Raw genomic sequence first — 144,179 nt, forward strand, 5'->3', positions numbered from 1 at the left:
CCAGGATCCCCAGTATAACATCCATCAGCGCCCTATTTATCACCCTCCGAGGCATGCCGGGATCCCCAGTATAACATCCCTCAGCGCCCTATTTATCACCCTCCGAGGCATGCCGGGATCCCCAGTATAACATCCCTCAGCGCCCTATTTATCACCCTCCGAGGCATGCCGGGATCCCCAGTATAAAATCCCTCAGCGCCCTATTTATCACCCTCCGAGGCATGCCAGTATCCCCAGTATAACATCCATCAGCGCCCTATTTCTGACCCTCTGAGGCATGCCGGGATCCCCAGTATAAAATCCCTCAGCGCCCTATTTATCACCCTCCGAGGCATGCCAGTATCCCCAGTATAACATCCATCAGTGCCCTATTTATCACCCTCCGAGACATGCCAGGATCCCCAGTATAACATCCATCAGCGCCCTATTTATCACCCTCCGAGGCATGCCGGGATCCCCAGTATAACATCCCTCAGCGCCCTATTTATCACCCTCCGAGGCATGCCGGGATCCCCAGTATAACATCCCTCAGCGCCCTATTTATCACCCTCCGAGGCATGCCAGGATTCCCAGTATAACATCCCTCAGCGCCCTATTTATCACCCTCCGAGGCATGCCGGGATCCCCAGTATAAAATCCCTCAGCGCCCTATTTATCACCCTCCGAGGCATGCCGGGATCCCCAGTACAAAATCCCTCAGCGCCCTATTTATCACCCTCCGAGGCATGCCGGGATCCCCAGTATAAAATCCCTCAGCGCCCTATTTATCACCCTCCGAGGCATGCCGGGATCCCCAGTATAAAATCCCTCAGCGCCCTATTTATCACCCTCCGAGGCATGCCGGGATCCCCAGTATAAAATCCATCAGCGCCCTATTTATCACCCTCCGAGGCATGTCAGTATCCCCAGTATAACATCCATCAGCGCCCTATTTATCACCCTCTGAGACATGCCAGTATCCCCAGTATAACATCCATCAGCGCCCTATTTATCACCCTCCAAGGCATGCCGGGATCCCCAGTATAAAATCCCTCAGCACCCTATTTATCACCCTCCAAGGCATGCCGGGATCCCCAGTATAAAATCCCTCAGCACCCTATTTATCACCCTCCGAGACATGCCAGTATCCCCAGTATAACATCCCTCAGTGCCCTATTTATCACCCTCCGAGGCATGCCAGGATCCCCAGTATAACATCCTTCAGCGCCCTATTTATCACCCTCCGAGGCATGCCGGGATCCCCAGTATAACATCCATCAGCGCCCTATTTATCACCCTCTGAGGCATGTCAGTATCCCCAGTATAACATCCATCAGTGCCCTATTTATCACCCTCCGAGGCATGCCGGGATCCCCAGTATAACATCCCTCAGCGCCCTATTTATCACCCTCCGAGACATGCCAGGATCCCCAGTATAACATCCATCAGCGCCCTATTTATCACCCTCCGAGGCATGCCGGGATCCCCAGTATAACATCCCTCAGTGCCCTATTTATCACCCTCCGAGGCATGCCGGGATCCCCAGTATAACATCCCTCAGCGCTCTATTTATCACCCTCCGAGGCATGCCAGTATCCCCAGTATAACATTCATCAGCGCCCTATTTATCACCCTCCGAGACATGCCAGGATCCCCAGTATAACATCCATCAGCGCCCTATTTATCACCCTCCGAGGCATGCCGGGATCCCCAGTATAACATCCCTCAGCGCCCTATTTATCACCCTCCGAGGCATGCCAGGATTCCCAGTATAACATCCCTCAGCGCCCTATTTATCACCCTCCGAGGCATGCCGGGATCCCCAGTATAAAATCCCTCAGCGCCCTATTTATCACCCTCCGAGGCATGCCGGGATCCCCAGTATAACATCCCTCAGCGCCCTATTTATCACCCTCCGAGGCATGCCGGGATCCCCAGTATAAAATCCCTCAGCGCCCTATTTATCACCCTCCGAGGCATGCCGGGATCCCCAGTATAAAATCCATCAGCGCCCTATTTATCACCCTCCGAGGCATGTCAGTATCCCCAGTATAACATCCATCAGTACCCTATTTATCACCCTCTGAGACATGCCAGTATCCCCAGTATAACATCCATCAGCGCCCTATTTATCACCCTCCAAGGCATGCCGGGATCCCCAGTATAAAATCCCTCAGCACCCTATTTATCACCCTCCAAGGCATGCCGGGATCCCCAGTATAAAATCCCTCAGCACCCTATTTATCACCCTCCGAGACATGCCAGTATCCCCAGTATAACATCCCTCAGTGCCCTATTTATCACCCTCCGAGGCATGCCAGGATCCCCAGTATAACATCCTTCAGCGCCCTATTTATCACCCTCCGAGGCATGCCGGGATCCCCAGTATAACATCCATCAGCGCCCTATTTATCACCCTCCGAGGCATGTCAGTATCCCCAGTATAACATCCTTCAGTGCCCTATTTATCACACTCCGAGGCATGCCGGGATCCCCAGTATAACATCCCTCAGCGCCCTATTTATCACCCTCCGAGACATGCCATGATCCCCAGTATAACATCCATCAGCGCCCTATTTATCACCCTCCGAGGCATGCCGGGATCCCCAGTATAACATCCCTCAATGCCCTATTTATCACCCTCCGAGGCATGCCGGGATCCCCAGCATAACATCCCTCAGCGCTCTATTTATCACCCTCCGAGGCATGCCAGTATCCCCAGTATAACATTCATCAGCGCCCTATTTATCACCCTCCGAGACATGCCAGGATCCCCAGTATAACATCCATCAGCGCCCTATTTATCACCCTCCGAGGCATGCCAGGATCCCCAGTATAACATCCTTCAGCGCCCTATTTATCACCCTCCGAGGCATGCCGGGATCCCCAGTATAACATCCATCAGCGCCCTATTTATCACCCTCCGAGGCATGTCAGTATCCCCAGTATAACATCCATCAGTGCCCTATTTATCACCCTCCGAGGCATGCCGGGATCCCCAGTATAACATCCCTCAGCGCCCTATTTATCACCCTCCGAGACATGCCATGATCCCCAGTATAACATCCATCAGAGCCCTATTTATCACCCTCCGAGGCATGCCGGGATCCCCAGTATAACATCCCTCAGTGCCCTATTTATCACCCTCCGAGGCATGCCGGGATCCCCAGTATAACATCCCTCAGCACCCTATTTATCACCCTCCAAGGCATGCCGGGATCCCCAGTATAAAATCCCTCAGCACCCTATTTATCACCCTCCGAGACATGCCAGTATCCCCAGTATAACATCCATCAGTGCCCTATTTATCACCCTCCGAGGCATGCCGGGATCCCCAGTATAACATCCCTCAGCGCCCTATTTATCACCCTCCGAGGCATGCCAGTATCCCCAGTATAACATTCATCAGCGCCCTATTTATCACCCTCCGAGACATGCCAGGATCCCCAGTATAACATCCATCAGCGCCCTATTTATCACCCTCCGAGGCATGCCGGGATCCCCAGTATAACATCCCTCAGCGCCCTATTTATCACCCTCCGAGGCATGCCGGGATCCCCAGTATAACATCCCTCAGTGCCCTATTCATCACCCTCCGAGACATGCCGGGATCCCCAGTATAACATCCATCAGCGCCCTATTTATCACCCTCCGAGGCATGTCAGTATCCCCAGTATAACATCCATCAGTGCCCAATTTATCACCCTCCGAGGCATGCCAGGATCCCCAGTATAACATCCATCAGCGCCCTATTTATCACCCGCCGAGGCATGCCGGGATCCCCAGTATAACATCCCTCAGCGCCCTATTTATCACCCTCCGAGACATGCCAGGATCCCCAGTATAACATCCATCAGCGCCCTATTTATCACCCTCCGAGGCATGCCGGGGATCCCCAGAATAAAATCCCTCAGCGCCCTATTTATCACCCTCCGAGGCATGTCAGTATCCCCAGTATAACAACCATCAGTGCCCTATTTATCACCCTCCGAGACATGCCGGGATCCACAGTATAACATCCCTCAGCGCCCTATATATCACCCTCCGAGGCATGCCGGGATCCCCAGTACAACATCCCTCAGCGCCCTATTTATCACCCTCTGAGACATGCCAGTATCCCTAGTATAACATCCATCAGCGCCCTATTTATCACCCTCCGAGGCATGCCAGGATCCCCAGTATAACATCCCTCAGCGCCCTATTTATCACCCTCCGAGGCATGCCGGAATCCCCAGTACAACATCCCTCAGCGCCCTATTTATCACCCTCTGAGACATGCCAGTATCCCTAGTATAACATCCATCAGCGCCCTATTTATCACCCTCCGAGGCATGCCAGGATCCCCAGTATAACATCCCTCAGCGCCCTATTTATCACCCTCCGAGGCATGCCGGGATCCCCAGTATAACATCCCTCAGCGCCCTATTTATCACCCTCCGAGGCATGCCGGTATCCCCAGTATAACATTCATCAGCACCCTATTTATCACCCTCTGAGACATGCCAGGATCCCCAGTATAACATCCATCAGCGCCCTATTTATCACCCTCCGAGGCATGCCGGGTTCCCCAGTATAACATCCCTCAGCGCCCTATTTATCACCCTCCGAGGCATGCCGGGATCCCCAGTATAACATCCCTCAGCGCCCTATTTATCACCCTCCGAGGCATGCCGGGATCCCCAGTATAACATCCCTCAGCGTCCTATTTGTCACCCTCCGAGGCATTCCGGGATCCCCAGTATAACATCCCTCAGTGCCCTATTTATCACCCTCCGAGACATGCCAGGATCCCCAGTATAACATCCCTCAGTGCCCTATTTATCAACCTCCGAGACATGCCGGGATCCCCAGTATAACATCCCTCAGTGTCCTATTTATCACCCTCCGAGGCATGCCGGGATCCCCAGTATAACATCCTCAGCGCCCTATTTATCACCCTCTGAGACATGCCAGGATCCCAAGTATAACACCCCTCAGCGCCCTATTTATCACCCTCCGAGACATGCCGGGATCCCCAGTATAACATCCCTCAGTGTCCTATTTATCACCCTCCGAGGCATGCCGGGATCCCCAGTATAACATCCCTCAGTGCCCTATTTATCACCCTCCGAGACATGCCGGGATCCCAAGTATAACACCCCTCAGCGCCCTATTTATCACCCTCCGAGACATGCCGGGATCCCCAGTATAACATCCCTCAGTGTCCTATTTATCACCCTCCGAGACATGCCGGGATCCCCAGTATAACATCCCTCAGTGTCCTATTTATCACCCTCCGAGGCATGCCGGGATCCCCAGTACAACATCCTCAGCGCCCTATTTATCACGCTCCGAGACATGCCAGGATCCCAAGTATAACACCCCTCAGCGCCCTATTTATCACCCTCCGAGACATGCCGGGATCCCCAGTATAACATCCCTCAGTGTCCTATTTATCAGCCTCCGAGGCATGCCGGGATCCCCAGTATAACATCCCTCAGTGTCCTATTTATCACCCTCCGAGGCATGCCGGGATCCCCAGTATAACATTCCTCAATGTCCTATTTATCACCCTCCGAGGCATGCCGGGATCCCCAGTATAACATCCCTCAGTGCCCTATTTATCACCCTCCGAGACATGCCAGGATCCCCAGTATAACATCCATCAGCGCCCTATTTATCACCCTCCGAGACATGCCGGGATCCCCAGTATAAGATCCCTCAGTGTCCTATTTATCACCCTCCGAGACATGCCGAGATCCCCAGTATAACATCCCTCAGTGTCCTATTTATCACCCTCCAAGGCATGCCGGGATCCCCAGTACAACATCCTCAGCGCCCTATTTATCACCCTCCGAGACATGCCAGGATCCCAAGTATAACACCCCTCAGTGCCCTATTTATCACCCTCCGAGACATGCCGGGATCCCCAGTATAACATCCCTCAGTGTCCTATTTATCACCCTCCGAGGCATGCCGGGATCCCCAGTATAACATCCCTCAGTGTCCTATTTATCACCCTCCGAGGCATGCCGGGATCCCCAGTATAACATCCCTCAGCGTCCTATTTATCACCCTCCGAGACATGCCGGGATCCCCAGTATAACATCCATCAGTGCCCTATTTATCACCCTCCGAGGCATGCCAGTATCCCCAGTATAACATCCCTCAGTATCCTATTTATCACCCTCCGAGGCATGCCAGGATCCCCAGTATAACACCCCTCAGCGCCCTATTTATCACCCTCCGAGGCATGCCGGGATCCCCAGTATAACACCCCTCAGCGCCCTATTTATCCCCTCCGAGGCATGCCGGGATCCCCAGTATAACACCCCTCAGCGCCCTATTTATCACCCTCCGAGGCATGCCAGTATCCCCAGTATAACATCCATCAGCGCCCTTATTTATCACCCTCAGAGGCATGCCAGTATCCCCAGTATAACATCCCTCAGCGCCCTATTTATCAACCTCCGAGGCATGCCGGGATCCCCAGTATAACATCCATCAGCGCCCTATTTATCACCCTCCGAGATATGCCAGGATCCCCAGTATAACATCCCTCAGCGCCCTATTTATCACCCTCCGAGACATGCCGGGATCCCCAGTATAACATCCCTCAGCGCCCTATTTATCACCCTCTGAGGCATGCCGGGATCCCTAGTATAACATCCATCAGCGCCCTATTTATCACCCTCCGAGACATGCCGGGATCCCCAGTATAACATTCCTCAATGTCCTATTTATCACCCTCCGAGGCATGCCGGGATCCCCAGTATAACATCCCTCAGCGCCCTATTTATCACCCTCTGAGGCATGCCGGGATCCCCAGTATAACATCCATCAGCGCCCTATTTATCACCCTCCGAGGCATGCCGGGATCCCCAGTATAACATCCATCAGTGCCCTATTTATCACCCTCCGAGGCATGCCAAGATCCCCAGTATAACATCCCTCAGCGCCCTATTTATCACCCTCCGAGGCCAGCTCGGGATCCCCAGTATAACATCCCTCAGCGCCCTATTTATCACTCTCCGAGACATGCCAGTATCCCCAGTATAACATCCATCAGTGCCCTATTCATCACCCTCCGAGACATGCCAGGATCCCCAGTATAACATCCATCAGCGCCCTATTTATCACCCTCCGGGGCATGCCAGGATCCCCAGTATAACATCCCTCAGCGCCCTATTTATCACCCTCCGAGGCCAGCTCGGGATCCCCAGTATAACATCCCTCAGCGCCCTATTTATCACCCTCCGAGGCATGCCGGGATCCCCAGTATAACACCCCTCAGCGCCCTATTTATCACCCTCCGAGGCATGCCGGGATCCCCAGTATAACACCCCTCAGCGCCCTATTTATCACCCTCCGAGGCATGCCGGGATCCCTAGTATAACACCCCTCAGCGCCCTATTAATCACCCTCCGAGGCATGCTGGGATCCCCAGTATAACATCCCTCTGCGCCCTATTTATCACCCTCCGAGGCATGCCGGAATCCCCAGTATAACATCCATCAGTGCCCTATTTATCACCCTACGAGGCATGCCAGTATCCCCAGTATAACATCCCTCTGCGCCCTATTTATCACCCTCCGAGGCATGCCGGGATCCCCAGTATAACATCCATCAGTGCCCTATTTATCACCCTCCGAGGCATGCCAGTATCCCCAGTATAACATCCCTCAGCGCCCTATTTATCACCCTCCGGGGCATGCCAGGATCCCCAGTATAACATCCCTCAGCGCCCTATTTATCACCCTCCGAGGCCAGCTCGGGATCGCCAGTATAACATCCCTCAGCGCCCTATTTATCACCCTCCGAGGCATGCCGGGATCCCCACTATAACACCCCTCAGCGCCCTATTTATCACCCTCCGAGGCATGCCGGGATCCCCAGTATAACACCCCTCAGCGCCCTATTTATCACCCTCCGAGGCATGCCGGGATCCTTAGTATAACATCCATCAGCGCCCTATTTATCACCCTCCGAGACATGCCGGGATCCCCAGTATAACATTCCTCAATGTCCTATTTATCACCCTCCGAGGCATGCCGGGATCCCCAGTATAACATCCCTCAGCGCCCTATTTATCACCCTCTGAGGCATGCCGGGATCCCCAGTATAACATCCATCAGCGCCCTATTTATCACCCTCCGAGGCATGCCGGGATCCCCAGTATAACATCCATCAGTGCCCTATTTATCACCCTCCGAGGCATGCCAAGATCCCCAGTATAACATCCCTCAGCGCCCTATTTATCACCCTCCGAGGCCAGCTCGGGATCCCCAGTATAACATCCCTCAGCGCCCTATTTATCACTCTCCGAGACATGCCAGTATCCCCAGTATAACATCCATCAGTGCCCTATTCATCACCCTCCGAGACATGCCAGGATCCCCAGTATAACATCCATCAGCGCCCTATTTATCACCCTCCGGGGCATGCCAGGATCCCCAGTATAACATCCCTCAGCGCCCTATTTATCACCCTCCGAGGCCAGCTCGGGATCCCCAGTATAACATCCCTCAGCGCCCTATTTATCACCCTCCGAGGCATGCCGGGATCCCCAGTATAACACCCCTCAGCGCCCTATTTATCACCCTCCGAGGCATGCCGGGATCCCCAGTATAACACCCCTCAGCGCCCTATTTATCACCCTCCGAGGCATGCCGGGATCCCTAGTATAACACCCCTCAGCGCCCTATTAATCACCCTCCGAGGCATGCTGGGATCCCCAGTATAACATCCCTCTGCGCCCTATTTATCACCCTCCGAGGCATGCCGGAATCCCCAGTATAACATCCATCAGTGCCCTATTTATCACCCTCCGAGGCATGCCAGTATCCCCAGTATAACATCCCTCTGCGCCCTATTTATCAAACTCCGAGGCATGCCGGGATCCCCAGTATAACATCCATCAGTGCCCTATTTATCACCCTCCGAGGCATGCCAGTATCCCCAGTATAACATCCCTCAGCGCCCTATTTATCACCCTCCGGGGCATGCCAGGATCCCCAGTATAACATCCCTCAGCGCCCTATTTATCACCCTCCGAGGCCAGCTCGGGATCGCCAGTATAACATCCCTCAGCGCCCTATTTATCACCCTCCGAGGCATGCCGGGATCCCCACTATAACACCCCTCAGCGCCCTATTTATCACCCTCCGAGGCATGCCGGGATCCCCAGTATAACACCCCTCAGCGCCCTATTTATCACCCTCCGAGGCATGCCGGGATCCCCAGTATAACACCCCTCAGCGCCCTATTTATCCCCTCCGAGGCATGCCGGGATCCCCAGTATAACACCCCTCAGCGCCCTATTTATCACCCTCCGAGGCATGCCAGTATCCCCAGTATAACATCCATCAGCGCCCTTATTTATCACCCTCAGAGGCATGCCAGTATCCCCAGTATAACATCCCTCAGCGCCCTATTTATCAACCTCCGAGGCATGCCGGGATCCCCAGTATAACATCCATCAGCGCCCTATTTATCACCCTCCGAGATATGCCAGGATCCCCAGTATAACATCCCTCAGCGCCCTATTTATCACCCTCCGAGACATGCCGGGATCCCCAGTATAACATCCCTCAGCGCCCTATTTATCACCCTCTGAGGCATGCCGGGATCCCTAGTATAACATCCATCAGCGCCCTATTTATCACCCTCCGAGACATGCCGGGATCCCCAGTATAACATTCCTCAATGTCCTATTTATCACCCTCCGAGGCATGCCGGGATCCCCAGTATAACATCCCTCAGCGCCCTATTTATCACCCTCTGAGGCATGCCGGGATCCCCAGTATAACATCCATCAGCGCCCTATTTATCACCCTCCGAGGCATGCCGGGATCCCCAGTATAACATCCATCAGTGCCCTATTTATCACCCTCCGAGGCATGCCAAGATCCCCAGTATAACATCCCTCAGCGCCCTATTTATCACCCTCCGAGGCCAGCTCGGGATCCCCAGTATAACATCCCTCAGCGCCCTATTTATCACTCTCCGAGACATGCCAGTATCCCCAGTATAACATCCATCAGTGCCCTATTCATCACCCTCCGAGACATGCCAGGATCCCCAGTATAACATCCATCAGCGCCCTATTTATCACCCTCCGGGGCATGCCAGGATCCCCAGTATAACATCCCTCAGCGCCCTATTTATCACCCTCCGAGGCCAGCTCGGGATCCCCAGTATAACATCCCTCAGCGCCCTATTTATCACCCTCCGAGGCATGCCGGGATCCCCAGTATAACACCCCTCAGCGCCCTATTTATCACCCTCCGAGGCATGCCGGGATCCCCAGTATAACACCCCTCAGCGCCCTATTTATCACCCTCCGAGGCATGCCGGGATCCCTAGTATAACACCCCTCAGCGCCCTATTAATCACCCTCCGAGGCATGCTGGGATCCCCAGTATAACATCCCTCTGCGCCCTATTTATCACCCTCCGAGGCATGCCGGAATCCCCAGTATAACATCCATCAGTGCCCTATTTATCACCCTCTGAGGCATGCCAGTATCCCCAGTATAACATCCCTCTGCGCCCTATTTATCACCCTCCGAGGCATGCCGGGATCCCCAGTATAACATCCATCAGTGCCCTATTTATCACCCTCCGAGGCATGCCAGTATCCCCAGTATAACATCCCTCAGCGCCCTATTTATCACCCTCCGGGGCATGCCAGGATCCCCAGTATAACATCCCTCAGCGCCCTATTTATCACCCTCCGAGGCCAGCTCGGGATCGCCAGTATAACATCCCTCAGCGCCCTATTTATCACCCTCCGAGGCATGCCGGGATCCCCACTATAACACCCCTCAGCGCCCTATTTATCACCCTCCGAGGCATGCCGGGATCCCCAGTATAACACCCCTCAGCGCCCTATTTATCACCCTCCGAGGCATGCCGGGATCCTTAGTATAACATCCATCAGCGCCCTATTTATCACCCTCCGAGACATGCCGGGATCCCCAGTATAACATTCCTCAATGTCCTATTTATCACCCTCCGAGGCATGCCGGGATCCCCAGTATAACATCCCTCAGCGCCCTATTTATCACCCTCTGAGGCATGCCGGGATCCCCAGTATAACATCCATCAGCGCCCTATTTATCACCCTCCGAGGCATGCCGGGATCCCCAGTATAACATCCATCAGTGCCCTATTTATCACCCTCCGAGGCATGCCAAGATCCCCAGTATAACATCCCTCAGCGCCCTATTTATCACCCTCCGAGGCCAGCTCGGGATCCCCAGTATAACATCCCTCAGCGCCCTATTTATCACTCTCCGAGACATGCCAGTATCCCCAGTATAACATCCATCAGTGCCCTATTCATCACCCTCCGAGACATGCCAGGATCCCCAGTATAACATCCATCAGCGCCCTATTTATCACCCTCCGGGGCATGCCAGGATCCCCAGTATAACATCCCTCAGCGCCCTATTTATCACCCTCCGAGGCCAGCTCGGGATCCCCAGTATAACATCCCTCAGCGCCCTATTTATCACCCTCCGAGGCATGCCGGGATCCCCAGTATAACACCCCTCAGCGCCCTATTTATCACCCTCCGAGGCATGCCGGGATCCCCAGTATAACACCCCTCAGCGCCCTATTTATCACCCTCCGAGGCATGCCGGGATCCCTAGTATAACACCCCTCAGCGCCCTATTAATCACCCTCCGAGGCATGCTGGGATCCCCAGTATAACATCCCTCTGCGCCCTATTTATCACCCTCCGAGGCATGCCGGAATCCCCAGTATAACATCCATCAGTGCCCTATTTATCACCCTCCGAGGCATGCCAGTATCCCCAGTATAACATCCCTCTGCGCCCTATTTATCAAACTCCGAGGCATGCCGGGATCCCCAGTATAACATCCATCAGTGCCCTATTTATCACCCTCCGAGGCATGCCAGTATCCCCAGTATAACATCCCTCAGCGCCCTATTTATCACCCTCCGGGGCATGCCAGGATCCCCAGTATAACATCCCTCAGCGCCCTATTTATCACCCTCCGAGGCCAGCTCGGGATCGCCAGTATAACATCCCTCAGCGCCCTATTTATCACCCTCCGAGGCATGCCGGGATCCCCACTATAACACCCCTCAGCGCCCTATTTATCACCCTCCGAGGCATGCCGGGATCCCCAGTATAACACCCCTCAGCGCCCTATTTATCACCCTCCGAGGCATGCCGGGATCCTTAGTATAACATCCATCAGCGCCCTATTTATCACCCTCCGAGACATGCCGGGATCCCCAGTATAACATTCCTCAATGTCCTATTTATCACCCTCCGAGGCATGCCGGGATCCCCAGTATAACATCCCTCAGCGCCCTATTTATCACCCTCTGAGGCATGCCGGGATCCCCAGTATAACATCCATCAGCGCCCTATTTATCACCCTCCGAGGCATGCCGGGATCCCCAGTATTACATCCATCAGTGCCCTATTTATCACCCTCCGAGGCATGCCGGGATCCCCAGTATAACATCCATCAGTGCCCTATTTATCACCCTCCGAGGCATGCCAGTATCCCCAGTATAACATCCCTCAGCGCCCTATTTATCACCCTCCGAGGCCAGCTCGGGATCCCCAGTATAACATCCCTCAGCGCCCTATTTATCACTCTCCGAGACATGCCAGGATCCCCAGTATAACATCCATCAGTGCCCTATTTATCACCCTCCGAGACATGCCAGGATCCCCAGTATAACATCCATCAGCGCCGTATTTATCACCCTCCGGGGCATGCCAGGATCCCCAGTATAACATCCCTCAGCGCCATATTTATCACCCTCCGAGGCCCGCTCGGGATCCCCAGTATAACATCCCTCAGCGCCCTATTGATCACCCTCCGAGGCATGCCAGTATCCCCAGTATAACATCCCTCAGCGACCTATTTATCACCCTCCGAGATATGCCAGGATCCCCAGTATAACATCCCTCAGCGCCCTATTTATCACCCTCCGAGACATGCCGGGATCCCCAGTATAACATCCCTCAGCGCCCTATTTATCACCCTCTGAGGCATGCCGGGATCCCTAGTATAACATCCATCAGCGCCCTATTTATCACCCTCCGAGACATGCCGGGATCCCCAGTATAACATTCCTCAATGTCCTATTTATCACCCTCCGAGGCATGCCGGGATCCCCAGTATAACATCCCTCAGCGCCCTATTTATCACCCTCTGAGGCATGCCGGGATCCCCAGTATAACATCCATCAGCGCCCTATTTATCACCCTCCGAGGCATGCCGGGATTCCCAGTATAACATCCATCAGTGCCCTATTTATCACCCTCCGAGGCATGCCAAGATCCCCAGTATAACATCCCTCAGCGCCCTATTTATCACCCTCCGAGGCCAGCTCGGGATCCCCAGTATAACATCCCTCAGCGCCCTATTTATCACTCTCCGAGACATGCCAGTATCCCAGGTATAACATCCATCAGTGCCCTATTCATCACCCTCCGAGACATGCCAGGATCCCCAGTATAACATCCATCAGCGCCCTATTTATCACCCTCCGGGGCATGCCAGGATCCCCAGTATAACATCCCTCAGCGCCCTATTTATCACCCTCCGAGGTCAGCTCGGGATCCCCAGTATAACATCCCTCAGCGCCCTATTTATCACCCTCCGAGGCATGCCGGGATCCCCAGTATAACACCCCTCAGCGCCCTATTTATCACCCTCCGAGGCATGCCGGGATCCCCAGTATAACACCCCTCAGCGCCCTATTTATCACCCTCCGAGGCATGCCGGGATCCCTAGTATAACACCCCTCAGCGCCCTATTAATCACCCTCCGAGGCATGCTGGGATCCCCAGTATAACATCCCTCTGCGCCCTATTTATCACCCTCCGAGGCATGCCGGAATCCCCAGTATAACATCCATCAGTGCCCTATTTATCACCCTCCGAGGCATGCCAGTATCCCCAGTATAACATCCCTCTGCGCCCTATTTATCACCCTCCGAGGCATGCCGGGATCCCCAGTATAACATCCATCAGTGCCCTATTTATCACCCTCCGAGGCATGCCAGTATCCCCAGTATAACATCCCTCAGCGCCCTATTTATCACCCTCCGGGGCATGCCAGGATCCCCAGTATAACATCCCTCAGCGCCCTATTTATCACCCTCCGAGGCCAGCTCGGGATCCCCAGTATAACATCCCTCAGCGCCCTATTTATCACCCTCCGAGGCATGCCGGGATCCCCACTATAACACCCCTCAGCGCCCTATTTATCACCCTCCGAGGCATGCCGGGATCCCCAGTATAACACCCCTCAGCGCCCTATTTATCACCCTCCGAGGCATGCCGGGATCCTTAGTATAACATCCATCAGCGCCCTATTTATCACCCTCCGAGACATGCCGGGATCCCCAGTATAACATTCCTCAATGTCCTATTTATCACCCTGCGAGGCATGCCGGGATCCCCAGTATAACATCCCTCAGCGCCCTATTTATCACCCTCTGAGGCATGCCGGGATCCCCAGTATAACATCCATCAGCGCCCTATTTATCACCCTCCGAGGCATGCCAGGATCCCCAGTATTACATCCATCAGTGCCCTATTTATCACCCTCCGAGGCATGCCGGGATCCCCAGTATAACATCCATCAGTGCCCTATTTATCACCCTCCGAGGCATGCCAGTATCCCCAGTATAACATCCCTCAGAGCCCTATTTATCACCCTCCGAGGCCAGCTCGGGATCCCCAGTATAACATCCCTCAGCGCCCTATTTATCACTCTCAGAGACATGCCAGGATCCCCAGTATAACATCCATCAGTGCCCTATTTATCACCCTCCGAGACATGCCAGGATCCCCAGTATAACATCCATCAGAGCCCTATTTATCACCCTCCGGGGCATGCCAGGATCCCCAGTATAACATCCCTCAGCGCCATATTTATCACCCTCCGAGGCCCGCTCGGGATCCCCAGTATAACATCCCTCAGCGCCCTATTGATCACCCTCCGAGGCATGCCAGTATCCCCAGTATAACATCCCTCAGCGCCCTATTTATCACCCTCCGAGGCATGCCGGGATCCCCATTATAACATCCATCAGCGCCCTATTTATCACCCTCCGAGATATGCCAGGATCCCCAGTATAACATCCCTCAGCGCCCTATTTATCACCCTCCGAAACATGCCGGGATCCCCAGTATAACATCCCTCAGCGCCCTATTTATCACCCTCTGAGGCATGCCGGGATCCCTAGTATAACATCCATCAGCGCCCTATTTATCACCCTCCGAGACATGCCGGGATCCCCAGTATAACATTCCTCAATGTCCTATTTATCACCCTCCGAGGCATGCCGGGATCCCCAGTATAACATCCCTCAGCGCCCTATTTATCACCCTCTGAGGCATGCCGGGATCCCCAGTATAACATCCATCAGCGCCCTATTTATCACCCTCCGAGGCATGCCGGGATCCCCAGTATAACATCCATCAGTGCCCTATTTATCACCCTCCGAGGCATGCCGGGATCCCCAGTATAACATCCATCAGTGCCCTATTTATCACCCTCCGAGGCATGCCAAGATCCCCAGTATAACATCCCTCAGCGCCCTATTTATCACCCTCCGAGGCCAGCTCGGGATCCCCAGTATAACATCCCTCAGCGCCCTATTTATCACTCTCCGAGACATGCCAGGATCCCCAGTATAACATCCATCAGTGCCCTATTCATCACCCTCCGAGACATGCCAGGATCCCCAGTATAACATCCATCAGCGCCCTATTTATCACCCTCCGGGGCATGCCAGGATCCCCAGTATAACATCCCTCAGCGCCCTATTTATCACCCTCCGAGGCCAGCTCGGGATCCCCAGTATAACATCCCTCAGCGCCCTATTTATCACCCTCCGAGGCATGCCGGGATCCCCAGTATAACACCCCTCAGCGCCCTATTTATCACCCTCCGAGGCATGCCGGGATCCCCAGTATAACACCCCTCAGCGCCCTATTTATCACCCTCCGAGGCATGCCGGGATCCCCAGTATAACACCCCTCAGCGCCCTATTAATCACCCTCCGAGGCATGCTGGGATCCCCAGTATAACATCCCTCTGCGCCCTATTTATCACCCTCCGAGGCATGCCGGAATCCCCAGTATAACATCCATCAGTGCCCTATTTATCACCCTCCGAGGCATGCCAGTATCCCCAGTATAACATCCATCAACGCCCTTATTTATCACCCTCCGAGGCATGCCAGTATCCCCAGTATATCATCCCTCTGCGCCCTATTTATCACCCTCCGAGGCATGCCGGGATCCCCAGTATAACATCCATCAGTGCCCTATTTATCACCCTCCGAGGCATGCCAGTATCCCCAGTATAACATCCCTCAGCGCCCTATTTATCACCCTCCGGGGCATGCCAGGATCCCCAGTATAACATCCCTCAGCGCCCTATTTATCACCCTCCGAGGCCAGCTCGGGATCCCCAGTATAACATCCCTCAGCGCCCTATTTATCACCCTTCGAGGCATGCCGGGATCCCCACTGTAACACCCCTCAGCGCCCTATTTATCACCCTCCGAGGCATGCCGGGATCCCCAGTATAACACCCCTCAGCGCCCTATTTATCACCCTCCGAGGCATGCCGGGATCCCTAGTATAACATCCATCAGCGCCCTATTTATCACCCTCCGAGACATGCCGGGATCCCCAGTATAACATTCCTCTATGTCCTATTTATCACCCTCCGAGGCATGCCGGGATCCCCAGTATAACATCCCTCAGCGCCCTATTTATCACCCTCTGAGGCATGCCGGGATCCCCAGTATAACATCCATCAGCGCCCTATTTATCACCCTCCGAGGCATGCCGGGATCCCCAGTATAACATCCATCAGTGCCCTATTTATCACCCTCCGAGGCATGCCGGGATCCCCAGTATAACATTCATCAGTGCCCTATTTATCACCCTCCGAGACATGCCAGTATCCCCAGTATAACATCCCTCAGCGCCCTATTTATCACCCTCCGAGGCCAGCTCGGGATCCCCAGTATAACATCCCTCAGCGCCCTATTTATCACTCTCCGAGACATTCCAGGATCCCCAGTATAACATCCATCAGTGCCCTATTTATCACCCTCCGAGACATGCCAGGATCCCCAGTATAACATCCATCAGCGCCCTATTTATCACCCTCCGGGGCATGCCAGGATCCCCAGTATAACATCCCTCAGCGCCCTATTTATCACCCTCTGAGGCATGCCGGGATCCCCAGTATAACACCCATCAGCGCCCTATTTATCACCCTCCGAGGCATGCTGGGATCCCCAGTATAACATCCCTCTGCGCCCTATTTATCACCCTCCGAGGCATGCCGGGATCCCCAGTATAACATCCATCAGTGCCCTATTTATCACCCTCCGAGGCATGCCAGTATCCCCAGTATAACATCCATCAACGCCCTTATTTATCACCCTCCGAGGCATGCCGGGATCCCCAGTATAACATCCATCAGTGCCCTATTTATCACCCTCCGAGGCATGCCAGTATCCCCAGTATAACATCCATCAACGCCCTTATTTATCACCCTCCGAGGCATGCCAGTATCCCCAGTATAACATCCCTCTGCGCCTTGTTTATCACCCTCCGAGGCATGCCGGGATCCCCAGTATAACATCCATCAGTGCCCTATTTATCACCCTCCGAGGCATGCCAGTATCCCCAGTATAACATCCATCAACGCCCTTATTTATCACCCTCCGAGGCATGCCAGTATCCCCAGTATAACATCCCTCTGCGCCCTATTTATCACCCTCCGAGGCATGCCGGGATCCCCAGTATAACATCCATCAGTGCCCTATTTATCACCCTCCGAGGCATGCCAGTATCCCCAGTATAACATCCCTCAGCGCCCTATTTATCACCCTCCGGGGCATGCCAGGATCCCCAGTATAACATCCCTCAGCGCCCTATTTATCACCCTCCGAGGCCAGCTCGGGATCCCCAGTATAACATCCCTCAGCGCCCTATTTATCACCCTCCGAGGCATGCCGGGATCCCCACTATAACTCCCCTCAGCGCCCTATTTATCACCCTCCGAGGCATGCCGGGATCCCCAGTATAACACCCCTCAGCGCCCTATTTATCACCCTCCGAGGCATGCCGGGATCCCCAGTATAACACCCCTCAGCGCCCTATTTATCACCCTCCGAGGCATGCCGGGATCCCCAGTATAACACCCCTCAGCGCCCTATTAATCACCCTCCGAGGCATGCTGGGATCCCCAGTATAACATCCCTCTGCGCCCTATTTATCACCCTCCGAGGCATGCCGGAATCCCCAGTATAACATCCATCAGTGCCCTATTTATCACCCTCCGAGGCATGCCAGTATCCCCAGTATAACATCCATCAACGCCCTTATTTATCACCCTCCGAGGCATGCCAGTATCCCCAGTATAACATCCCTCTGCGCCCTATTTATCACCCTCCGAGGCATGCCGGGATCCCCAGTATAACATCCATCAGTGCCCTATTTATCACCCTCCGAGGCATGCCAGTATCCCCAGTATAACATCCCTCAGCGCCCTATTTATCACCTTCCGGGGCATGCCAGGATCCCCAGTATAACATCCCTCAGCGCCCTATTTATCACCCTCCGAGGCCAGCTCGGGATCCCCAGTATAACATCCCTCAGCGCCCTATTTATCACCCTCCGAGGCATGCCGGGATCCCCACTGTAACACCCCTCAGCGCCCTATTTATCACCCTCCGAGGCATGCCGGGATCCCCAGTATAACACCCCTCAGCGCCCTATTTATAACTCCGAGGCATGCCGGGATCCCTAGTATAACATCCATCAGCGCCCTATTTATCACCCTCCGAGACATGCCGGGATCCCCAGTATAACATTCCTCAATGTCCTATTTATCACCCTCCGAGGCATGCCGGGATCCCCAGTATAACATCCCTCAGCGCCCTATTTATCACCCTCTGAGGCATGCCGGGATCCCCAGTATAACATCCATCAGCGCCCTATTTATCACCCTCCGAAGCATGCCGGGATCCCCAGTATAACATCCATCAGTGCCCTATTTATCACCCTCCGAGGCATGCCGGGATACCCAGTATAACATCCATCAGTGCCCTATTTATCACCCTCCGAGGCATGCCAGTATCCCCAGTATAACATCCCTCAGCGCCCTATTTATCACCCTCCGAGGCCAGCTCGGGATCCCCAGTATAACATCCCTCAGCGCCCTATTTATCACTCTCCGAGACATGCCAGGATCCCCAGTATAACATCCATCAGTGCCCTATTTATCACCCTCCGAGACATGCCAGGATCCCCAGTATAACATCCATCAGCGCCCTATTTATCACCCTCCGGGGCATGCCAGAATCCCCAGTATAACATCCCTCAGCGCCATATTTATCACCCTCCGAGGCCCGCTCGGGATCCCCAGTATAACATCCCTCAGCGCCCTATTTATCACCCTCCGAGGCATGCCGGGATCCCCAGTATAACACCCCTCAGCGCCCTATTTATCACCCTCCGAGGCATGCCGGGATCCCCAGTATAACACCCATCAGCGCCCTATTTATCACCCTCCGAGGCATGCTGGGATCCCCAGTATAACATCCCTCTGCGCCCTATTTATCACCCTCCGAGGCATGCCGGGATCCCCAGTATAACATCCATCAGTGCCCTATTTATCACCCTCCGAGGCATGCCAGTATCCCCAGTATAACATCCATCAACGCCCTTATTTATCACCCTCCGAGGCATGCCGGGATCCCCAGTATAACATCCATCAGTGCCCTATTTATCACCCTCCGAGGCATGCCAGTATCCCCAGTATAACATCCATCAACGCCCTTATTTATCACCCTCCGAGGCATGCCAGTATCCCCAGTATAACATCCCTCTGCGCCTTGTTTATCACCCTCCGAGGCATGCCGGGATCCCCAGTATAACATCCATCAGTGCCCTATTTATCACCCTCCGAGGCATGCCAGTATCCCCAGTATAACATCCATCAACGCCCTTATTTATCACCCTCCGAGGCATGCCAGTATCCCCAGTATAACATCCCTCTGCGCCCCATTTATCACCCTCCGAGCCATGCCGGGATCCCCAGTATAACATCCATCAGTGCCCTATTTATCACCCTCCGAGGCATGCCAGTATCCCCAGTATAACATCCCTCAGCGCCCTATTTATCACCCTCCGGGGCATGCCAGGATCCCCAGTATAACATCCCTCAGCGCCCTATTTATCACCCTCCGAGGCCAGCTCGGGATCCCAGTATAACATCCCTCAGCGCCCTATTTATCACCCTCCGAGGCATGCCAGGATCCCCACTATAACTCCCCTCAGCGCCCTATTTATCACCCTCCGAGGCATGCCGGGATCCCCAGTATAACACCCCTCAGCGCCCTATTTATCACCCTCCGAGGCATGCCGGGATCCCTAGTATAACATTCATCAGCGCCCTATTTATCACCCTCCGAGACATGCCGGGATCCCCAGTATAACATTCCTCAATGTCCTATTTATCACCCTCCGAGGCATGCCGGGATCCCCAGTATAACATCCATCAGCGCCCTATTTATCACCCTCCGAGGCATGCCGGGATCCCCAGTATAACATCCATCAGTGCCCTATTTATCACCCTCCGAGGCATGCCGGGATCCCCAGTATAACATCCATCAGTGCCCTATTTATCACCCTCCGAGGCATGCCAGTATCCCCAGTATAACATCCCTCAGCGCCCTATTTATCACCCTCCGAGGCCAGCTCGGGATCCCCAGTATAACATCCCTCAGCGCCCTATTTATCACTCTCCGAGACATGCCAGGATCCCCAGTATAACATCCATCAGTGCCCTATTTATCACCCTCCGAGACATGCCAGGATCCCCAGTATAACATCCATCAGCGCCCTATTTATCACCCTCCGGGGCATGCCAGGATCCCCAGTATAACATCCCTCAGCGCCATATTTATCACCCTCCGAGGCCCGCTCGGGATCCCCAGTATAACATCCCTCAGCGCCCTATTTATCACCCTCCGAGGCATGCCGGGATCCCCAGTATAACACCCCTCAGCGCCCTATTTATCACCCTCCGAGGCATGCCGGGATCCCCAGTATAACACCCCTCAGCGCCCTATTTATCACCCTCCGAGGCATGCTGGGATCCCCAGTATAACATCTCTCTGCGCCCTATTTATCACCCTCCGAGGCATGCCGGGATCCCCAGTATAACATCCTTCAGTGCCCTATTTATCACCCTCCGAGGCATGCCAGTATCCCCAGTATAACATCCATCAACGCCCTTATTTATCACCCTCCGAGGCATGCCAGTATCCCCAGTATAACATCCCTCTGCGCCTTGTTTATCACCCTCCGAGGCATGCCGGGATCCCCAGTATAACATCCATCAGTGCCCTATTTATCACCCTCCGAGGCATGCCAGTATCCCCAGTATAACATCCCTCAGCACCCTATTTATCACCCTCCGGGGCATGCTAGGATCCCCAGTATAACATCCCTCAGCGCCCTATTTATCACCCTCCGAGGCCTGCTCGGGATCCCCAGTATAACATCCCTCAGCGCCCTATTTATCACCCTCCGAGGCATGCCGGGATCCCCACTATAACACCCCTCAGCACCCTATTTATCACCCTCCGAGGCATGCCGGGATCCCCAGTTTAACACCCCTCAGCGCCCTATTTATCACCCTCCGAGGCATGCCGGGATCCCCAGTATAACACCCCTCAGCGCCCTATTTATCACCCTCCGAGGCATGCTGGGATCCCCAGTATAACATCCCTCTGCGCCCTATTTATCACCCTCCGAGGCATGCCGGGATCCCCAGTATAACATCCATCAGTGCCCTATTTATCACACTCCATGGCATGCCAGTATCCCCAGTATAACATCCATCAACGCCCTTATTTATCACCCTCCGAGGCATGCCAGTATCCCCAGTATAACATCCCTCTGCGCCCTAATTATCACCCTCCGAGGCATGCCGGGATCCCCAGTATAACATCCATCAGTGCCCTATTTATCACCCTCCGAGGCATGCCAGTATCCCCAGTATAACATCCCTCAGCGCCCTATTTATCACCCTACGAGGCATGCCGGGATCCCCAGTATAAGATCCATTAGCGCCCTATTTATCACCCTCCGAGATATGCCAGGATCCCCAGTATAACATCCCTCAGCGCCCTATTTATCACCCTCCGAGACATGCCGGGATCCCCAGTATAACATCCCTCAGCGCCCTATTTATCACCCTCCGAGGCATGCCGGGATCCCTAGTATAACATCCATCAGCGCCCTATTTATCACCCTCCGAGACATGCCGGGATCCCCAGTATAACATTCCTCAGTGCCCTATTTATCACCCTCCGAGGCATGCCGGGATCCCCAGTATAACATCCCTCAGCGCCCTATTTATCATCCTCTGAGGCATGCCGGGATCCCCAGTATAACATCCATCAGCGCCCTATTTATCACCCTCCGATGCATGCCGGGATCCCCAGTATAACATCCATCAGCGCCCTATTTATCACCCTTGGAGGCATGCCGGGATCCCCAGTATAACATCCCTCAGTGCCCTATTTATCACCCTCCGAGACATGCCGGGATCCCCAGTATAACATCCATCAGTGCCCTATTTATCACCCTCCGAGGCATGCCAGGATCCCCAGTATAACATCCATCAGTGCCCTATTTATCACCCTCCGAGGCATTCCAAGATCCCCAGTATAACATCCCTCAGCGCCCTATTTATCACCCTCCGAGGCATGCCGGGATCCCCAGTATAACATCCCTCAGCGCCCTATTTATCACCCTCCGAGGCATGCCAGGATCCCCAGTATAACATCCATCAGTGCCCTATTTATCACCCTCCGAGGCATGCCGGGATCCCAAGTATAACATCCCTCAGCTCCCTATTTATCACCCTCCGAGGCCAGCTCGGGATCCCCAGTATAACATCCCTCAGCGCCCTATTTATCACTCTCCGAGACATGCCAGGATCCCCAGTATAACATCCATCAGTGCCCTATTTATCACCCTCCGAGACTTGCCAAGATCCCCAGTATAACATCCATCAGCGCCCTATTTATCACCCTCCGGGGCATGCCAGGATCCCCAGTATAACATACCTCAACGCCCTATTTATCACCCTCCGAGGCCAGCTCGGGATCCCCAGTATAACATCCCTCAGCGCCCTATTTATCACCCTCCGAGGCATGCCGGGATCCCCAGTATAACACCCCTCAGCGCCCTATTTATCACCCTCCGAGGCATGCCGGGATCCCCAGTATAACACCCCTCAGCGCCCTATTTATAACCCTCCGAGGCATGCCGGGATCCCCAGTATAACACCCCTCAGCGCCCTATTTATAACCCTCCGAGGCATGCCGGGATCCCCAGTATAACACCCCTCAGCGCCCTATTTATCACCCTCCGAGGCATGCTGGGATCCCCAGTATAACATCCCTCTGCGCCATATTTATCACCCTCCGAGGCATGCCGGGATCCCCAGTATAACATCCATCAGTGCCCTATTTATCACCCTCCGAGGCATGCCAGTATCCCCAGTATAACATCCATCAGCGCCCTTATTTATCACCCTCGGAGGCATGCGACTATCCCCAGTATAACCTCCCTCAGCGCCCTATTTATCACCCTCCGAGGCATGCCGGGATCCCCAGTATAACATCCATCAGTGCCCTATTTATCACCCTCCGAGGCATGCCAGTATCCCCAGTATAACATCCACCAGCGCCCTTATTTATCACCCTCCGAGGCATGCCAGTATCCCCAGTATAACATCCATCAGCGCCCTTATTTATCACCCTCCGAGGCATGCCAAGATCCCCAGTATAACATCCCTCAGCGCCCTGTTTATCACCCTCCGAGGCATGCCGGGATCCCCAGTATAACATCCATCAGTGCCCTATTTATCACCCTCCGAGGCATGCCAGTATCCCCAGTATAACATCCATCAGCGCCCTTATTTATCACCCTCCAAGGCTATGCCAGTATCCCAGTATAACATCCCTCTGCGCCCTATTTATCACCCTCCGAGGCATGCCGGGATCCCCAGTATAACATCCATCAGTGCCCTATTTATCACCCTCCGAGGCATGCCAGTATCCCCAGTATAACATCCCTCAGCGCCCTATTTATCACCCTCCGAGGCATGCCAGTATCCCCAGTATAACGTCCATCAGCGCCCAATTTATCACCCTCCGAGATATGCCGGGATCCCCAGTATAACATCCATCAGCGCCCAATTTATCACCCTCCGAGATATGCCAGGATCCCCAGTATAACATCCCTCAGCGCCCTATTTATCACCCTCCGAGACATGCCGGGATCCCCAGTATAACATCCCTCAGCGCCCTATTTATCACCCTCCGAGGCATGCCGGGATCCCTAGTATAACATCCATCAGCGCCCTATTTATCACCCTCCGAGACATGCCGGGATCCCCAGTATAACATTCCTCAGTGCCCTGTTTATCACCCTCCGAGGCATGCCGGGATCCCCAGTATAACATCCCTCAGCGCCCTATTTATCACCCTCTGAGGCATGCCGGGATCCCCAGGATAACATCCATCGGCGCCCTATTTATCACCCTCCGAGGCATGCTGCGATCCCCAGTATAACATCCATCAGTGCCCTATTTATCACCCTCCGAGGCATGCCGGGATCCCCAGTATAACATCCATCAGTGCCCTATTTATCTCCCTCCGAGGAATGCCGGGATCACCAGTATAACATCCCTCAGCGCCCTATTTATCACCCTCCGAGGCATGCCGGGATCCCCAGTATAACATCCCTCAGCGGCCTATTTATCACCCTCCGAGACATGCCGGGATCCCCAGTATAACATCCATCAGTGCCCCATTTTTCACCTTCCGAGGCATGCCAGGATCCCCAGTATAACATCCATCTGTGCCCTATTTATCACCCTCCGAGGCATGCCAAGATCCCCAGTATAACATCCCTCTGCGCCCTATTTATCACCCTCCGAGGCATGCCTGGATCCCCAGTATAACATCCCTCAGCGCCTTATTTATCACCCTCCGAGACATGCCAGGATCCCCAGTATAACATCCATCAGTGCCCTATTTATCACCCTCCGAGGCATGCCAGTATCCCCAGTATAACATCCCTCAGCGCCCTATTTATCACCCTCCGAGGCAAGCTCGGGATCTCCAGTATAAAATCCCTCAGCGCCCTATTTATCACTCTCCGAGACATGCCAGGATCCCCAGTATAACATCCATCAGTGCCCTATTTATCACCCTCCGAGACATGCCAGGATCCCCAGTATAACATCCATCAGCGCCCTATTTATCACCCTTCGGGGCATGCCAGGATCCCCAGTTTAACATCCCTCAGCGCCCTATTTATCACCCTCCGAGGCCAGCTCGGGATCCCCAGTATAACATCCCTCAGCGCCCTATTTATCACCCTCCGAGGCATGCCGGGATCCCCAGTATAACACCCCTCAGCGCCCTATTTATCACCCTCTGAGGCATGCCGGGATCCCCAGTATATCACCCCTCAGCGCCCTATTTATCACCCTCCGAGGCATGCCGGGATCCCCAGTATAACACCCCTCAGCGCCCTATTTATCACCCTAGGAGGCATGCCGGGATCCCCAGAATAACACCCCTCAGCGCCCTATTTATCACCCTCCGAGGCATGCTGGGTTCCCCAGTATAACATCCCTCTGCGCCCTATTTATCACCCTCCGAGGCATGCCGGGATCCCCAGTATAACATCCATCAGTGCCCTATTTATCACCCTCCGAGACATGCCAGTATCCCCAGTATAACATCCATCAGCGCCCTTATTTATCACCCTCCGAGGCATGCCAGTATCCCCAGTATAACATCCCTCAGCGCCCTATTTATCACCCTCCGAGGCATGCCGGGATCCCCAGTATAACATCCATCAGTGCCCTATTTATCACCCTCCGAGGCATGCCAGTATCCCCAGTATAACATGCATCAGCGCCCTTATTTATCACCCTCCGAGGCATTCCAGTATCCCCAGTATAACATCCATCAGCGCCCTATTTCTCACCCTCTGAGGCATGCCGGGATCCCCAGTATAAAATCCCTCAGCGCCCTTATTTATCACCCTCCGAGGCATGCCAGTATCCCCAGTATAACATCCATCAGTGCCCTATTTATCACCCTCTGAGACATGCCAGGATCCCCAGTATAACATCCATCAGCGCCCTATTTATCACCCTCCGAGGCATGCCGGGATCCCCAGTATAACATCCCTCAGCGCCCTATTTATCGCCCTCCGAGGCATGCCGGGATCCTCAGTATAACATCCCTCAGCGCCCTATTTATCACCCTCCGAGGCATGCCAGGATCCCCAGTATAACATCCCTCAGCGCCCTATTTATCACCCTCCGAGGCATGCCAGGATTCCCAGTATAACATCCCTCAGCGCCCTATTTATAACCATCCGAGGCATGCCGGGATCCCCAGTATAAAATCCCTCAGCGCCCTATTTATCACCCTCCGAGGCATGCCGGGATCCCCAGTATAACATCCCTCAGCGCCCTATTTATCACCCTCCGAGGCATGCCGGGATCCCCAGTATAAAATCCCTCAGCGCCCTATTTATCACCCTCCGAGGCATGCCGGGATCCCCAGTATAAAATCCATCAGCGCCCTATTTATCACCCTCCGAGGCATGTCAGTATCCCCAGTATAACATCCATCAGTGCCCTATTTATCACCCTCTGAGACATGCCAGTATCCCCAGTATAACATCCATCAGCGCCCTATTTATCACCCTCCAAGGCATGCCGGGATCCCCAGTATAAAATCCCTCAGCACCCTATTTATCACCCTCCAAGGCATGCCGGGATCCCCAGTATAAAATCCCTCAGCACCCTATTTATCACCCTCCGAGACATGCCAGTATCCCCAGTATAACATCCCTCAGTGCCCTATTTATCACCCTCCGAGGCATGCCAGGATCCCCAGTATAACATCCTTCAGCGCCCTATTTATCATCCTCCGAGGCATTCCGGGATCCCCAGTATAACATCCATCAGCGCCCTATTTATCACCCTCCGAGGCATGTCAGTATCCCCAGTATAACATCCATCAGTGCCCTATTTATCACCCTCCGAGGCATGCCGGGATCCCCAGTATAACATCCCTCAGCGCCCTATTTATCACCCTCCGAGACATGCCAGGATCCCCAGTATAACATCCATCAGCGCCCTATTTATCACCCTCCGAGGCATGCCGGGATCCCCAGTATAACATCCCTCAGCGCCCTATTTATCACCCTCCGAGGCATGCCGGGATCCCCAGTATAAAATCCCTCAGCGCCCTATTTATCACCCTCCGAGGCATGTCGGTATCCCCAGTATAACATCCATCAGTGCCCTATTTATCACCCTCCGAGACATGCCGGGATCCCCAGTATAACATCCCTCAGCGCCCTATTTATCAACCACCGAGGCATGCCGGGATCCCCAGTACAACATCCCTCAGCGCCCTATTTATCACCCTCCGAGGCATGCCAGTATCCCTAGTATAACATCCATCAGCGCCCTATTTATCACCCTCCGAGGCATGCCGGGATCCCCAGTATAACATCCCTCAGCGCTCTATTTATCACCCTCCGAGGCATGCCAGTATCCCCAGTATAACATTCATCAGCGCCCTATTTATCACCCTCCGAGACATGCCAGGATCCCCAGTATAACATCCATCAGCGCCCTATTTATCACCCTCCGAGGCATGCTGGGTTCCCCAGTATAACATCCCTCTGCGCCCTATTTATCACCCTCCGAGGCATGCCGGGATCCCCAGTATAACATCCATCAGTGCCCTATTTATCACCCTCCGAGACATGCCAGTATCCCCAGTATAACATCCATCAGCGCCCTTATTTATCACCCTCCGAGGCATGCCAGTATCCCCAGTATAACATCCCTCAGCGCCCTATTTATCACCCTCCGAGGCATGCCGGGATCCCCAGTATAACATCCATCAGTGCCCTATTTATCACCCTCCGAGGCATGCCAGTATCCCCAGTATAACATGCATCAGCGCCCTTATTTATCACCCTCCGAGGCATTCCAGTATCCCCAGTATAACATCCATCAGCGCCCTATTTCTCACCCTCTGAGGCATGCCGGGATCCCCAGTATAAAATCCCTCAGCGCCCTTATTTATCACCCTCCGAGGCATGCCAGTATCCCCAGTATAACATCCATCAGTGCCCTATTTATCACCCTCTGAGACATGCCAGGATCCCCAGTATAACATCCATCAGCGCCCTATTTATCACCCTCCGAGGCATGCCGGGATCCCCAGTATAACATCCCTCAGCGCCCTATTTATCGCCCTCCGAGGCATGCCGGGATCCTCAGTATAACATCCCTCAGCGCCCTATTTATCACCCTCCGAGGCATGCCAGGATCCCCAGTATAACATCCCTCAGCGCCCTATTTATCACCCTCCGAGGCATGCCAGGATTCCCAGTATAACATCCCTCAGCGCCCTATTTATAACCATCCGAGGCATGCCGGGATCCCCAGTATAAAATCCCTCAGCGCCCTATTTATCACCCTCCGAGGCATGCCGGGATCCCCAGTATAACATCCCTCAGCGCCCTATTTATCACCCTCCGAGGCATGCCGGGATCCCCAGTATAAAATCCCTCAGCGCCCTATTTATCACCCTCCGAGGCATGCCGGGATCCCCAGTATAAAATCCATCAGCGCCCTATTTATCACCCTCCGAGGCATGTCAGTATCCCCAGTATAACATCCATCAGTGCCCTATTTATCACCCTCTGAGACATGCCAGTATCCCCAGTATAACATCCATCAGCGCCCTATTTATCACCCTCCAAGGCATGCCGGGATCCCCAGTATAAAATCCCTCAGCACCCTATTTATCACCCTCCAAGGCATGCCGGGATCCCCAGTATAAAATCCCTCAGCACCCTATTTATCACCCTCCGAGACATGCCAGTATCCCCAGTATAACATCCCTCAGTGCCCTATTTATCACCCTCCGAGGCATGCCAGGATCCCCAGTATAACATCCTTCAGCGCCCTATTTATCATCCTCCGAGGCATTCCGGGATCCCCAGTATAACATCCATCAGCGCCCTATTTATCACCCTCCGAGGCATGTCAGTATCCCCAGTATAACATCCATCAGTGCCCTATTTATCACCCTCCGAGGCATGCCGGGATCCCCAGTATAACATCCCTCAGCGCCCTATTTATCACCCTCCGAGACATGCCAGGATCCCCAGTATAACATCCATCAGCGCCCTATTTATCACCCTCCGAGGCATGCCGGGATCCCCAGTATAACATCCCTCAGCGCCCTATTTATCACCCTCCGAGGCATGCCGGGATCCCCAGTATAAAATCCCTCAGCGCCCTATTTATCACCCTCCGAGGCATGTCGGTATCCCCAGTATAACATCCATCAGTGCCCTATTTATCACCCTCCGAGACATGCCGGGATCCCCAGTATAACATCCCTCAGCGCCCTATTTATCAACCACCGAGGCATGCCGGGATCCCCAGTACAACATCCCTCAGCGCCCTATTTATCACCCTCCGAGGCATGCCAGTATCCCTAGTATAACATCCATCAGCGCCCTATTTATCACCCTCCGAGGCATGCCGGGATCCCCAGTATAACATCCCTCAGCGCTCTATTTATCACCCTCCGAGGCATGCCAGTATCCCCAGTATAACATTCATCAGCGCCCTATTTATCACCCTCCGAGACATGCCAGGATCCCCAGTATAACATCCATCAGCGCCCTATTTATCACCCTCCGAGGTATGCCGGGATCCCCAGTATAACATCCCTCAGCGCCCTATTTATCACCCTCCGAGGCATGCCGGGATCCCCAGTATAACATCCCTCAGTGCCCTATTCATCACCCTCCGAGACATGCCGGGATCCCCAGTATAACATTCCTCAGTGCCCTATTTATCACCCTCTGAGGCATGCCGGGATCCCCAGTATAACATCCATCAGCGCCCTATTTATCACCCTCCGAGGCATGCCGGGATCCCCAGTATAACATCCATCAGCGCCCTATTTATCACCCTCCGAGGCATGCCGGGATCCCCAGTATAACATCCATCAGTGCCCTATTTATCACCCTCCGAGGCATGCCGGGATCCCCAGTATAACATCCATCAGTGCCCTATTTATCACCCTCTGAGGCATGCCGGGATCCCCAGTATAACATCCATCAGTGCCCTATTTATCACCCTCCGAGGCATGCCGGGATCCCCAGTATAACATCCCTCAGCGCCCTATTTTTCACCCTCCGAGGCATGCCGGGATCCCCAGTATAACATCCCTCAGCGCCCTATTTATCACCCTCCTAGACATGCCGGGATCCCCAGTATAACATCCCTCAGTGCCCTATTTATCACCCTCCGAGACATGCCGGGATCCCCAGTATAACATCCATCAGTGCCCTATTTATCTCACTCCGAGGCATGCCAGGATCCCCAGTATAACATCCATCAGTGCCCTATTTATCACCCTCCGAGGCATGCCAAGATCCCCAGTATAACATCCCTCAGCGCCCTATTTATCACCCTCCGAGGCATGCCGGGATCCCCAGTATAACATCCCTCAGCGCCCTATTTATCACCCTCCGAGACATGCCAGGATCCCCAGTATAACATCCATCAGTGCCCTATTTATCACCCTCCGAGGCATGCCGGGATCCCCAGTATAACATCCCTCAGCTCCCTATTTATCACCCTCCGAGGCATGCCAGTATCCCCAGTATAACATCCATCAGCGCCCTTATTTATCACCCTCCGAGGCTATGCCAGTATCCCCAGTATAACATCCATCAGCGCCCTATTTATCACCCTCCGAGATATGCCAGGATCCCCAGTATAACATCCCTCAGCGCCCTATTTATCACCCTCCGAGGCATGCCGGGATCCCCAGTATAACATCCATCAGTGCCCTTTTTATCACCCTCCGAGGCATGCCGGGATCCCCAGTATAACATCCCTCAGCGCCCTATTTATCACCCTCCGAGGCATGCCGGGATCCCCAGTATAACATCCCTCAGTGCCCTATTTATCACCCTACGAGACATGCCGGGATCCCCAGTATAACATCCCTCAGTGCCCTATTTATCACCCTCCGAGACATGCCGGGATCCCCAGTATAACATCCATCAGTGCCCTATTTATCACCCTCCGAGGCATGCCAGGATCCCCAGTATAACATCCATCAGTGCCCTATTTATCACCCTCCGAGGCATGCCAAGATCCCCAGTATAACATCCCACTGCGCCCTATTTATCACCCTCCGAGGCATGCCGGGATCCCCAGTATAACATCCCTCAGCGCCCTATTTATCACCCTCCGAGACATGCCAGGATGCCCAGTATAACATCCATCAGTGCCCTATTTATCACCCTCCGAGGCATGCCGGGATCCCCAGTATAACATCCCTCAGCGCCCTATTTATCACCCTCCGAGGCAAGCTCGGGATCCCCAGTATAACATCCCTCAGCGCCCTATTTATCACTCTCCGAGACATGCCAGGATCCCCAGTATAACATCCATCAGTGCCCTATTTATCACTCTCCGAGGCATGCCGGGATCCCCAGTATAACACCCCTCAGCGCCCTATTTATCACCCTCCGAGGCATGCCGGGATCCCCAGTATAACACCCCTCAGCGCCCTATTTATCACCCTCCGAGGCATGCTGGGATCCCCAGTATAACATCCCTCTGCGCCCTATTTATCACCCTCCGAGGCATGCCGGGATCCCCAGTATAACATCCATCAGTGCCCTATTTGTCACCCTCCGAGGCATGCCAGTATCCCCAGTATAACATCCATCAGCGCCCTTATTTATCACCCTCCGAGGCATGCCAGTATCCCCAGTATAACATCCCTCAGCGCCCTATTTATCACCCTCCGAGGCATGCCGGGATCCCCAGTATAACATCCATCAGTGCCCTATTTATCACCCTCCGAGGCATGCCAGTATCCCCAGTATAACATCCATCAGCGCCCTTATTTATCACCCTCCGAGGCATGCCAGTATCCCCAGTATAACATCCATCAGCGCCCTTATTTATCACCCTCCGAGGCATGCCAAGAGCCTCAGTATAACATCCCTCAGCGCCCTATTTATCACCCTCCGAGGCATGCCGGGATCCCCAGTATAACATCCCTCAGCGCCCTATTTATCACCCTCTGAGGCATGCCGGGATCCCCAGTATAACATCCATCAGCGCCCTATTTATCACCCTCCGAGGCATGCCGGGATCCCCAGTATAACATCCATCAGTGCCCTATTTATCACCCTCCGAGGCTTGCCGGGATCCCCAGTATAACATCCATCAGTGCCCTATTTATCACCCTCCGAGGCATGCCGGGATCTCCAGTATAACATCCATCAGTGCCCTATTTATAACCCTCCGAGGCATGCCGGGATCCCCAGTATAACATCCCTCAGCGCCCTATTTATCACCCTCCGAGGCATGCCGGGATCCCCAGTATAACATCCCTCAGTGCCCTATTTATCACCCTCCGAGACATGCCGGGATCCCCAGTATAACATCCATCAGTGCCCTATTTATCACCCTCCGACGCATGCCAGTATCCCCAGTATAACATCCCTCAGTGCCCTATTTATCACAATCCGCATCGCAGATGTGAATGTGACGTGCTAAATTCACTAAGATTCACAATGCAATATTTGAATCCATTGCAAGGTATATTAAATTATAAATATCGCATGAAGGGACAGAGCTTGCAAGGGAACAAATCTTCCACATATCTGACTATTGTAGGCTGATCAGGCCACAAAGGTAGATCTGAATGGGACACCTGTGGGTCCCTGACCTATAAAGAGACAAGAGGGGTCTGGAATATAGTATATAAGGGCCTTCACCTCTTGTACCTGGCCTGAAGATCAGAGCCAGAGAAACACCTTTGGTCTATTGCGCTGCACACTCGCTGACAGAAAGCGTGTATATAGTTCGCCACTCGCATCGGGCTGGGTCAGAGTTTAGCGCAAGTCATTTTGTGGGACTGCTCCACCTGTCACCAAGGTGCCTTTTCCTGCAGGTGTTTTATTGTCCCTTCTAAGTTGATTATATTTTTACGATCTCTTCCTTTAATACCCTTACTATGCCAGCAATGTAGGCTGTTCCAATTTACCATAATCCCATAATCGTCAATAGTAAAAACCTTCTTTGCTTTTATCCATCTAAATGTTTCCCTGAGCCGGGGAATAAAAGCGGCATTAAGTGATATACTTCATGTTTATCTCCTGGTGTTTGATCTCGTGTTTCCATAGAGGTTTCCAGCGAAGTGTCCTAATAGCTCTTACTGTACTGGTTAGCGATGGCGGTAGGTGGAGATGAGCAGCGGCTTGGTGCAATGCCAGCGGGCCAAGCACATGCTGCCCAATCCCTGCCAAATACTTCTGCATTCCAATGTTCAGGTGCGGCCATGGTGCTTTTTGTAGACAACTGGGAGGGCCTGATCTTTAATGGTCGACTGAGTCAGAATCCCTGGGCTAAGTTTACCGGGGTATGTCACCGATATCGCGCCACAGGGTCATAGCATCAAAGTTACTGGAGCAGCATAGCAGGAAGCTCCTATCTGATCTCATGTTGGGTACACACGGGTGCTTAATTCCTGTTTTGTCTCTTATAAAAATAGAGATCGTTGATCCCTATAAGCGAATGGAATACTGAATACAGGGCCTGATTCAGAGCCGCTCGTAAGCGGCCGCTCGTTCGCGGTCGGAAATCGTGTGCTCGCAAAGTAGCGAGGGGCTGGTATTTTGAGTGACAGGATGAGGCGTATGTGGGTGGTAACGGGAAGGTGCTTAAAAAACGGGGAGTGGAGATCAGAACGCAGGCGTGCTTAAAGGTCAAAACGGGTGTTTTAAGGGTGTGCATAATTAACAAAGCAGCATCATCGACCACGTCACTTGGTTGTCTTTTAGCCTGAACTGCTCGCATGATTGCGGTAGGAAATTCCAACCACAAGAATAGCGAGCAGTTCATTCGCCTTTCGATGTACTCAATTAATCTAATAAATAGCGGAGATGACGTATGCTGCGAACGGCCAGGGGGCATCTTTACAAAATAGCGAGCGCATATTTCGTTCGCTCGTTCAGACATAGATCAATATCCGGCCCCTTTTTCTGACCGAGCGAGCGCAAATAGCGTCCGGCTCTGAATCAGGTCCACAGTACGCACCGGAAATTTCCTGAATGCTTTATAGACCGTACGTGTTGCAATTAGCATTCGTTGTGCACTGATATTCTGCTGGTTGTCGCGGTTTAATGGTCTCCATTTTGCTAGTCAATCAAGCGGAACCAAATATCAGTCTGTGTGCCGCCAGCCGTTACAAGGCTCAGAAGCCATACGGTCTACCTGATGCGGCCTGTTTTGTGCTCGGCTTCCCCGCGTTCCAGGATTGCAATTGTATCCAAGGCACATTCCTAAAATTGCAACATAAAAGAAACTATTTTGGACTTGGAAATAAAGTTGAATGAAGGCGGAAATTCCTCTTTAAGTCAAAATTTCTTATTTGTTTTAAAATATATTTACTTGTTGAAATGAGAATAGCTAAATATTTCTAGATAGTTTGGGGACAGGGGGGTATTGCTCTATACAGTTCTGAGACAGCTTTCTCACGCGAAACGCGTCTGGTTTGTTACAAATATCGACATGAACCAGAAGTACGGAATCTCTAGCAGCCCCCTTAAAAAAGTCACCAAACCAGGTCTGTGCAGGCTCCTAAAGTGTACACCCCCCACACTGCAGCTTTCTGTTATATTTCCCGTCCTGAAGTGAATTCTCGTATTTTCGAGTGTGTGCTACATGAATGCGTATAGCCTGCGTCCATGGTACATAGGGAACTCATAGGTTGTATTCTCATGAATATTTAATCAGCCCACACAATTGATTGCACCTATATAACCCTGTTTATCAGAGCCCGATTGAGGCCCTGAATCAGAGCTGGACGCTCTGACAGAGCGCTCGCTCTGAATCAGGGCCAAGCTATTTTTTTTTTAGAACGGCCTCCTGGCCGCTCTCATAGCTGTGGGTGACCACCCACAGCTATAGCGAGCGGCCAGGAAGATGGTCGCGATGGTCAAGACCATCGCGACCATCGGGCTTGCGACGAGACCCTTGTGGTAGGGTCTCGTTGCCGCAAGCCCCAGAGAGATTTCGGCTCTAACAGAGCCGAAATCTCTCCCACTGACATCACTTGTGATGTCAGTGGGACCGCCCCCAAACGGAGGCGTTCACATGGGAACGCCTCTGTTTGGGCAGCCGCCCCCGGGCCCGCCCACCAAAGGGGGCGTGCTGTCACTCAACATCGACAGCACGCCCCTTTGGTACGAGACCCGGAGCGACGGATTGCCCGCCGCTACCCGGGTCTCGTGCATGCGCACGACGGAGCCGGCTCCGTCGTGCGCATGCGCTCTGGGCCACCATCGACCCGGTTGCGAGCGCTCAGCGCTTGCGACCGGGTCTGAATCAGGCCCTAAGATCCATGATTACTCTATGCGAGATACTGGTTAGAGCCCCAGATCTGCCCACTGACTGTCAAACAAAAATACACAAAACTGGGTTAGCGTATGAACCCTAAGTGGCCGCTGTCCTCTAGGCAGGAGCCTAGGTTGCCTAATGGGAAAAACACATCCACTAGTGACGTCATGGTTTCCAAGTGAATTGATAGGCAAGGCTTACCATATTGCCGATCCACCATGGATGAAGATGGATATTTGTTTCCAGTATTTTATAAACATACAGAGAAAATGTAAACAACATATAAACGAATGTCAAAATAAATCCTCAATTCCTTTACCAGGTTACAATGTTACTCTAGATAAGACATCTTTATACTCTAAATGTTACCATAATATTTAGAATGTCAGGGTCATAAGAATTACATTATGTATGTATGTGTGTTTGACTAACTGTCTCAAATCGTTCTTGTGTCATACACAAACAATTTCAATGACGGATTACAAATTATCACAGGAATTTCCCAGGGCTGTGGCAGGGAAGCTGAACTCTGACAGGCCCCAGGGAAGTAGGTCAATACAAATAAATATAATCCATATTTAGAAGCAAATCCATCCACAAGCTGCACATTTGCCAATCATTTTGCAGCAACCCAGTTCATAAAAGCAAGAGGTCAAGAGGTTCAGTTGTTGTTCAGAGGTCAATTGATTTGCACATAGCTCCAGCATTTCCTAACAAAGTAAAAAACAAGTTCTGTTGCACTAAATAGAGAAAGGAGATGTAAGTGCTCAGACTACAGTCTTACTTTACACATTGCAGGGGAAATATCCAGGGCACAAGTAGATAGGTTAGAATTTAATGACCAGCGATGGTAAGTATTTGGAGGATTCAAGGCTATACATCTCTTGAGCTGCTATGATAACAACACAATTTCCCCCAAAGGGCATGACCTGATCAAATGGAAACATTCCCAAAACAGTGGAGGAGGAATGGCGGATGATCTGAAATTGGACATTGGGACTTATATGATAGGTTGCGATCAGTAGCTGCTGCAGGAACTTATGTGAGTCTTCCCGTATTTTTAAAGAGGCAATCATTTTAAAGGCAATACCAAGCTGGTTTTGCCTTTAAAATTACTGCTGCTTTAAAAATGTGAGAAGCCTAGCACGAGTTCCCACAGCGGCTGCAGATTGCAACCTATCATATAAGCCCTATTGACTTCAACAGGAATTTCCTGTCTGCAGTGTAGGGAAAAACCTCATCAAATCTTCCCAGACAGTATTCTGGATCTAGTAACAGATTTCATGTACATTTCCATTAATATAATACATACATACATACATACATACAGACATAAAGAAATTGCTTAAAAAAACAAAAGTAACAAAGTTTAACAAATAAATATGTAGAAAAGGTTTCTTCCCTTTCTATCCTTCACCTCTCAACGGTACGCAGAGAGGGTCGCGCAAAAATGAGGGAAAGTCTCAGAGATAGAGGGTTGCCCCGAAACACCCCAAATTATAGAACGCCCCCATACATGTTTTCTTAATCCCGACATGTTTTACAGTCAAGTATCCATTTGATTGTGTATGTCTGCAGAAGGGCAACATTTTGGGTGTGCACAGACGGGATCAAGAGAATAGCTATCACAGTGAGGACCCTTTGCAGCGGCGGAGCCAGGGGTACGAGGGAGGGGGGGGGGGCTGCGGCAGCTATGATGCCCTGATGCACAGGGGGCCCCCATTTCGACTCCACTGTGCAATATCCTGTTTATTATTTGTCATCACTGTATATTTACTCTGTATTTATATCCTTGATAACAGTCTACTAAAAGCCACATAATACTAAAGTCACCGGACCAGCAGATAAAACACATTGAGCAATGAATGGACCATACAAGGCTACCATGAGGGGCGTGTTATGAAAAGTTGGCAGTCAGAACGCCGACATCAATGTCGACAAGTTCTGAATGTCGAGTCAGAATTTTGACATGGACATTAGATCGGTATGTAAAATGTGAACACTATCAAAGTGTCGACATTTAACATGTCTACACCAGAATGTTGACAAGTTTAGCCTAATCCTAACACAGGGCCTGATTCAGAGCCAGACGCAATTAGCGCTCGCTCGTCCAGAAAATAGGGGCGGCTATTCAAATGAACCGTTCGCAATTTGCGGTCTGTTCACGCCTCTAGGTCTGAACGAGCGAACAAAACTTGCGGTCGTTTTTTGGAAATCTACGCCCCCTGGCCGCTCGCATCCTGCGTCATGTCTGCTATTTATTAGATTAATCGAGTACATCGACCAGCGTATGTACTGCTCGCTATTCTTGTGGCTGGTTTTTGCTACCACAATTTTGCGAGCAGTTCTGTCTATAAAATAACCCAGTGACGTGGTCAATGACGCTGCTGTTTTAATTATGCACACCCATAAAACGCCCGTTTTGACCTTTAAGCACGCCTGCATTCTGATCTCCACTCCCCGTTTTCAAGCACCTTCCCCTGTTACCACCCACAAATGCCTCTTTCTGTCACTCAAATTATCAGGCATTCGCTATTTTGCGAGCACATGAATTTCGACCGCACTGACTGGTTCGCGCATGCGTATAACGATCCGTACGCATGTGCAGTTGGGCAAACATCGCTCGGAGCGACCGAGCGGCTCTGAATCAGGCCCACAGTGTACTGTCGAAATTCTGTGATATTTGTGAAAGTCAACCTAATGTCCATGTCGACATTCTGACTGTTGACATTCTAACTGGAACCCACCATGAGGTTCCTCTACAAACCACAAGTTCATTCTATACTGAGGGCCTGAATCTGAGTCGCGCACAATTTCGCATGCGGTCGCCATCTAGGGTTTTTTTTTCGCGTACGTATCCTCAATTCAGGCTTGTTCCCATCTGAGTCGTTACTCTGCAGGAGCTAAATCGTCGCTTCTAGGTGCCAACTGGACGGCAACAATGCCAACACGCACAGGAGACCTGTTTCACACACTTGCTATTCTGAGTTGTGCGCGTGCATGGAGGACGCCAAATTAGGCCAGATCTCCTGCACCTAGTATGAGGTAGGTGTATGTGGCGATGATCGTAATGACAATTGCTCTAGCGAACGGAGCAGCTGGGCGGAGTAATCGCAACGGTGCGCAGGATTCAGAATACAGATACATGGCTGCATTAGCATTGCGCTTGCAGCGGCTGTCCGTAGTTGAGTTCGTGTTAGGGACCTGATTCAGACCCGCTTCTAGGATGCGTTCGCTCGTAGCCAGACGATTTTTGCATTGTGCGCATGCATACGCATTGCAGTGCGCGTACCAGTGCGAGAGATCAGGAAGAGTTTGCTCGCTGCGAATAGACTGCCCAGCAGACTGAGTGACAGGAGAAACCATTTGTGGGTGGTGACGGGCTGGCCATTAAATACGGGGGAGTGGAGGTGCGAACGCAGGCGTGCCTGAGCTTCTCAACGCCGTTTCAGAGGCGTGCAGCGTCATAATACACGTCACCTGGCTGTGTTTTACACTGAAGTGCTCGCAGTGCTTGCGGAAGGGTATAGTCAGCCACAAGTGTTGCAATCGCATCCGATGTTACCCGATGTACCAATGGGTGCACTGCATACACTTTCTGGAGATGATGTGCGCAAGTGAGCATCTTAAAACAGGCTGGTAGGTGTCTGCATACACAATGCGATTTCACGATAAGACATAGTGGGCGTGCTAATGCCTTGCCGTGCGATCGCCTGCCTTCCCAAATTTTGCATACGCATCGTGCGAGCGAACGCATCTAGCGAGCGGGTCTGAATGAGGTCCTAGGTGCGATACAGAAGCAGGCTCACAATCTTCACTGCTGAATCCCAAAATATGCGCAGAAATCACACAAAAGCAAGCAGAATTCAGCGTCATGTGTTTATAATAAAACAATATCCCATGGGCTGTTTGAAGGACACTCTATAAAAATAAAACACAATTAAACTTCTAATTCCACAGCTTTGTCAAGAAGTCACTTCTGCAACTTGATCCGTTTATTCCGGAGCGAGCTCTTGCCTAGCATATAACTATCTTACCATTCTGATTTATATTCTACAAAATGGGAGGAAGATGAAAATGTTCTTAAAAATGTCTTCAGCCGGCTCAATTATTCAGTTGCAAAATGCAGCAAACCGAGTTACTCACTCTGAAAAAAGCAAATGTCTATTTTCCCTTTGTCTTTGCTGCGTTCTTAGATGTTTTTTTATAGTTGCCCATTACTGTCTCCTTACTTATCAATATTTTATAGGACTCGATTAGAAAAAAAAAACTTAAAAGAAATCCCCAAATCTAAAAAACGCGCCTGTGAGATGAGGTTAAGAAATGACAAGAAAACATTACAGAATGGGTACAACAAAGTACAATTCTAAAAGAAAGTTAGTGCAAAATCTCCAAAACTTTTATAGAACATCTCCAAAAAATATTAGGTTGGTTTAAGAAACATTGGAATATTTTGCCGACATTTACCCATTTTATTTTATTTTCCTCACTAATGCCCAAAACAATCATCTCTAATTTTTTTTTTTCATCTAACGCACCTATTACTATAAAATGTTTTTGTTTTTTTTTCCCCATGTCCTTGGAATGTTTGTCTCACTGCTTAGAGAAGGTCAATGTTTGTAAAGCTCCGCATTATTAAATCCTTTGTTCTAGCCAAGGGGAGGTCATTCCATGACGTTGTAGCACGTTACAGTGCTCAAGACAATGCTCGTCATTAAACACCCTTCAATGACCGCGGTGCCAATAAACTTGATTTTGGCGGTCATGTGTATGGATGTAGAAGATTAACTTTCGTTACCACCTGCTTACATCCTGTGATGGAATATTGCTTGTCGTCTATAGTGTAATATTTTAACTGTCCTGCCAGGTTCTCGATGTTGCTATTGTCCGGGTAGAAGCCTTCCCTGAGTAGCTCGTCCAAGAAGCAATTAGCAATGTGGCTCTTTTCCAGCAAGGTAAAAGGAACAATTTCGGCAACATCCCATATGGCATGGTGCTTTCTCTGGGAAGACTGTATAATGCTGTGGAGCTCCTGTGGCACATCTAGAACTTCGCTGGAGGCATTCTGCAGAATAAATCTGGTGACTTCGTTGCCTCCTATATTGCTGATTAAGAGGTGGATGGCGTTGAGATACTCATTGCTTTGATTTAACTGAAAGTAACCTTTCAACATGTCCAAAAGGGCTGGGGGCATGAGCTCCATTTCATCATAAATGAAGACTGGGATCTTCTCTTCCACCTCCGCCCGAGTGACCATGTCCGATATCAGGTCGGCGAGCTCCTCCTTGCAGGTTGTAATGTTACTGTCCTTTGGACAGTTGTGCATCACGTAATATTGAACAACAAAATCGTTGTCCATGACCGAACGAAAGTGCTTGGCCAATATCCGGCCCATGTGACTCTTGCCAACCCCGCTGGGTCCATTTAAGGAGATGACCAGAGGCTTATTGTGGCAGTGAGTTGCCAAGTAGTCCATCAAGAGGGCCATTATTTTATCAATGGCAATCTTTTGCCCAAAAATTTCCCTCTGCATGGTCTTCTCCAGTCCATCTAATTCATATTTTAGGACGTTGTCATCCAAATTTTCAATAGCATTTAGGATCTGAAAACAAACGATCCCAATAAACAGTATGAGGCAACGTTTGGCTTTGCTCTTCTGTTCTATCGGCAGGTATTTTTTACCGTTTCCCGGATACAATACTGGCCTGGACTTCCTGCGCTTTTTCTTGCGCTTCAGATTACTTAAGGCAACCTTCTCCAACGTTGGAGTGTCAAAATTGAAAAACTTTGGGGTATCAAAGCTTGTGGATCTGTACAGCGATCTTTCAGTGGACAGCTGTCGGCGAACCAAACAGGTTTTGGAGTTGTCCAGCGTTCTTCTACCAGAGAGGTCCAACTGCAGGTGGCTCGTCTTCATTGTGCGGATCTTCCTGCGTATTCGGATAGCCGCGCGAAGTGGAGTGACCAATGACATCTTGTGCTTTGGGGATGGAGCCTCCGGGATGGGCTCCATCTGATCCATTTTGTTAGTTTCACAGTGGTTTTCCAGCTTCGGAGAAACAAAAAAAGCAGGGTTCTGTAATAAGGAAAGAAAGAGACAATCAATAACTGAACACAATTACAAAACCTTTTATTTCTCAATATGCAACAAGGCCCCGAACCCTGGACCACCAGGACTAGGCCTATTTAAACCAGACACATTCTTTATAACTTTCAAAAAGTTCATTTAAAGGAAGGAGCTCACTGCAAGTGCAAACAATAAACCAGTAACAAGGTCCCCTGGCACTCAGTTTAAAGCCAGACTAAAAGGTGCCAACTTAGGTTTAAAAATGCAACCCATCCAGCGCTTTCAAGTTGATTCCACTAATAGGATGACATTTAACTTTAAGCCATGACAGTACCAACATTGGTTCACTTTTTTTAATGTGTCTTGTAAGTTGGGACCAAAGGCCTCATTCAGAGGCGGTCGTTAGATGCAAGCGGTCGCTCTGAATCAGGGCGGCCGCTTGCATCCTGAACGGCCGCCTCCTTGTCGATCGTTAAGCTGTGGGTTAACACCCACAGCTCTAACGACCAACATGGGGCTTACAACATGGGGCTTACGACCATCGGGGCTTACGACCAGACCCTAGGGTAGGGTCTGGGCACTCGTAAGCCCCAGGGAGCTTCCTGCTCTGTTCGAGCAGGAAGTTCCCCACTGACATCAGCATTGATGTCAGTGGGGCCGCCCCCAAACGGCAAGCGTTCCGACCGGAACGCCTCCGTTTGGCCGGGCACGCCCCCGGCCCACCCAGCAAACGGGGCGAGCTGTCACTCAACATCGACAGCTCGCCCCGTCTGCTACGAGACCTCTAATGACAGAGCGCCCGTCGTTAGCCAGGTCTCGTGCATGCACACGATGGAGCCGGCTCCGTCGTGCGCATGCGCTGTGGAGGCAACATCGAGTCGGTTGTGAGCGCTCAGCGCTTACGACCGACTCTGAATGAGCTCCCATGTGTATGTGCATTGCAGGAGCATCTAGAACTGTGAGGCTGGTCGCAAGGCCAGGTACCAGGCTTTTTGGGAACACGGCAACGCCCGTATGTATTTGCATTCCACCAGCTGACACGGGCATAAAATTATCCTCTGTGACGATATCGCAGTTATTTGCATATTATCCCAGTTAAATTATGTTGACAGTGCAGTAATGGTGATTTAAAGCAAAGAGGGTTGAACATCCCATTCACGGTGAACTGTAACCCAGGCCCTCCCCAGGCCTGTCGCTGTAGGGAGAGTCAGTTACTTCCACACAAAAGGAACCTTGTCAATTCAATTTACTGCCTGCACTACAGGACAGCAGAATTCTCCAGAAACAGGAAGTCATTCTCCCATTCATGACAAGTGGAGATTATAGACTGTCAAGAAACACTTTATCTTGCAATAACAGCGTTTAGAAAGAGAAGTGAAGACATAATCGCGGCCTGGTGCTTTCACAATTAATAACCACAGTTCCTATTTTATGTTTCTGGCTAGGATGGTAGAGAGAGACAGAGACGGGCGGTCAGTAATAACCAATAAGTAGAACAGCATTGCATATGCATTATTACTATCACTCTAAGGGCCTGATTCAGAGCCGCTCGTAAGTGGCCGCTCGTTCGTTCCGAGCGATGTTTGGCCAACTGCGCATGCGTATGGATCGTAATACGCATGCGCGAACCAGTCAGTGCGGCCGAAAATCGTTTGTTCGCTAAATAGCGAATGCCTGCTATTTTGAGTGACAGGAGGAGGCGTATGTGGGTGGTAACAGGGGAAGGTGCTTGAAAACGGGGAGTGGAGATCAGAACGCAGGCGTGCTTAAAAGGTCAAAACGGGCGTTTTATGGGTGTGCATAATTAATACAGCAGCGTCATTGACCACGTCACTGGGTTATTTTATAGTCAGAACTGCTCGCAAGATTGCAGTAGGAAAAACCAACCACAAGAATAGCGAGCAGTTCATACGCTGGTCAATGTACTCGATTAATCTAATAAATAGCGGACATGATGTAGGATGCGAGCGGCCAGGGGGCGTATTTATCCAAAAAACGACCGCATGTTTGGTTCGCTCGTTCAGACCTAGAGGCGTGAACAGACCGCAAAGAGCGAACGGTTCATTTGAATAGCCACCCCTTTTTTCTGAACGAGCGAGCACAAATAGCGTCCGGCTCTGAATCAGGTCCTAAGTTATAGAATGTATAAGTCTGTTAAATATTACACAGGAAGGTATACAATATGTACTTTTGTTAACGTATTATGTTATTATTTCTTGAAGGTGGCTGTCTGCAGCTCTATGTAATATTTTACCACAAGGTAACCATACTGTTGTATGTTGTGAATGTATTTTCCCACATAAATAAGACTGACCGCTGAATTCTCAGTGGAACAGAGACAAAAACAATGACGCTGCAGAGAAGGACATTTTTATAATAAGTAGTTAAGGTCGTGCAACTTGACTACATACGTGTCCTCATACCCCTAGCCTCAATAAGGCCTGCGTCGCGAGATGCCTGGCGCGAGTGAGCTGCACCGAACGGTCCAGTGTCTTTTTCGCAGGTATGTGCATCTTAGTTGCAAGGCGCTGCAACAAAACCGCTTCACGAGACTTCACTGCTTAATTTATTATACACTTGTACATCTGTCATCCGTGGGCCTGATTCAGCAAGGATTGCAGTTCCTTATACTCACGCAATCGGCCGGTTGTTGCGTTCTGCGAATGCGTATGCATCGCAGTGCGTGAACCAGTCGCTGCGATCGCAGAGGATACGCAGACCCATGGCAGAGTGATTGACAGGAAGTGCCGTTTGTGGGTGGTGACGGGGGGGTGGTTGGGCGAACGCAGGCGTGCCAGTGTGCGTTTGAACTAGGGATGTGCAGACTCGGATTAGTTCTGATTTTCCCGCCAAATTCAGATTTTTCCCGCCAAATTTCTGGTCTCAGAAAGAGGCAAAACATCATCTTTCATGGACAAACATCATCTTTCATGGATTTTTGTCCAGGAATGATGATGTTTGTCCGTGAAACATGACGTTTTGCCTCTTTCTGAGACCAGTTTTTTGGCGGGAAAAATCTGAATTTGGCGGGAAATTTAGAACTAATCTGAGCCTGCACATCCCTAGTTTACTTTGAACACCGTTGCATGGGCGTGCATAAATTAGCCACTGCGATACCAGACGCCGCCTGAGGCCTTATAGCGTGCGCTGAAGTTAGCAATTCCTGAGTGAGGTCTGACCTGCCTTAACTGTGCGTATGGGTCCGATGTTACTTGAAGTTACCGACGGTTTCGCTATGTTGCCAAAGTATACGGATATGAGTAAGGGAAAGTGGGTGTCCGTATGTTAGGCTGCAATCGCAATACGAATGCAAACATCTGCATATCCCCGCTGATAGTAGCAACTGTGTTGCGTGCGTACAAGCAGAATAGAGATTCTTGCTGAATCAGGCCCTGTATGCGACTGAGGGGCCTATTCATCAACACTAAAATAACGTTTTTAAGGACATTTTCCTTAAATAACGTTATTTTGGTATTCATGAACAGACTTAGCACAGGAGATATCACAGATATCTCCTTGCTAAGTTCCCCTGCGTTAATTTCCACACTCCCCATACATTAGTACATTAGTATATTAGTACATTAGTACATTAGTATGGGTACATTAGTACATTAGTATGGGGATGTGGAAATTGTGGTATTCATCAAATTCCGAAAATTATGAATTTTCGGAATTTGATGCAGTTACTATTCGCCACTGTGAGGTGGCGAATAGCAGAATCGACTTACCTGTATCCGCGTGTGTAGGTCCCCTGACGAGTCCCTCCGGCGCTCTGCTCCGGAGGCTGGTCGGACATGTGTGCTCCCCAGCAGAGCACAAGAAAGTTTTGAAAGTTTTTCTAATCTGTCATGTGCTCTGCTGGGAAACCACATGACAGACCAGCAGCACGGAGCCGGAGGCTGCTGCACGGACAGGTAAGTCGGGGGGGGGGGAGGTGAGCGGAGAGGGTCGGGGGGGTACACAAACTTAACGCATCTGTAGGCAGTGCTGCGCATGCGCTTGTTTTACAGATGTAACAGCGCATGCGCAGCACTGTTTCCAGACACGATAAGGTAGTGTAGGCAGGGAAAAGTATCTATTTCCCGAAAAGCTGTCATCGCAAAAGTGACAGCTTTTCGGAATAGATCCTTATGGAGAGGTGGAATGATGAATTCCACCTATAATTAGCTAGAACTCCATGCGAGTTCTAAACCTAATTATCTCTAGAGAATTTTTAGGTTTAATGAATAGGCCCCTGAGTCTGAACAAGTACAATGGAACTTGGTGCAAACAAAAACCGCGGCCGCTGCAATGTTACGTAACACTTCATATATATATTCAGACTCTGTCGCTCATAGATATGCAAGTGTTGCATATGAAATTAAACTTTAAAATTCGCGTGAAGTGGTTTTGTCACATCGCGTTGCACTAAGACGCAAGCAAAAAATCTGTTAAGCGCAATCCGAGTCGCACAGGACCTGGCGCGCCGAGAAGGGCTGTTTGGCGTCACTGCAGCAATAGTGTACAAGGACAGATCTGTATAATTATATTATTATCATCTCTAAATATTTACTGTATGTCAGGAAAAGGCACATTAAAAAAACAAAAGATATGGTCAGTGTGACCTTGAGCCACAGGATAAAACGTTTCACGACTATAAGAATTTAAAAATGAGGTACAGCTGTGTCCCCATCATTTATCAGATTAAGGCCGATATTCAATTTGAGGCGAAAAAGCCGTTTTTGCGTGTTTTTGGCGGAAACTTTTCGACGATGATGTCATTTTGCCAGGCAGAAAAGTATCGCCATATTCAGTTTGAAAGAGTTTCCGCCTAGGCGGAAAGTCAACGCAATGTAATAGGCGGAAAAGTTTCGCCTATGAATAGCAGGTGGAAAAAAGTGCAGAATTGTGGTTTTGGGGTGCAACATGGCGGGAACCCCCGTGCAGCCTTCAGACAGTCCCCCAAAGGTAAACTGTCAAAAAAAGTTAAAAAACACTTAAGGACACCCCAAAAATTCTATTTGATTTTGGGGGAGGAAAAAGAAACTGTTGGGGTACAAAGTTAATAACTAGCGAACTGGACTCTGGGGGGTCCCCAAGTATGCCCCAAGTGTTTTTTTGATTGCAGGTGCTTGCGGCAGGTGGATTTTTCACAATTTTTTAAACTTCACTTTAGCAACTTTAAAATATGCTGAGCCCCATTTTCAAGTACCCCAAATTTGCTGGGATAAGTTATATTTGGCAAAAATACTCCTGAATACTATTCTGCACCACGTATACAAAAACGCTATTTAGCAGCTATTCAGCCCGTTTAAAAACACCAAATACCTTCAGCAAGCCAAATCGGAGGGTACTATAGCTAACCCCCATGTCAGAGCATCATTTGTGGGGTGTCAGGCTGATTTCCCCAAATCTGACAGCACTTTCTGCTTGTTTAAGTTTCGCCGGGTCCCGTTTTCCCCTACTTTCAAATTGAATACGGGGATAAGCTGACACGCGCGCGATACTTTTATGCCTACAAGACACGTGATGTAGGCCAAAAGTCCTGGAGGCGAAAAAGTATTGCGGGTCCGCTCAAATTGAATACGGCTCTATATCTGTGAAAAACTATGACGTTCACCTCTGTGCTTTTAAAAATAGAAAGTAATTGATATGTAGACGGCCTGAAAAACAGGTTTTAGACATTTCCGGTATTAGGGGAGAAAAAAGAAAACGTTAGTTCTCCACATTTCCACCAAAAAAAGGGACAATCGTGGCAGAATAAGAAAAAAGTGAAAAGTATTTATGCAATTATCAACTATATATCGCCAGCTACCGTACATTGGGGGGGGGGACATTTCTGGAAACTGTTGCCTAAGAGAGAGGCGGTGTTTATCACAGCAACCAACCCGAATTGTAGTCATTATCGGCTTCCGTTTACCTGCAGCTGCTGATCTACCGGCCGGAGGAGCTGTCCTGGCGCTGCAGAGCGGTTACTGCCACCGACACCTCATATCTGCAAGAGAGGCGTAATATGTTATTACAGTCTGACATGAGCGGCTGCACAGGACACTCACCAGAGGACGGTTAGCACACAGCAGCCAGCGGTTGCCTCTCAGTAATGTGGAGAGCAGACTGACATCAGAGTGACTCATATTATATCCCCTATCTATAACCATGGGCGCTGTTTAACCTTCCCTCTAACCATCCCCCAGTACTAAATATTTGTGTACAGCTGTATACTTGTTACACGGCTTGTTATTGCCAAAGGATAGGCTGCACATTCCCCGCTCGGTGAGGATACTGAGGACACTGCAGGACAATATGAGGCATTTATAGCGCAGACATGTAATATGTACTGTGAGGTCTTCTAAAGGTCACTATTTCCTGCAGACATAGTACATGTCACAACATACGGGGTTACGCGTGGGCACTGCTGTACAGTACATAACCATTACAGTAGCAGGTGGCTTGGCTGTGGGCAGTGTCGAACTGGGATATGAAGGGCCCACCGGGGGGAATACAGTGATAGGGGCCCATGCTTAAAGGGTGTGGTCATCCACCAGAGGGGGTGTGGTCAGCCACCACAGATGCTTGGCTAGCCAATGGAAAAATCTTGGTGTAGTTTCTATAGAAGAGAGCCAAGCCCCCATGTTGATCAGTGTTCCTGGTAACTGACCATCTAATAGAGGAACAATCTATAATTTGAGGTCTGGAACCTGACACCTAGAGGAGGTATGGGCCCACAGGCAGTGAGGCCCACCGGGGATTTCCCCTGTGGGCCAGTCCAACCCTGGCTGTGGGGCCTACTGCTCATATCAGAGCCTCTTGCGTGCCTTACACGGCGCATACAAAATTTTATGATCGGGCCCTTAAATGTCTAATTACGCCCACTAGTGCAGCTAACTTTGTATCTTATAGCAAATAGCAAACCCATCAAATATGTTTTGTTTTCTAAACGGATCTATAAATATGGTGTTTCAAATACATCACACACGTTATTAAGATAAAGTTGTTTTTTCTTAATGGAAAATGGCACTGTGACCGGATGAGCCTGCTCCGCCAAGCGATCACGGATTTTTGTTTGTACGTACTGTAGATAGCGGAGGTTATTTGGCCTTTAATAACCTAAGTGGACTTACAGTACTTAATCACTACTAGGGATTCCCTGTCTCCGTCTGTAACCGCATGTTACTGTCTCCACCCACTGCGCTGAGGGCAGGTAACTCACTGACAACACTAGGCTCCTACACCAGCAGCCACTTGTTCCACTCAGGCTCCTATCACCGGCACGTGGAACCGCCTACTTCCGAGTATGTATACTGCCACCACGCCTCCTGATTAGCGTCAGCTAATGCTCTCTGGACCCTCACTATGGACCAATCAAGCGCTGGGAAGGTGGCAGAGGGTTTGAGCTTGGAAACACTGAGCTCAATCCAGAACAGCCAGAGAACAAAGTAGAGTTTGGTGCTACACTGCTAGTCACAGGATACAAGCAGCTACAGGCTGTGAGGTTCTGAATTTGTTGTGGACCCGGGGTGGTGATAGGAGCAGACACAGAAGCAGACTTAAATGAAAAAGTGGAGTTTTTAATAAGTGACTTTAGAAGACATGGGAATGGCAAATAAAAAGTCCAGGTATAGCACTAAAGTGCACTTGATAACTGTAGTGGGGGTTAATGGGAAATGTCCAGATAGTGACAGGCAGGAACAGTCCAGTAAACAAAACTGAATGCAGGAATGATGAGCTGTAACGAGTGCAGGTATGGTGAGCTGTAACAAATGCAGGCTGAGGTAATGAAGTCCAGCTGGGAGTGAAGGGAGTAAAGGTGCAGGGAACAGCAGGTTCAGGTACTCAGGCAGGTGGGAAGGTATATGGAGGGTGCAGGATAAGTCCAGCAGGTTGGAGCAGGCAAGGTTCAGGCTAGTAGCGTAACAGACAGGCAGGCAGGTAAGGCACAGGTACTCTCTCTCAGCCGCAGCTGAGAAACGCGTTGCACTGACAAAGGAAGGCTCTGGACCTTCCTAAATACTCAGTGCCACGCTGTGACTGGCTGGAATGAGCACATGACCTACCAGGATTGGACAGCTGGAATCAAATGGCCGCAGGCAAGATGGCGGCGCCCATGCCAATGGAACGGAAACACCGCCAGAGCTAACCAGGCTTAGTGACAATGTGCCCGCACAGAACAGTGCGCAGCCAATGCCCCTCGCCAAACACCAGCACCGCTGCCAGAGACCCCCCGCCATAACGACCTCACAGGTAATACCCGGTGACTACCATGCCGAGAAACCCTGGCCGTGACACATGCGTCTTAAGGAAACTAGTTTATTGCTCAATGTCTTTAAAAAAAAAGTTCCTTGCTGAAGTTGTTTGGGACACTCACCGCAGACAGATGTCACAGAAGCACCATCCTCTCTGGATGTTTATAGTATAAACACTCTCCTACAGAGCCACATCAGCCCTTTATATAGTAGTAAAAGGACACAATACAGCAGTTCGTAATCCTGCCCATACACCTAGTACAGAAATCAGGAAACGTTCTCCCAAAATATAAAGACAACTCACATTTCGCAGAAACTGGCCAATTGCCTTCCTCCTCCGACACATCCACCATCCATCACACAGAAGATTAGTCACCAGGAAGCAACCAAACCATTCTGACTTACACACAATCTGATTTAGCCCAGAACTCTCTTTCCTTAGCATCTCAACTCCTCAATGCAGGAATACGCCCGTGTGTGCACTGAATGCAAACAAAGGTTTGGTCAGTTAACACTAAGTGATCGTCTATGTACTAAGCCTTGGAGGGAGATAAAGTGACAGGAGCTGATTGGTTGGTACTTTATCTCCAATCACTTTATTTATCTTCAAGGCTCAGTACATCTGCCCCTATGAACACGATTCAGAGGTGTACGCAATGCCGGCGTCGGACGTAGCGAAGTGATTTTTCGTTACCGCTCATGCGTCCTGATTGTGTTTGTGCTGAGTCGCTGTTCTAATTTCAGGCGCACGCAGGGAGAAGGATAGAGAAAACGTGGTGGGCGTTCCTGGGCGGTGACAGGGAGGCGACTTCACGCACGCAGGGAGGTGTGTTATGAGTGTTGCAGGCGCTTCTGTGATAGTAGCGTACACAGGCGCTCCACCGCTCACATAGGAGACTGTAGAAGGGGGCAGGTGCAAGGCTTGATTATACGGCCGATGGAGGCGTCTAAGGGCCTCATTCAGAAGTGAACACAAACCCGATGGTTTGCGTAAATCTCCGATGGTGGGGCGCCTGCACATGTGCCCCCTGAGCCGCAGGCTGCAGCAGGATGGATGCGTTTTCTGGAAGTGCCAAGCCAGGGACTGCGTCTTCAGACCCAGGCATCCTGGCTTTGGCTACGGAGCTGCGAGGACCAAAGTGACCTCAGGCTTACTCAGATGGCTGAGGGTCTCGCGAATGTTCTGATGCTGCACCTAAGTGTGCGGCACTCGGATCTGCAAAGCTGTCAGGAGGCATCTCTTCTCCTCAGACGCCTCCCGCTGCATTAGCATATGTTAGCACAGTCAATGGACGCAGCAGCGATGCTAACTGCGCCCATCTCTGTATCAGGCCCAAAGGACGCACTAATCGATCTCAGTACTTATACATTCGGATGATGAAGGTACCTCAGGGAAGAAAGCTCTGCTTTCCATTTCGCTTTGCTAAATCCATGCACCTGTTCTAGTTACCTGCAATGGAATTCGCTTCACAGCATTCTGCCCCAGCCTGTTCCAGTCATCTGCACCAGTATTGCTTCCAGGCAATAGCCTAAAGCACTTCTACAGCCTGTCTCTATTGTGCTCCAGGCACCCAGTTCTAGTATCTCCAGCAGCCTGCTTCTATTGTGCTATAGCACCCAGTTCTAGTATCTCCAGCAGCCTGATTCTATTGTGCTATAGCACCCAGTTCTAGTATCTCCAGCAGCCTGCTTCTATTGTGCTATATCACCCAGTTCTAGTATCTCCAGCAGCCTGCTTCTATTGTGCTATAGCACCCAGTTCTAGTATCTCCAGCAGCCTGCTTCTATTGTGCTATAGCACCCAGTTCTAGTATCTCCAGCAGCCTGCTTCTATTGTGCTATAGCACCGAGTTATAGCACCCAGTTCTAGTATCTCCAGCAGTCTGCTTCTATTGTGCTATAGCACCCAGTTCTAGTATCTCCAGCAGCCTGCTTCTATTGTGCTCCCGGCACCCAGTTCTAGTATCTCCAGCAGCCTGCTTCTATTGTGCTATAGCACCCAGTTCTAGTATCTCCAGCAGCCTGCTTCTATTGTGCTATAGCACCCAGTTCTAGTATCTCCAGCAGCCTGCTTCTATTGTGCTATAGCACCCAGTTCTAGTATCTCCAGCAGCCTGCTTCTATTGTGCTATAGCACCCAGTTCTAGTATCTCCAGCAGCCTGCTTCTATTGTGCTATATCACCCAGTTCTAGTATCTCCAGCAGGCTGCTTCTATTGTGCTCCCGGCACCCAGTTCTAGTATCTCCAGCAGACTGCTTCTATTGTGCTATAGCACCCAGTTCTAGTATCTCCAACAGCCTGCTTCTATTGTGCTATAGCACCCAGTTCTAGTATCTCCAGCAGCCTGCTTCTATTGTGCTATAGCACCCAGTTCTAGTATCTCCTGCAGCCTGTTTTTATTGTGCTATAGCACCCAGTTCTAGTATCTCCAGCAGCCTACTTCTATTGTGCTATAGCACCCAGTTCTAGTATCTCCAGCAGCCTGCTTCTATTGTGCTATAGCACCCAGTTCTAGTATCTCCAGCAGCCTGCTTCTATTGTGCTATAGCACCCAGTTCTAGTATCTCCAGCAGCCTGCTTCTATTGTGCTATAGCACCCAGTTCTAGTATCTCCAGCAGCCTGCTTCTATTGTGCTATAGCACCCAGTTCTAGTATCTCCAGCAGCCTGCTTCTATTGTGCTATAGCCCCCAGTTCTAGTATCTCCTGCAGCCTTCTTCTATTGTGCTATAGCCCCCAGTTCTAGTATCTCCAGCAGCCTTCTTCTATTGTGCTATAGCACCCAGTTCTAGTATCTCCTGCAGCCTGCTTCTATTGAGCTATAGCACCCAGTTCTAGTATCTCCAGCAGCCTGCTTCTATTGTGCTATAGCACCCAGTGCTAGTATCTCCCACAGCCTGCTTCTATTGTGCTATAGCACCCAGTTCTAGTATCTCCAGCTGCCTGCTTCTATTGTGCTCCAGGCACCCAGTTCTAGTATCTCCAGCAGCCTGCTTCTATTGTGCTATAGCACCCAGTTCTAGTATCTCCAGCAGCCTGCTTCTATTGTGCTGCAGGCACCCAGTTCTAGTATCTCCAGCAGCCTGCTTCTATTGTGCTGCAGGCACCCAGTTCTAGTATCTCCAGCAGCCTGCTTCTATTGTGCTGCAGGCACCCAGTTCTAGTATCTCCAGCAGCCTGCTTCTATTGTGCTATAGCACCCAGTTCTAGTATCTCCAGCAGCCTGCTTCTATTGTGCTATAGCACCCAGTTCTAGTATCTCCAGCAGCCTGCTTCTATTGTGCTATGGCACCCAGTTCTAGTATCTCCAGCAGCCTGCTTCTATTGTGCTATAGCACCCAGTTCTAGTATCTCCAGCAGCCTGCTTCTATTGTGCTATAGCACCCAGTTCTAGTATCTCCAGCAGCCTGCTTCTATTGTGCTATAGCACCCAGTTCTAGTATCTCCAGCAGCCTGCTTCTATTGTGCTATATCACCTAGTTCTAGTATCTCCAGCAGCCTGCTTCTATTGTGCTATAGCACCCAGTTCTAGTATCTCCAGCAGCCTGCTTCTATTGTGCTATAGCACCCAGTTCTAGTATCTCCAGCAGCCTGCTTCTATTGTGCTATAGCACCTAGTTCTAGTATCTCCAGCAGCCTTCTTCTATTGTGCTATAGCACCCAGTTCTAGTATCTCCAGCAGCCTGCTTCTATTGTGCTATATCACCTAGTTCTAGTATCTCCAGCAGCCTGCTTCTATTGTGCTATATCACCCAGTGCTAGTATCTCCAGCAGCCTGCTTCTATTGTGCTATAACACCCAGTTCTAGTATCTCCAGCAGCCTGCTTCTATTGTGCTATATCACCCAGTTCTAGTATCTCCAGCAGCCTGCTTCTATTGTGCTATAGCACCCAGTTCAAGTATCTCCAGCAGCTTGCTTCTATTGTGCTATAGCACCCAATTCTAGTATCTCCAGCAGCCTGCTTCTATTGTGCTCCAGGCACCCAGTTCTAGTATCTCCAGCAGCCTGCTTCTATTGCGCTATAGCACCCAGTTCTAGTATCTCCAGCAGCCTGCTTCTATTGTGCTATAGCACCCAGTTCTAGTATCTCCAGCAGCCTGCTTCTATTGCGCTATAGCACCCAGTTCTGGTATCTCCAGCAGCCTGCTTCTATTGTGCTATATCACCCAGTTCTAGAATCTCCAGCAGCCTGCTTCTATTGTGCTATAGCACCCAGTTCTAGTATCTCCAGCAGCCTGCTTCTATTGTGCTCCAGGCACCCAGTTCTAGTATCTCCAGCAGCCTGCTTCTATTGCGCTATAGCACCCAGTTCTAGTATCTCCAGCAGCCTGCTTCTATTGTGCTATAGCACCCAGTTCTAGTATCTCCAGCAGCCTGCTTCTATTGTGCTATAGCACCCAGTTCTAGTATCTCCAGCAGCCTGCATCTATTGTGCTATAGCACCCAGTTCTAGTATCTCCAGCAGCCTGATTCTATTGTGCTATAGCACCCAGTTCTAGTATCTCCAGCAGCATGTTTCTATTGTGCTATAGCATCCAGTTCTAGTATCTCCAGCAGCCTGCTCCTATTGTGCTACGGCACCCAGTGCTAGTATCTCCAGCAGCCTGCTTCTATTGTGCTACGGCACCCAGTGCTAGTATCTCCAGCAGCCTGCTTCTATTGTGCTATGGCACCCAGTTCTAGTATCTCCAGCAGCCTGCTTCTATTGTGCTATGGCACCCAGTTCTAGTATCTCCAGCAGCCTGCTTCTATTGTGCTATAGCACCCAGTTCTAGTATCCCCAGCAGCCTGTTTCTATTGTGCTATAGCACCCAGTTCTAGTATCTCCGCAGCCTGCTTCTATTGTGCTATAGCACCCAGTTCTAGTATCTCCAGCAGCCTGCATCTATTGTGCTATAGCACCCAGTTCTAGTATCTCCAGCAGCCTGCTTCTATTGGGCTATAGCACCCAGTGCTAGAATCTCCAGCAGCCTGCTTCTATTGTGCTATAGCACCCAGTTCTAGTATCTCCAGCAGCCTGCTTCTATTGTGCTATAGCACCCAATTCTAGTATCTCCAGCAGCCTGCTTCTATTGTGCTATAGCACCCAGTGCTAGTATCTCCAGCAGCCTGCTTCTATTGTGCTATAGCACCCAGTTCTAGTATCTCCAGCAGCCTGCATCTATTGTGCTATAGCACCCAGTTCTAGTATCTCCAGCAGCCTGCATCTATTGTGCTATAGCACCCAGTTCTAGTATCTCCAGCAGCCTGCTTCTATTGTGCTCCAGGAACCCAGTTCAAGTATCTCCAGCAGCCAGCTTCTATTGTGCTCCAGGCACCCAGTTCTAGTATCTCCAGCAGCCTGCTTCTATTGTGCTATAGCACCCAGTTCTAGTATCTCCAGCAGCCTGCTTCTATTGTGCTATTACACCCAGTTCTAGTATCTCCAGCAGCCTGCTTCTATTGTGCTATAGCACCCAGTTCTAGTATCTCCTGCAGCCTGCTTCTATTGTGCTCCAGGCACCCAGTTCTAGTATCTCCAGCAGCCTGCTTCTATTGTGCTCCAGGCACCCAGTGCTAGTAACTCCAGCAGCCTGCTTCTATTGTGCTATAGCACCCAGTTCTAGTATCTCCAGCAGCCTGCTTCTATTGCGCTAGAGCACCCAGTTCTAGTATCTCCAGCAGCCTGCTTCTATTGCGCTATAGCACCCAGTTCTAGTATCTCCAGCAGCCTGCTTCTAATGCGCTATATCACCCAGTTCTAGTATCTCCAGCAGCCTGCTTCTATTGTCCTATAGCACCCAGTTCTAGTATCTCCAGCAGCCTGCTTCTATTGTGCTATAGCACCCAGTTCTACTATCTCCAGCAGCCTGCTTCTATTGCGCTATAGCACCCAGTTCTAGTATCTCCTGCAGCCTGCTTCTATTGCGCTATAGCACCCAGTTCTACTATCTCAAGCAGCCTGCTTCTATTGTGCTATAGCACCCAGTTCTAGTATCTCCAGCAGCCTGCTTCTATTGTGCGATAGCACCCAGTTCTAGTATCTCCAGCAGCCTGCTTCTATTGTGCTATAGCACCCAGTTCTAGTATCTCCAGCAGCCTTCTTCTATTGTGCTATAGCACCCAGTTCTAGTATCTCCTGCAGCCTGCTTCTATTGTGCTATAGCACCTAGTTCTAGTATCTCCTGCAGCCTGCTTCTATTGTGCTATAGCACCCAGTTCTAGTATCTCTAGCAGCCTGCTTCTATTGTGCTATAGCACCCAGTTCTAGTATCTCCAGCAGCCTGCTTCTATTGTGCTATAGCATCCAGTTCTAGTATCTCCAGGAGCCTGCTTCTATTGTGCTACAGCACCCAGTTCTAGTATCTCCAGCAGCCTGCTTCTATTGTGCTCCAGGCACCCAGTTCTAGTATCTCCAGCAGCCTGCTTCTATTGTGCTATAGTACCCAGTTCTAGAATCTCCAGCAGCCTGCTTCTATTATGCTACAGCACCCAGTTCTAGTATCTCCAGCAGCCTGCTTCTATTGTGCTATAGCACCCAGTTCTAGTATCTCCAGCAGCCTGCTTCTATGGTGCTATAGCACCCAGTTCTAGTATCTCCAGCAGCCTGCTTCTATTGTGCTATAGCACCCAGTTCTACTATCTCCAGCAGCCTGCTCCTATTGTGCTATAGCACCCAGTTCTAGTATCTCCAGCAGCCTGCTTCTATTGTGCTATAGCACCCAGTTCTAGTATCTCCAGCAGCCTGCTTCTATTGTGCTATAGCACCCAGTTCTAGTACCTCCAGCAGCCTGCTTCTATTGTACTATAGCACCCAGTTCTAGTATCTCCAGCAGCCTGCTTCTATTGCGCTATAGCACCCAGTGCTAGTATCTCCAGCAGCCTGCTTCTATTGTGCTATAGCTCCCAGTTCTAGTATCTCCAGCAGCCTGCTTCTATTGCGCTATAGCACCCAGTTCTAGTATCTCCAGCAGCCTGCTTCTATTGCGCTATAGCACCCAGTTCTAGTATCTCCAGCAGCCTGCTTCTATTGCGCTATAGCACCCAGTTCTAGTATCTTCAGCAGCCTGCATCTATTGCGCTACAGCACCCAGTTCTAGTATCTCCAGCAGCCTGCTTCTATTGCGCTATAGCACCCAGTTCTAGTATCTCCAGCAGCCTGCTTCTATTGCGCTATAGCACCCAGTTCTAGTATCTCCAGCAGCCTGCTTCTATTGCGCTATAGCACCCAGTTCTAGTATCTCCAGCAGCCTGCTTCTATTGCGCTATAGCACCCAGTTCTAGTATCTCCAGCAGCCTGCTTCTATTGTGCTATAGCACCCAGTTCTAGTATCTCCAGCAGCCTGTTCCTATTGTGCTATAGCACCCAGTTCTAGTATCTCCAGCAGCCTGCTTCTATTGTGCTATAGCACCCAGTTCTAGTACCTCCAGCAGCCTGCTTCTATTGTGCTATAGCACCCAGTTCTAGTACCTCCAGCAGCCTGCTTCTATTGTACTATAGCGCCCAGTTCTAGTACCTCCAGCAGCCTGCTTCTATTGTGCTATAGCCCCCAGTTCTAGTATCTTCAGCAGCCTGCTTCTATTGTGCTATAACACCCAGTTCTAGTATCTCTAGCAGCCTGCTCCTATTGTGCTATAGCACCCAGTTCTAGTATCTCCAGCAGCCTGCTTCTATTGTGCTATAGCACCCGGTTCTAGTATCTCCAGCAGCCTGCTTCTATTGTGCTATAGCACCCAGTTCTAGTACCTCCAGCAGCCTGCTTCTATTGTACTATAGCACCCAGTTCTAGTATCTCCAGCAGCCTGCTTCTATTGTGCTATAGCACCCAGTTCAAGTATCTCCAGCAGCTTGCTTCTATTGTGCTATAGCACCCAGTTCTAGTATCTCCAGCAGCCTGCTTCTATTGTGCTCCAGGCACCCAGTTCTAGTATCTCCAGCAGCCTGCTTCTATTGCGCTATAGCACCCAGTTCTAGTATCTCCAGCAGCCTGCTTCTATTGTGCTATAGCACCCAGTTCTAGTATCTCCAGCAGCCTGCTTCTATTGCGCTATAGCACCCAGTTCTGGTATCTCCAGCAGCCTGCTTCTATTGTGCTATATCACCTAGTTCTAGAATCTCCAGCAGCCTGCTTCTATTGTGCTATAGCACCCAGTTCTAGTATCTCCAGCAGCCTGCTTCTATTGTGCTATAGCACCCAGTTCTAGTATCCCCAGCAGCCTGTTTCTATTGTGCTATAGCACCCAGTTCTAGTATCTCCAGCAGCCTGCTTCTATTGTGCTATAGCACCCAGTTCTAGTATCTCCAGCAGCCTGCATCTATTGTGCTATAGCACCCAGTTCTAGTATCTCCAGCAGCCTGCTTCTATTGGGCTATAGCACCCAGTGCTAGAATCTCCAGCAGCCTGCTTCTATTGTGCTATATCACCCAGTTCTAGTATCTCCAGCAGCCTGCTTCTATTGTGCTATAGCACCCAGTTCTAGTATCTCCAGCAGCCTGCTTCTATTGTGCTATAGCACCCAGTTCTAGTATCTCCAGCAGCCTTCTTCTATTGTGCTATAGCACATAGTTCTAGTATCTCCTGCAGCCTGCTTCTATTGTGCTATAGCACCTAGTTCTAGTATCTCCTGCAGCCTGCTTCTATTGTGCTATAGCACCCAGTTCTAGTATCTCCAGCAGCCTGCTTCTATTGTGCTATAGCATCCAGTTCTAGTATCTCCAGCAGCCTGCTTCTATTGTGCTACAGCACCCAGTTCTAGTATCTCCAGCAGCCTGCTTCTATTGTGCTCCAGGCACCCAGTTCTAGTATCTCCAGTAGCCTGCTTCTATTGTGCTATAGTACCCAGTTCTAGTATCTCCAGCAGCCTGCTTCTATTATGCTACAGCACCCAGTTCTAGTATCTCCAGCAGCCTGCTTCTATTGTGCTATAGCACCCAGTTCTAGTATCTCCAGCAGCCTGCTTCTATGGTGCTATAGCACCCAGTTCTAGTATCTCCAGCAGCCTGCTTCTATTGTGCTATAGCACCCAGTTCTACTATCTCCAGCAGCCTGCTCCTATTGTGCTATAGCACCCAGTTCTAGTATCTCCAGCAGCCTGCTTCTATTGTGCTATAGCACCCAGTTCTAGTATCTCCAGCAGCCTGCTTCTATTGTGCTATAGCACCCAGTTCTAGTACCTCCAGCAGCCTGCTTCTATTGTACTATAGCACCCAGTTCTAGTATCTCCAGCAGCCTGCTTCTATTATGCTATAGCACCCAGTTCTAGTATCTCCAGCAGCCTGCTTCTATTGTGCTATAGCACCCAGTGCTAGTATCTCCAGCAGCCTGCTTCTATTGTGCTATAGCACCCAGTTCTAGTATCTCCAGCAGCCTGCTTCTATTGCGCTATAGCACCCAGTTCTAGTATCTCCTGCAGCCTGCTTCTATTGTCCTATAGCACCCAGTTCTAGTATCTCCAGCAGCCGGCTTCTATTGCGCTATAGCACCCAGTTCTAGTACCTCCAGCAGCCTGCTTCTATTGTGCTCCAGGCACCCAGTTCTAGTATCTCCAGCAGCCTGCTTCTATTGCGCTATAGCACCCAGTTCTAGTATCTCCAGCAGCCTGCTTCTATTGTGCTATAGCACCCAGTTCTACTATCTCCAGCAGCCTGCTCCTATTGTGCTATAGCACCCAGTTCTAGTATCTCCAGCAGCCTGCTTCTATTGTGCTATAGCACCCAGTTCTACTATCTCCAGCAGCCTGCTCCTATTGTGCTATAGCACCCAGTTCTAGTATCTCCAGCAGCCTGCTTCTATTGTGCTATAGCACCCAGTTCTAGTATCTCCAGCAACCTGCTTCTATTGTGCTATAGCACCCAGTTCTAGTACCTCAGGCAGCCTGCTTCTATTGTACTATAGCACCCAGTTCTAGTATCTCCAGCAGCCTGCTTCTATTATGCTATAGCACCCAGTTCTAGTATCTCCAGCAGCCTGCTTCTATTGTGCTATAGCACCCAGTGCTAGTATCTCCAGCAGCCTGCTTCTATTGTGCTATAGCACCCAGTTCTAGTATCTCCAGCAGCCTGCTTCTATTGCGCTATAGCACCCAGTTCTAGTATCTCCTGCAGCCTGCTTCTATTGTCCTATAGCACCCAGTTCTAGTATCTCCAGCAGCCTGCTTCTATTGTGCTATAGCACCCAGTTCTAGTATCTCCAGCAGCCTGCTTCTATTGTGCTCCAGGCACCCAGTTCTAGTATCTCCAGCAGCCTGCTTCTATTGCGCTATAGCACCCAGTTCTAGTATCTCCAGCAGCCTGCTTCTATTGTGCTATAGCAACCAGTTCTAGTATCTCCAGCAGCCTGCTTCTATTGTGCTCCAGGCACCCAGTTCTAGTATCTCCAGCAGCCTGCTTCTATTGTGCTCCAGGCACCCAGTTCTAGTATCTCCAGCAGCCTGCTTCTATTGTGCTATAGCACCCAGTTCTAGTATCTCCAGCAGCCTGCTTCTATTGTGCTCCAGGCACCCAGTTCTAGTATCTCCAGCAGCCTGCTTCTATTGTGCTATAGCACCCAGTTCTAGTATCTCCCGCAGCCTGCTTCTATTGTGCTCCAGGCACCCAGTTCTAGTATCTCCAGCAGCCTGCTTCTATTGTGCTCCAGGCACCCAGTGCTAGTAACTCCAGCAGCCTGCTTCTATTGTGCTATAGCACCCAGTTCTAGTATGTCCAGCAGCCTGCTTCTATTGTGCTATAGCACCCAGTTCTAGTATCTCCAGCAGCCTGCTTCTATTGTGCTATAGCACCCAGTTCTAGTATCTCCAGCAGCCTGCTTCTATTGTGCTATAGCCCCCAGTGCTAGTATCTCCAGCAGCCTGCTTCTATTGTGCTATAGCACCCAGTGCTAGTATCTCCAGCAGCCTGCTTCTATTGTGCTATAGCTCCCAGTTCTAGTATCTCCAGCAGCCTGCTTCTATTGCGCTATAGCACCCAGTTCTAGTATCTCCAGCAGCCTGCTTCTATTGCGCTATAGCACCCAGTTCTAGTATCTCCAGCAGCCTGCTTCTATTGCGCTATAGCACCCAGTTCTAGTATCTTCAGCAGCCTGCATCTATTGCCCTACAGCACCCAGTTCTAGTATCTCCAGCAGCCTGCTTCTATTGCGCTATAGCACCCAGTTCTAGTATCTCCAGCAGCCTGCTTCTATTGCGCTATAGCACCCAGTTCTAGTATCTCCAGCAGCCTGCTTCTATTGCGCTGTAGCACCCAGTTCTAGTATCTCCAGCAGCCTGCTTCTATTGTGCTATAGCACCCAGTTCTAGTATCTCCAGCAGCCTGCTTCTATTGTGCTATAGCACCCAGTTCTAGTATCTCCAGCAGCCTGCTCCTATTGTGCTATAGCACCCAGTTCTAGTATCTCCAGCAGCCTGCTTCTATTGTGCTATAGCACCCAGTTCTAGTACCTCCAGCAGCCTGCTTCTATTGTGCTATAGCACCCAGTTCTAGTACCTCCAGCAGCCTGCTTCTATTGTACTATAGCCCCCAGTTCTAGTACCTCCAGCAGCCTGCTTCTATTGTGCTATAGCCCCCAGTTCTAGTATCTTCAGCAGCCTGCTTCTATTGTGCTATAACACCCAGTTCTAGTATCTCTAGCAGCCTGCTCCTATTGTGCTATAGCACCCAGTTCTAGTATCTCCAGCAGCCTGCTTCTATTGTGCTATAGCACCCAGTTCTAGTATCTCCAGCAGCCTGCTTCTATTGTGCTATAGCACCCAGTGCTAGTATCTCCAGCAGCCTGCTTCTATTGTCCTATAGCACCCAGTTCTAGTATCTCCAGCAGCCTGCTTCTATTGCGCTATAGCCCCCAGTTCTAGTATCTCCAGCAGCCTGCTTCTATTGTGCTATAGCACCCAGTTCTAGTATCTCCAGCAGCCTGCTTCTATTGCGCTATAGCACCCAGTTCTAGTATCTCCTGCAGCCTGCTTCTATTGTGCTATAGCACCCAGTTCTAGTATCTCCAGCAGCCTGCTTCTATTGCTCTATAGCACCCAGTTCTAGTATCTCCAGCAGCCTGCTTCTATTGTGCTATAGCACCCAGTTCTAGTATCTCCCGCAGCCTGCTTCTATTGTGCTCCAGGCACCCAGTTCTAGTATCTCCAGCAGCCTGCTTCTATTGTGCTATAGTACCCAGTTCTAGTATCTCCAGCAGCCTGCTTCTATTATGCTACAGCACCCAGTTCTAGTATCTCCAGCAGCCTGCTTCTATTGTGCTATAGCACCCAGTTCTAGTATCTCTAGCAGCCTGCTTCTATGGTGCTATAGCACCCAGTTCTAGTATCTCCAGCAGCCTGCTTCTATTGTGCTATAGCACCCAGTTCTACTATCTCCAGCAGCCTGCTCCTATTGTGCTATAGCACCCAGTTCAAGTATCTCCAGCAGCCTGCTTCTATTGTGCTATAGCACCCAGTTCTAGTATCTCCAGCAGCCTGCTTCTATTGTGCTATAGCTCCCAGTTCTAGTACCTCCAGCAGCCTGCTTCTATTGTACTATAGCACCCAGTTCTAGTATCTCCAGCAGCCTGCTTCTATTATGCTATAGCACCCAGTTCTAGTATCTCCAGCAGCCTGCTTCTATTGTGCTATAGCACCCAGTGCTAGTATCTCCAGCAGCCTGCTTCTATTGTGCTATAGCACCCAGTTCTAGTATCTCCAGCAGCCTGCTTCTATTGCGCTATAGCACCCAGTTCTAGTATCTCCTGCAGCCTGCTTCTATTGTCCTATAGCACCCAGTTCTAGTATCTCCAGCAGCCTGCTTCTATTGCGCTATAGCACCCAGTTCTAGTATCTCCAGCAGCCTGCTTCTATTGTGCTCCAGGCACCCAGTTCTAGTATCTCCAGCAGCCTGCTTCTATTGCGCTATAGCACCCAGTTCTAGTATCTCCAGCAGCCTGCTTCTATTGTGCTATAGCACCCAGTTCTACTATCTCCAGCAGCCTGCTCCTATTGTGCTATAGCACCCAGTTCTAGTATCTCCAGCAGCCTGCTTCTATTGTGCTATAGCACCCAGTTCTACTATCTCCAGCAGCCTGCTCCTATTGTGCTATAGCACCCAGTTCTAGTATCTCCAGCAGCCTGCTTCTATTGTGCTATAGCACCCAGTTCTAGTATCTCCAGCAACCTGCTTCTATTGTGCTATAGCACCCAGTTCTAGTACCTCCAGCAGCCTGCTTCTATTGTACTATAGCACCCAGTTCTAGTATCTCCAGCAGCCTGCTTCTATTATGCTATAGCACCCAGTTCTAGTATCTCCAGCAGCCTGCTTCTATTGTGCTATAGCACCCAGTGCTAGTATCTCCAGCAGCCTGCTTCTATTGTGCTATAGCACCCAGTTCTAGTATCTCCAGCAGCCTGCTTCTATTGCGCTATAGCACCCAGTTCTAGTATCTCCTGCAACCTGCTTCTATTGTCCTATAGCACCCAGTTCTAGTATCTCCAGCAGCCTGCTTCTATTGTGCTATAGCACCCAGTTCTAGTATCTCCAGCAGCCTGCTTCTATTGTGCTCCAGGCACCCAGTTCTAGTATCTCCAGCAGCCTGCTTCTATTGCGCTATAGCACCCAGTTCTAGTATCTCCAGCAGCCTGCTTCTATTGTGCTATAGCTCCCAGTTCTAGTATCTCCAGCAGCCTGCTTCTATTGTGCTCCAGGCACCCAGTTCTAGTATCTCCAGCAGCCTGCTTCTATTGTGCTCCAGGCACCCAGTTCTAGTATCTCCAGCAGCCTGCTTCTATTGTGCTATAGCACCCAGTTCTAGTATCTCCAGCAGCCTGCTTCTATTGTGCTCCAGGCACCCAGTTCTAGTATCTCCAGCAGCCTGCTTCTATTGTGCTATAGCACCCAGTTCTAGTATCTCCCGCAGCCTGCTTCTATTGTGCTCCAGGCACCCAGTTCTAGTATCTCCAGCAGCCTGCTTCTATTGTGCTCCAGGCACCCAGTGCTAGTAACTCCAGCAGCCTGCTTCTATTGTGCTATAGCACCCAGTTCTAGTATCTCCAGCAGCCTGCTTCTATTGTGCTATAGCACCCAGTTCTAGTATCTCCAGCAGCCTGCTTCTATTGTGCTATAGCACCCAGTTCTAGTATCTCCAGCAGCCTGCTTCTATTGTGCTATAGCCCCCAGTGCTAGTATCTCCAGCAGCCTGCTTCTATTGTGCTATAGCACCCAGTGCTAGTATCTCCAGCAGCCTGCTTCTATTGTGCTATAGCTCCCAGTTCTAGTATCTCCAGCAGCCTGCTTCTATTGCGCTATAGCACCCAGTTCTAGTATCTCCAGCAGCCTGCTTCTATTGCGCTATAGCACCCAGTTCTAGTATCTCCAGCAGCCTGCTTCTATTGCGCTATAGCACCCAGTTCTAGTATCTTCAGCAGCCTGCATCTATTGCGCTACAGCACCCAGTTCTAGTATCTCCAGCAGCCTGCTTCTATTGCGCTATAGCACCCAGTTCTAGTATCTCCAGCAGCCTGCTTCTATTGCGCTATAGCACCCAGTTCTAGTATCTCCAGCAGCCTGCTTCTATTGCGCTATAGCACCCAGTTCTAGTATCTCCAGCAGCCTGCTTCTATTGCGCTATAGCACCCAGTTCTAGTATCTCCAGCAGCCTGCTTCTATTGTGCTATAGCACCCAGTTCTAGTATCTCCAGCAGCCTGCTTCTATTGTGCTATAGCACCCAGTGCTAGTATCTCCAGCAGCCTGCTTCTATTGTCCTATAGCACCCAGTTCTAGTATCTCCAGCAGCCTGCTTCTATTGCGCTATAGCCCCCAGTTCTAGTATCTCCAGCAGCCTGCTTCTATTGTGCTATAGCACCCAGTTCTAGTATCTCCAGCAGCCTGCTTCTATTGCGCTATAGCACCCAGTTCTAGTATCTCCTGCAGCCTGCTTCTATTGTGCTATAGCACCCAGTTCTAGTATCTCCAGCAGCCTGCTTCTATTGCTCTATAGCACCCAGTTCTAGTATCTCCAGCAGCCTGCTTCTATTGTGCTATAGCACCCAGTTCTAGTATCTCCCGCAGCCTGCTTCTATTGTGCTCCAGGCACCCAGTTCTAGTATCTCCAGCAGCCTGCTTCTATTGTGCTATAGCACCCAGTTCTAGTATCTCCAGCAGCCTGCTTCTATTGTGCTATAGCCCCCAGTGCTAGTATCTCCAGCAGCCTGCTTCGATTGTGCTATAGCACCCAGTTCTAGTATCTCCAGCAGCCTGCTTCTATTGTGCTATAGCCCCCAGTGCTAGTATCTCCAGCAGCCTGCTTCGATTGTGCTATATCACCCAGTTCTAGTATCTCCAGCAGCCTGCTTCTATTGTGCTATAGCTCCCAGTTCTAGTATCTCCAGCAGCCTGCTTCTATTGCGCTATAGCACCCAGTTCTGGTATCTCCAGCAGCCTGCTTCTATTGCGCTATAGCACCCAGTTCTAGTATCTCCAGCAGCCTGCTTCTATTGCGCTATAGCACCCAGTTCTAGTATCTCCAGCAGCCTGCTTCTATTGCGCTATAGCACCCAGTTCTAGTATCTCCAGCAGCCTGCTTCTATTGTGCTATAGCACCCAGTTCTAGTATCTCCAGCAGCCTGCTTCTATTGTGCTATAGCACCCAGTTCTAGTATCTCCAGCAGCCTGCATCTATTGTGCTATAGCACCCAGTTCTAGTATCTCCAGCAGCCTGCTTCTATTGTGCTATAGCACCCAGTTCTAGTATCTCCAGCAGCCTGCTTCTATTGTGCTATAGCACCCAGTTCTAGTATCTCCAGCAGCCTGCTTCTATTGTGCTATAGCACCCAGTGCTAGAATCTCCAGCAGCCTGCTTCTATTGTGCTATATCACCCAGTTGTAGTATCTCCAGCAGCCTGCTTCTATTGTGCTATAGCACCCAGTTCTAGTATCTCCAGCAGCCTGCTTCTATTGTGCTATAGCACCCAATTCTAGTATCTCCAGCAGCCTGCTTCTATTGTGCTATAGCACCCAGTTCTAGTATCTCCAGCAGCCTTCTTCTATTGCGCTATAGCACCCAGTTCTAGTATCTCCAGCAGCCTGCTTCTATTGTGCTATAGCACCCAATTCTAGTATCTCCAGCAGCCTGCTTCTATTGTGCTATAGCACCCAGTTCTAGTATCTCCAGCAGCCTGCATCTATTGTGCTATAGCACCCAGTTCTAGTATCTCCAGCAGCCTGCTTCTATTGTGCTATATCACCCAGTTCTAGTATCTCCAGCAGCCTGCTTCTATTGTGCTATAGCACCCAGTTCTAGTATCTCCAGCAGCCTGCTTCTATTGTGCTATAGCACCCAATTCTAGTATCTCCAGCAGCCTGCTTCTATTGTGCTATAGCACCCAGTTCTAGTATCTCCAGCAGCCTGCATCTATTGTGCTATAGCACCCAGTTCTAGTATCTCCAGCAGCCTGCTTCTATTGTGCCACCTGCACCTACTTCTAAAGTTCCTGCAGCCTGCTTCAATTTTGCTGCAGCACCCAGTTCCAGTATTACAGTCTACTCTAGTTGTGCTTCTGGCTCCTGGCAAGTGTATTATAGCGGTCTGTTCCAGATTTACCAATATATTGCTACTACTACCCATACTTGCTGTCATTTAGCTCCCTCCTTCCGGGAGGGAGCTGAATGTCTGCGCAAAGCGGGGGGCGTGGCCAGGTAATGATGCCGAAAAGGAGGCGGTACCGGGGGCGGGACCGTGCGATCGCGTCATTGTGGCCCCGTCCCCTCTTCACAATGCCGATAAACTGGCATTGTGACGCGATTCAGATTTCTCGGCGGGGGGAGGGGGCAGGCGGCAGCCGGGAGGTTTGCCTGCCTTTCCGGGGGGGGGGGGGGGAGTGGTACCCGATATTCGGGAGTCTACCGACCAAATCGGGAGGGTAGGCGCAAGCCTGCTACTATCACACCAGAATCGACAAACTCCCAGTGACCTGACGCGTATTTTCTACATTCCATTAATAGGTGCCATTTCCCACACATAAAAATAATGAGTAGGCTTATACTTTATTCCTCTTTCTCTCTACTGTAAATAACATCCTGTTTCCTAGGAAATATTACATTAAATGCACTCTAAGCTTTAGTGTCACTGAGTGCGTCTTCTGCTATTTACTCTATCTACAGCCCTGTCCTGCATTTTCCCTCATTGCACTGAATGTCCATGTACGTAGCTCTGCAAATACGCTAACAAAAAGATTTTGTACAGAGGGCCTGATTCAGACCCACTCGCGAGCGCTGAGCGCTCGCAAGTGGGTCGATGTTGGCCCAGTGCGTATGCGCACGAGGGAGCTGGCTCCGTCGTGCGCATGCGCGAGACCCGGATAGCGACGGCCAAGCCGTCGCTATGGGTCTCGCTACAGAGGGGGCGTGCTGTCGATGGTGAGTGACAGCACGCCCCCTTTGGTGGGCGTGACGGGGGCGTGGCTGCCCAGACGGAGGCGTTCCCATGGGAACGCCTGCCGTCTGGGGCCGGCCCCACTGACATCACAAGTGATGTCAGTGGGAGTGCTCTCGGCTCTGATAGAGCCGAAAGCACTCCAGGGCTTGTGGCAACGAGACCCTACCACATACTTGCCTACCCTCCCGATTTGGTCGGGAGCCTCCCGAAAATCGGGTGCCGCTCCTGACCTCCCGGGAAGGCAGGCAATTCTCTCAGCTGCCGCTCACCCCTCCTATCCCCCCCGCTATAACCCCTGTAACCCCCGCAGCGGGGGGGGGCGGTGACGCGATTCGCGTCATTGTGGCTCCGCCCCCTGCTGCACAATGCCTATTTTATCGGCATTGTGTAGCGGGGGCGGGGCCAAACTGACGCGATCGCGTGACTCCGCCCCCACCACGCCCACAAGTGACATCACCCGACTGGCCACTCCCCCTTGTCTCAGCCACGCCATCTTTTCGGCCGCTCGCTATAGCTGTGGGTGGTCACCCACAGCTATGCGAGCGGCCACGAGGCTGCTCTTAAATTAGGAAGAACGGCCCTGATTCAGAGCGAGCACTCTGCCAGAGCGTCCGGCTCTGAATCAGGGCCAGAGGCCGATAATTGTACATGTCAATCTTCTGTGACTATATGGGTATAACATCTGTTATTAATGAAGTTACTGCAAGTGGTTACAGTAGATCAGTATGGGAGGGATGAGGGAATATGGAGGGGGGGTATGCAGTTTGTCACATATCCTAACAGCAGGGGCACATTAGTGTTACTGCTTGGTAATAAATTCATGAGCTGTAAATGTTTATGGACTGCATGTGAGGGGCCATAACAGGTATGATTTTATATTAGCCATGGGTCACAGGCAGCCCCCCGCGCTGTCACCTGCTCCTTCCTGCTTGGAATAAATGAATGATTGATAAATGTGAGCTTGGACGGCACTTTCTGACATTCATGAGTCACATTAGACAAAAGAAGTTCTAAATTAAAGTGTGCAAGAATTTTACTATACGTATCTTGTTTTCTATGTACAATTTCACATGATGTTTGTACAGTGAGAACGTAGGTAACACGACAGCACTGTGGACCTGATTCAGACCCGCTCGCAAGCGCAATGGTCGGCCAGTGCGCACGAGCGGCGTGCGCAATGCGCGTGCGCGAACCCCGGAGCGAGTGAAGTTCTCACTACAAAACAGGGCGGCTGTCGATGTTGAACGACAGGTCGCCCCGTATTGTAGGCGGGAAGGGGGGGTGGCTGGACAAACGGAGGCGTTCCCGAAGGAAAACCTGCCGTTTGTGGGCAGGCCCTACTGACATCATTCGTGATGTCAGTAGTGAACTTCCTGCTCTATTAGAGCAGGAAGTTCACTCAGGCTTGCGGGAACCGAGACCCTACCACAAGGGTCTCGTCACAAGCCCGATGGTCGCAATAATCGCGACCATCACCAGGCCACTTGCAAAAGCTGTGGGTGGTCCACAGCTATGCGAGCGGCCTGGAGGCAGATTTTTTTTTTTTAAATCCGCCCTGATTCAGAGCGAGCGCTCGCAAATAGCGAGCTCCTCTGAATCAGGCCCTAAGTGCGAGCTGCGCTGCACGCCATTGGACGTATCCTGCGGCAAATATAATACCATTTCACTTTATGGCACAAAATGTATTAAACTTGAGCTAAACAGTCAAATGAACTTTCTGTTCACAAATGATATATATAGTGCGCTGCATACATTTCACTTTCTATAGCCGTGCTACTCAAATCCAGTCCTGGGGGTGCACTAGCAGTGCAGGTTTTCCATATCTCCTTGCTAGAGAGCAGGTGCATTCCTTACTGTCTGACAGGTTTTAAAAGACCCATAGGTGCTACTTATTATTTCACTTGTATTTCTGTGAGGAGACCTGGAAAACATGCACTGCTAGTGTATACCAGGGACTGGACTTGAGAAGCACTGTTCTATAGAAAGGAGAGCTAAATTCACCACTAAAACGTATTTAGGGCTTGATTCAGAGCCGCTCGTAAGCGGCCGCTCATTCGTTCCGACCGATGTTCGCACAACTGCGCATGCGTACGGATTTTAATACGCATGCGTGAACCAGTCAGTGCGGCCGAAAATCGTGTGCTCGCTAAATAGCGAATGCCTGCTATTTTGAGTGACAGGAGGAGGCGTTTGTGGGTGGCAACATGGGAAGGTGCTTGAAAACAGGGAATGTGGAGATCCGAACGCAGGCGTGCCAAACGGTCAAAACGGGCGTTTTAAGGGTGTGCATAATTACTAAAGCAGCGTTATTGACCACGTCACTTGGTTGTTTTATAGTCAGAACTGCTCGCAAGATTGTGGTAGGAAAAACCAACCACAAGAATAGCGAGCAGTTCATACGCCGTCCGATGTACTCGATTAATCTAATAAATAGCGGACATGACGTATGATGCGAGCGGCCAGGGGGCGTTTTTTTCAAAATTACGTTCGCCTGTTTTGTTCGCTCGTTCAGACATAGAGGCATGAACAGACCGCAAAGAGCGAACGGTTCATTTAAATAGCCAGCCCCTTTTTCTGGACGAGCGAGCGCAAATAGCGTCCGGCTCTGAATCAGGCCCTTAATCTGCTAGTAGTAGATATTTACCTAAAGTGCACCGCTTCATGAAACCGCATATTAAAGGCGGAGGTCATTTGCATGTGCTATAGAAAAAATAATTATAAGGTGAAAATGGGACAGTTTGGAACAGATCCAGCTACAGGCTACCAATCTGCACCCAGACAAACAGTATTTTGCATGTAGGGAACATACAGTACATTGTGCTTCTAGTCCACACAGACTGGGCAGCTGTGTTTTGGCACTGCAACCTAGAGATGATTTAGAGCACAGGTTCTCAAACTCGATCCTCAGGACCCCAAACAGGTCATGTTTTCCAGGTCTCCTCACAGAATCCCAAGCGAAATAATTAGCTCCACCTGTGGATCTTTTAAAATGTGTCAGTGAGTAATGAGTACACCTGTGCACCTGCTGGGTGACCTGGAAAACGTGAACTGTGTGGGGTCATAAGGACCGAGTTTGAGAACCACTAATTTAGAGCTAGGTCCGTGCCCTCCTCCCAAGTCAAAAACGTGCATCAGCACACCTTAAATCCCCCCTCCCCCACTTCGTTCCTGCAGTGCTGCATGGTTTTACCAAGGTGCTAATTTGCTGGGTAAACATTAAACGATGTGTGCTCTGTGCGATCCGACGGGCGACCCCCGCCAAAGGGTCGACATATTGAGCGGCCGGTATACATTAGACAATCCAGTGCTCGACTGTCCAATATGTCGGCCCCTGGCGCATCCCACTAAATGGGGTCGTCGGCTGCATCGTCAGATTGAGCTGCATGTAGGGCCGACCTGGTAATGCAGCTGACGACCCCACGGGACCTCGCACCGCCCAACATACTGTCGTGGGTACAGACTGCACGATTTGTCGTTCCGACCCAGCTTAAATGAGATTATTGCATACGGTATGACAAAATATTACGTAGCCCCTTAGGCGCCTTCGTATATATATCCTCACAGTACCTATACCCGTATACATACCTCCCAACTGTCTCGCTTTTGGTGGGACAGTCCTACTTTTCGGGGACTGTCCCATCACAGTATCACGGGGGAAGGGGAGGTGACTAGCAGAGCAGAGGGTGAATAGATGTCATGCACATGGCAGGGAACAAGAGATTGGCAGGTCTTCATTTCTGCAATATACAGACACTCCGCCACATATAGACACTCCGCCGCGTACAGACACACCGCCACGTGCAGACACTCCGCTGCATATAGACACTCCGCCACATGCAGACACTCCGCCACATATAGACACTCCGCCACGTAGATACTCCACCACTTACAGACACTTCGCCACATGCAGACACTCCGCCATATACAGACACAACACTCCGCCACGTGCAGACACTCTGCCATGTGCAGACACTCAACCCTGTGGGAGCACTCAGTCACATACAGACACTCAGCCACACACAGACACTCCGCTGCAGACAGACACTCAGCCACATACAGACACTCAGCCATGTGCAGACACTCAACCCTGTGGGAGCACTCAGTCACATACAGATACTCAGCCACACACAGACACTCCGCTGCAGACAGACACTCAGCCACATACAGACACTCAGCCATGTGCAGACACTCAACCCTGTGGGAGCACTCAGCCACATACAGACACTCCGCCACATACTCAGCCACGTAGTCACTCAGCCGCATACAGACACTCCGCCGCGTACAGACACTCCGCCGCGTACAGACACTCCGCCGCGTACAGACACTCCGCCACGTACAGACACTCCGCCATGTGCAGACTCTCAGCCATGAGGATACATTTAACCCTGTTGGAGCAGACTCAGCCCAGTGGGTACATTCATCCATGCAGCAGATATTATGCAGGGTATCCCGATCCCCCAGACGTGGCCAGCTCCTACCCACAGAGCACAGACTATAACCTGAGTATAGGAACTGAGGAAGGTGACTGAGGAGGGGAGATGGGATCAGGAGGGGCAGGGGTGGGGTGCAGAGTCTGCCCCATGCCCTGCTGTAAGTCACCAGTAGCAGCAGGTAAAGCTCTGGCCCTGTGTGAATGCCCTGTCCTGTAGCTGTGCCTTTATGATGTAATATATATATATATATATATATATATAATATGAGAGATTACCTTCCGTTCTTCCTCCCAGGGCCAGCTGCCTGCAGCTCACAGTGACTTCTCCTCTCCTCCTGCTGCTGTTACACTCACTGCTTCTGCTGCTGCTGGAGGGGAAATGGGCTCGGGGCGGGGACAAGGCAAAACTTTTTCCTCTCTGCAGTTCTGTTATTCCAGAAACTCCTCCTGTACTTCCCACAGACACTACCTGAGCCCCGGCCCGCAGCCAGCTGCTCCCCCGCACTAGTGCACGCTCTGGGGCTGAAGTCACCTGGCACAATCCACGCTGCAATGCATTTTATCGTCTGATCCAGAGGTGCACGCAAACCGCACGCAATGCCCATCTTACGTAGTTGAGCGATTTTAATTTTTTAATATATATGCGCAAAATATTCGGAAAACCCCTATGGCGCAAGCGTTACCCTGTGTGTATGGCTGTATGCACAAACAAGCTGTTACCTACGGGACCGATGATATGACAAACCGAGAGGCAAAACCATGGGCGATCCTGGGTGATGACTGGGAGGTGACCTGAAGTGAACGCAAAAAAATACGTCTCGTGGGCTTTTTATCGGAGTGTCGCGGGCGTGTCAGTGAGAGCGGCGTGTTCTCAGCCGCGCAGCCGCAGCGGCCAGGTTCAGACGCAGAAACTGCACCTGGTGGAAGTGACAATGGTTAGTGCGATGATGCGCCAACAATGGTGTGTCAAGAACCACAGTGGGCAGCAGCTCTGAAAGTGGGCGCCTCGGGGCTTGCACATTCAGGCACGCTCCAGTACACCAGGGGGAGGCAGAAACTAGCAATTGCATATTATCGTACCCGCAAGTCCAGCAACAGGCGCACGTGCGGTCGCAGCATCCTCCTCCTCCTCAGAACAGGCCCTTATTGTTTGGGGTTTTTTTGCATGCAGGGTAAATACCGGCTGCTTTTGCATGAAGCCCACAGTGCAGCTTTATTATTAAGGCCCCCGTGCATCACCGATCAATTGGGGCAATTCTGCAATTTGCAGATGACTGTGTAAAACAATCTGCAATTTACGGGGTGCACAGATCGCAGATTCCAACCAAATATGGATTAGAATGGGTGAATCAGGTTGTTCCATACCAGGGGCTGGCTGGCAACTTTTAGCCTGGGGGGCAAATGCATGCAGGCGGCCCTGGCAGAGGAGTAGCGTGTAGCCAGGGTGCCCGGAGTACGTGCGTGCTACGGTGCCCCCCCCCTCCTCAAGTGTTCCAGGGAGGAGGCGGTCCATATTGGTTTAATGTAAAGTAAAAATAAAGATTAGGGGCAGCCCCCTGTAGTGGTGCCCATATGCAGTGCCCGCTGTGCCCCAGGAGAGAACCCCCTTATGCAGGCCTCCAGTAGTGCCCCAGTAGTGATCCCCCTATGCAGTGCCCCCAGTAGTGCTCCCCCCTGTGCAGTGCCCCTTGTGCCCCCAGTAGTAAGCCCCTTATTTAGTGCTCCCAGTAGTGGTCGCCGCCAGCCGCTCCTCCATCAGTCCTCCCCGGGCCGGCCCGCTCTGCATTATGGGAGAGACGTCATGACGTCTCTCACATTACCCACTGCAGGAGCCGGAAGATGGAGCGGCTCCTGCAGTGGGTGCAGTAGTCACTGAGAGTCTGACAGACTCTCATTGGCTGCTAATTAAAACAAACACACAGCTGCCGGTGCCGGCGGCTGTGTGTTTATCAGTCATTGTGTAGTCACCGTGTAGTGCTGACCAAACTCCGTCCGGTCAGCGCTACACGCGCGGTGCAGCTGTGTCACAGAGACACAGACTGCCCGCGGCCCCCCAACGTCCTGACGCTCTTTCCCGCCGCCTCAAAAATTGACAATTGGGGAGGGAGGGAAAGTTCAAGAAAAAAAAAGAGGCAGAGCCCTGCCTGACTTTGCACTAAATAAAATAACTCCTCCCACCATCTATGACCCAACTGCTTCTAATAGGCTGACATTAAAACTCCAATTATTAACCCTATAAATACCACTACACTGGACCTATTTATGCTCCCAAAATGCCTAGGAGTTTAAGCTTGTTCCTGTACATAAAGTACAATCTCTCCTCATGAACCTGATTACCAGCCCTGTGCACAGTTCACATAAAACTTACATGTGTTCTCTTTCTATACTCACACAATTCTCTGACCCCAGACCAACTTTGCTGTGTGATTGGGTCATATAACCATCAAGCACTTACCACTTATGCAATCTGGCTGGACCAGTTTTGCAATACTTTATTCAGCATGTAACCTTTTATCCTATAGAGTGTAAGCCTGTGACAGGGCCCTCCTACCTCTCTGACTTTCTGTTAATATCTTGTTTTATTACTGTTGTATTCCCCATTGTATAGTGTAACGTAATATGCTGGCCCTAGGTAAATAAAGAAAGCTTTGTGCTGCATGCTTGCCCTTTCGCAATTTTCAAAATGACAACAACTGATAAAAATGTTAAAGGGGAATTACTCTTTTTTAAAAATGTTACTTATTATTACTCTCTCTATGACAAGCAGAATGCAGGCGAGTTTCCCATCTGGGATACCTACTCTTGCTGGAGTTGAGGTTGCTGGGGTCTTTGTTTTGGTCATCAGGACGCCTAATGCTTGTACAGATGAAAGTGATTTGTTAATCCACCAGATCAATATAATACAATCACCCAATAAGGTGTCCCCATTACAGGGCTGTGGTCTGTTCCCGCTGCCATCTGTTGTATAACCGTCCTGGAACCGCACATCATGGCCAGCCTACCATAATAGGTGGATAAAAGTGCAGAAGAACAATGGCGAAATGATTGGCGCATATCGACGCCGCTAATTGAATCAGGCCCTTAGTGACTGCACTTCAATGATGCCCCACGATTGGAGCAAGGCTGGTATCATTGGAGCCAGCTCTATGGGTCCTCGAGCACCCCCAATTTTTGTGCTGCCAAAGTCATAGAGTAGGATGCAATATGAGCACCCCCAAAAATTGAAAACAAACTAGTCTCCCATGGCTGGTATTACACCATAAGGTCATGGTAGAGGACGTACAGACATGCACGGGCACCCGACTACATCTGAGACACACCCGCAAAGCAAATATCCAAGCAATTTCCGGTCATTATTTGAATAAATACATTCTGGTAACAGTGCCCTTTGTCTGGTAACAGTGCCCTTTGTCTGGTAACAGTGCCCTATGTATGGTAACAGTGCCCTTGGTCTGGTAACAGTGCCCTTTGTCTGGTAACAGTGCCCTATGTCCGGGAGTTAGTTGTCACAACAAGGTCTCCTGTATTGATTAATGTGTCACCAGCAGATCTGAATTTAGCTTTGAGATGTACGTGCTCTTAAAGGATAAATAGCTATAAACAGTTCATTTTGTCAGGCAGGTGTAAGTTTAGGAACGTGGAAGGTTAATGTACCAAAGAATTCCATAAATTGCTGGCAAGATAGTATCATTTCAGGTAGAACATATCTTGTATTTTCACTGCAATGATCAGTACCACAGGGGAAAAAAATGGGATGTAGTCAGTACCCCGGCTGTCAGTATCCCGACTGTCAGTATTCCGAGGGTTAGGGTTAGGCACTAGGGGGTATAAGGTTAGGGTTAGGCTGTGGGGGGGAGGGCTAGGGGTAGAGTAGCATACTTGTCTGCTTCTGTCAGCACTGTAACCCAGTCTGGATGCCGACGTCTGGATTGTAAGCCCCGGGATCCAGAACACCGGCATCCGTTACCCAACCCCACAAAAATTATGCTCAAAACAAAAATAAAACAAACATATAGTGCAAAGAGTGAGTAAAACGCCAGTTTGCGTGGCATATGCTGTATTATTACACGCCGATCGCCCGTACTCACCTGCCAATGGACAGATGTGTCTGCAGACGTATCTGTCCATCGGCTGTGCAGCACAGCCAATGCGATATGTCGATGAACGCCGATATTCTCCGACATGTCACGGTACACAATGCCCAACAGGGAGCAGATACATTGGCGGATCAATTACTGTCATTTTTCATACACAGCCTGTGAGATGACAGTTGGGAGCTGACTGGCTGGTACCTTATCACTTTTCACTCTGTCTCCTAACACTGCTTAGTAAATAGACCCCTATGTCAATATTTTTGAAAATTAAAGTCATGGAGATTAATCAGTAAAAAGAGAGCACGGCAAACAGCGCGTTGCGAGTGATGTGTGCATTGGGGTGTATCTAGTGCCACCCTGGGGTGTGTCCAGCACTACTTAGAACAGAGGCCCTATTTCAGAGCCGGACGCTCTGACAGAGTGCTCGCTCTGAATCAGGGCCGTCCTTTTTCATTTTTAGAGCGGCCTCCTGGCAACTTGTATAGCTTTGGGTGACCACCCACAGCTATAGCGAGCGGCCAGGAAGATGGTCGCGATGGTCAAGACCATCGCGACCATCGGGCTTGCGACGAGACCCTTGTGGTAGGGTCTCGTTGCCGCAAGCCCTTGAGTGCTTTCGGCTCTATCAGAGCCGAAGGCACTCCCACTAACATCACTTGTGATGACAGTGGGGCCGGCCCTAGACGGTAGGCGTTCCCATGGGAACGCCTCCATCTGGGCAGGCACGCCCACCAGAGGGGGCGTGCTGTCACTCAACATCGACAGCACGCCCCCTTTGGTGCGAGACCCGGAGCAATGGTTTGCCCGTCGCTATCCGGGTCTCGCGCACACGCACGACGGAGCCGCCTCCGTCGTACGCATGCGCACTGGGCCAACATCGACCCGCTTGCGAGCGGGTCTGAATTAGGCCCAGACTTTGCACCTTACAGTTACCCTGAGGCAGGAAAAGAACATTTGCAGGCGCATGGCATTAACAAACATGGATATTTTCCACAGCTGTTTGTACTTTAATCACACTACTCATGTCGTATAAAGCAGATTAGTGTTATCTAGTGAAAACTTCTGATATTTGGTTTGGCAAAGCATCAGATTTTTCAACGGCTCCTTCATATTTCTACATTGATCTGCTGATCTGCATGGCAGCTTACATCAATCCCTCTGAATTAAGAAACCTGCCTAAAATATCATTATTATTATTTTATTTACATGGTACCACAGGGGTTCCCGATGGATCACACAGCAAAGTTATAAAGTACATGGGTGATCAGACAGGAGAGTCACAGATAAATAGCCAATATCTGCAGGTTACATCATTACGTAGCGATCACACAGGAGGAAAGGGCCCTGATGCCAAGAGCTTACATTCTACAGGGGCTATGGGATGACAATTAAAGAGAGTGATGAGGTATTTATTACCAGTCGTGTTATAAGAAAAAACTTGTCCACATGCTCATAAGTCATTTATACATATTAAGATGTACAATAATCTAATGAGGATAAATATATATTTCTGAACTAATTACTGTAGCTAAAAGATTTCCAAACAAGCCGCTGTGATTTGTGTGTATTTTACAGTAAAGCTGGGTACGCACTACGCGATCTGTCTTACGCTATATATCGTTTGGCGCGGATCCGACCGATATATCGCGCAGAACACATAGTGTGTACGCCTGATCGAGCGTGCCTGGCAGGATGACTATTGGGAGTCTGGGAGGACTCAGTGAAATGTGTGAGTCTCCTGTACTTTCTGGAATAGTTGGCAAGTATAGCTTCATGTCCAGAAATGTGGTGTAAACCCAAAGCAAATTTGGAAAGGTTCCTGTACTCTCATCAAAGAACGCTAACTACAATTGTATAAATTAGTTTCTATTCATAAGTTAATAAAATAATATATGAAAATGTAAATATTCCCTCCCCAAGGGCTCTATTTATTAACATTATTTTTACTAAAATAAAGTGAAGTCTCTGGGTCTGATTCAGATTTGCACAGATCTCTCTTAACAGATGCACACTGCAATTTGTACATAGGGTACATGCGCAGAAGCAACTTTAAGAGTTTGCAGGAACCACTAGTACTGTATGCTCTCTGTATTGTGCAGGAACCACTAGTACTGTATGCTCTCTGTATTGTGCAGGAACCACTAGTACTGTATACTCTCTGTATTGTGCAGGAACCACTAGTACTGTATGCTCTCTGTATTGTGCAGGAACCACTAGTACTGTATACTCTCTGTATTGTGCAGGAACCACTAGTACTGTATACTCTCTGTATTGTTCAGGAACCACTAGTACTGTATACCATCTGTATTGTGCAGGAACCACTAGTACTGTATACTCTCTGTATTGTGCAGGAATCACTAGTACTGTATACTCTCTGTATTGTGCAGGAATCACTAGTATACTCTTTATATTGTGCAAGAATCACCAGTGGTGCCGAGAGGGGGGGGGGAGTGGGTACTAATTACCCGTGCCCGGGCTTGCTGAAGGGGCTCAGCAGGGGACCAGGTCCGGCACCACTCCCCCCCTCTTACATCACATATTGTGCAGGTATCACTAGTATACTCTCTATATTGTGCATGAATCACTAGTATATTCTCTATATTGTGCAGGAATCACTACTATTCTGTCTATATTGTGCAGAAATCATTAGAATGCAATATATATTGTGCAGGAATCACTTGTATACTCTATATTGTGCATGAATCACTAGAATACTCTCTATATAGTGCGGGAATCACTAGTATAATCTTTATATTGTGCAAAAATCACTAGTATACTCACTATATTGTGCAGGAATCACTAGTATACTCTATAGTGTGCAGGAATCACTAATATACTCTCTATATTGTGCAGGAATCACTAGTATACTCTATAGTGTGCAGGAATCACTAATATACTCTCTATATTGTGCAGGAATCACTAGTATACTCTCTATATTGTGCAGGAATCACTAGTATACTCTCTATATTGTACAGGAATCACTAAAATATCCTCTATATAGTGTAGTAATCACTAGTACTGTATACTTTTATATTGTGCAGGAATCACTAGTACAGTCTCTATATTGTAAAGGAATCACTGGTATACTCTCTATAATGTGCAGGAATCACTAGTATGCTCTCTATATTGTGCAGGAATCACTAGTATACCATCTATATTGTGCAGGAATCACTATATTGTGCAATAATTACTGGTATACTCTCTATATTGTGCATGAATCACTAGTATACTCTCTATATTGTGCAGGAATCACTAGTATACTCTATAGTGTGCAGGAATCACTAATATACTCTCTATATTGTGCTGGAATCACTAGTATACTCTCTATATAGTGCAGGAATCACTAGTATACTCTCTATATTGTACAGGAATCACTAAAATATCCTCTATATAGTGTAGTAATCACTAGTACTGTATACTTTTATATTGTGCAGGAATCACTAGTACAGTCTCTATATTGTACAGGAATCACTGGTATACTCTCTATAATGTGCAGGAATCACTAGTATGCTCTCTATATTGTGCAGGAATCGCTGGTATACCCTCTATATTGTGCAGGAATCACTAGTATACCCTCTATATTGTGCAGGAATCACTAGTATACTCTCTATATTGTGCAGGAATCACTATATTGTGCAGTAATTACTGGTATACTCTCTATATTGTGCAGGAATCACTAGTATACTCTCTATATTGTGTAGGAATCACTAGTATACTCTCTAACTTGTGCAGGAATCACTAAAATATCCTCTATATAGTGTAGTAATCACTAGTACTGTATACTTTTTATATTGTGCAGGGATCACTAGTATACTCTCTATATTGTACAGAAATCACTGGTATACTCTCTATATTGTGCAGGAATCACTAGTATGCTCTCTATATTGTACAGGAATCACTGGTATACCCTCTATATTGTGCAGGAATCACTAGTATACCATCTATATTGTGCAGGAATCACTAGTATACTCTACATTGTGCAGGAATCGCTAGTATACTCTCTATATTCTATCAGGAATCGCTAGAATACCCTCTATATAGTGCAGGAATTGCTAGAATACCCTCTATATTGTACAGGAATCACTAGTATACTTTCTATATTGTGCAGGAATCACTAGTATACTTTCTATATTGTGCAGGAATCACTAGTATACTTTCTATATTGTGCAGGAATCACTAGTATACTTTCTATATTGTGCAGGAATCACTAGTATACTTTCTATATTGTGCAGGAATCACTAGTATACTCTATATATCAGGGGTGGCCAACCAGTCAGAATCAAAGAGCCCAAAAATATCTGTAGGTATCTCAAAGAGCCGAGATCATGTGCAAGCTGAAGGCGCACATGCAAAAGGGGTGTGGCCTTGTGCCAGCTAGGCCCCTGACATGATTTTTTGTAGGAGTATGTAAAAGCGCATGCACACAATCACAGTGGAGGTAACTATTAAAGGGAAAGAAAAAGCCAGAACAATATAATAAACATTGAAAAAAAACAGATCCACATAAAATACGCTGAAAAAGCCACATCCACAAATACACTGAATAAGCCAGATCCACATAAAATATACTGAAAAAGCCACATCCACATAAAATACACTGAAATAGCCACATCCACAAAAAATAACAAAAATAAACCATAACAGATTCACATAATACATTGCATCATACATGCCTACTCTCCCGGGAATCGCTGGAGGCTCCCGATTTTTCGGTTAACCCCCCACACCCCCGGAAGAGTAGACATATCTCCCGCATCCCGCCCACTTCCTTGTGAAGTGGGCAGGATGGGGAGAGTTTACCTGGAATTTTTGGGTCAGTCAGGAAGGGGCGGGGCTAAATGGTGCAAATCATGTAATTTAGCCCTGCCCCCTCTGAATAGCGGGCTTTTTCCTGTAAAGGGGTGGTGCCTAATGTCATCTATCGTCTGGCCCCTACCCCGATTGAGCGGATGCCAGGCGCCGCAGAGGACAGCCGCCGGGGAGGGAGGGTTAGGTTTAGGGCTCCCGGGGGGGACTTAGGGTTAGGCACCCCCCCGGGAGCACAGTGCCTGTAATCACCAACTACCCAGAGCCAGGAACTAGCACAGTGCCTGTAATCACCAACTGCCCAGAGCCAGGAACTAGCACAGTGCCTGTAATCACCAACTGCCCAGAGCCAAGAACTAGCACAGTGCCTGTAATCACCAACTGCCCAGAGTCAGGAACTAGCACAGTGCCTGTAATCACCAACTGCCCAGAGTCAGGAACTAGCACAGTGCCTGTAATCACCAACTGCACAGAGTCAGGAACTAGCACAGTGCCTGTAATCACCAACTGCCTGGAGTCAGGAACTAGCACAGTGCCTGTAATCACCAACTGCCCAGAGCCAGGAACTAGCACAGTGCCTGTAATCACCAACTGCCCATAGCCAGGAACTAGCACAGTGCCTGTAATCACCCACTGCCCAGAGCCAGGAACTAGCACAGTGCCTGTAATCATCCACTGCCCAGAGTCAGGGACTAGCACAGTGTCTGTAATCACCAACTGCCCAGAGTCAGGAAGTAGCACAGTGCCTGTAATCACCAACTGCCCAGAGCTAGGAACTAGCACAGTGCCTGTAATCACCAACTGCCCAGAGCCAGGAAGTAGCACAGTGCCTGTAATCACCAACTGCCCAGAGCCAGGAACTAGCACAGTGCCTGTAATCACCAACTGCCTAGAGCCAGGAACTAGCACAGTGCCTGTAATCACCAACTGCCCAGAGTCAGGAACTAGCACAGTGCCTGTAATCACCCACTGCCCATAGCCAGGAACTAGCACAGTGCCTGTAATCACCCACTGCCCAGAGCCAGGAACTAGCACAGTGCCTGTAATCATCCACTGCCCAGAGTCAGGAACTAGCACAGTGCCTGTAATCACCAACTGCCCAGAGTCAGGAAGTAGCACAGTGCCTGTAATCACCAACTGCCCAGAGCTAGGAACTAGCACAGTGCCTGTAATCACCAACTGCCCAGAGCCAGGAAGTAGCACAGTGCCTGTAATCACCAACTGCCCAGAGCCAGGAACTAGCACAGTGCCTGTAATCACCAACTGCCTAGAGCCAGGAACTAGCACAGTGCCTGTAATCACCAACTGCCCAGAGCCAGGAACTAGCACAGTGCCTGTAATCACCAACTGCCCAGAGCCAGGAACTAGCACAGTGCCTGTAATCACCAACTGCGCAGAGCCAGGAACTAGCACAGTGTCTGTAACCACCAATTGCGCAGAGCCAGGAACTAGCACAGTGCCTGTAATCACCAACTGCCCAGAGCCAGGAACTAGCACAGTGTCTGTAATCACCAACTGCGCAGAGCCAGGAACTAGCACAGTGCCTGTAATCACCAACTGCCCAGAGCCAGGAACTAGCACAGTGCCTGTAATCACCAACTGCCCAGAGCCAGGAACTAGCAGTGCCTGTAATCACCAACTGCCCGGAGCCAGGAACTAGCACAGTTTCTGTAATCACCAACTGCGCAGAGCCAGGAACTAGCACAGTGCCTGTAATCACCCACTGCCCAGAGCCAGGAACTAGCACAGTGCCTGTAATCACCCACTGCGCAGAGCCAGGAACTAGCACAGTGCCTGTAATCACCCACTGCCCAGAGCCAGGAACTAGCACAGTGCCTGTAATCATCCACTGCCCAGAGTCAGGGACTAGCACAGTGTCTGTAATCACCAACTGCCCAGAGTCAGGAAGTAGCACAGTGCCTGTAATCACCAACTGCCCAGAGCTAGGAACTAGCACAGTGCCTGTAATCACCAACTGCCCAGAGCCAGGAAGTAGCACAGTGCCTGTAATCACCAACTGCCCAGAGCCAGGAACTAGCACAGTGCCTGTAATCACCAACTGCCTAGAGCCAGGAACTAGCACAGTGCCTGTAATCACCAACTGCCCAGAGCCAGGAACTAGCACAGTGCCTGTAATCACCAACTGCCCATAGCCAGGAACTAGCACAGTGCCTGTAATCACCCACTGCCCAGAGCCAGGAACTAGCACAGTGCCTGTAATCATCCACTGACCAGAGTCAGGAACTAGCACAGTGCCTGTAATCACCAACTGCCCAGAGTCAGGAAGTAGCACAGTGCCTGTAATCACCAACTGCCCAGAGCTAGGAACTAGCACAGTGCCTGTAATCACCAACTGCCCAGAGCCAGGAAGTAGCACAGTGCCTGTAATCACCAACTGCCCAGAGCCAGGAACTAGCACAGTGCCTGTAATCACCAACTGCCCAGGGCCAGGAACTAGCACAGTGCCTGTAATCACCAACTGCCCAGAGCCAGGAACTAGCACAGTGCCTGTAATCACCAACTGCGCAGAGCCAGGAACTAGCACAGTGTCTGTAACCACCAATTGCGCAGAGCCAGGAACTAGCACAGTGCCTGTAATCACCAACTGCCCAGAGCCAGGAACTAGCACAGTGTCTGTAATCACCAACTGCGCAGAGCCAGGAACTAGCACAGTGCCTGTAATCACCAACTGCCCAGAGCCAGGAACTAGCACAGTGCCTGTAATCACCAACTGCCCAGAGCCAGGAACTAGCACAGTGCCTGTAATCACCAACTGCCCGGAGCCAGGAACTAGCACAGTTTCTGTAATCACCAACTGCGCAGAGCCAGGAACTAGCACAGTGCCTGTAATCACCAACTGCCCAGAGCCAGGAACTAGCACAGTGCCTGTAATCACCAACTGCGCAGAGCCAGGAACTAGCACAGTGCCTGTAATCACCAACTGCCCAGAACCAGGAACTAGCACAGTGCCTGTAATCACCAACTGCCCAGAGCCAGGAAGTAGCACAGTGCCTGTAATCACCAACTGCCCAGAGCCAGGAACTAGCACAGTGCCTGTATTCACCAACTGCCCAGAGCCAGGAACTAGCACAGTGCCTGTAATCACCAACTGCCCAGAGCCAGGAACTAGCACAGTGCCTGTAATCACCAACTGCGCAGAGCCAGGAACTAGCACAGTGTCTGTAACCACCAATTGCGCAGAGCCAGGAACTAGCACAGTGCCTGTAATCACCAACTGCCCAGAGCCAGGAACTAGCACAGTGTCTGTAATCACCAACTGCGCAGAGCCAGGAACTAGCACAGTGCCTGTAATCACCAACTGCCCAGAGCCAGGAACTAGCACAGTGCCTGTAATCACCAACTGCCCAGAGCCAGGAACTAGCACAGTGCCTGTAATCACCAACTGCCCGGAGCCAGGAACTAGCACAGTTTCTGTAATCACCAACTGCGCAGAGCCAGGAACTAGCACAGTGCCTGTAATCACCAACTGCCCAGAGCCAGGAACTAGCACAGTGCCTGTAATCACCAACTGCGCAGAGCCAGGAACTAGCACAGTGCCTGTAATCACCAACTGCCCAGAACCAGGAACTAGCACAGTGCCTGTAATCACCAACTGCGCAGAGCCAGGAACTAGCACAGTGCCTGTAATCACCAACTGCCCAGAGCCAGGAAGTAGCACAGTGCCTGTAAGCACCAACTGCCCAGAGCCAGGAACTAGCACAGTGCCTGTAATCACCAACTGCCCAGAGCCAGGAACTAGCACAGTGCCTGTAATCATCCACTGCCCAGAGCCAGGAACTAGCACAGTGCCTGTAATCACCAACTGCCCAGAGTCAGGAACTAGCACAGTGTCTGTAATCACCAACTGCGCAGAGCCAGGAACTAGCACAGTGTCTGTAATAACCAACTGCCCAGACCCAGGAAGTAGCACAATGCCTGTAATCACCAACTGCCCAGAGACAGGAACTAGCACAGTGCCTGTAATCACCAACTGCGCAGAGCCAGGAACTAGCACAGTGTCTGTAATCACCAACTGCCCAGAGCCAGGAACTAGCACAGTGCCTGTAATCATCCACTGCCCAGAGTCAGGAACTAGCACCGTGCCTGTAATCACATGCCGATGGTGGCGTGTCATGAATTTCCGATGATGTTACAGAGAGCAGAGATGCAGAAAATGGGATCGTCTCAGTGCTGCACAGTCAGACGCCGGCTACTACACCAAGGGAAGGCTGATTATTATCGCAGCCGCGACTCCGGCAACAAGCGGAAGAGCGGACGCAGCAGACCCTGTGTTTGGAGTGTTACTACTACTCTTGTACCCAATGAAAGTTTAGGAAAGATCTATTCAGGCGCTCGGCCTCAGAAACACATCAAACCTACAGATATTTCAGATAATAGTTTACAGGATGCTTATTTCTCAGTTATATATATAATTATGATATACCACTTCCTGCACATAACACATATATATATATAGCGTGGCCTGTACCGGACAGGAAGAGCCTGGCTACATCAGTCTGCTCTATGTATATAAAATAAACTCTACATGCATACAGTTCAGCCATTCTTCCCATATGGATTACTCCCAGCATGACTCGGTCCTGCAGGGAGATGACGGCACACACACGTTATTTCCAATTACCAACACGCCTATAATAATACCATTCATTTCATTCACATTATTATTGGGCATTGCAGTTAGTTTGGGGCCACAGCTCATGGGTGTAACTACTATAGGTGCAAGGGGTACAGCTGCTATGGGGCCCAGAGCTGAGGGCGGCCATCTTCCTTGTCACATGGGTGTAACTACTATAGGTGCATGGGGTGCAGCTGCTATGGGGCCCAGAGCTGAGGGCGGCCATCTTCCTTGTCACATGGGTGTAACTACTATAGGTGCATGGGGTGCAGCTGCTATGGGGCCCAGAGCTGAGAGCGGCCATCTTCCTTGTCACATGGGTGTAACTACTATAGGTGCATGGAGTGCAGCTGCTATGGGGCCCAGAGCTGAGGACGGCCATCTTCCTTGTCACATGAGTGTAACTACCATAGGTGTAAGGGGTGCGGCTGCTATGGGGCCCAGAGCTGAGGGCGGCCATCTTCCTTGTCACATTGGGTGTAACTACCATAGGTGCAAGGGGTGCAGCTGCTATGGTGCCCAGAGCTGAGGGTGGCCATCTTCCTTGTCACATGGGTGTAACTACCATAGGTGTAAGGGGTGCAGCTGCTATAGGACCCAGAGCTGAGGGCCCATCTTCCTTGTCACATGGGTGTAACTACCATAGGTGCTAGGGGTGCAGCTGCTATAGGGCCCAGGGCTGAGTACGGCCATCTTCCTTGTCACATGGGTGTAACTACCATAGGTGTAAGGGGTGCAGCTGCTATGGGGCCCAGATCTGAGGGGCCCATCTTCCTTGTCACATGGGTGTAACTACCATAGGTGTAAGGGGTGCAGCTGCTATGGTGCCCAGAGCTGAGGGGACCCATCTTCCTTGTCACATGGGTGTAACTACCATAGGTGTAAGGGGTGCAGCTGCTTTGGGGCCCAGAGCTGAGGGGACCCATCTTCCTTGTCACATGGGTGTAACTACCATAGGTGTAAGGGGTGCAGCTGCTATAGGGTACAGAGCTGAGGGCGGCCATCTTCCTTGTCACATGGGTGTAACTACCATAGGTGTAAAGGGTGCAGCTGCTATGGGGCCCAGAGCCGAGGGGCCCATCTTCCTTGTCACATGGGTGTAACTACCATAGGTGTAAGGGGTGCAGCTGCTATAGGGCCCAGAGCTGAGGGGCCCATCTTCCTTGTCACATGGGTGTAACTACCATAGGTGTAAGGGGTACAGCTGCTATGGGGCCCAGAGCTGAGGGCGGCCATCTTCCTTGTCACATGGGTGTAACTACCATAGATGTAAGGGGTGCAGCTGCTATAGGACCCAGAGCTGAGGGGGCCATCTTCCTTGTCACATGGGTGTAACTACCATAGGTGTAAGGGGTGCGGCTGCTATGGGGCCCAGAGCTGAGGGCGGCCATCTTCCTTGTCACATTGGGTGTAACTACCATAGGTGCAAGGGGTGCAGCTGCTATGGGGCCCAGAGCTGAGGGCGGCCATCTTCCTTGTCACATGGGTGTAACTACCATAGGTTTAAGGGGTGCAGCTGCTATAGGACCCAGAGCTGAGGGCCCATCTTCCTTGTCACATGGGTGTAACTACCATAGGTGCTAGGGGTGCAGCTGCTATAGGGCCCAGGGCTGAGTACGGCCATCTTCCTTGTCACATGGGTGTAACTACCATAGGTGTAAGGGGTGCAGCTGCTATGGGGCCCAGATCTGAGGGGCCCATCTTCCTTGTCACATGGGTGTAACTGAAATAGGTGTAAGGGGTGCAGCTGCTATGGTGCCCAGAGCTGAGGGGACCCATCTTCCTTGTCACATGGGTGTAACTACCATAGGTGTAAGGGGTGCAGCTGCTTTGGGGCCCAGAGCTGAGGGGACCCATCTTCCTTGTCACATGGGTGTAACTACCATAGGTGTAAGGGGTGCAGCTGCTATAGGGCCCAGAGCTGAGGGGCCCATCTTCCTTGTCACATGGGTGTAACTACCATAGGTGTAAGGGGTACAGCTGCTATGGGGCCCAGAGCTGAGGGGCCCATCTTCCTTGTCACATGGGTGTAACTACCATAGGTGTAAGGGGTGCAGCTGCTATAGGGCCAAGAGCTGAGGGCGGCCATCTTCCTTGTCACATGGGTGTAACTACCATAGATGTAAGGGGTGCAGCTGCTATAGGACCCAGAGCTGAGGGGGCCATCTTCCTTGTCACATGGGTGTAACTACCATAGGTGTAAGGGGTGCAGCTGCTATAGGGCCCAGAGCTGAGGGCGGCCATCTTCCTTGTCGCATGGGTGTAACTACCATAGGTGTAAGGGGTGCAGCTGCTATTGGGCCCAGAGATAAGGGCGGCCATCTTCCTTGTCACATGGGTATAACTACCATAGGTATAAGGGGTGCAGCTGCTATAGGCCCCAGAGCTGAGGGGCCCATCTTCCTTGTCACATGGGTGTAACTACCATAGCTGTATGGGGTGCAGCTGCTATGGGGCCCAGAGCTGAGGGCGGCCATCTTCCTTGTCATAGTTACATGTGTAATATACATTTTTCACCATTGGGTGGTATATAGGGACCTTTACAAACTTTTGCTATGGGGCCTTCAAATACATACTTACGCCCCTGCCAAAGCTGGTGCCAATGGGTACAGTACAATTTGTTGACGTTCAGAATGTCGGCACTTGAATGTAAGCACGTTCTGAATTTCGACATTCAAAATGGCGCCATGGTCTGGAGGTCAACACGTGATTCATGTCATTGTAACCACGCTCCTTCCACACGGACTCACAATTCACTGCATATTGCTGCAATGGGGGCAGGGCCTAATGACGCAAAGAGGCCCGCCCCCCCTGATTTGGTCAGCTACATCTCTCCTCTCCGGGCTTCCCCTGGAGTGGAGCAACTTAAAGTCGGCAAATATGTCACAATGTCGACAATGTAGAGTGCGTGGATGTCCGTAGCGGCGGTAAGTATTGCTGGTCCTAAGCCCAACCTTAAGCCTCATCGCAGCCTAACCCTAACATCGTCCTGACATCGGTTGTCGACATGTCAAGTCAACATTCTGTCATTGCGAATGTCAACACATTGACTGTCATCATTCTGTCATTGTCGACATTTGAACCAATAGAATAGGATCGTTGTTGGGCATTGCATTGGTTTAAGGGGCGGACGCGCTGGTACCGGGTAGGCATGGCATACTGACAGTGATAACGTAATAAGCAGAGCATATGGCCAGCGTTGATGTAGGACACAGTAGACACTGCCCTGTGTGTTCCTGCACAGAGGTGACATAATAATTAGGGCTGATTTGCCTGTGATGTCATCTGTTTTGTATAGTGAACAGCAGACTTCTGGCTTCTGCTATTTCCCTGCCTCTCTTCCTGTCACACTCTCCAGCTGTGTTATATTATGTCCTATCAATCAGATACATTTCAGCTACAGATACATAACAATGGTGATTGGAAAGATGCTGTAATGACCATGAAAGCTTAGTTCAACAGCAGATTTTTCTCGCTTGGCCCTGGACAACAAATGTTTATCTCCAGTGATGCTACTGCAAATGCTAGGAGTAACCCTCGCGATTCCACCCTCGCCTCGCCGGCAGTATGATTTGCCGTATTCTGCCAGCTATGGCTTCCCCTATCCACCCTGAACTAGTTGTATCAATGAAGGAAGGTGATTTTAAAATTTTTTATTTTCTTTGTATTAAGCCCCCATGACTCCAGTACTGTTTAAAGATAGAAATGTTTATTAATCATCACAACAATGTTTATTAATGGGTTTTTTTAATATGTATATTAATGTGTTTTTTATATGTGTGTATATATATATATATATATATATGTGTGTGTGTGTGTGTGTGTGTGTGTATGTATATATATATATATGTGTGTGTGTGTGTGTGTGTGTGTATTAGGGGTGAGCGGGTTCGGATTTCTGAAATCCGAACCCCCCCGAGCCCCCCCGATCCGAGTCCGATCCGAGTCAGGCTCGACTTTTCCCGCCTGACTCGGATTCTGAAATCGAGGCAAAACGTCATCTTCCCGCCTTCCGAGTCTCGCGGGTTTTGGATCCTATATAAGGTACCCACGTCGGCGCCATTTTCTCACTCGGCTGTGGACAGTGAAGAGGGAGGGTGGGAGTTAGGGCTGTGTAGTGTAGTGTAGTGTAGTGCTGCTGTTGTCCACTACTTCAAAGTCCATAGGGGCTGGCTGTGTTGTGCTGTGCTGCTGTTGTTAATAGGGGCTGTGTCCACTACTTCAAAGTCCATAGGGGCTGGCTGGACTGTGTTGTGCAGTCAGTTCTCCATAGGGGCTGTGTCCACTCCAAAGTCCTGTGCAGTGTCCCAGTCCTAAAGAGGTGCTGTAGTGTTGTCCAGGGGGTGCTCTGTCCATCAGGGGTGCTCCCCCCAAGTGCTAAAAAAATAATATATTTTCTGTGTTTGTGAATTGTGTGCGCAGTAGCCGCACGTGCATCAACAAAGTAGTGCCAAGCGTGCGCCTGTGTCATAAGTAAAGGGCCGGCTGGCTTGACCGTTAAAGGGTGCTGTAACCCCCGAAAGTACACTCCAGTCCAAACCAAAAAAAAATTATTTTCTGTGTTTGTGAATTGTGTGCGCAGTAGCCGCACGTGCATCAACAAAGTAGTGCCAAGCGTGCGCCTGTGTCATAAGTAAAGGGCCGGCTGGCTTGACCGTTAAGGGTGCTGTAACCCCCGAAAGTACACTCCAGTCCAAACCAAAAAAAAAATTATTTTCTGTGTTTGTGAATTGTGTGCGCAGTAGCCGCACGTGCATCAACAAAGTAGTGCCAAGCGTGCGCCTGTGTCATAAGTAAAGGGCCGGCTGGCTTGACCGTTAAGGGTGCTGTAACCCCCGAAAGTACACTCCAGTCCAAACCAAAAAAAAAATTATTTTCTGTGTTTGTGAATTGTGTGCGCAGTAGCCGCACGTGCATCAACAAAGTAGTGCCAAGCGTGCGCCTGTGTCATAAGTAAAGGGCCGTTGGCTTGACCGTTAAGGGTGCTGTAACCCCCGAAAGTACACTCCAGTCCAAACCAAAAAAAAAATTATTTTCTGTGTTTGTGAATTGTGTGCGCAGTAGCCGCACGTGCATCAACAAAGTAGTGCCAAGCGTGCGCCTGTGTCATAAGTAAAGGGCCGGCTGGCTTGACCGTTAAAGGGTGCTGTAACCCCCAAAGTACACTCCAGTCCAAACCAAAAAAAAAATTATTTTCTGTGTTTGTGAATTGTGTGCGCAGTAGCCGCACGTGCATCAACAAAGTAGTGCCAAGCGTGCGCCTGTGTCATAAGTAAAGGGCCGGCTGGCTTGACCGTTAAAGGGTTCTGTAACCCCCAAAGTACACTCCAAACCAAAAAAATATATATTTTCTGTGTTTGTGACTTGTGTGCACTGTGGCTGCACGTGCATCAACAAAGGAGCAGCGCCAAGCGTGCGCCTGTGTCCCATAAGTAAAGAGCCAGCTGGCTCATTTCTTAAAGGGTGGTGTAACCCACAAAGTGCACTACTCTCCAGCAAAAATAAAAAAATATTTTCTGTGTTTGTGTGCGCTTTAGCCGCACGTATATATATCAATATAACATAAATGGAGGACCAAACTTTCTCTGATAAAAATAAAATAGGGAAAGATCAAGAACCACTTCCTACTAGTGCTGTTGCTGCTGCTGGGAGTTGTTCATCATCCCAGAGAGGAAGTAGGAACATCACTACTTTTACTAAACAATTGACCCTCCAACAGTCCCTAGCGATGAGGATGAAGTACGACAGCAGTCATCCTGAAGCAAAACGTATAACTGAGGCCTTGACTGCTATGTTGGTGTTAGACGTGCGTCCGGTATCCGACATTAGTGCAGTGGGATTTAGACAATTGATGGAGGTAGTGTGTCCTCGGTTCCAAATCCCGTCTAGATTCCACCTGCATCCTCAAAGCAGCAGCGACAAGCGTGCGTCTGTCTGTTAAAGGGTGGTGACACCCTCAAAGTGTGCTACACAAACAATTAAAATATTGTTTTTTTTTTTTCTGTCTTTGTGAAATGTGTGGGCTGTAGCCGCACCTGCATCCTTAAAGCAGCAGCGACAAGCGTGCGTCTGTCTGTTAAAGGGTGGTGACACCCTCAAAGTGTGCTACACAAACAATTAAAATATTGTTCTTTTTTTTTCTGTCTTTGTGAATTGTGTGGGCTGTAGCCGCACTTGCATCCTCAAAGCAGCAGCGACAAGCGTGCGTCTGTCTGTTAAAGGGTGTTGTAACTCTCAAAGTGCTCCAAAAAATCAAAAAAAATTTTTTAATGTGTTTGTGACTTGTGTGCGATGTAGCCACACTTGCATCCTCAAAGCAGCAGCGACAAGCGTGCGTCTGTCTGTTAAAGGGTGGTGACACCCTCAAAGTGTGCTACACAAACAATAAAAATATTCTTCTTCTTTTTTCTGTCTTTGTGAATTGTGTGGGCTGTAGCCGCACCTGCATCCTTAAAGCAGCAGCGACAAGCGTGCGTCTGTCTGTTAAAGGGTGGTGAAACTCACGAAGTGCTCCAAAAAATAAAAAACTATTTTTTTAATGTGTTTGTGACTTGTGTGCGATGTAGCCGCACTTGCATCCTCAAAGCAGCAGCGACAAGCGTGCGTCTGTCTGTTAAAGGGTGGTGACACCCTCAAAGTGTGCTACACAAACAATTAAAATATTGTTCTTTTTTCTGTCTTTGTGAATTGTGTGGGCTGTAGCCGCACCTGCATCCTTAAAGCAGCTGCGACAAGCGTGCGTCTGTCTGTTAAAGGGTGGTGACACCCTCAAAGTGTGCTACACAAACAATTAAAATATTGTTCTTTTTTTTTCGGTCTTTGTGAAATGTGTGGGCTGTAGCCGCACCTGCATCCTTAAAGCAGCAGCGACAAGCGTGCGTCTGTCTGTTAAAGGGTGGTGACACCCTCAAAGTGTGCTACACAAACAATAAAAATATTCTTCTTCTTTTATCTGTCTATGTGAATTGTGTGGGCTGTAGCCGCACCTGCATCCTTAAAGCAGCAGCGACAAGCGTGCGTCTGTCTGTTAAAGGGTGGTGACACCCTCAAAGTGTTCTACACAAACAATTAAAATATTGTTCTTTTTTTTCGGTCTTTGTGAAATGTGTGGGCTGTAGCCGCACCTGCATCCTTAAAGCAGCAGCGACAAGCGTGCGTCTGTCTGTTAAAGGGTGGTGTAACTCTCAAAGTGCTCCAAAAAATAAAAAACTATTTTTTTTATGTGTTTGTGACTTGTGTGCGATGTAGCCGCACTTGCATCCTCAAAGCAGCAGCGACAAGCGTGCGTCTGTCTGTTAAAGGGTGGTGACACCCTCAAAGTGTGCTACACAAACAATAAAAATATTCTTCTTTTTTCTGTCTTTGTGAATTGTGTGGGCTGTAGCCGCACCTGCATCCTTAAAGCAGCAGCGACAAGCGTGCGTCTGTCTGTTAAAGGGTGGTGACACCCTCAAAGTGTGCTACACAAACAATAAAAATATTGTTCTTTTTTTTTCGGTCTTTGTGAAATGTGTGGGCTGTAGCCGCACCTGCATCCTTAAAGCAGCAGCGACAAGCGTGCGTCTGTCTGTTAAAGGGTGGTGACACCCTCAAAGTGTGCTACACAAAGAATAAAAATATTCTTCTTCTTTTTTCTGTCTTTGTGAATTGTGTGGGCTGTAGCCGCACTTGCATCCTCAAAGCAGCAGCGACAAGCGTGCGTCTGTCTGTTAGAGGGTGGTGTAACCCTCAAAGTGTGCTCCACAAACAATAAAAATATTCTTTTTTTTTTTCTGTCTTTGTGAATTGTGTGGGCTGTAGCCGCACTTGAATCCTCAAAGCAGCAGCGACAAGCGTGCGTCTGTCTGTTAAAGGATTACATCGGTGACAGCATCCAAGTAGGCATGTCAGACAGTCCGTACCTGTACTGGCAGGAAAAAGAAGCAATTTGGAGGTCCCTGTACAAACTGGCTCTATTTTACCTGAGTTGCCCCCCCTCCAGTGTGTACTCCGAAAGAGTGTTTAGTGCAGCCGGGAACCTTGTTAGCGAAAGGCGTAGGAGGTTGCTTCCACAAAATGTGGAGAAGATGATGTTCATAAAATGAATGATCAACTCTTCCAGGGAGACCAGCCTCCAGAACGTACAGAGGGACCTGTGGTTCCAGCAGGGACGAATTAATACTCTGTGAGGATGAGGATGTACATAACACTGAAGAAGGTGAGGAATCTGTGGATGAGGAGGATGAGGACGACTTCTTGCCTCCGTAGAGCCAGTTTGTGCAGGGACAGATTAATTGCCAGCTTGTTTTGTGGGGGCCCAAACGAACCAATCATTTCAGCCACAGTTGTGTGGCAGACCCTGGCGCTGAAATGATTGGTTTGTTAAAGTGTGCATGTCCTGTTTATACAACATAAGGGTGGGTGGGAGGGCCCAAGGACAATTCCATCTTGCACCTCTTTTTTTTCTTTGCATTATGTACAGTTTGGGGCCTAGTTTTTCAATGCCATCCTGTCTGCCACTGCAGTGTCACTCCTAGATGGGTCACGTGTTTGTGCCGCCCACTCGTGTCGCTTAGCATAGTCATCCAGCTACCTCGGTGCAACCTTTTGGACATAAAAACACTATTGTGAGGTGTGAGGTATTCAGAATAGACTGGAAATGAGTGGAAATTAAGGTTATTGAGGTTAATAATAGCATAGGAGCAGAAAAACCTACAAATTCTGTGATTTTAGCTGTTTTTATGCTTTTTTTCAAAAAAATACAGATCCAAAACACAAAACCCAGAACCCAAAACACGGAAGGGTGGTTTTGGCAAAACCAATCCAGATCCAAAACACGAAGAAAGATCCAGATCCAAAACCAAAACACAAAACACGAAAAGTGGCCGGTGCACACCCCTAGTGTGTATATATATATATATATATATATGCTGTGTGTGCATGTGTATATATATATATGTGTGTGTGTGTATATATATATATGTGTGTGTGTGTATATATATATATGTGTGTGTGTGTGTGTGTGTATATATATATGTGTGTGTGTGTGTGTGTGTGTGTATATATATATATATGTGTGTGTGTGTGTGTATATATATATATGTGTGTGTGTGTGTGTGTGTGTGTGTGTGTGTGTGTGTGTGTATATATATATATGTGTGTGTGTGTGTGTGTGTGTATATATATATATATATGTGTGTGTGTGTGTGTGTGTGTGTATATATATATATATGCTGTGTGTGTATGTGTGTATATATATATATATATATATATACATATATATATATGTGGTGATGCTCTTACACGCTTCATTTAATAAATATATTCCTTTTATGAAATGAGCCATGTAAGTCTAAACTCTGGGCTTTCAGTTCCATGACGCAGGTACAAGCTGGCAGAGATTGCTTCCGCGATCCGCTACCATCATTATTACCATTCCGGGGCCCCCGCCTCATGATATATTATCACATGTGCAGGTAATAATTGTTGATAAAACATTATACTTATCATCGGGATGGGGGGGGGCAACTAGTAATAATTAATAGACCCCTATGTATAGACACTAGAGCGTAACACCCACCTATGTCTCTTGGACTTCTCTGGAGAACTAGACAGAGAGTTGTTCCCATAACTTTAAGCTGCCAGTCAGCGAAAAAGACAAACTATAAACCTGCTGTGAAACTGCTGATAAAAACAGAAGTGATCGTGTGCACACATGTATATAAACCATCGCAGGGATGTTTCTAGAGAGAGGAAGGGGCCCGTGTGCAGTCTCCGACACAAGCCCCCTCCTCTCGGGTAGAGATAGATCCCCTTCCGTAGAAGTACGATGACGTCATCTGCCAGTGTCCAACATCATTCCCTACCATCCAAGTGGGTATAGTGGCGGAATATATTCTTGTGGCGAGCGAGGCGAGCCCGCAAGGGGCCAACTTTGTTATTTTTGTGGAAAGCGTGGGCAGAAATCTCCACTTCCACCCTCACTCACCTCACTTCCAGGTACAACTAGTGAAGGGGATTTATGCTCTTCCCCCTCCTCTCTGTCCGGCGGCCGGCAGCGCACTGAGCTGTGCGCGGCCAGCGCCGGAGTTTTAAACTCTGGGCACTAGAGTGCGCCTAGAGTCTATAGAGTATGCGCTGGTCACCGGGAAAATGGCCGCGGCGGCCATTTTTCAGTCGTTTTTACAGCGCCGGACCCACGCACTGACGTGGGACTCTGGAGAGGTAAGTAATACTATGGGTGCAGGGTGTGCGGTGCGGGGCCCCCCTGGACCCAGGAGCCCGTGTGCCTAGCACACCCTGCACCCATTATAGATACGCACCTTGAGCCATCAGCTACCACATGTAGGATGCTTCTGCTATTTCTGCACCTGATTCAGAGCTGTACGCTTTTGCATTCTAAACTGCGTTAGTGCTCGCAATGTATGCTAATGTCCGCTAACAGACTCCCCGCCTGAGGTAGTGTGAAACGGGCTGTGCGAATGTTGCTACACCCCTTCCCCTATCTGCATTGTGTGCAGATCCTCCAGGGGTTCAGAACACACCACCATCGACGCAATATCTGAAGCACATCGACTCCTTAAATAAGTCCTGGGCTGCGCAGATTCTAGGTCAACTGTTTCTCTGAAACTGGCCTCTGAGACTGTGGTTCTGCGATTGGTTTACGCAGCCACGAGGTCAGACACATCCTTGTAACTCCCATAATGCGCCCATGGACCAATCTCTTTTCCTGAACACTTTTGGCCACCTCCCTGACTCCACCCAGGATCACCCATGGATCTCAGTAGTCTGCTCAGGACCTTGCAGTCCCGGAGATATTACGAATGCATACTTCTACCCTCCCGGAACGACCAGGAGGCTCCCAAAAATCATGTGGAATACTTGGCCACCCGGAAAGGTGGACAAGTCTCCCGGCACTTCTGGGCCACCCACTTCCCCAATGAAGTAGGCGGCAGATGACACGATTCGCGTTGCATCGCGTCATCGTGGCTCCGCCCCTGTTCCACAATGCCGGTAATCTCTGTAATCTAGCAGGGGGCGTGGCTACAATGATGCGATTGTGCCGTCATGCCCCGGACCCGCCTACCTCCACCGAGCCCAGCCCATTGCCACCCCCAGACTCGCCCACCTCTGCTGAGCCCTTACCCGCAGGTTTAATGTATTAAGGTCAATTTGATTAAAGTCATAGGCGAATGTTTTTGCCCTTTATGTAACAGAGGAAAACATTGGCTCTCAGGGGCCTATCCATTATAACTAAAAATTTGATGGAGGTAATTAGGTTTAGAACTGGCATGGAATTCTACCTAATTACCGGAGGATTCATCATTCCTCCTCTCCATCACTATCTATTCCGAAAAGCTGTCATTTTTGCGATGACAGCTTTTCGGGAAATAGATACTTTTCCCTGTCTGCTCTAACTTACCGCAGCTGTAATTAGTGCTACGCATGCGCTGTTACATTCACAAAAGCGGAACATGCGCAGTACTGATTACACCTGCGATAATTCTGTGCCCCCCCTCCACTTACCTGGCCAGCTGTAGCCGCGGATCCCGACCTCCCGCCCAGCCCCGGTCTGCAGCAGACAGCACGGACAGGCAGAGGGGGCTGAAGATTTATTTATTTTTTAAAAACTTTATTTTGTTCTCACAGTCGCAATGCTGTGAGAACACAGTCGGAGCAGCAGCCGGAGCCTAGGAAGGGACCAGAGCAACGGAGGACCTGCCCAGCTGACAGCAGGTAAGTGTAACCCGCTATACGCTACCTCTGAGTGGCGGATAGTAACACCATCAAATTTCGAAAATACATAATTTTCGGAATTTGATGAATAACATAATTTCCATATCCCCATACTAATATACTAATGTACTAATGTATGGGGAGTGTGGATATGAACGCAGGCGGACCTAACCAGGAGATATCAGTGATATCTCCTGTGTTAAGTGTCTTCATGAATACTAAAATAACAGTAATTAAGGAAAATGTCCTTAAAACCGTTATTTTTGTGTTGATGAATAGGCCCCTCAGTCTCTATATATTGGTTGATGGGCACATTAAGGCTGGGTACACACTTTGGTGACGGATCAGTCAGCAGACCGATCCACCACCAGAGCGGCCCATCGGTAACCTATACACACTTGCCAATCGGCCTGGTCGATATTTCGGCAGAATTTGTGTTGCCAGCCCTACCCCAAACACATAACATAGTATTTACATTCACAGACAATAAATTTAATAAAACGTGAATTTACAATTACGGTGCAAAACGTCTTCTGATGCATTGGCGAAGCAAAAGCGGAACTCGAAAATTGCCCATCTGCAAAACTGTGTCCATGATATTATAGCTTTCTATACATGTACTTAGGTTATGCTATAGAGATAACCAGAGACTATACAGCTTAGAAGCACCCACACAATACGTGTCCAAACCTATAGTGCAGAATGTGATCTCACTATCTCATGCGGAAAGTCATACTGTATTCCTCTGTCACTGTGCACTTTTCAGGCATCACAATTACATACCTGGAGGGCGCCAAATCTCACAGATTCCGAATCGCCTGGTACAGCTGATGCAGAATCCGGGGATCCATGTCTGGGGCGCGGGCCTGTGGCGGTCTGCGCACTGGAGACTGACACCAATAGAGCAAACCAAATTCACCTCCCCCTGCACAGGCTCGCACTGAACTCCTGCAACAGCTGGGCTGGGATTACTATTCAGACAGCCCCAACCCCCTTAGGAATGCGAAACCCTCCAGAGGCTGCGAAACTCAGGGACTTGGAAAGTGATGGATACTCAGATGTGTGGGTAGAAGTACGAGGATTTCCTGAATATAAATAAATATATCTATATATATATATATATATATATATATATATGCTTATGGCAAGGCGACGTGAATTACATGCGGTCAAACAGGGCATGATAGTGGGTGCCTGACAGATGAGGCATTCCATTTCCAAAGTTGTGCGGACATTCAACATTACTCGATCTACGGTGTCACGTGACAGCGATGGAACGATGCGGTGTAACACTAACACACACTGCACGATCTGGCGTACACCGGTGCGATGTATGTAACTGCCCCGCGTCATTGACTTCATCATCCCATCTGTCGTGCAGAACACCCAGTGGCCGTCCCGCTTTGTGACGCCACTGAGAACAGCAGATGGGGCGTTGTCTGGCCTGACAACACAACTGAGTGGGCATTTAAATTTGCCCACTCAGTTGAGATGTTAATTGTCAGCGATCCCTGCAGCAAGTGTCCTGTAAGGTCGGGCGGTGGTTCGGCCATACGCACATGCAGATCGTTCAGCTATATATCGGCATCGTCTTTGCTGCAGGACCGACCCGATATATCTTTTCACAGACATATCGGGTGTACTACCCCCTGATGCACTCGTGATATATCCTTCACCAATCGAACAAATAATATATCGATAAGTGTGTACCCAGCATAAGCTCCTCAGTGCCCACTGGGCCCTAGGCAGAAGCCAAAGATGCCTGTTGGATAATCCAGCTGCAATATTTCCATGGCTAAATGTTTATAACCTGGGGCTGTGTGGCCGGGTCCCAGTCCTGAATCTAGCTACCCCGGTCCCCCACGCAGCACCATCTTTCAATGGATCTATAGGCGCAGAGCACCAATTTCAAATGTTTTACCAGCGCTAGGCGCCATGTACTGTAAATGTATATTTAGTAGTGTATTTACCATGTTATATTTAATGCGCTGTTGAAATGTGTACACCATGCACTTACAGGTAGGTTTCAATACTAGTTTGTTTTACAAGGCATTGACATATGGAAAAATACAATTGTTCATAGGACGTTTGTCACGTAGTAAGTGATATGTTAATTATACTAAGCTAACCTAGTGTTAAATGTCTAAACCCTCTGTACAGCCAACGCGCTCCAGGGAGTGTTTTCTTATCGTGGGACTTCCTGAGAACTGTAGGTGTTAAGATTGAGAAAGCCAAACTGGTTTGGTGCAAAGATATTTGAAAGGTTGAATGAAATTTACCAGTTCCTGTGAAATGTAAGATTTATTTATAGGTTGTGAGATAATTGCCCCAGGGGTGGGGCAGGGCTGTAACCTATTGTATTATGTGCATTTGCTATAATAATGGGACTTGTAAGCTCTGAATGTGTATATCCTTCTGACTCTCAGAGAGGTCTGTACTTCTGAAGATTAGCTGTATGCTGTGGAGGAATTGTCTTTTTAAAGACTGAGCAATAAACATCTCCTTGCTCCAAGACGCTTGTTTCCTGTGATCAACAGAATAGGGCAAAACACTATTCCATTCTCTGGCTATTCTGGATTAATCTCAGTGTCTACAAGCTAAAGCTCTCTGCCAGCTACCCTGCACAGACTGGTCCATGGTGCAGGACCAGTGGAAGTTAGCCAAAACACCCATAACTTTTGCAGTGCGTGCCCACACATACCCAGAAGCAGGGCTGCCATCAGAAATGGTGGGGCCCGGGACTGACAAAATAGGGAGGGCCCCCAGCCTCCCCCTTTAAACAGCAGCAATTATGTGGTATTAGTATTTAAAATGGGGTATTAATAGTAATTATTCTGTATCTGCCATTGATAATTGCGTCTATATAGTTTTCAATTTTAACACATCTGGCCCCCTTCTCTCTCTCCAGCCCAGCCTTGCTGTGCAATACTTGTCTCCAGCCCCAGATAGTGAACCCCAGCCCCAGACAGTGAGCCCCAGCACAGCACAAGACAGTGAGCCCCAGCCCCAGACAGTGATCCCCAGACAGTGAACCCCAGCCACAGACAGTGAACCACAGCACAGCCCAAGACAGTGAGCCCCAACCCCCGACAGTGAACCCCAGCCCCAGACAGTGATCCCCAGACAGTGAACCCCAGCCCCAGACAGTGAACCCCAGCCCCAGACAGTGAGCCCCAGCCCCAGACAGTGAGCCCCAGCCACAGACAGTGAGCCCCAGCCACAGACAGGGATCCCCAGACTGTGAACCCCAGCCCCAGACAGGGATCCCCAGACAGTGAACCCCAGTCCCAGACAGTGAGCCCCAGCCACAGACAGTGAGCCCGAACCCCAGACAGTGAACCCCAGCCCCAGACAGTGATCCCCAGACAGTGAGCCCCAGCCACAGACAGTGAGCCCCAGCCACAGACAGTGAGCCCCAGCCACAGACAGGGATCCCCAGACAGTGAACCCCAGCCAGGGATCCCCAGACAGTGAACCCCAGCCCCAGACAGTGAGCCCCAGACAGTGAGCCCGAACCCCAGACAGTGAGCCCCAGCACAGCCCAAGACAGTGAGCCCCAGACAGTGAGCCCCAGCCCCAGACAGTGAGCCCCAGCCCACACAGTGAGACCCAGAGAGTGAGCCCCAGCCCAAGGCAGCCAGTCCCAGCCCAGCCCCAGGAAGCCAGTCCCAGCCCCACACTTACCATCTACTTCTTGTTGCTCTTCAGTCCTCACAAGCTGCGGTTACTCTGTCCACTCCAGTGGCTCTATCAGCGGCGCAACGTCATGACATCACGCGCGCCGGTCGCCGGGTCATCATCATCCCACCTGAAGGGGATCTATCCACTTCACTGGCCCTTGTGGCAGGCTGGGAATCACAGCGGGCGGCGGCAGCAGCAGGTAGAGCGCACAGGCGAGCGGATGGTGACCGTTCCCCCTTGATAGCAGTCTCGGCAGTTCCCCTCCTGATGGCAGCCCTGAGTGTGGTGGCAGGTGGGTAGGAGCGGGCGGGCCCCCTGAGTGTACGCGCCCGGGACTGCAGTGCCGGCAGTCCCACCCTGATGGCGGCCCTGCCCAGAAGTAATCGGTTCCAGGTGCCGATAGTAGGAGCCTGGATGTAAGTAAGCGATTCCAAGTGCCGGTGAAGGAACTTGGTAGTGGAGGCAAGGTTGCACGCCTACTGCATAGCAAGCGGAGTCAGTAACAGGCGGTTACTGATGGTAAGAGGAATCTCTAATACCTCAAGATCCAGTGGGATCCAAAATAATCTGTGATCGCCTGGCGAGGCGAGGTAAACCGGCCGCAGGCTGCCACTGGAAAAGTAGGGATTGTTGACAATGATGGCATTGGGAGAAGAGGGGAAGACAGTGGTAAATTCAGAGTCCGTCCCCTGCTGATAACGGAAAATAATAAAACATTTGAAGACATTCTGAAAAGCAGCAGCTGAGGTGGTTCTATCTCCCTGTGCCGGCAGCTGAGGTGGTTCCATCTCCCTGTGCCGGCAGCTGAGGTGGTTCCATCTCCCTGTGCCGGCAGCTGAGGTGGTTCCATCTCCCTGTGCCGGCAGCTGAGGTGGTTCCATCTCCCTGTGCCGGCAGCTGAGGTGGTTCCATCTCCCTGTGCCGGCAGCTGAGGTGGTTCCATCTCCCTGTGCCGGCAGCTGAGGTGGTTCCATCTCCCTGTGCCGGCAGCTGAGGTGGTTCCATCTCCCTGTGCCGGCAGCTGAGGTGGTTCCATCTCCCTGTGCCGGCAGCTGAGGTGGTTCCATCTCCCTGTGCCGGCAGCTGAGGTGGTTCCATCTCCCTGTGCCGGCAGCTGAGGTGGTTCCATCTCCCTGTGCCGGCAGCTGAGGTGGTTCCATCTCCCTGTGCCGGCAGCTGAGGGGGTTCCATCTCCCTGTGCCGGCAGCTGAGGGGGTTCCATCTCCCTGTGCCGGCAGCTGAGGGGGTTCCATCTCCCTGTGCCGGCAGCTGAGGGGGTTCCATCTCCCTGTGCCGGCAGCTGAGGGGGTTCCATCTCCCTGTGCCGGCAGCTGAGGGGGTTCCATCTCCCTGTGCCGGCAGCTGAGGGGGTTCCATCTCCCTGTGCCGGCAGCTGAGGGGGTTCCATCTCCCTGTGCCGGCAGCTGAGGGGGTTCCATCTCCCTGTGCCGGCAGCTGAGGGGGTTTCATCTCCCTGTGCCGGCAGCTGAGGTGTTTCCATCTCCCTGTGCCGGCAGCTGAGGTGTTTCCATCTCCCTGTGCCGGCAGCTGAGGTGTTTCCATCTCCCTGTGCCGGCAGCTGAGGTGTTTCCATCTCCCTGTGCCGGCAGCTGAGGTGTTTCCATCTCCCTGTGCCGGCAGCTGAGGTGTTTCCATCTCCCTGTGCCGGCAGCTGAGGTGTTTCCATCTCCCTGTGCCGGCAGCTGAGGGGGTTCCATCTCCCTGTGCCGGCAGCTGAGGGGGTTCCATCTCCCTGTGCCGGCAGCTGAGGGGGTTCCATCTCCCTGTGCCGGCAGCTGAGGGGGTTCCATCTCCCTGTGCCGGCAGCTGAGGGGGTTCCATCTCCCTGTGCCGGCAGCTGAGGGGGTTCCCTCTCCCTGTGCCGGCAGCTGAGGGGGTTCCCTCTCCCTGTGCCGGCAGCTGAGGCGGTTCCCTCTCCCTGTGCCGGCAGCTGAGGCGGTTCCCTCTCCCTGTGCCGGCAGCTGAGGCGGTTCCATCTCCCTGTGCCGGCAGCTGAGGCGGTTCCATCTCCCTGTGCCGGCAGCTGAGGCGGTTCCCTCTCCCTGTGCCGGCAGCTGAGGCGGTTCCCTCTCCCTGTGCCGGCAGCTGAGGCGGTTCCCTCTCCCTGTGCCGGCAGCTGAGGCGGTTCCCTCTCCCTGTGCCGGCAGCTGAGGCGGTTCCCTCTCCCTGTGCCGGCAGCTGAGGCGGTTCCCTCTCCCTGTGCCGGCAGCTGAGGGGGTTCCCTCTCCCTGTGCCGGCAGCTGAGGGGGTTCCCTCTCCCTGTGCCGGCAGCTGAGGGGGTTCCCTCTCCCTGTGCCGGCAGCTGAGGGGTTTCCATCTCCCTGTGCCGGCAGCTGAGGTGGTTCCATCCCTGTGCCGGCAGCTGAGGTGGTTCCATCTCCCTGTGCCGGCAGCTGAGGTGGTTCCATCTCCCTGTGCCGGCAGCTGAGGTGGTTCCATCTCCCTGTGCCGGCAGCTGAGGCGGTTCCATCTCCCTGTGCCGGCAGCTGAGGCGGTTCCATCTCCCTGTGCCGGCAGCTGAGGCGGTTCCCTCTCCCTGTGCCGGCAGCTGAGGCGGTTCCCTCTCCCTGTGCCGGCAGCTGAGGCGGTTCCCTCTCCCTGTGCCGGCAGCTGAGGCGGTTCCCTCTCCCTGTGCCGGCAGCTGAGGCGGTTCCCTCTCCCTGTGCCGGCAGCTGAGGGGGTTCCATCTCCCTGTGCCGGCAGCTGAGGGGGTTCCCTCTCCCTGTGCCGGCAGCTGAGGGGGTTCCATCTCCCTGTGCCGGCAGCTGAGGGGGTTCCATCTCCCTGTGCCGGCAGCTGAGGGGGTTCCATCTCCCTGTGCCGGCAGCTGAGGGGGTTCCATCTCCCTGTGCCGGCAGCTGAGGGGGTTCCATCTCCCTGTGCCGGCAGCTGAGGGGGTTCCATCTCCCTGTGCCGGCAGCTGAGGCGGTTCCCTCTCCCTGTGCCGGCAGCTGAGGCGGTTCCCTCTCCCTGTGCCGGCAGCTGAGGCGGTTCCCTCTCCCTGTGCCGGCAGCTGAGGGGGTTCCCTCTCCCTGTGCCGTCAGCTGAGGGGGTTCCCTCTCCCTGTGTCGGCAGCTGAGGGAGCATACTGTATTAGTGTAACAATTACACAGATCCTTACTAAAAACAAACAATCCAGGTGACTCGATTTCTTCATACCAGGGATCTGTATTCTGCTTCCTTTCTTGGTCTGAATTTATCAGGCAACAGATCTCTTATGGCCCCGGATATGCATTCCACCATAACGCATTTGTTTGTTTGACCGCATCTGAACTTAGGTTATATCTTATTTTGACAGATACGTACATGTTTTGAATGAACTTAATTAAACTACTAGACTATTTACTTGTATATTCGCAGTTTATACCCCTTTTACACCAAAGTCCCGGTCTGACCCGGGATTTGGAACACAGGGCCTGATTCAGTATGGATTGCAACTGCGATTGCAATAGCGATTACGCTGGGAAGATATGCTAATCCTCTGCGATCGCTATGCCATCTGCAGCCTAACATAAGGACGCCCACCTTACCTTACACACATCCGTAATACTTAGCAAGGCTGTGAAACATCGGTAACATCGAGTACAATCGCAGCCTCACGCACACTTGCACACACCCTGACTAACCTCAGCGTGCGCAGTGCAAGCCGAAGATGCGTATGGCATTGCAGTGGCTAATTTATGCATGTCCCTGCAACGGCATTCAAACGCACTGGAACACCTGCGTTTCACCGACCACCCTCCTGTCACCACCTCCAAACGGTACTTCCTGTCGGTCACTCTGCGATGGGTCTGCGTAGTCACTGCAATCGCAGTGGAGGGTTCGCGCACTGCGATGCATGCGCAGAACACAAAAATAAACCGCCTACGTAATCGCTGCTCAATCAGGCCCATAGTTCCAACCTGGATCAGACCTGGGACATGACCCCTTTCATACTGCGGCAACGACCTGGGTTATTCCCAGGTCGGCGTCTTTCACACCGGACAGGATCTGCAGTGACCTTGTGGTGTTGCAGTGGACGCTTGGAGATGATGTCATCTCCAAGCGCCATTGAAGCCGGCCAATCAGGTAGCATGTGGCACAGTCCGGCTCTCGTGACCCGGGTCGTGCCGTTTACACTGCAGGGTGACACAGGAATGACCCGTGTCCAACCCTGCAAACTACTGTACCCGTGTTGGATCCCCGGGCCACGGGACCAAGGTTGAGCCATTCCACTGGCAAAATTCCCGGGTTAATAAGCGTTCACGTGCAAAAATCCGTAATTTTCATGTCAGTGTAAAATGGGTATTGGTGACGTTCCGGCGACAACGTTTCCACTCCATTTGTGCGTCTCCATTCCACACTATGAACCTAATTCAGAACCGCACGCAATGCTGACGTTCCCGGAGTTGAGCATTTGTTTTGCTATTGCGCGTGCATAATCTCGGAAGAATCCTATGGTGCATGTGGTCCACTGAGAGTACACACAAATGGCGCTATTGCGATTGGGACACACGGTAGCAGAAATATCTTACAAAGCAAAGGGCATTCCTGGGAGGTGGCTAAACCGACGCTCAGAGATGGTCCGCCGTCTTATGGGCGTGCCATGGGAGTGTCGCTGAAGTGATCGCATAGTCGGGCGCTCAATCGCTCACATAGGACACCACTTTCAGATGCATTTGCCATATGGCCGGGGCAAGTTCCCATGGTGGCGTTAAAGACGCAGCAGGCGGTATTACGGCCGTAGTGGGTGACTCAGGAACTCATTCAGACCCGTTCGCAGTATGGTGCACTTTCGCAGCCGACAGGGGCTGGGTATGCAAATTCCGCGATCGCACAGTAAGGGTTAAGGACGCCCTCTATGTCTTAGAGAGCGACGGCAGAGTGATCGCACGCCAGCATAATGATGCCCACTTTTCTTTCTTTGCACACGTCATCTCCAGGAAGTGTATGATTATTCAGTAACATCGCAAGCCATCGGAGCTGCACGCAGCCCTTGAGGTAGACCCTACCCCGCCGCAAGCACTGCGTTCACTGCAGGGTGAAATACATCCCGGTGATATGTACAATGACGCATCCATGCTAATTATGCACACCCAAAGAACGCCGTTTTGGCGCTCAGACACGCCTGTGTTCGCTCATCCACTCCCCCGTTTTCTTGGACCTTCCCCTGTTACCACCCACAAACGGCACTATCTGTCACTCAAAGTAGCGCTCAGTCTTTGTGCTACGAGTGCACGATTCTCGATTGCAGTGACTGGCTCGCGCACACGCACTGCGACGCAGATGGGCAACTATCAGCCATAGCGTGCAATTGCGGCTTAGCGACCGCGTCTGAATCAGGCCTTGCACATTCATGTGCATGGATGTACGCCAGGAATGGACTTTAGCAGCATTTGCATAAAGTCGCAGTCAGGTGACCGCCAAATGGCGCAGTCACGTCTCCGTACACTGCTGAATCAGGCCCTATGTTTTTAAGGTCCTGGAGGAGGTGATTGAGGTGGGGGCTCTAGCGAATGGAGGGCGGGGGGCGGTTGCAGTCATAGAGATCTGTGTGGCTCTGGATACAGGCGGATGCTCGCATTAGACTTCAGTTGACGGCCGGCGTACGGGAGATGCGTATGACAGAATCAGCCCTTCAGTTTTTATTTAAACCCTTCATTCTCCTCCCAAAACCACATTTGTAGATTGACGTGAAATTCTTTATTATTGTTTAATTGCATAATAGAGCAGAAGGCTCCAGCGTACAAATAAGTCGATCTCCTTAGGGACCTAACCAGATGATAAACTCACTGAGCTGTGAAAGCGGCTATAGTTAAATTGAGATCCGTAAACACCGCTCACGCCATCTCCACGCTGGTGCACAAGACTCATTTTCTGCAGATTTGCTGGGATTGCGTAAAAAGCTGAAACGTGGGAGAGAAGACTGGAAAATTCCACATGCTGTGCAGATACTTCCCTGTATCAGTGCCAATTATAGAGAGGTCACGTTTTATAGACGACATCCAGACCCCCCACCTTATTTTGCAGCTTAAAAATAAGAGTAGTTGACAAGTGAATTTTATCAAGAAGCGATTTGCAAAAATCAACATTTTTCAATGATTTTTTTTTTTTCGCAAACTTATTGACTCGCTGGAAAGTTAAGCAAAAACTTAACACAAGTATCCATCCCAATTAATTTTTTTTTTTTACATTTCTGAGTAAATGTCATCAGATTTATCAAGCAGCATTTTCATATTCGGCCGTCAAACCCGCAGAAAACAAAAAGAGGTGCCCGGGGCCGGAGAGACTGCAAGTAGTTTGAGCTCTCGTACTGGTCAGAACCTAATAAGAAGACGTTCAACATATGCGTTAAGATATTACTAATTAATACTTAATTATGCAGTCAAAACATTTAATAAAGATATTCATGGTGGTGTAATTACTTGATTAATTTTATTGTCAGTTTAATGATCAATGAATAATAAAATCTTTATTATTAAATGGAAAATCTAATAGTTTATAAAAATAAATTAATATGGTCTCTATTAAAAATATTATTACCCCCATCATTATTTAAAAATATAACATTGGCCCCTTAATATTTATGAACTAATTGTCTACGCAGTAAGAATTGTATTATTTATTTATTTATTAAATTGCATACAAAATTAAATTGCTAACAAAGTGTGCCTCCATAAATATATTTATGCATTTTACCACCTCTACCACATTTCATATTATCGTAATTTGCTTGTATTGTGATCCTCTCAGTGCTTTATAAATGAAGGCTAATAAAAATAATAATAATAATAATAGAATGATAATAGCAATAGATTTTGTTGATTTTAGATCCAGATAGTAAGCTCATTTTTGAACGTACAACTCATATCGTGCTTAGAGATGTCCTATTTTCATAAAATGGTCTAACTGTAATCCTAATGCATACTGAGATGAAAGTCTTCAGTTCAGAGATACTGTAAATCAAATTATTTCCTGCATAGATGTAGTGTGAGAAAGCACAAACCTAACTGACATGTGATTCATTTAAGAACATAAATAAATAAATAACACAAAGACAGAACATTATTAAATGGTATTTAATATGGCAAAAGTGACAGTGTCTATTAAATAAAATAGTTCTAATAAATTAGCATACAGAAAAAGAAATGCAAAACAGTTGTCTTCTAATAAAATGGGAATTAAACACAAAATGCATGATTCAGAGCTGGGCACAATGGCGATTAAAAAAAAATTACATTATTTGTCTTTTACAGTGTATACAATTAATAGACTAAACAAACGTTCATGGTATTTTTTTTTTTTATAAGGGGTAGACTGGCTGAAATCATCGCTGAATATTTATGGTAAAAAAGAGCATTCACCAGGTCTCCCTACAGTTCAAGAAGATTATAAAGGTTATACATTACATGTTGCTTTATTATACTGTACAATACTTTTATCGTCTCTTACACTCATGTAGGAATTTCAAAAGAGCTTTATTATAAATAAACTAAACGTAAAGGAAATTCATAAAGGCCTCATAATTGAGTATTTCGCAGCTAGCTTCCCCAACATCCTTTCCATGCATCGCGTTACATAAACAGCTGTCTGCGCAGGTATAATGGCTCATGCTTTGCTTTTTGTATAAACATATTTTATTCACCCGACAAACAGTCCATATTTGGGTTACCTTCATCATTCATGGCTATACATGAAAGAGAACTGCAAATACCTCCTTGTCTGTTTTAGAATCCTTTTTATATAGCTGTGTCAGAGAGAAAATAACATAGTAATGGCCTGGATGAAGCTATTAAGCTTACATATGGGAATAACTTTGAGAAATTTATTACATGACACAGGCACTGATTCAGAGATGGACGCAATGCAGACATCTTCGTTTTTGAGCGATTATCAATGTTGTCAGGTGTCAATGTTGCACTGCATATGCATCAAGGAACATTACCGTGGTCGCTCGCAGAAACTTTTTACGGCAAAGAACACAGGCATATCGCAACCATTTTTGGGGTGTGTCACAGCCTGCGCCTAAAATCCCATACGCAGAGCTAAGGCCCTCAGACCTGCAGCAGCAGCCGGTCACTCATACAGCACAATAGTTTTTTCTGTGACTTGCTTCATTCCAAGCCTCACTTTCAGATACTCTCTTGCTGTTTCAGCACTATGGCCAGCTCCTATACAACAACTTGATGCAAGATTTTCTTCCGTCACTTGCTTCACTCAAATCATCACTGCTCGGCTCCCTTTTGTCACAGATGAATGGCTCATACACCTAAACCTTCCTCGACCAATGCTGTATAGAATAGTGGAAACCCCATCAAAATCCGTTCAGTGGTTCAAAAGATTAGCCCATACGAACACACAGACCCTTAATTTGGGGACTTTATTATATATATCTCCAATATAGAAAGTCCGGCACTCGCCAATATAACAGTCCAATATGCCTGGGTGCAAATCCAAAAGACGTATACAAATATATAGAGAGACGGAAGGCACCACTCAACAGGACTCAGCAACATGTAAAAAACAGCCCAACGGAGCCGGTAGAATTCTACCGCCTCCGTCTGGTTTGTTTTTTACATTTTGCTGAGTCCTGTTGAGTGCCTTCCGTCTCTCTATATATTTATATATATACAGTATATATAGAGAGAGAGAGAGAGATATGGATGAGAGTGAGGAGATATTGGAACTATTTTAATTCATTTAGAAATATTTATATTTATATTGCTGGAACTGTACCTGGAACCTGGAAACGTGCTTCTCCATCAAAGTGCAACATGGAGGCATAAAACAAGTTCCGTTCGACGTATAGGACAATACCTGATGATTTCAGCTCTGAGTTTATATATGGTTCAAGACCTTTTGCAGAGTGTAAATAACCGTACACCCATCTGCCCAGCAATGAAGATGGTTAATAAATTGCCCTTCTCCACCCCATGGGAGCCCATTAAACAATAATTGCGTTTGCAATGTGATCTGGGTGCGATATTAGCACCTAAAATCACACTGGCTGGAATGCGATGATACCACCCAGATGTATTACATAGCGCACGCAGGAACAGGGGCTCCCTTCGATGTGCTCAGGACACAACATTAACCTTCTTCATCTTTGCATTCCGGAGCTTGGTAAATCCAACAGCATCGCATCCGCCATAGAAACCTGTGGGGGCTGCGGCTGGTGTTGGAGAATGCAGGGACTGCAGCAGAGTTCAGAGACATCTGCTGCGATCCCTCCTTCGTACATTGGGGTGATGCTAAATATTTGCGGGTATCCCGTGAAAACAGGTGTTTTCGGGTAATTTGGCACAAATATTAATTGACAAATAGGCCCCTTTATCTGGTCTCAATGATCTCACTCCGCAAAATGAAGAACTCATTTAGCAATGCTCTGCAAACGTCGGGAACCTGCGGCATAGTGACTCCTAGCTAAGGCGACTTTTATTAGACGCAACTCCAAACATCACCATCTTTCTCCACAGACTCATGCACCTCCGCGTAAAACTAGGCCCTTGTGCGCGGAATCGGTATGATTTACCGCCGGACCCATGCCCGATGGTTCAAATCCCGACAGCGGCAGCCCGACAAGGATGAAAATCCCAATCGTCCCCAGGAAAGTATTCACTAAGCTGTTCTACCCCCTAACCCTCCCTTAGGGGTGCCTAACTCTATACTTCCCCCGAAGTGCCTAACCCTAATCCCCCCTCTAAGTGCCTAAACCTAACCCCCCCCTTCCCCACCGCCTAAACCTAAGTCCTCCGGGGGGGCGCCTAAACCTAAGTCCCCCCTGGGGATGCCTAACCCTAACCCCCCCCTTCCCCACCGCCTAAACCTAAGTCCTCCGGGGGGGCGCCTAAACCTAAGTCCCCCCTGGGGATGCCTAACCCTAACCCCCCCCCTTCCCCTAGCCTAAACCTAACCTCCCGGGGGGTCTAGAATTAGACGCCTGTCATTTAACCCTCGCCGGTATTAAGCTGTCGGGAAGCCGGGTGTCGGGTTTAGGTCTGCCGGCTTCCCGACTGCATACCTTGTGCGCAGCAGATATTTCACACTTAATAAAATGACCTCTACATTATTTTACACTTATCTTTTATCCTCTAGTCAAAGTCACAGTGACAGAAGCCGTTGTACTTTATTTTATACAATCAGTTTTTATTAAAACCAACATTACAAACTAATACAGAGAGAACAAAAGTACAGACAAATCACCATGTGAGCAAACTGTGTCTATGAAATAGTAACTTGCTCAAATATAATACATATATTGGTGGTTACATGGCGTTGATTCCCGGAGCCCCGATTCTTCCTATGAGAAGAAGGTCTGGGGATGCAAAGAGGGATCGCCTCCTTACTGCGAGGTCGAAGGACGTGCGCTGCGCAGAAGGCCGGCACCGGAGTGGTCAGTAATACGACTACTTCTGATCGCGGGGACAGCTGTTTTTGCTGGAGGTTGTCCTGGCACCGGAGCAATATTGAGTTGCTGCGAACTTAAGTATCCATCGCCGCAACTCGCGGTGAGTTGGATACCTAATTATGATGAATAGGCCCCTATAATTTAAACAATGAGAATTTTTCAAAATGCAAACACTGCAATTTTCAAGTATATGTTATTTAAAAAGAGATCTTGATGGTAGGTTCTGCAGACAAGCCTGTGAGCCTGCCCCGCTCTCTGCCAGTGAGCTTGGTGACATGCCCGCACCTGTGTGGGTGTTTATAGCTTCTCAACTTGTATCAACAAGGAACCCAGAGAGCGGGCAACTAGGATTTACATAATTCACAGTGAGAAATGCAATATTTATATTTACAAGCACTAGAAGCATGAATTAATGGTTGGATGACGCCCTTATATCCGATGCATAGATTTGCGTGCAATTTTAATGTCAATTAATTTCTACCAGTGATAGATTTACAACAGGGCAGCTGGGGTAGGCTTGTCAGATCATCCCTTTAATAAGGGACACATTAGTTACACAGCTTCTGTGGCTGATTAAAACCAGGTGAAATAGAAACTTGAAGTCAGCCAGTCACAGAATCTGTGTAATTCATATGTGTACTTAATTAAAGGCATGAGGTGAAAACCGGGACCCCCATACAAAGATACATTAGCAGGGTCTTTTGGCCCATGAGGCAGGGCGCAGGCTGCAACAAATGAAGCCGTGACTGACAGCGCAAGCAGGGGGAGCCAAGTGGGAAGGGCAATGAGGTGAAGCAAGAAGCAAAGATTCTGCTGCACCCTGTAGGTTCTTAGATGTGACATTACATGGAAGTGAGTAGCAGTGGGGATGAATAATGTGAACTGGGGGCACTGTGGCATAATGTGAACTGGAGGCACTGTGACTTAATGTGAACTGGAGGCACAGTGGCATAATGTGAGCTAGGGGCACTGTGGCATAATGTGAACTGGAGGCACTGTGGTATAATGTGAACTGGAGGCACTGTGGTATAATGTGAACTAGGGGCACTGTGACATAATGTGAACTGGGGCACTGTGGCATAATGTGAACTGGGGCACTGTGGCATAATGTGAACTGGGGGCACTGTGGCATAATGTGAACTGGAGGCACTGTGACATAATGTGAACTAGGGGCACTGTGACATAATGTGAACTGGGGGTCCTACAGTGTGTTCAACGCATTTGTGGTGAGGGGAGTATTTAGCATCGCCAGCATATCATGTTGACAAATGTATTGTAAACCAGCCCTGATTTCTCCAATATTCATCATCCAGTACATTTCATAGGCACATCCAAATGCATATGAAGTGCTAGCTCTTTTACTAACAGGCATACTGTATGTGTTTTTAATAGCCATTATTTTTTTGGAGAAGCCCACTCTTGGTTCTACTCTATTTTAAAATATAATTTAATTGAAGAACATAAACATATATTTAGATTACCCTCTAACATGCCTCCCAATATTTAGCTTTGTCTCTTTGGGGCATATTGCACTGCCAACCAGGCCATATGGTCATGCCATGCTGGAGGAATGTCATACCCATCACGGCATGCCTAGAGCTTTAGAGACACTATGGCCCCAACCTTTCTGCCCTCTAATGAAATAACCCCCATAAATGCTGCATGTACGAACAGCAGGTGCATCCAGCACCAGACCCAGCAATGACGGTGCCACCCAAGGGAAAATTAAAAATTACACAGAGACCACATCCTGGTGAGCCCTGACCTGATGCTAGTAATTGTGCCAGCTGTGCCCTCCTTAGAGAGTAGAATATGAAAACAGAATTCTAGACATTGTTATGCAAAACTTGAAATTAAATCTTCAAATGGCATTTAACCCCAACGCTGGGACTCCCGCACATACCTGCCAACTGTGTACAAAGTGAAGGCACCCACCCCCCCAACAACACCCCCCCTCCTCACACACGCACACAAAAACTTACCTGCCCCACACAAGTACTGGTCACTGATGGGGAGTCACTGGTGGCCGAGTAACCAGCTTACGGGCACGCAGAGCAAAAATAAGTTCATTAGGCACTAGGGGGAGGGTTAGGTTAGGGTACGGGGAAGGGGAGGTTAGGTTCAGACAGTATGGTTAGGCATCAAAGAGGGAGGGTTAGGGTGCAGGGAGGCGGAGGGTTAGCATCAAAACCAACAAGTGTCGGTATTCTGACCGCCAGGATCCCAATTGTCTGTATTTCATAACGATCCCCTCCAACTATGGATCTTTTAAAATGTGTCAATGAATACACCTGTGCACCTGCTGGGTGACCTGTGTCAGTGAGTAATGAATACACCTGTGCACCTGCTGGGTGACCTGTGTCAGTGAGTAATGAATACACCTGTGCTCCTTCTGCGTGACCTGTGTCAGTGAGTAATGAATACACCTGTGCACCTGCTGGGTGACCTGTGTCAGTGAGTAATGAATACACCTGTGCACCTGGTGGGTGACCTGTGTCAGTGAGTAATGAATACACCTGTGCTCCTTCTGGGTGACCTGTGTCAGTGAGTAATTAATACACCTGTGCACCTGCTCGATGACTTGGAAAATGTAAAATGTTTGGGGTCCTGAGGACCAAGTTTGAGAACCACTGCTGCAGGGTGACCCTCTTTCAAATGACATGGCCCCTTTAGAAGCTATTGTCTGGTGCAGTGCTTGTCAAACTCAGGGCTCGATACAGACCCGCTCGCTAGGTGCGTCCACACGCAGCGAAAGTATGCAAATAACGATCGCACGCAAGGCATTAGCACGCCCACTATGTCTTAGTGTGCGATCGCTGTGTGTATGCAGACGCCCACCAGCCTCTCTTAAGATACCCACATTCCCACGTCATGCCCAGGAAGTGTATGCAACCATCGATAACCTTACCCTATCGCCAGCACTGCGAGTGCTTCTGTGTGATTTTCAACCATGTGACGTGTACTATGACGCTGCGTCTTAATTATGCACGCCTCTGAAACGGCGTTAAGACACTCAGGCACGCCTGCGTTCGCACCACCAGTCCCCCATTTTCATGGACCATCCCCTGTCACCACCCAGAAACGGCTCATCCTGTCACTCTAGCTAGCAAACTGTCTAAGCGCGCTTTCCGATCGCATGGAGTAGTTTGCACATGCGCAGATTGCAAACATCGGCTGGCTGCAAGCGGATCTGAATCAGGCCCTCAGTTCTCAAGACATATTAACAGTCCAGATTTTAAGGATATCCATGCTTGAACACAGATGGTTAAATCAAAATAACTGAGGTACTAATTAAGTCACCTGAGCTCAAGCATGGCTATCCTGTTTCGTCATTTGGGTTACATTTAAGTTAACATGTTAGACAGAGCCAAATCACTACTGGCATTGTCTTCTGAAGACAAGACACGGTATAACTAGTGTGGATGCTGCATAGAAAGAAATTACGGACATTGATATTGAAATTTGAAGAGCGCAAACGTTGAAAAATGGGGTCAAGCCCTCACCAGTGAAAAGGGTTAAATGTCATATAATAGGATCTCGGTGGCCCGGCATTTGGAGTGAGATATGCTGCCCGTTGATCATAGTGATAATAATCTGCGGCTGCACACTTTTCTGTCAGAGAGAATACTTTGTAAACATCCTGCGCAGAACCCTGATGACTCGCCAAACGGCAGAATCAATCATCGATGTATCATTCTTCTTTCATCCGCCCTGTGGTCACAAGCTGACAAGTATCACTGCACGATTTCCCCCTCGCCGCCCTGTAGGCCAATCTCAGAAAAATGTCAGCAATGTTATTTATAGGAAAATAAAGTGAAAATAAAACACACTTTAATATAAGGTAAATATTCTCTTAGAGATTAGTTCTTGGCGTTGTTTTAAGAGTAGCAGCCTGTCTGACGAGGCGCTGCATGGATGCGCGGACGGAGATGGAGACTTGAAGGAGGAATAGGCCGAAGCCAGGTTCAAAAGTGCTTCAAACATTTGGTCACAGAAACTGTATGAGATATAAAGAAGTTTAGGTATGTGAGCAGAGGGCCTGATTCAGAGCCGGACGCTCTGACCAGAGCGCTCGCTCTGAATCAGGGCCCTCCTACCTAAACTTGGAGCGGCCTCCTGGCCGCTCGCATAGCTGTGGGTGACCACCCACCGCATATGCGAGCAGCCAAAAATATGGTCGCGATGGTCAAGACCATCGCGACCATCGGGCTTGCGACGAGAACCTGCGGTAGGGTCTCGCTGCTGCAAGCCCTGGAGTGATTTTGGCTCTATCAGAGCCAAAATCACTCCCACTGACATCACTAGTGATGTCAGTGGGGCCGGACCCAGACGGAAGGCGTTCCCATTGGAACGCCTCCGTCTGGCAGCCACGCCCTTGGCACGCCCACCAAAGGGGGCGTGCTGTCACTCACCATCGACAGCACGCCCCCTTTGGTGCAAGACCCGGAGCGACGGCTTCCCCGTCGCTAGCCGGGTCTCGCGCATGCGCACGACGGAGCAGCCTCCATTGTGCGCATGTGCACTAGGGCACCATCGACCCGCTTGCGAGCGCTCAGCGCTCGCGAGCGGGTCTGAATCAGGCCCAGAGGCAGGCGGTGTTAACGTCCCGTGGTATAGGACACACACGTAGATAAGTGAACCCAATGCGTTTCCTGCCTCTAAGCAAGGTGGAATGTCATCCATCACCTCCTCCACCAAGTGTTTTCTGTGTAAGGAATCCTTGCTAGATAAAAACATTGCCAGCAATAAAGGGTCCCGAAACAGTTCCATAAACTGCTGCAAGTACAGCATATGGGATGCAGTCAGGAAGCCGACGGTCGAAATGCCGACCGCCGGCTTCCCGACTGTCTAATCCCAGCAGGGGTCTAATGACAGGCGTCGAGATCTCGACGCCTATCATTTTACTTACGCTGGGAGACGGGATGAGGGTTAGGGGCTCCCGGGGGGGACTTAGGGTTAGGCACCCTCCCCGGGAGAGTTAGGTTTAGGCTAGGGAATGGGGGGGTAAGGGTAGGCACCCCCGGGAGGAGGTTAGGGTTGGGCACCCCCCCCGGGAGACTTATGTTTAGGCTGCGGGGAAGGGGGGGTTAGGTTTAGACACTTACAGGGGGGGTTAGGCACTTGGGGGGGGAGGTTAGGGTTAGGCACCCCTAAGGGAGGGTTTAGGGGGGGTAGGTTAGCAAATAGAGAAAATGACATGTGTCCGACAGTATTTCATACCGATTCCCAGCACACGTGCTGTGTAACCTATACTAACCAATCATACAATAGCTTTCATTGTTCTGCCTGCATTATACTGATGAAAGCTGATATCTGATTGGTTGTTATGGGTTGTGTCACTGCTCTATGTAAGGTGTTATTCAATCATCCCATCATGTTCTATATTCACTGACATCCTCCTGATCTGCATTAACTTTATTTTATTGTGGCAGCAAGATTTCCATTCTCAGAGGGTATAATATCCTTCCTCTTTCTATTAATAACCAGCAATAACTCATTAGCGATATCATTGTACAGAGGAGTTTCCTTTCAATACACTGGCTGGGCCTGCGTTATAGAAGTCAGGGGTGGGTCACATGGTCAGTCTGTCTCCCTTTTTTTTTTTTTTATCGTATAGGAAGAAACCATGACGGGAAAAGTGACCGAGGTATTACCGATTACATTGCTGTCACAGAAATGGGAGATTCATGCTTTATATTGCAACATAAATAATGCAGAGTGACATCAGCCGCCATCATTACAAATAACGAATTTGTTAATGGTCTGGTTTGTGCGCAGAATAATGTCTATACCGTACTGTATTTATATTACATACATATTGCACCAAGGACATTTTTTTTTAATTGCATGTGCCTGTGTGCAAGGGTAGATCTCGAGCCTCCCTCTCTCCTCATATTTGACAAGAGGAGAATGGTGGGAAACGCGATATTGACATATGCCCTCCGCACCAGTAGCATTGAGAAGGACACCTCACACCACGGTCCCAGCAGTTGGAGCAAAAGTCCTTGGTGTCCAGACAGTCGGACAGTCCTCTGCATCTCCCAAATTTTCCTCAGGAAAGAGGCCTAAAGCCTGCAAACCAAAACTTAAATAAACTCTGCAAAAACCACACCCCTAACTGTGTAATAGGTTATATGAACTGCATGTGATCACCACCCAAGCCAGCCCCCAGCCTTCTGGTTTAAGACACTCCTGGCTCATCCAAGCCCTCCCTTATTCTTATATGGTAGATCCCGTAACCACAGCGAAGTGAAAACAAATGTATAATTATTATTGGCACACTGTATTTGCAAGACCTGGTGGAAAGCCGCCAGGTGACCAAAATGACCTGTTTAACACACGTATATTTTGTTTACATCAAAACCATAGCTGCACGCTTCAGTCATACGTATGAAAGCAAAATGTCCCGTCTGCATGGGCTACAGCTCTGCAGGTCCTCTCATAAAGAACATAAGACCTGTACATGCTGATGGTACCTGCCCCTTGACCCCGGATGTTACCCAGCGGCCATTTTGTTTGTCAGCCCAGTTTTAATTTGTTTGGTGCCCTGTCATCTCCTATAACCTCCAAGCCCTGAAGTCAAAATGATCCGTGTCAGGCTTGGCAGGCCCCTTACCCCTGAGATATGCTAAAGCAATTCCCCAGATATAGATTTTCCTGCACCGCTGTGGATATTATTGGAGCTAGAGGGTCACACTTCTTACCCACGATTTGGGATTGCATTCCAGACATCCCTAAATCCTTTGTGTGGACGAGAAAGGGTTAGGGCGTAACGAGTATTAGCCGAGGGCGTCCGGAACACTAATCTGGCCTTAGCACCTGGAGGCAACCCACTCAAACACGGGGAGAACATACCATCAGATAGGATGCTTTTAGTAATTAAACTCATGACTGTAGTGCTGTGAGGCAGCAATGCGGTCCATTGTAACACCGCGCTGCCCACGGTTTCCCTTTAATAATACAGCAGTGTGATTTTACCACAGTTGCAACATCTCCACTTCTAAAAACCCGCTCTTTAGTAAATATACCTAATAGCTTCCCCTAAAGATTGTCTCTGTTTAATATACTGTATAATATAGACACACTCGGTTATGTCATTTGCATGTGACCTGCCGTTGTAACTTGCATTGGGCCAGGATACAGCGCCTTCTACTGGACAAGTCTTGTAAACAGGCTGAACAAAAACAGTATTCCCTACCAGGACTGTAATTAAATATATTTTCCTGTTGACATCTGATGCTAAAATATCTGCAACAAAACAGAAACCTATTCACGTGCTATTAATCCGTTTTCAAAACAAACTACAGTCAGATAGCTAAATGCTCTACCTGACTCACCTGCATCCAATTGCATAGCAACAAACTGTTTGTCATTCCAAATATTGACATGTTTGATGCATATAATACCAGGGGAATAATCATTTTGTCCTAGAGGGTTCCAGAGCTGATCCTGAGTCTGTCACTTACATTGCGGAGGAGATTAATGAATCTCATGTGATCTTAAACGCTGATCTATCGATAACCTGTTCCCTAATCTGTGGATTTTTTTGGCGTAACAATGAAATTAATCAAAATTCTGAAAAATATAAAAAGATCTCTGCAAGTTAGGGGTCTATGTAATAAGCCTGGGAGAGAGATAAAGTGGAGAGATATAAAGTACCAACCAATCAGCTCCTATCATATTTCAATCACAGCCTGTAAAGTGACCGTTAGGGAGCTGATTGGTTGGCAGTTTATCTCTCTCCACGGCTTAGTACATGTCTTATTTTAATATTCTAAGAGATCACTTCTTGTTGCACCTTTGCAGAATCCACTTAAAAGAGTGGATTAATGTATTGTCTTCTATTTGCCCTCCTGCGACTTTGACGAAACGCATTGCTATACTTTTCTGGTCTCTTTATGTATATTTCAGCCATGTATTATAACATTAGGCAAATTTGTTGTTCTTTATGGTTTTCTGTGTCATATTCTATTATACCAATAAACTGCTTTGTCTGATGATAGAAACACACAGCAGGAAGCCTGAAACACAAAGCAATGTATTTATTAAAAGTCATCCTAAGAGTGGAACCCCCTTTAATTGTTCAGAAATATCTAAAAAAAAAAACTGGAGATTTTAGCACCGATAACTACACATCACCACCAATGCCGCACCACCATGCGCACCAATGCCGCGCCACCATGCACACCAATGCCGCGCCACCATGCACACCAATGCCGCACCACCATGCGCACCAATGCCGCACCACCATGCGCACCAATGCCGCACCACCATGCCCACCAATGCCGCACCACCATGCCCACCAATGCCGCACCACCATGCACACCAATGCCGCACCTCCATGCGCACCAATGCCGCACCTCCATGCGCACCAATGTCGCACCACCATGCGCACCAATGTCGCACCACCATGCGCACCAATGCCGCACCACCATGCGCACCAATGCCGCACCACCATGCGCACCAATGCCGCACCACCATGCGCACCAAATCCGCACCACCATGCGCACCAATGCCGCACCAACATGCTGGCCGCAATTATTACATGCACGGAAAATATTCCAGGGCTGCAGCACTGCATGTTGCATTTTTGTTAGAATTGGATATATTCTTCCCAACATACATGATTTAACATTTGCGGTGGCATGCACACGAGTGGGAATGTTATATCCATGGCTCGCAGTGCCCGGATGCCGCAGCCTAATGCCGCTGAATACTGACAGCGTAACCCCGACCGACCAAATTCCTGACTGGGGCTGGAAAGGAACCTAACCTTCCCCTCTACCCCCTATACCCCCCCTAGTGCCTAAACTTAACCCCCCCCCCGCACCCTAAACCTAAGCCTCCCGGGGGGGTGCCTAACCCTAAGCCCTCCCCACCCTAGTGGCGCCTAACCCCCCCTTTCCCTGCCCTAACCCTCCTGGGGGGTGCCTAGCCCTAAGTTCCCCCGGGGGTACCTAAACCTAACCATCCTCCCACGCTGCTAGACACTAAGACACCCGGCTCACCTTCATTATGCCGGGTGTCGATATTTTGTAGTGGGGCTAATGATAGGCGGCAGGATTTCGGCACCTATCTTTAGTCCACTATGGGGCCGTAGCGGGGCAACGTCAGGTAGCGTCTCAGAAACAGGGGCGTGTTGACCCCATTTTCTGGCCGTGCTGAAGCCACTGGACTCCTTCCTGTTAGAACTGTACCTTAACTAGCTACGCTCACTGAAGTGCTCACTTCTAACCATTGACTGTATATTTGTGTCCTTGTATATACTTAAAAAGTACCACAATAGCCACTAATAGCAAAACAGGCTTATAGCAAAGGGGAAATGTTCATAGATAGAGGGGGACAAAGTGTGTTATTGTACTTATTTGTATAACTGCCTGCTAAACTTTTTACAGGAGGTTTTCATATAATTCCTTTTATTCATTTAGTTCTTTCTACTGATATAATTGTACTTTTGGTAGCGTTGTCTGCTGTTGGTCTGTACTTACGCCGTCTCACTGGTTTGTGTTATTTAGAATACCATAATAAATATGGAAAAGTCTATGGTAGCCTTAGGCAGCTCTGCCCCCTCCTCTCATCCAAGAGGTAGTCAGGACATACCAGATATTCCAGTTTTACCCCCTCTTGAACTTCTGCCTATCTGTTCCCTGGAGGCCTTGGCGGTTGGTCTCTCAGGTACTTATGCCTGAAATTGCTAAAAGTCTTCAGGACATGGGAACTACAATAGTGACAGCTCTTGCTAAGATACTGTAGACTCACTTGAAACTAGCTCCAGTGATTTAGATGACCTGGTGCAGGTCCTTCAGACGGTGTACTCTATGCAACCTTGGCCTACTCACCCCTTAGTTGACGAGGTTGATGACTCAAGCCGTGATCCCAGGCTCCTGGGAGTTCCTGATACTGCTACAGGGTCACCACTGCTTGATTTCACTATCCTAAATATTCCCTTTGCCCTGGGTATAGCAGACGACCTGCACGTTTCTCAAATAGAGAGCACTCATCACTTAGGCCTAGACAGATCAGATAACAGACCACTTATGGCGTGCCTCCTGGACTGTTGGGGTGACAACAAATACCGTGTTTCCCCGATAATAAGACCTACCCCGAAAGTAAGCCCTACCCATACTTTTGTAACCCGGTCCAAATTAAGCCCTACCCCGAAAATAAGACCTACCTAAATCTCATTTTGAGCTGGGAACGCTGGAGAGACCAGCGTTCCCAGTCATGCAGTGCGCGGGTGATGTCATGATGTCACCCACGCGCTGAGGATCCTGTGCAGCCGCGCCTGCTGGATCATGTTAGATCCAGTCAGCGCGCAAGTGAGAGCGACATCCCGGACGGCGGCGAGTCAGGTAAGTACCGTACTGGTGGGTGGAGGATCAATAACCCCCTGCACTGCAATAAGGGACACTGCTACAGGGGGGGCCCTGCATAAGCGGCACTTCTACAAGGGGGCCTGCAAGGGGGGGGGCCTGCATAAGGGGCACTTCTACAAGGGGGCCTGCAAGGGGGGGGCTACATAAGGGGCACTTCTACAAGGGGGCCTGCTTAAGGGACACTTCTACAAGGGGGCCTGCATAAGGGGCACTGCTGTCAATGTTAATTAATATAAGACGTACCCCGAAAATAAGCCCTATGGTGTTTTTTTGAACAAAAAAAAAATAAGACAGTGTCTTATTATCGGTGAAACACGGTACCTGTGAGACCCAGCCCCTCCTCGTATACTTTCATAAACGCTTGATGTTCTCTGATGGGTCTCAGACACAGCAAACCTTTTCTGCGATACGCAATTATTTTCAAGGCGCTGTTACTTAAATGGCTCGCTTTTTTACTTGTGTACCTTTATACTACATCGCTCATTTATAGAACCCACCAGTCCATTTAGGGTAATTGAGAGTTCAGAGCTAATCTAATTATTGGCATGTGTTTATGGGTTTTCTCTGCTATATTGTAGCAGAGCACAAATTATTTCTACTTAGAGATCTATTCGTTTTTGTTTTTTTAATTGGATGGGATGGGACCATCCCGAAACCGTGATGGTCTGCAACATTTTGACCCTAGTTACAGTACGTGTAACAGTAGCAGCAATCTTTTTATCTGTCTTTTTTATCTTTGTTCAGACTACAAGCCTGGTAGAACTACATTATGTTTTATTGCTGGTCTTTTTTTTTGCCTTTACGTTATTTTTGGTGTCTTGACATATGTTTGTTTTTGCGCCCCAATGTTGGCACCTCCGCTTAATAAGTTACTTACGTGTCGGTGTTACTTGGCAGGATATGAAACACCAAAAGGTTTGTCCGGGCCTCTCTGCTCGTTCTTCCAGAGACGGTCATGTTTGTTTGGTTAGGAATATAAGAAAATGGTTGAAGCATAAACACGTTTCATTTTCTGGGCTTCAATAAAAAACAAATGACAAAAGAAAAAATGTCAGCGGAGACAGAGGCTGCTTTTGAGATGGAAAACCTCTGATAACTGCTGCAGTCCCCCGTAGATACATCCAAGGGATACATAATATTTGCTGTTACCCAACAGGTGTTTTCAGGGGATAACCTGCAAATATTCCTTTACAAATAGACCCAGAGCCGGCCCTAACCAGTTTGATGCCCTAGGCAAGATTTTGGGTGGTGCCCCCTAGCACTGTCGCTAGTTCCGCCTCTGACCCAGCACCCCTCTTCCAGCACAGCACCCATCAACCAGCAGTACAGATCACAGCAGCAACCAGCAACGTCCATCACCCCTCACCCATTACAAGCCTCATCCACAGAGCTGTAACTAGACACTTTGGTGCCTTGTGCCAGCAAGAGCATTGGCATCCCCACACCCCTGTTTGTCTCACTGCAGACAGGCCCAGGCTACTGGACTCAGCCAAGGTCCATGGGAGGAGGAGCTGATGCGGCTGGGCATGCCCAGTGCCCTCCTCCAGTGGTGATTTTTGTTACTGCCCGCTGCCCCCACTGTCTCTGCTCCCTTCTCCCACTGCTGCCAGCTGTATGAGCTGTCGCCCGATCAGAGCTGAGATCTCCGATCGCGGTAGGACAGCGGTGCTGTCTGCCTGTCGCGGTCCCGCTGTTGCCCGCTGTCAAGCTGAGGTGGCCCTAAGCTGGGAATGCATACCCCTAGGTGTTCCAAATGCCCTAGGCATTTGCCTATTTTGCCTATGCCTAGTGCCGGTTCTGAACCAGGCTTGCCTACCCTCCCGATTTGGCCGGGAGCCTCCTGATTTTCAGGTGCGCTCCCGGCCCCCCGGAAAGGCAGGCAAGCCTCCCGGAAGCCTCCGACCCTCCCGTCCTCCCCCCTGAAAAGATTAGAGACCCCCACAGCGGGGGAGCCGGTGACGCGATTCGCTCTGAATCGCGTCATCGCGGCCCCGCCCCCTGCTTCACACTGCCGAAAATAACGGCACTGTGAAGAGGGGCGGAGCCACGATGACGCGATCATGCGGCTCCACCCCCAATGTACCACCAACTGGCTGTCCCGCCCCGGCTCCGCCCCCAATGACCGCCCCCCCCCCCCCCCCCCCCCCCCCAGCTGATAGCCGACAATCAGCTCCCTCCCGGAAGGCTGGAGCTGATTGTCGGCAAGTATGGAATAGACCCCCTATAGCGTAAGTTCATTTGGGCAGGGCCATTGGTACCTTATGTTTCAAGTCATTGTACGTTATGTACTGTGCTACTTAATATGTTTATGCTTTATAAATACAACATTCACCGGACTAGATCAGCCTGTAGCCAATCAGCGCATTAGTGCTTTAACAGAACAAGACCAGCTTGTAGCCAATCATAGTACTTGAACCTTCACAGGACTACACCACCAGAACTAGAATAACCCACAGCCATTAGTACATTATGAGGACTAGACCATCCTGTAGCCAATCAGAACATTAGATTGTCCACATCAAAAATTAACAAAGCCAACTGCAATATATAACCAATAGGAATATGTATGTGTGAGACACCTGGTAGGCTGTACCATAAAGAGTCATCACCGAGCCTGGACAAAGATGCCGTCTGCGGCAAAATGGAGTATGCACCCTATGCAATGTTATGTAAGGTGCAATGTCAGTCACACATAGGAGAGAGTGTTAGCTCCTCTGGGCACATATATCCCATCGTAACATAACTCCAGTGCTTAAAAGTCATGGCTGGATGTCAGCATAGCCTGTCTTTAGCAGAGGACGTTAATGACTGCGCCACAGATATGACTGACATGCCACGAGTCCACTACACACCTCCTGCCCCCCCCCCCCCACCCCCAGATCTGGTTTTGTAGCCCCGAACTACCGCCAAGCTGCCTGGAGGGAACAATATCCAGAATTACAAAGGAATTTGACATAAATGTACTGAGATAATTAACTGCAAATACTGTGTTATTTTTTTTTTGTATTTACTGACTGACATTCATATATTCTGTACATCTCACTGACATTTTTACTAAATATTGTTGAAATCACATAAATAACTCAGACAGGAAGTTTACCACAGACATAAATATTCCGCCCTCATTGGCTGATGATATTAGGGGGGGGGGGGGGGATTTTTCATGCTCAACGCTTCAGCTGGCTGCCTCCCTCCCTCAGCCACTCTATGGTTTATTCAATACATAGCTGCCACCGACCACTCTCTAATCACCAGGGGGCCTATTAACCAAAGAAAACTTACAGTGTCCACAGAATGAATCCCTCGTAAACGCAGCCCCCATCGGTTTTATTGGGGCTGCTTTTTTTGTCAAACTTACCAAGTTATCTCTCGATGGCGTTAGCCGCTGTAGCCTATCGGCTACAGATCGCAAGAGTTACTCTCCATTGGCCTATGCGTGGTCAGCAGACCGCACATGCGCAGTAGCGCTGAAGGAGGAGTGATTGCATTAGCGATCACTTCAGTTCTACTACAACACCGCAGGGACGGGCTACTTTCGGAGACCCTGTACCTGCCGCAGGTGTTTTTAATACATCTGGGCGAGCATTAATTCCTTATTGCCTTTAAAAGCAGCGATAATAAATTATAATTATCAGGTCTAGATCCTGATAATAAATAAATATGCCACCAGGTCCTAAAGCTTTGTCCTTGGAAATGTCCCTATTTTTCAAAGCTGACAAAATGCTCTTTTCTTATGTATGTACACCCTATTTGTTATTATAAGGGAAGTGGAAAATTTAATTCTCGCCTTGCTGGGGGCTTGCCCAGTGCTCCGGGGGCCGCTGGGCAGCCCCCTGTCTCTCTCCTGGCACAGTGGATGACGCACGCATGCATGCGCCATCCATCACCGCTACTCGGTGCTCGGTGACACCATCTAAGCAGCTCTGATATTTTGGTGTCATCTGACGTGGCCTGCACTCCCCTAGTAACACCACTGAGTACGTCCAAGGTCCACCTAAACAGCATGGTGGATTTCAAAATTAAAGGCAGTGATGTGTCCACTACGGGCCCGTGAGTCAGGGGGTCTCCATGGCGGCCACTCAGCATTCGCAGTTGATCGTTGTCTTGCCCTGATCTGGCTGCCTGAGGCTCTGGGGTTTTGTCCATATGTCATACTGATTTCTCAGTAAACATCCTCCCTGAAGTTATTCCTTAATAAACGATCTCAGATACAGGAAAGGACGGAAAAAAAAATACTTTAATTACAGACAAAAACTATTACAAGTATAAGACTTCAGCTCATAGGTCTTTAGAAAAGCTGGAAGTCAATATTCAAAGTCCTCGGATATCCAGGATATGAAGCAGGAAAGGAGATCCTCTTAAGGCAAAGTCCAGCGGCGCGTTTCGTCACTTCCTCAGGGTGTATACATATAAAGTGCAGGCTCGGCTACCTGTGCAGCATCTTCTGATCATTTGATGAGCATTGTGGAGATGTCACAGACATACATACATAAATAAATGTGCATACTGTATCTACTTTTGATAACCAGCCTGCTAGATGAAGAAGAGGACCGGAGGCACAGGAACGGTGACCAAAGCAAACACATATCATTGGAGCAGGGCCGGCTCTAGGGGTGTCCGACCAGTTCGGTCGAACAGGGGCGCAACCCATAGAGGGTGCATCCCTCCCCAACATCCCGATTTCAGCGGGACAGTACTGTCCCGCTGTTCCACCCGTTGGCCGAAGTGGCCCGTAGATGGTCAAATCAGGAGGTTGGGGACCCCCTACCGCCACAGCTGTGCAGTGGTGTCGGACCCCGGAGTCTGAATGGATGCTGCGCGCTTGCGCCCGTCATCCATTCAGTGACGGGAAAGGGCTGGGGGAAGTCCAGCTAGTGAGGCTCCCCCCCAGCCTGACGTTGTGGCACGCCTCCAAGTAATGTCTCGTAGGAGGCGTGGCCTATGGTAATTAGGCCACGCACCCCTTTTCGGACGCGCTCGATGTAAGGGTGCGCTAGAGAGAGCCGGCACAGGGTGCTCCGACCCCTGGAGCCGGCCCTGCATTGGGGGCACAGTACAGTCTTCATACAAATCTAACACAGAGCGGAGGGATGATGTGTACGGCCAATACTGGCGATACAAGCTATTTTTCAGAAGTGAAAGCATAGTTTACATTAGTTTATGCAGATTGAAAGAGAGTCAATATACAAGGGAAGAATAATGAAAGTCATTTTGATGTGTCCGATTTATTGTATATTTGTGTTTCTGTTACCATTTCGGACATCTTTCCCATCCAAGTACCTTGGCACCTTTCCCTATTCTGCAATAACGCAGTGAGTCAGACACTTCTGTGCGTGCAACATCTTCCGCCTCCTCCTCCTCCTCCTCGTCTGTATTTTTTATCTTGGAAAATAAATGACTGGACAGGAATCTCCGATGTAAATATTGCCACTAATTACTATTTGTATTATTTAGCTGTATGACAGACGGCATTATCATAATGGGGATATCCCTGAGAGCTCCAGATTGCCTGGTCTAACCTCGGCTGTGGCTGTGGGTATATACACGCAATTGATTAGTGCTGGGTTATTTATTTAATTGATGAATGTGTGAGGGGTCAGCTCCATCTGTAATGCCTGCAAAGCAAGTGGAAATTATCCATTATCGGTCAGCTGCCAACGTGCCCTCTGACCGGGAAATAACCAGGGTGATTTAGGGCCGATCCCTTAGCAGGGAGTTCCTTGTGGTAGAGCGGGGCACCAGATTATGGCACCAAATCCCAGTGTGGTAGGTTCACTGGAAGTAGTGTGGGTGGCCAGTGGGGTCTGCAAAATGCTGGTAACCTTGGTCAATGACATCACTGGTTCCATCATTTCATGATGGGGGTTCCTGTGTGTAATGTTGAAGGTTATATATTTTGTGCTGAAATGCCATTTGAATGAAGAAAGAGAACTGTTTTCAACCTGTGCCATTATTTAGGGGGAGCATGCGGGAAAGAGGGAATGGGGTGGTTTAATAGGAACCCCTCTATGATACTGGGCGATGAAGACCAACAGGTGAAGACTCTGCTGAATCTGTCCCTAAAACCACTTTAGTTATTGAATGAACTTTCTGTCCAGAATGTATTTTCCAACTGTGAAGAGTTTTAGCTTTTTTTTGCATTCCCTAATCTTTTGACCTAAATGTTTAACTTGTTTTCCCCTGACCCTTTAACCCATTTCCATTCTGATCGCCTGGGTTTCCTCATCCTTCTGCAGGTGACCAAGAGATCAGGTGACCATGAGACCAGGTGACCAAGAGACCAGGTGACCAAGAGACCAGGTGACCAAGAGAGCAGGTGACCATGAGAGCAGGTGACCATGAGACCAGGTGACCAAGAGACCAGGTGACCAAGAGAGCAGGTGACCAAGAGAGCAGGTGGTCAAGGGAGCAGGTGACCAAGAGATCAGGTGCCGCTGCAATGCTATCACTCTATTGGGCAGAGCCACCATTACCTACTGTACATCAGGATACTTTGCACTGCAGACCATTAAGGAGTGTACATAATAGAAACATATAGTGGGTAGTGGGCGGGTTGGTCGCAATGTGTACTGAATGGCAATATAAAAAGATGTAACTTCATTTTTAGATAGTCAGCTTAAACCCTCTGCCTCAATAAAGGGAATGAGACCTTTACACCCCTCCCCTCCTAAATAGTATTTGCCAGTCACAATATAACCTACAATTAGAGCAACTCTTGGGTCATAAATTAATACACCCAGTGCCCCTACTATCTATAAATAACTCCCCAAAACTCCATATTACATTAATTTCCTCCACATTTAATAAAGATTTAATGGCAGCCACACACTAGATGTGACGTGACAATCAACCACAAACGTTCAATCTCCGGAGAGGAGGTCCAAGTGGCAGGGTGTGTGCAATCACTTGATAGTGTGGGAGGGGGTCGGCGGTAGACTTATGCAGAGTGCATGGGGCACTCCGTCTAGGGATAAACGTTGAGTACCCTCTAGGGGCTACAATGTGACTGTCACTGAAGCGCAATTCACAGCAAATTGCCTGGTGAAACCCTTTCTCGTCCAATGATTCCGAGAAGATTCCCTGCTCTCCCGGGGCGCCAGGGAGAAGACCCCGAACTCTGCTGTCCCCCGACCCTACTGGGAGAGCAGACAAGTATGAAATGTGTAAAACTTGATACGGACATATCTGTACAGTTTTTGTGCAGTATGAAGGTGCTCGTATTATACACACAAGAGAACATACATGCTGCACGTCGCACTGTCCTTGAGCCCAACTGATGCAATTTGCCCATCACTCCCTGCAATCATTTTCCTACCTACATTCCTTCTTGAGGCCCCTCCTTGAGCTGCATGAAGTACTGTGTGCCTGAATACAGTCACTGCAGCAAATGTCGTACCTGAGATGTGTCTGCCTGCAGCACCAAACATGAGAAGCTCGTGAGCCTATATTACGTCAACTCTAAAAAATAAACACAACGCCCGCCAGACTTGTCACATTTTCTGTGTTTTTTTACTCGCTGACTCCACATCTGACCTGTGAGCTATTTATTGTTCACGCAGGAAAACCAAGAGCGTGGTAGGGTTACTCTTTGCACGGTATCCACTGTACTCAAGATGAAAAACAGATGCCCTCTTCCTGAATATGACAGGGCTGCTCGTCTGGGTCTGGGGATGTGGGAAAAATCCGGGGCAGAGTAACCCAACGTACGCAGTGAGATCTCTCATGTAGGCCACGTAACCGGTGTCGTGCTGCCGGCTTCACAGAGGGTGAGGTAATGAGGTCCGGCTACAACCTGCGTCAGCGGGGAGTGTGAGAATAACTGCTATACTTATTGTTGAGCTGTTTGGCACTGGGACAGACCTTTCACTGCATTGTAATGTGTTGCAGATGTCTGTGTTGTTGTAAGCTTGCAGAGGAAATCTGCTCTTTTACAAAATACGTTTCTTACTCTTGTAATACGTGTCTGTATCCTTGTTCTTATGGGGCGAAAATGCATGACGCATCGCATTCGGGATGCTCTGCGCATGCATGCCGGTGTTAGCATGACGAACACCGCAAAGGACCGCTCTCTCGGTAAGAGCGGCCCTTTGCCATGGAGGGACTTCTTCCGGGACTATGACCCAGAAGCCCATCCGGTGACCTTCTGCGCATGTGCTGAAGAACGCACGCGCCGCGCGCCGATTGGATCCCTCTCATAGCACTCTCCCGATAGAGACCACAGGAAGATGACGTTAACCAGAGCCAGAGTGCATCACATTTCTACCTTTGATGTAACCCGCCCATTTTATTTAGGGGCCTATTCATTCTCACTTATGGATTTGTTACACTTGCAGCAATGCATCCCGGGGCTTGGATGCGGTGCATCACGCCATCTCCTGATGGCGTTACCCTATGGAAGCCTATGGGCTTCTATCGGGACCGTGCTATCGGGATGCAATCGGAAATCCCTCTTTCGCAAAGGACAGCTCTTACCGATAGAGCTGTCCTTTGTGATTTTGTTCATGCCTAACGGCATAATGAACGCCAGCACGCTTGCGAACATCGGCGTGATGCATCGCATCCTGAATGCGATGCGTCATGGATCCCGCCCATCCTCCGTGTTAAATGCGCAACATCCACGTGGAAGCATACGTTTCCATATATTAACATTGTTGAGTTCAAGTTTAATAAATAGGCCCCAATGCTGTAAATCTGTCATTTTATGGGTTCGTAAAATGTAAAATTATTTAGGCCATTTCGCAGAGCTGGAATGTACCGCCAATACAAACTTCGAGTTCCACTTTTGTTGAGCCATTCTGCCACTACACGCTCAATTTGTAAATTCACATTTTGTCGAATGCCAGATGCCTACTTTCATTGGGCCTGACTAATGGGGGAGCCTATTTGCAAGCTGCTCAGGGAGGTGAGCATGAGAAGATGCTACTATAGCTCATTACTAGGCTGAAAGGGTTAAAAACAACATTTCATCTGTCCTCACTTCCCAATTGCTCAATTACATGGAAGATGAGATGAGGCCTGATTCAGTAAGGATCGCTATTGTGATTACGCACGTAGTTTCACTGCGGAAATATGTTAATGATTGCAATCGCTATGCCGTCACAGCCAAACACAAGGACGCCCACTTTACTTACCTAACACACATCCGTAATACTTAGCAAGACTGCAAAACCATCGCTAACATCGAGTATAATCGTAGCCTCACGCACACTTGCGCAAGCTCTGACCTTACTCAGGAATTGCTAACCTCATCGTACGCAGTGAGAGCCTAAGCTGCGTACGGCTAATTTATGCACGCCCCTGTAACGGCATTCAAACGCACTGGCACGCCTGCTTTTCGGCAACCACCACCCAATCACCTCCCCAAAACGGTCACTTCCTGTCAATCACTCTGCGATGGGTCGCAGTGGAGTCTTCTCGCACATGCACTACAAAGAATAAGCATGCGCAGAACGCAACAGTCGGCCGATTGCGTGCGTAATCGCAGTAATGAATCGGGCCCATGGTCATTTGATAAATACCCTCAGATTGCGTAAAACTCATCTTACAAAACATTAAATGAAAATTAGTTGTATAAAAAAAATTCCTGACTCCTCAAGGAAGATCATGTGACGGCGAGGATAATAACGCCGCAGCTGTCTCCCTGACAGGCGCCATCATTTCCTGTTTCCAGGTCGGAGAGTGTGACATTTATTCATCATTGGGCCCACACTGGGCCACGTCATGAGAAGGTGAAACATGATTCCGATGCTGGTGAGTCTGTATTCCCGGCAGCCTCGGCTCAGCTTCCTCTCAGCAGACAGATCTCCGGGGGACCCGCGTCCCAGAACAGGAAAAATCCGGAAAAAGCGAAATATTCTGTGCTCATTAAATTGCCATGATTCTATATTGGGAATCGTGTGACATAGTTTCCACATAAGGCATGCAATAGGGATTTTATTCTATACATTATGCTTTGAAATAAAGGTTAATTTAGGGTCATGTGTTATTTATGTTGCAAAATAAAATATTCCCCCAATGTTGTCTTACCCGGGCTTACATGAATCATGAGGGTGAGTGGACATCTGTGTACACACAGTGGCCCAGACACATTGCTGCCTGAGGTCTTGAGTTTGATTCTCACCAAGGACCTATCTGTGTGGAGTTTGTATGTTCTCAGAATGTTTGCGTGAGTTTCTTCTGGGTGCTCTGGTTTCCTTCAACACCTCAAAAAATATACTGACAGGTTAACTGACTACTGAAAAGGAATTAACAGGCCGGACTGTGTATATATGTGTCTACCTGTTGTAGGGAATATAGATAGATGTAAGCTGAACTGGAGCAGGGGCTGATGTGACTGTATAAATAGATTTGCAGCAACGATAGAGAGGCTTGTCTGCGTCAGGAAGCGCAGCCAGCGGGCTACTGAAGGCTGTAAGAAAGTCTGATGGACCGATGAATGAAATGTGAAATCATTGGTTCATCACGTAGGCGTGGGACCATTCACTATTGTTTGTTTTATTTTTCCTGACGCGTTTAAGCCCAAAATGATAAAGGACAATGCTTTGAATAGCAAGACACTCATTAATAGTAAGGGGTGTGTCCAAATTACTGAGAGGGCGTGTCCAAGCTACTAGAGGGTGTGTAAGGGGTGTGTCCAAATTACTGAAAGGGCATGTCCAATATTCTAGGTGCATTCACCTTTACACTGCTGCACTCACCAGGGGCACCGAGAGTGGGGGAGCAGGTACTAATTACCTGGGCTCGGGCTTGTTGGGGGGGAGTGGCGGAGGCCCAGGTCAGCTGCCGAGGGGGGCTTTGTCCCAGTTTGCAGCACTGCTCAGAGAGACAAATGTCCCCTGGGCTCCTCTACAGCGCAGTGCGAATCCCTGGTGATCGCACCCACTTGCTGGTTCCTGACTGCCGCGTGACTCGCCAAGCTGCGCGATAGTACGGCTGGTTCTCTCCTCCGGCTGGGGAAAGAGACAGATGGCTCGCTCCAATTAGGTGCGAATTGCAGGTAGTGAGTTTGTTTCTTGAAACTCGCACACTTCACCAAGAAGCGTGCTCCCGAGAATTCTCCAATCCAATTAAAAATGCCTATTCGCACTACTCGCAGCGGAGGGGTGCGAATTGACTGGCAAATGAGATTTGCGAGAAATGCATGAAAATGTGGGGAGACCATCCTGGACCTACCCCCCCGAGAAATGGATAATTTTGTTAACAGGACGGTATAGACGGCTGTGGACATTAGGAAGGTAATGTAGGTTTTGAAATGGTGTCAAATGGCTGATTTGTGTGTGGGGGGGGGGTTTATGCAAGAAAATTATAAAAAACATTTTTTTTTTCCGTTTAATGTCAAACTAATTAAACAAAAAATGCAAAAAAAAAGTAGGAAAAGGGTGATTTTGGGGTACTTTGAAGGTACCTTGAAAAATAGAAAAAAAAATTGATAAAAACAATTATTTTTCAACTTAAAAATTATTGTCATTAAATTTGGGGTGCCTAAACTTAATTACGAAAAAGTTGATTTTGGGGTAATTTGAGGACGTTTTTTATTTACCCCCCCAAAAAAGTCATGTAATTATTCGACTAAATAAGCTAATTACAAACTTCCAATTGCCTAATTGGTCATTAGGGGGGGTGTCCAAGGGGTTCAGCTCAGTATCCCCACATTTTAACCTTAAAATAAAGATTTTCCTTCCCATCTCTCACCCTCAGGGAGGTGCGAGTGGAAAGTTGCAAATTCAGTCTGACTGATTCAGTGCGAGTTACTAATTGGATTGTAAAATTAATTCGCTATGTGAATTCGAAGTGAAAATTGCAACTCGCATCTAGCAATTCGCACCTAATTGGTTCGAGCCCAGAGTACGAAAGACAAACGTCTTGGACTCCTGTCTGCCGATGTGCTGGTAATATATCTCCAATGTGAGTATGGCCAGCTGCTGAGGGGGGACATTGCCCCATTTGCAGGGCTGCTCAGGGGGTTGAAGCACATAGTATTTTTGTAGAAACATTTTGGGAGGGGGCATGACCATGCCCACCAAGTACCCAGGTCCATGCAAGCTGTCAACAGCATCGGCACTAACCATTGGCAGGTGCATGCGACACCCATTAGCTGCTGCTTTACTATGCGGAGCAGTGTGAATGGATAATATCTCCCATCTCAGGCAGATTGGGACAATGCGTCTCCGATCATGACAGCGGGACAGAGAACTCCAATTTTTTACCCCTCTGAGCTTTTTGCACCTTCTACAAAGCAGGGGGCAAAATACATTTGATAGTAACGAATTGGGGTAAACCAAGAGCATATACAGCCGACGTGGAGCATGGACGCATCTTACGGTGTTACAACTTTGTATATAGGTGGAAACGCGCTATTTTGGAGTAATTCACGTCCATTTTCAACCAGCTCCGCCTCAGGCCCAAGAAGAAATTGTGGTTTGCATTGTGTTCATTGTGCATTCCTTCCCATTGCACAGTAAGCCCATGACCTTCTAAATGACACACTGTAGGGTTGTCATAGTTTACTTTAAACAAGAATAATTGAAAAAAAAATATCTTGAAGTGTAGAAATACCGTCCCAGAGACACGTTGGTGAACTGTGACCACAAGTACTCGGCTGCTAAGTGTCCGTGCAAAGCTTACGCACAACAATAGCCACATTCAATGTTATGAAGTGATAAACTCTTAGTCTGTCTACTCCAACCAAGGCGGGGATCCCTGCTCGCCCCTCATTCAGGTGGTGTTATTGGGGGATTACTCATGCGCCCTTTCACAGGAGACAGTCAGTCTACACTAATGAGCGCTTGGCTAAATATAGGTGATCACTTCCCTCACACACAGATCTGGTTCCGTCGCTCGCTCCTGAGAACTTTCAGTGAACCAACAAACCGGTGAGAGAGGAGTTTGCTGGGTCTCCATAGAGGAAGGAGAAACCACATAGATATTTATTCAGCAGCAAGAACTGTAAATTCCATATACTAGAGATTGGTTGTCCTTGGGGTGCTGTTATGGAACCACATATACTATAGCAGATACTGACTATCTTACTGGCCTTGATAGCTTAGCAATAACAGTGATACAGCTTATGATGACCAAGCAAGTTGACCACACCAGTATGCTGGTAACTGGATTATTGCAATATCATTGTGTTTATTTGTTGCTATCCAGTAGTAATCTGTAAGCAATGTTTCCATTTATGTGGCTAGCCGAATTGCACAGATCCGGTTGGCGTGTAATGATGACCCAGTCTGATTGGAATGCAATTGAGATTGGGTGCATACTCATGCCTACTGTTCATGGGCAGTACAAAGACCTCACACGTGCGCCACCCATGGATTGTTTAGGATGGAACATCACACTGTACAATAGTTGGTCAACTTGGCCTGTAATGACTAAAATGGAGTAGTCTCTAAATCTAGCTGTGTGTGGCCAGGCTTGTAAGAACGAACAGAGGACGCAGAGAAGGGAGCGGGTACAAAGTAATTTTGCCCGACTGGGAAAAGCTGTCGCTCTCCCAAGTTGGAAAGTTGGTGTGCCATGCCCCCTCCAGCAGCTAAGAATCCACACACGAGGCGTAACCACAGTGGGTGCAGGTGGTGCTGTTGCTATGGGTCCCTGACAACCTTCTGGGATGCTTCCCCCACACCCAGCTCACATAACCATGGGAAAGGCTGTGATGTTCCCTCCAGCATTCCCTGAGGCCACGTCTGTGCCAGCCAATGAGCATGGAGGAGCCACCAGCTGAAGAGTGACCCCCTATATCATAGGCTATCAGCAAGGACTATGGTAAGCAGGCACCCACCAGCGTAGACTGCGGGCACTGTGTGGCATAATGTTAACTGAGATCACTTGCAAGTGAAGGGGTGTAATTGGGTTGTAACAGGGTATCCTAACATGTGGTGGGGATGTACCAAACCTCCTAAAGAGTGGAGAAGTCGCCCAAGCAACCTATCAGCTTCTAGCTAGCATTTTTCACATACATTCTACAAAATGATAGGCGCTGATTGGTTGCTATGGGCAACTTCTCCACAGGTCCACCCATAGTCGACGTTCATTGAGGTATTTCGTGCTATGCAGACTTGGGAGCAGGGGGTATCTATAATGGGGGCAGAGTGTGCCCATGGGTCCAGTGGGGGCCCGAACCGCACACACTGCACTGATGAGATAATCTGTGAGAGGCAGAACCCACTACAGTGCTCCCAGCGGCCCCATCTTTTCATAATGTATTTAGGAAGATGGAGCTGGAGCAACAGACAGCAAATACTCCGGTGCTGTGCCAGAGTCTGTGCTCCCTACTATGCTCTGTCTTTCCGAATATCGACGGAAAGGTGGCAGAGCCGGGATCACTTCTTCCGCATGGCTGTCGGCACAGGTATGGGGTCCCCACCCCACTACATAATGAAGAGACCCTCTCATCTGATAAAACGCTCCTGCTTGGGAGTAAGCGTGACTGTTTCTGGGCGTATCATTTGCACTAAGTATCGGCTGGCGCAGTGTACACTAATGATGGAAAGATGTGCAGGGGGGAATATAAGCTTTCGTGTCCTGTATTGTATTGTACGATAAGTCACTGGTCAACCTATTTGTTTATGTACTATGTAAGGCGCTGCGGAACACTTGTGGCGCAATATAAATAAATGATGATGATAATAATAATGTATTATTATATTAATTTATTTCACGGTTTATTTGCGCTCAACTCAACATCAGGCCATTGTGATATATATATATATACATACATATAAGAAATTCTGCACTCATGTCACACTTTAATTAAGAGTGCTGGGGTGCTCCTCGGCTGGCAAGTCCAGAACTTTATACATCAAACAGATGCATCAATGACGGTATCAGAAGAGGGCACTCACCAGACCTGACACAGGAAGGTTCCAAAAATCTTTATTTCCTTGTATAGGTCACAAACGGTCACATAGACAATATCTCGACGTTTCGGACCGTATGTGGGTCCTTTCTCCTTTCTGCAATCCACACACAACAAGTTTAGCACAACAAATATCCAGCGTCAGTACCACCACCAGCAACCACAATGTCTACAGTTTTATTCTTCTCACCCCTGATAATGGTATCGGCAGAAGAACGGCATCCTTGGTGTTATTGCTACCGGCGGAGTTAAATACATAAAAACCTGCAGCAACAGATCAATACAAGTGTATGGATTTATTTATTAACATATTTAGCATAAGCAGGTAATCACCTGAAAACAGCAGTATGAAGAATAACGGGTCCAGTGATCAGAATCGGTATGATTTACCGACGGACCCATGCCCGGTGGTTGGAATCCCGACAGCGGCATCCCGGCAGAAGAGGAAATCCCGATCGTCCTAAGGTAAGTATTGTCTAACCTAATTCTACCCCCTAACCCACCTTAGGTGTGCCTAACCCTAACCTTCCCCCCTGTGTCTAACCCTAATCCCCCCTCTAAGTGCCTAACCCTAACCTTCCCCCCTGTGCCTAACCCTAATCCCCCCTCTAAGTGCCTAACCCTAACCTCCCCCCCCAGTGCCTAACCCTAATCCCCCCTCTAAGTGCCTAAACTTAACCCCCCCTTCCCCTCTGCCTAAACCTAAGTCCCCCAGGGGGGTGCCTAACCCTAAGTCCCCCTCGGGTGTGCCTAACCCTAACCCTCCCTATACTTATACATACTGCATATGATTTTAAGGAGAAATTGTTCTAAATGTAAAAGATCAAACAAGAGCTCAAACCCTTTTATTCATATGTTGTCTTTTCATTAAAAGCGCCACGCCTAGCTCTTAGTTATATATACCGGACATGAGTAATAATATTTACAGGGCTGTCACGTGGCCATGTACCAAGCAACCCATTCTCTCTCAGGAAGCTCTCTGAGCAAATCAAAATGAACATTATCTGCATCTAATATCCACAGTAGCAGCCGTACTCTGTAAGTCATCTCTGCCCAGCTCTGTCGCCCTGGTCCGCTGTTACATGGGATTCTTCCTAACCCAGCTGACTGTGCCACGGAAAACAGTCCACTTGCCAGGCCTGATGAGGGTTGCTGATCCCTGTTCTAGATTAATCAGAATTTCAATTATTATATTTATACATTTCCTAAGTCATTTGTGAGTATAGGTAATATTTATGCTGTAACAATTTGTATAAAATTGGAATCTAATAATTTTTTTATGGCTGCAAACCCCAATGAGCACCTGTTTTCTAAATAGCATGTTATTGCGTCTTTCTAGATATGATTTATATTAATATCAGATAATCAGACTATTCAGGTTACTTATCTTTACAGAATGACACAATTCTTTCTGATGACTGTACAGAACAGGTATCACCGACGAATAATGCAAATCCCCTCCGTCCCCAGTTGTGCATGTTGGCCCTGGAGGCAAAACTGGGGAATGTTTTCTGAGCTCTGGAAAAACAGCTGCCGAGGAAATTTCCATTCTTATTTCCACTGTTAGCGCGGTGTGGAATGTGCGTTGTGCGTCTCTGTTACTCCGATGGAGGGAGATTGAGGCATAGAGTAAAACAAATAATTAGCATTTTGTGATACTAATGTTGTTGCTGCTACTGCCCATCTCATGATAAATTCAATATCTCCACCATGTCCCTTTCGGGATGCAATCGGGAAGCAGGCTGACATTATACCGACAGCCGGCTTCCCGACTGTCATATTCCGGTGACGGTTAAATGACAGGCGTCTAAAATCTAGATGCCTGTCATTACCCCTACACCGGGAGACCGGCACCCGGCATCCCGATCGAAGGGATGCCGGGCGCCACGAGTGGGGGGGGGAGGGTTAGGTTTAGGGCTCCCGGGGGGGACTTAGGGCTAGGCACCCCCCCAGGAGGGTTAGGGTTAGACTAGGGGAAGGGGGGGTTTGGTTTAGGCACCCCCGGGGGGAGGTTAGGGTTAGGCACCCCCCCGGGGGACTTAGGTTTAGGCAGCGGGGAAGGGGGGGGTTAGGTTTAGGCAGCGGGGAAGGGGGAGGTTAGGTTTAGGCACTTAGAGGGGGGATTAGGGTTAGGCACTTGGGGGGAGGTTAGGGTTAGGCACCCCTAAGGGAGGGTTAGGGGGGTAGGTTAGGTTAGTTAGTACTTACCTGGGAACGATCGGGATTTCCAGCGCTGCCGGGATCTCTTCCTCTGTCGGCCTGACGCTGCCGGGATTCGAACTGCCGGCCATGCGGCCGGTGGTATTACATACCGATTCCTCTCTTTCATCTCTGCAGTGGCTCACTCCACCAATATTGCTACCAGGAGCTGCTCCCTTGTCAAAAAGAAATCCTTGAGGTCCAGCGGTTACAGTAGACAGGATCCATTAGGATTCCAGTTTCCTGGATATTGCTTCCATCATAAGAAATAATGAATTTTGAGCATGTAGCGCCCTAGAACACATATTTTGGCAAATTTTCCCAGTCTCCAGGAGAGAGGACCAAATTGCAGGAAGTGCAAAATCTGGGGGAATTTGATGGCACGATTGGCGGTGAATTAATCAATCATTAAAGCCCACTCCCTGTCACTATCTACACCGTGATTCCGTAATTAGTGGCACTTTGTAACAAGAACAGGGCTTGATTTTGCAAATCTCACTGCCACGCCCCCGAATATACCATATGTCCATTTCATCCAGGGATCTGCCAGATGGATTATATGATGTACAACAAGGGTGACCAACCAGTCAGATTCAAAGAGCCCAAAATATCTGTAAGTATGTCAAAGAGCCGAAGGCGCAAATGCAAAAAGGGGTGTGGCCTTGTGCCAGTTAGGCCACACCCCTGGTACGATTAGGAGCATGTATAAGTGCATGCACACAATCACTGTGGAGCTAGCTATTAAAGGAAAAGAGAAAGCTAATACAATATTAAAAAAAACATTGAAAAAAACAGATCAACATAATATATACTAATACAAGCAAGATCAACATAAAATACACTGAAAAAGCCAGATCCACAAATACACTGAAAAAGCAACTTCCACAAAAAATACACTGGAAAAAAAAAACAGGTTCACATAATACAATTCAGCCTCTCCATGTGTCACTCCAGCGGCCCCTGATGTGTCACAACAGCAGCCTCTCCATGTGTCACTCCAGCAGTCAGTGTCAGTTAGGGGAGCCGGCAGGAGAACCGCATCAGGACAATGGAAGAGCCACAGGTAGGCCACCGCTGATGTACAATATATTTGGCACATCGATTGAAAAGCTGACATACAACATGATGATTATATAACATCTTTCGGCCCATCTGACCACAAGATATTTTCAGGGTTGTGCGAGTGGTCAAAGCTCTAGTAAATCAACACGTTTATTTTTGCGAAACGCGGTGTGCGATATTCACCCAAACATGGCTTACGCGGTTATCTTTTTAAAATGTAAAACCCTTCTGTAATATACTTCTAGCGCGTTTTCCTTGCTTTCTTATTAAAAAAATAACATGTTATTCTGACGCAGCGGCGTGAAGTTTTAAAACGGGTTTAGAGGACATTTGGCACCATAACGCGTTTGGCTCTGGAATTTTTCACGTTTCGCCTTTTTGTCTTTATTATTATAAGCAAAGTTCCCGCTATCATGTTTATTTCCAGTAGAATTCCTCTGTCCTATTTGTTGTGTCTCTCCAGCCACCTGTCTAGGTAACCTCTCTCAGCTCGCCATATGGGTACTTGCTCAGGTGCTTCGCTCTCCTCAGGGTGTTGTGGGTGGATGTGAACAGGTGACCCACCACATGAGGGTTTAGTAGGTAACCCATTACAACAGTGGGTCTCATTCAGACCCGCTCGCGAGCGCAGGACGCTCACAAGCGGGTCGATGGTTACCCAAATGCGCATGCGCACAACGGAGGCGCCTCCGTCGTGCGCATGCGCGAGACCTGGCGTGCAACGGGGAATCCGTCGCTTGGGGTCTCGCACCAAAGGGGGCGTGCTGTCGATGGTGAGTGACAGCACGCCCCCTTTGGTGGGCGTGCCGGGGGCGTGGCTGTCAGACTGAGGCGTTCCCATGGGAACGCCTACCGTCTGGGTCCGGCCCCACTGACATCACTAGTGATAGAGCCAAAAGCACTCCAGGGCTTGCGGCAGCGAGACCCTACCGCAGGGTCTCGTCGCAAGCCCGATGGTCGCGATGGTCAAGACGCTCATGGACGCTCGCATAAGCTGTGGGTGGTAACCCACAGCTATGCAAGTGTCCAAGAGGCCGCTCCAATGTTAGGTAGGAGGGCCCTGATTCAGAGCGAGCGCTCTGGTCAGAGCGTCCGGCTCTGAATCAGACCCACAGTCTCTTGATGTTATGAGACTTGCAGTGAGTAATGCTTGCAGTGAAATGGTTAACACATACAGTAACTGGCCTCACAGCTCTCCCCTGGGCTATCCCTCTCTCTCTATTTGGCATCCTCAGTCGGGTTTTTGCGGTCAGCCTGCTCCCTCTCGACCACAGGCTGTCACACTCTCTGGGTGGTCTCAGGCTCGCTCTCAGTCTGCTTCTTTTTCAGACAGGCTGCCTCTTTTTCTGGTGCCTCAGCCTGTTTCTTTCTCTTACAGATCAAAGGGCTACGAGCGGGTATCAAAGGAAAATTTAGGGCCAGAGCTCACCTAACACTGCCTCACCCCTTGGCCTTGGCAATAGCCAGGGGCATATCATGCCATTGCCAGGCCCCAAACATAAAATCGGAGGAAGGGAGTGATGCCAGACCTTCCTCTTCGAGGATCACATCCTGCACTTCCGAGCATGTGTGGAGGTCGGCCCATGTGGAATGAAATCCTATTTGGGCTTTCAGTTCAGCAACTGGGGGGTTCGCTGTGCATGTACCAGCCCCAGTACACCATCAAGGGAACACAGTGAGGTCCAAGGCAGCAGACTGATCAGCATCGCTGGGAACTGAGGTGCCGGAGTCTTTGCAACTGCGTACGAGATCGCAGGCTGGGACACGTCCCAAAAATGGTTGCGACAAGCCTACGTTTGAGTCACCGACCCCCGTTAAAGCCCAAAAACGGTCCCTGACTGTCAGTCACTTTGCATTTTATCCTCTTTGCGACCGCCAACGCAAGATCATCGCGGCACATGAGCAGTGTGACTCCGATGCAAGCGCAGTAGAAAAAACATCGTCCATTTGCGAAAACATCAGCATTACGTCCATCTCTGAATCCAGCCCATAGTTACTGTGCAGAACTGTGCGTGAGCGGAACAACTGCGGCCGTTCTGTCAGCACGCGGTAGGAAGTGCGGCAGAAAGGATGCTGAATCTGAGTCGCATGTGATGCGGCCACAAATCCAGACGCTTCTTGCGATCAAAAATCCCATGCAAACATCATTCAGAGCTGGACGCATCTATGCCAACCCGCCACCTCCAGCCCACCCCTTGCGAGAGAACGGCCGTCACGAGTAGCATCAACGTTTGCCCCATCCCCCATCCCTGAGGCAGGAGATCCGAGCGAATCTGACAAATCTCTGCAAATGCTCACCTCAGAATAGGACGCAACTCTGTGCACATGCCCACGGCACCTGCGTCACCACCAGCTAATGACCGGCCGCAAGTGGGAACCGACTTAGATGCGTACGACTCACAAATCACTTCAAGATGCATATCCAGCTGGTGACGCATGCGGTTTGCTGTCAATCATTTGATCTGACCGCACTCGGAACTGCGTACTATTCAGAATAAGACCTGTGATTTATAGGCGCTCTATCTTCATGTATAAATGTATATAACTGCCAGGCATATACAGTATGTACAATTAAACATTAAGCTGAAGATACAAAAAAAAAAAAAGTATATGAATTCATACTGTTTCCTTTTAATCTCATGTTTAAGGAATGTAAATCGGACATTACAGAACACCCAGCGGGCAGATGAGTATTCATTAGACAGATCTAAATTAATACTTTTAGTTTCTTAACAGTTTCAGGGGCCTTCCTACCGGCTGTAAGGAAGAGGCCCGTCAGTGGCCCTCCGCCCATGTTATGTAAGTGCTGTATATTATGTGGTAAGAATGACAGAACAGGTTACGGAGTGCAGACTTTCAGGTACTACTCAGTGTCTGACATTCCTCCGCTGTTACAAAAGACAGAGACTCCGCAACTGACTCAAACGCTCTCTCATGCACCACAGCAGTAAATCACCGGAGGAGAAGCAAGAGGCCTACCGGTGAGACATCGCTTGTAGTGTACATGGCCCCTATCACCGATATGCAATAAGCTTTTTATCTCATTGCTTTCATGTTAGGCAATGAGAGCAGATGACTGGTTTCTGTGTACAGTATATACAGTATATTCCTACTCTCATTCCTGTAGTGTATGTATTCTGACCAGAGGGCCTGATTCATTACCAATCGCAACCGCGAATGCGCACGCAGTCGGCCAATTGTTGCTTTCTGCGCATGCGTAGGCATCGCAATGTGCGTGCACGAAGGGCTCGCTGCGATCGCAGTGCCTACGCAGACCCATCGCAGAGTGATTGACAGGAAGTGACAGTTTGCGGGTGGTGACAAGGGGGGGGTGGTCGGAGGGACACCGGGGTGTCAGTGCGTTTGAACGCTGGTGCATGGGCGTGCATAAATTAGCCATGGCGATGGCATATGCAGGTTGAGGTCCCACCGCGTGCGATGATGTTAGCAATTTCTAAGTAAGGTCAGGGCTGCTGTCATTCTGCGTGAAGGACCGATGGTACTCGATGTTACCGATGGTTTTGCTACTTTGCTAAGTATTACGGATGTGCGTAAGGGGATGTGGGCGTCCTTATGTTAGGCTGCGACGGCATTGTGATTACAATCATTAGCATATTTTCACAGTGGATCTGCATGCAATTATGGAGCTGCGATCGCAATATCAGGGCCAGAATACCAAGTTTATTATTGGTTTTGGCCCATGAATGTTATTAGTAGTACAAGTACTTATTATAATACGGTTTGATGGTTAGAGGATCGGCATACGGCTGGAGTTAGAATGACCCGTAGAGAAACATAGCTATGAGCATACAGCCGTTCTTCTCATGGAGGGTCAGGAAGGCTCACACATTTTGGGGGGTTATCCCTGACTCCTGGGAGAGCATGGAACAAGTCCGGAACCTCCCCCCCCCCCACACACACTTTTCTAGTGAAGTTGGCGGCAGCTTGATGCTGCAATCTAATGCGAGTCTTGTCACCATGCGCCGCTCCAACTGCATGAAGCCATGAACCGCGCCATTGCTCAGCGCTGGCTGGGTCCATGGTGATGCTAATTGTGTCACCACGTTTCCTACGCTTCCCAATGGTACCGTTCCTCCGGGCTTTCCCAAAGTCGCACATATTGGGCCTGAATCAGAGATGTGTGCGCTATGCCGATATTTGTGCAGTTAAATGATTGTCGGTAAACTGCGAGGACGTGTCACATCATACTTCCTCGATCCCGTATGCAGTAAACATGGCTCTGACGTCTCAGTACACTCTCAGGAGGTTGATTATCGTGGGATCTGCGACCAATGCTGCTTTATTTGCACGCAGATACTTGGATTTGCGAAGCTGCGGATGGGCGTCTCAATACATTCCTCGACGTCTGCCACAATTTTTGCACAGAAGCTGCGTACACAGATGCAGCGGCATTAGCGTCCATCTCTGAATGAGGCCCATAGGCAGGTATACCACAAGGCATACTTGCCCACCCTCCGGATTCAACCGGGAGTCTCCTAAAAATTGGGTGCCGCTCCTGGCCCCCTGGAAAGGCAGCGCACGCCGACCCATCCGGTCCCATCCACGGTTATAAAAGAAACAGCCGCAGGGAGGGCTGGTGACGTGATTCATGCTGAATCGCGTAATTTTGGCCCCGCCCCCTGCTTCACAATGATGGTAATCTCGG

The 144,179-nt window shown here is 49.5% G+C and overlaps 1 protein-coding gene across 3 annotated transcripts; it reads right to left on the minus strand.

Annotated features, from left to right (window-relative positions):
• Positions 1–39,434: 39,434 nt before the first annotated feature.
• Positions 39,435–97,818, minus strand: TOR4A (torsin family 4 member A). 3 transcript variants are annotated; one of them, XM_088469123.1, is made up of 3 exons: positions 97,711–97,818; positions 47,536–47,610; positions 39,435–41,645 (listed from the first exon to the last, which is right to left on the minus strand). In XM_088469123.1, the coding sequence occupies exon 3, from the start codon at positions 41,589–41,591 to the stop codon at positions 40,332–40,334; it is 1,260 nt and encodes a 419-aa protein (XP_088325249.1). In that variant the 5' UTR covers positions 41,592–41,645; positions 47,536–47,610; positions 97,711–97,818; the 3' UTR covers positions 39,435–40,331. The 3 variants fall into 3 exon arrangements, with proteins under 3 accessions (XP_088325249.1, XP_088325240.1, XP_088325258.1); XM_088469114.1 differs by lacking the exon at positions 97,711–97,818 and adding an exon at positions 71,953–72,038; XM_088469132.1 differs by lacking the exon at positions 47,536–47,610.
• Positions 97,819–144,179: the final 46,361 nt, after the last annotated feature.

The sequence above is a fragment of the Taudactylus pleione genome, unplaced genomic scaffold, assembly GCF_031769625.1.
Source record: "Taudactylus pleione unplaced genomic scaffold, aTauple2 ptg000013l, whole genome shotgun sequence".
In the NCBI taxonomy this organism is placed as follows: domain Eukaryota; kingdom Metazoa; phylum Chordata; class Amphibia; order Anura; family Myobatrachidae; genus Taudactylus; species Taudactylus pleione.

Bases quoted from the DNA above. Each gene is read 5' to 3' on its own strand.
- TOR4A (XM_088469132.1), bottom strand. From the start codon at position 41,591: ATGGATCAGATGGAGCCCATCCCGGAGGCTCCATCCCCAAAGCACAAG.